At 42.8% G+C, this 134797-nt stretch overlaps 5 protein-coding genes and 1 pseudogene across 5 annotated transcripts; all 6 read right to left on the reverse strand.

Moving 5' to 3' along the window:
* Positions 1-2733: 2733 nt before the first annotated feature.
* On the reverse strand, positions 2734-29783 carry LOC120053124 (golgin subfamily B member 1-like). The gene is made up of 14 exons (XM_039000330.1): positions 29762-29783; positions 29210-29343; positions 27268-27377; positions 26789-26957; positions 26599-26703; positions 21452-26362; positions 14252-19963; positions 13749-13861; positions 11280-11484; positions 10964-11104; positions 10613-10713; positions 10146-10259; positions 7512-7626; positions 2734-5912 (listed from the first exon to the last, which is right to left on the reverse strand). The coding sequence occupies exons 1-14, from the start codon at positions 29781-29783 to the stop codon at positions 5754-5756; spliced, it is 12111 nt and encodes a 4036-aa protein (XP_038856258.1). The 3' UTR covers positions 2734-5753.
* Positions 29784-33589: 3806 nt separating this feature from the next.
* LOC120053140 (golgin subfamily A member 6-like protein 6) lies at positions 33590-49297 on the reverse strand. The gene is made up of 13 exons (XM_039000331.1): positions 49253-49297; positions 47984-48154; positions 46844-46999; positions 46553-46666; positions 42548-42718; positions 39017-39205; positions 38421-38543; positions 37948-38061; positions 36830-37127; positions 36526-36641; positions 36113-36230; positions 35364-35455; positions 33590-33769 (listed from the first exon to the last, which is right to left on the reverse strand). Exons 1-13 carry the CDS (start codon positions 49295-49297, stop codon positions 33590-33592), a joined length of 1887 nt encoding a protein of 628 aa, XP_038856259.1.
* A 6202-nt stretch (positions 49298-55499) lies between these two features.
* On the reverse strand, positions 55500-59230 carry LOC120053156 (annotated as a pseudogene).
* Positions 59231-64877: 5647 nt separating this feature from the next.
* Positions 64878-69055, reverse strand: LOC120053171 (guanylyl cyclase-activating protein 2-like). Its single transcript, XM_039000339.1, has 4 exons — positions 68861-69055; positions 66528-66677; positions 65523-65619; positions 64878-64999 (listed from the first exon to the last, which is right to left on the reverse strand). The coding sequence occupies exons 1-4, from the start codon at positions 69053-69055 to the stop codon at positions 64878-64880; spliced, it is 564 nt and encodes a 187-aa protein (XP_038856267.1).
* A 12214-nt stretch (positions 69056-81269) lies between these two features.
* LOC120053182 (guanylyl cyclase-activating protein 2-like) lies at positions 81270-85036 on the reverse strand. Its single transcript, XM_039000348.1, has 4 exons — positions 84830-85036; positions 82728-82877; positions 81708-81819; positions 81270-81409 (listed from the first exon to the last, which is right to left on the reverse strand). Exons 1-4 carry the CDS (start codon positions 85034-85036, stop codon positions 81270-81272), a joined length of 609 nt encoding a protein of 202 aa, XP_038856276.1.
* Positions 85037-118880: 33844 nt separating this feature from the next.
* Positions 118881-120488, reverse strand: LOC120057055 (guanylyl cyclase-activating protein 2-like). The gene is made up of 4 exons (XM_039005439.1): positions 120288-120488; positions 120004-120153; positions 119326-119434; positions 118881-119026 (listed from the first exon to the last, which is right to left on the reverse strand). Exons 1-4 carry the CDS (start codon positions 120486-120488, stop codon positions 118899-118901), a joined length of 588 nt encoding a protein of 195 aa, XP_038861367.1. The 3' UTR covers positions 118881-118898.
* Between the last annotated feature and the right edge of the window lie 14309 nt (positions 120489-134797).

Below are 134797 nucleotides of genomic sequence, written 5' to 3' on the forward strand. Positions count from 1 at the left end.
AAACACACCGTCGCTATAGTAACATGTATGTGTGTCGTAGGCATGTTCTTAGCCATTTACCTTGATCTTCATAGTGCTGGAGACCAGGGCTGTGATCTCTCTCTGCATGTGGTCACTGATATCAGAATACATTGTGGTACCACCAGAGAGGACATTGTTGGCGTACAGGTCCTTATGGATGTCAATGTCACTTCATGATGACTTCATACCTGGGAGAGGGCGGCACAGCATCCTTATTTCAACACCAAACCCACCACCTGTGTTCGTGGCCAAAGAGCTAAATGTTCATGTCATCTGACCATAGCACCGGTTCCAATCCAAGTACCAATGTCGTTTAACAAACTCCAGGTGTTACATTTCTTGGATGACATGAAATAGAGCACTTTGGCCAAGCACACCAGTGGTCAATCAATCAATCAATCAACCAAATGTATTTATGAAGCCAGTTTTACATCAGCCGATGTCACAAAGTGCTATAGTCCTCCAGAGGGGAATGCAGTGGAGCTTCCCAGAGTGGAGCCTGAGCAGAACATACCACCTGACACAGAGGGGTGCAGAGTAAGACCCTGATGAGGTTTATGATGACTGAGTGTGGTTCTGTGTAGATATACTCCATTGCATTGGGTTTATGTTCTAGCAGACCATTCATTTGTTCTGTTTTGGTTGTTTTCTGTGGGTCTTGCTGGCATGTGTGTTGCTAATAAATTACCAGTCATTTTCATGGCATATTATGTAGTTGGTTATTGAATGGCTTGCTTAAAATGCTCTTAAAACAGTGTCGTGTAAGAGATGACTGTATAGGTTATAGATATGTAGGCTTAGATGAGCTCAATGTCTTGTTTGGACTTTTAATGTATTTTTTACAAATAAAAAATACATGTGGACTACCATTGGAAAGTACCATCTCTGAGTCATTCTCATGATTCAGCCTGTTGAATTCTCTCCATATAAGTTTTTACTTGTTTTTATCAATTGTATAGCCAGAGTAGTTTATATGACAATAGTCTAAATGCTACATTTGTGGAAATTACACTGAGATGGACTGGTTACAACAACAGACCTGCAGGAGAGTCAGAACAGAGTGGAACAGAGCAGGGTGATGTTTGGGGAGGTTGTAGTAATACCATAAATCAAAAAACATTCTCTGTAGAGGCAGTGGTAGAGACCACTCTTTCACTTTGCAACGTTTTCACAACTGTAGACACTGGTATTGCACTGGAGATAATGAAAGTGAGGTAGAAAAGGAAAAACCAGCAGACACTAGGTGCTCCATTGAGTTCAACACCCCTGGTCTAAATGCTATATTTGTGGAAATGACACTGAGAAGGACTGAATACAAAAACAGACCTGCAGTGGATTAAGTAGGAGTGGGAGCTGATTTCAGACTGGGTATATTCTTTAACAGTTTCCCCACATGTTCTCAGTGATTTACCTTGATCTTCATAGTGCTGGAGACCAGGGCTGTGATCTCTCTCTGCATGTGGTCACTGATACCAGAGTACATGGTGGTACCACCAGAGAGGACATTGTTGGCGTACAGGTCCTTATGGATGTCAATGTCACTTCATGATGACTTCATACCTGGGAGAGGGCGGCACAGCATCCTTATTTCAACACCAAACCCACCACCTGTGTTCGTGGCCAAAGAGTTAAATGTTCATGTCATCTGACCATAGCACCGGTTCCAATCCAAGTACCAATGTCGTTTAACAAACTCCAGGTGTTACATTTCTTGGATGACATGAAATAGATCTCTTTGTTCACGCACACCAGTGTTGGGTTTGGTGTTGAAAGAAGGATGCATAAACAGAAAATAACCCCATACCTACTGTAAAGAAATGGTGGTGGATCATTTATGTTTTGGGGCTATTCTGCTTCCACTGGTTTTGTGCTCTGGGCAATTCCATTGTTCATTCTCAAGCCAAACAAGTGTCAAGGAGTTGGCATGATGGCACAGACCGTCACTCAGGCTACATATGTCCTAGTGCAGAGAGGTAATAAACACACTTGTTATTAGTATGACATTCTCTCACTACTTCCCATGCTAAATATGAAACAGCTAGTTACTTCCCATGCAACTTGACCAGGACAAAGTCTAGGTTCCAGTTAGATCTTATTACTAGGGTCCAGATAGATCCTATTACTAGGGTCCAGATAGATCCTATTACTAGGGTCCAGATAGATCCTATTACTAGGGTCCAGATAGATCCTATTACTAGGGTCCAGATAGATCCTATTACTAGGGTCCAGATAGATCCTATTACTAGGGTCCAGATAGATCCTATTACTAGGGTCCAGATAGATCCTATTACTAGGGTCCAGATAGATCCAGATCAGTATTTCCTTATCAGGACACGTGGTCAGATAAAACTCCTGGCCCTACATTATGTTGAACATCTTTGCTGAATGAGAGAAGGGAAACCTCCACCCCCTGATGTGAGATGAGATGCATACAATTGGGAGTTTTAGTGCATAGCTTTGAATGCAGCAGTCTTGTATAACTAAGCTTGTGGGGACACAGAATTCAGTCCCATTCAAAATCCTATTTTCCCTAACCCCTAACCTAGCTACTAACCCTACCACTAATTCTAACCTTAACCCTAAACCCCCTAGAAATAGCATTTGTCCTTGTGGCGACAAACAAAATGTCCCCAGTTGGTCAAATATTTGTTGTTCGTTTACTATTTTTGTGGGGACTTCACGTCCACACACATCAAAAACAGGTAACTTGAGTCGTGTTTTTCAAACAGATTTATTAAAATTCCTTTCTTTGTGAAAGTCAACCTCTCAAGGTATTGAAGCCATTAATGCCTGGATAGGATAGTATTTCTGTCCCAAACGATTTCACTTCTAAAAAATAGACCCTATTTAGAAAATATGACATTTCGGCTTCACTCAGTAGCATTTCCTCTTATAAATAGATGTATTTTGTCATCCTTTCCTCAATCACACCATATATACAGACCATCAGGACCACGGTACCATAACACCAACGTTAGAACAGGGTGGTATCCATTATCTTTGTATCTGTGCCATTACAGCGTCTGACAGCTTGGGCAGTGCCATTGAAGTAGTCAATCTTCTTCTTCACGATTAGCTGATCCCTCCTAATGATCCGGTTGGACATGACTCCAACAGGGTTACCAGGAGGGATCAGCCAATGAAGTTGGAAGTCCAACCCAGTTGACTACATTAAAATGGTGGAAGCCCTCAATGGCGCTGCCCATGCTAATACAACCTTTTGGCCACTAAAGGCCTCCATCATTCTCTATGGTGGTATTCCACAAAGCAGGAGCAATGTTTTTAGCTCAGCTGGCTAACTACCGTAAATATTCTGAAACACCAGATTTCCTATCCTGGTCCCAAATCTGTTTGTGCTCTGGCCAACTCCATTGTTCATTGTCAAGCCAAACGTGTTTGGTATAACAATGAGTGACAAAGAGTTTGCATGATGGCACAAACAGCCTGTCACTCAGGCTTCATATTTCCTAGTGCAGAGATGTAATAAACACACTTGTTATTAGTATGACATTCTCTCAGGACTTCCCATGCTAAACTTGAAACAGGTGAGATACGAACCAGAGAAATACAAATAGTGTCTCAAAGTAAGATGGCTGACATATTGCCTCCTGCTTTGTGAATTGCCGCCCTGCGTTATCAAACATGTGACTCACTCAGCATGTAATCAATCAACAGATGAAGTAGACATGTACAGTGAACAACAGAGCATTGGGGGGCACAGAGCAACAAATAGATACATAAATACACAAAGTAGACTTTCAAGGGTGCACACTCGCACCCTTTTACACTCCAGCCTTAAATACAACATCTTACTTACACACTTACCAGGGTACATGCTCACAAATGGGGTAGGAGGATATTTTTCAGACCATGTGATCTGACAAGGTAAAACCTTTAGGGTCCAGTTAGATCCTATTACTAGGGTCCAGTTAGATCGTATTACTAGGGTCCAGTTAGATCCTATTACTAGGGTCCAGATAGATCCTATTACCAGGGTCCAGTTAGATCCTATTACCAGGGTCCAGTTAGATCCTATTACCAGGGTCCAGTTAGATCCTTTTACTAGGGTCCAGTTAGATCCTTTTACTAGGGTCCAGATAGATCCTATTACTAGGGTCCAGTTAGATCCTATTACTAGGGACCAGATAGATCCTATTACCAGGGTCCAGTTAGATCCTATTACTAGGGTCCAGTTAGATCCTTTTACTAGGGTCCAGTTAGATCCTTTTACTAGGGTCCAGTTAGATCCTTTTACTAGGGTCCAGTTAGATCCTATTACTAGGGTCCAGTTAGATCCTTTTACTAGGGTCCAGTTAGATCCTTTTACTAGGGTCCAGTTAGATCCTATTACCAGGGTCCAGTTAGATCCTATTACCAGGGTCCAGACAGATCCTATTACCAGGGTCCAGACAGATCCTATTACCAGGGTCCAGATAGATCCTATTACTAGGGTCCAGATAGATCCTATTACTAGGGTCCAGTTAGATCCTATTACTAGGGTCCAGTTAGATCCTATTACTAGGGTCCAGATAGATCCTATTACTAGGGTCCAGTTAGATCCTATTACTAGGGTCCAGTTAGATCCTATTACTAGGGTCCAGTTAGATCCTATTACTAGGGACCAGATCAGTATTTCCTTATCAGGACACGTGGTCAGATAAAACTCCTGGCCCTACATTATGTTGAATATCTTTGCTGAAGGAGAGAAGGGAAACCTCCACCCCCTGATGAGAGTTTTAGTGCATAGCTGTGAATGCAGCAGCTATAGAATACACCTTATAATTGTGCCAAGGCCACCATGAGACAGTTATTACCCAGGAGACACCAGGGGGTGCCAAAGGGAACATTGTGCCATGGCCTGGTAGTGCCAGGTTGAGCACACAGTGGGTTTGGTATTGGGAAGAAGGGTTGAGCAGCAGTGCAATAACATAGGCATATTTGCAGAAATAGTAGTATGGGTAGCTTTTCCCACCCTTCTCTCCTGAAATACCGTATCTGCGTTTTGCCAGACACCAGCATCAGTCTGAGTGGGGCATTTTCAGCATGTTGTTGATGAATCATCTCAGACTTACACCAGTCTTTGTTCTCCAAGGTCAAATCTAAATGAGGTTACAGTGGACTAGTGTTTTTTTCTTGTACACGTGCAAATGAACACACACACCTGCGCACACACATGTGTTTCAAACACACACACACACACACACACACGTACATCTTAGGCTAGCGTTCATGTAGAATGGATATGGCTTTCTGTTCCCTCTCAGGCTTTAACACATAACAGACAGGATCGAAACGGCACTTTCTCCTGAGACATTCCAAAGGGTGAGTCTTAAAAGTCAATAACAGTCTTCTTCCCCTCGCCTCCATCTGCACTGATCTGACAAAAAAATGATGGGTGAAAACAACAAGGTAGGATCTAACCAAAGGATCCACTTTCAGCTGTCCATTTTCTTTTCAGACCAGTGAGAACCAAGGGAAGGAGTCGAGGCGAAGAAGCCACAAGACTTTCGAGACACCCCAAAAGCCCTCACTCTTATGAAAACTCTGGATACTAGACAAAAACCTGCAGCTTATTCTGAAAGGTGGAATAACGTTCCAGGGAAAAAACACATTGTGAACTACCTAGAAATGGAGTAGAACAGACATTCGTCTTTGTCGTGGAGGAAACGGGCCTCATAGTCTGCTCTATACATTTCTATCTGCAATTTGTGATTGTTTTCACCCCCACGACACTAGAGGGCGCCGGTGAGGCACATGAGGACAGCCACGTGCAGAATCAGCAGGTAGCCAAGGAAGAGGTAGCGCGAGCGGGCCCGTGACGTCAGCAGCTTGGAGCAGTACAGGCTCCGCCCCCGAATCCAGCGCCTGCAGGCCAGCATCCCGCCTTTCACCTGGTTAGGAGAGGGAGGGGAGGAGAGGGAGGGGAGAGTCATTTGTCAAACAGGCATTGGTAATCATATTGGTTGCCATTGGTCATCATACATGTGATTGATGATTGGTGAGTCAAGAAGAACAGTCCTAGCCTGAGTGCCAGTCTGTTTGTGCCATCATGCCAACTCCTTGTCATGCCCAACACGTTTGCCTTGCAATGACAGTAATGGAGTTGGCCAGAGCACATAGTAGAATGAGGATGCACATGTAAAAAAAAACACGTTTTAGCTTGATTCTTTTTACATTTGTTGAATTCAATATCTAAACCAGCTCCAACGTTACTTCTGCCTTTCTCCAGGGGTGCTGACAAGAGCACAAACAGATCTGGGACCAGGTAGTTCTGCATCGGTGGCGGCTGGTGCCGTTTAAGATTAGGGAGGATGTTCGTTTTTTTGTTGGTGCATGGCCTTATTTCTATTACATCATATTGGATGATGTAATTCTTATTCCATTCACCCAGCTCAATGTAACATCCATAGGTTTAGGCTACTACAAGATACTCAACTTTGCCGTATAAGAATCATGATGTTGCTACACCCTAGCCTACAAATGAAAGTTTATAACGTAGTTGCACAGATCGAGAGACACATTTTGGTAATCAAAATGACAGACAGTGACACATTCAACGCAGCCTTGAACACTCCTGCCTGCGTTTAGCTGATCTGGGGTGTAATCATTAGTCCAAACAGTTGCAAAATGGAAAAATAACTTTTCATTGGACAAATTCAGGTAAGTCTCTCCCCATTTCATTTGCTTCCATTTTTTAATATTTTTATTTTTTCATATATTTTTTTACCGTTTTCTCCCCAATTTCGTGCTATCCAATTGGTAGTTACAGTCCTGTCTCATCGCTGCAACTCCCGTACGGACTCGGGAGAGGCGAAGGTCGATCCCTGCCGGCCAAACCCTCCCCTAACCCGGACGACGCTGGGCCAATTGTGTGCCGCCCCATGGGTCTCCCGGTCGCGACAGAGCCTGGACTCGAACCCAGAATCTCTAGTGGCACAGCTAGCACTGCGATGCAGTACCTTAGACCACTGCGCCACTCGGGAGGCCCATATTTGCTTCCATTTATTAAGAAACGTTTTGAAACAGAATCGGCGGAATGAATACACCCGATCACACAGTTCACTTTCATAGTATCCACATACAGCATCAAACACTTTCCATCTGGCATCTACAGGCTCTCCTCCTCTCACCTTTTCCCTTCGCTTGTGGACTTCAGTGCACAACAGCGGTCTGTGACCAGGTGAAAAAAAGACGTATCCAAGCCAAACCGCTACACAGCCTTCATTATTGTCACCATATTAACGTTATAGTCAACCTAGAACTAACACGTTATTAAACCCACAATCCAATCCATGTGTACAATCACACAAAACAGTGTACAGCAAGCAGTTTAGCAGTTACACCGACGGGCCACGGTGGCAATAAATTAATTGGATTGAGATGCAGCAAAGAAACAGACAGATTTTAATGGGTATTTTTATTATTATGCCAAATAGCTTTCCACAGGGTTGCGGACATCGACTCATTTAAGTTTTGTGAGTAACACTGACCTTGCGTGTGACCAGGGGTTCGTTGGGGTTGAGGATGAGGGCCTCCCACTCTTCCTCTGTATCCAGCTGGATGCTGAAGTCTCTCTGGGTCGTCCTGGATGGACTGGAGTCAACACTGGAGAGGAAAGAGACATCCACCTTTACTACTGAGTGTGTGTGTGAATTCAATTTAAATAACTTTATTCATCCCTGCGCGGCAATTACTTTATGCATGTGCTTCTGCAACAACAACCAAAACTACCACAGCGACAACCATTCACATCATCATCAAATCATCATGAACCGTTACCAGCATAACAACTACTGACAGGTCTATCTAAAAAGCACCTGTGTCAGAAAGTATGAACATGTGCCAAAGAGAAAGGGTCTATTCTCATTGATGAGAATTAAGAATTATTTTGAAAGATTCTCGAGAGTAGGAGCTAAGGGTCTATTCTTCTTATTTCTAGAGATTCTTGAGAGGAATTGATTCTCGAGAAGTATTGATTCTCGAGAGGTATTGATTCTCGAGAGGTATTGATTCTCGAGAGGTATTGATTCACGAGAGACATTACTGTAATGTAAAGGTAAGTATTTCTCACGTCTCGAACGATACCTCCGGAGTTCACGCACAACACTCACCCGACAGCTGCACCCCTCTAAGCAGGACAGTGTAAACAGCATTTTCAATGTATAGTTTAATGAGTTTTCACCTGAAACTGCAGTAACAGCCTGCTACATTCTGAAATGATCGCTGTATATTTAAGAAAGTGATGCTCAACAGTGTTTTTCCTCCCTTGGCTGCTCTGAGCCAACATCCAGGCAAGAAGCTGATCAACTCACTAGGGGATTTATCAAAAGTATTCATTCGCAATTTTGCATTTACCACATATAATAACTTCCACGATGTTGATAAAATGAAGCCTGGTTTGTTCAAAGGTGACTTTAATACGCTGAAACTATACTTTTCGTATGAGAGGGGTAAACGTTAATGTTTGATATGCTAACGTTACTAGCTAGCATAGCTGACTAGCTGTATTATTGTCTTACATTTACATTTTAGCCAACTTTTTCTATCCAGAGCGACTTACATGAGCAATTAGGGTTAAGGGCACACTAGCAGATTTCTTTTACCTAGTCGGCTCTGGGATTCGAACCAGCAAACGCTCGGTTACCTGCACAACGCCCTTAAATGCTGGGCTACCTGCCCCCCACTGCAAGCTACATCTTGCAAACTAAGTTTAGCTAATACGCGTAAGAACGAGAAAAAAAAACTTTAATTGTCTGCAGATGCTTGTGAATTGTTGCATTATTCAAGAGCGTAGTTAATATGTTTTAGAGGAAAAGTTGCTCGCATTGTTGAATAGGTTTCAAAGTTTACTGGCTAGTCAGTGGCTACTGCCATACTGATATTGACAGTACATTTGGAGCTGCAGAGCAACAATGTCACGTTGCCAGCCTCAACGAAAGGTAAGGCAAGCTTGTAACGTAAATTGAAAAGTTGATGTACATATTATGTAAATTGAAATCTTGTCATGCTGCCTCTCCTTAAATATTTGTCAATGAGAATAGCCTCTAAGTGAATTTGTGCGTGTGTATTACACAATGCCCAAACCGGGCACATGCGCCATTGTGCGCAAATCGATTTTGTCCCTCCACACGATCACGATACACAGGTTGAAATATCAAAACAAACTCTGAACCAATTATATTAATTTGGGGACAGGTCGAAAAGCATTAAACATTTATGGCAATTTATCTAGCTAGCTAGCAGTTACTAGCTAATTTGTCCTATTTAGCTAGCTTTCTGTTGCTAGCTAATTTGTCCTGGGATATAAACGTTGAGTTGTTATTTTACCTGAAATGCACAAGGTCCTCTACTCCGACAATTAATCCACACATAAAACGGTCAACCGAATCATTTCTAGTCATCTATCCTCATTTCAGGCTTTTTCTTCTTTGGACTTTATATGGCGATTGGCATCTAACTTTCATAATAAGATGTATTACCACAACCAACCGACCGACCTCAGTTCATCTTTCAATCACCCACATGAGGAGATGGCACGTGGGTATATGCTTCTAAAAGCCAATGAGGAGATGGGAGAGGCAGGACTTGCATTGCGTTCAGCGTCACAAATAGAAGCCACTTCTATTTTAGCGCCTGGCAACGCAGACGCTCTTTGGCGCGCGCGAGTAGTGTGGGTACAATGATTGAATAACATAATTATTTTGCAACGCTCGCGCACGCGTCCGATTTGGGTAGCGTGTTAGAGTGTGAGAGAGAGAGACAGAGACAGAGTGTGTATGTTATTAATGGTAAAATTAAAGTTCATTAGCTACATTTCCTGTCGTCTCCCCTAATGTCAGTGATGGTGTTGACATTGAAGGCTGTAGTGAACGTTGAGAATGCTGTGAGGCCAGACTGCTGTTTGGCATGACAATGAGTTGGCATGGTAACTCAAACAGACTGGCACCCACACATAGTGTGAGAATAGCTGTGTGTGTGTGTGTGTGTGTGTGTGTGTGTGTCCAGTTGTGGCAAAATCTTTACCTATCCCAGTACTACAGAATACATACTATCCTCCTCCTCAGACCAGACCCCTCCCCTAGGCATGTCTCAACCCTGCATTAGTGTGTGTGTGTGCGTGTCACCTCTTGGCTCTGTCCTCAGCCAGTCCCAGAGCTTCCTCGGCTGCTTCCCTCCTGGTCCTCTCTTCAGCCAGACTCTCACTTAGCTGAACCATGCTCTGCTCCACCTCCACCAGCCTGGAACACACACACACAATGTAGTCATTCTGACACGCCTTGTCATGCCAAACAGTCTGGAATCACGTTATTCTCAATGTTCACTATGAAACCGTATTTATGAGAGGTCACTGATTGGTTGTTGATATATATGAAGACTGGCAGACGGTTTGGCTTGACACTGACAGCAATGGTTGGCAAGAGCACAAACAGATCTGGAAACAGGCTGACCATGCATGGACACAGAGCGAGAGAAAGAAAGGGAGAACATAAGAGAGAGAGAGCAAAACATACCAAGAAAGTGAGAGAGCGAGACAGACAGAGAGAGAGAGAGAGAGTTTGAGAGAGAGACAGACGAAGGGACAGAGAGTCACCTGGTCCTGAGCTCGCCGGCCTCCAGTGCTTCCATGTCTACCACAGCACTGCTCCTCTCCTGGGGAGCTCCCGGAGCCACTTCTACAGACACCGCCCCCTGCTGGACGGGAGAGACAACAGCAGGACATTTGAGCTGATTCACTTCAGTAGGATGAGCATGTGTCCAACGTTATATGAAAACATACATATAGTAACCTACTGACACAGAGCACAGCCAGGCTACTATTCATTAAAACACACACGGACAAGGATACACACACAGTCAGACACAGATACCAGACAAACACACACAAACACACTATAGTCATTCAGACACCAGACAAGCCTGAGACACACACACGACTTTCTACCTTTGCAAGGCCCTGGTGGTGCTGGTTAGGCAGGGCCTGGTTCTCCAGCCAATAGCAGCGGTTCTGGGTGTCTCTCAGCGTCTGAGACACTGCCCTCAGCTGGGCCGACACACCCCCTTTCTCCTCCACCAACTGCTGCAGCTGAGATAGGGAGATGAGGAGAGGACAGAGGAGCGGTTGGGAGGAGAGAAGATTTGTGTTGAGTATGGTGAACTTAGTAGAAAATTATTCAATACCTGTGCGTTGGTTTCTGTGTTCAGCACTTTGGTTGCTGAGCTGATTTGGGTCGTTTTGTGAGTGCGTGCGTGTTCAGTACCTTGGCGTTGAGCTGCTGGCAGTGCAGATCTCTCTGCTGGATCTCATAGAGGCAGCGCTGCAGGTGACTCTGCAGCTGAGTTCTCTCTGCCTGGAGCTGGGTCAGTGATGGGTCATCAGACACATCCTTTCCCACCAGGGCCATGGTCTCCTTCCTCTCCCCAGCCAGACGCTGGCACTCAGACTGCAGCCTGCTACTCTCAGACCTGGGGAGGAACAGAGGTCAGAGGTCATTGCCTCAACACTTGAGTGAGCCACTGGTGGACCCAGTCAGTAGTGTGGTTTATTCAGTGGTCTCTGTTTAGTAGCGGACAATCAATCTATTTGTATGGCTGTATTAAGCAGTGAACCACTACTGGGCAAAACAAGGAACACACATGGAGGCGTGGGTCAGGGGAGATTCCAATTCCACTTCAAACGCAGCCAATATAAGAGGCGTATTGAAAATAGATGTGCCTTTTTTTCCCCAATTCTCTAACTGAAATGGAATTGAGACCTGGTTTGTATTGGAGATGGGGTTGGCAGGAGATCTAGCAGCTGAAGGGGATTGTCATCACGAGACAACTCATATAGTGCTTGACCATGGGGACCTGCCAGGGCATGTGAGCGAGTGGGGGTTGGGAGGGCTCTGTGTGGGTGGGGAGACAACCTGAAGGGACACAATGAGGACAGATAGATGGGCTGTCACCTGCTGGTGAGCTAAACACTTTTTCTGGTGCAGCAACACAGTTTCCACTGTGGTAACTAGATGCCATCTGTTGCGTAACAATTACATAATTTGCATTTTTTTTTGTGAAATGTGAAGTGGGGCCTTTGTTCACCATTTACACTCAGGGGAATTGGCATATATGAACAGGGCCAAATAATAATTTCTCTAACAGAAAATAATATGAGAAGCATAGGGCTATGTACAATCATGGTAGCAGTTGAAAGGAAACACCTTGGAGATTATGGGGAAATGATCAGAACAAAGGTGAGGAGACAACATTTCATCTGACAAGACCGAATCCAAAAATAAACGTGTTAATTTTATGTGATTTTTACATTTACTCTACTTTTCGCAGCATCTGTATACATTTGGTAACATGATAACAATATTCACGCAACATTTGGGGTAATTGCAACATAAGACAATAAAATGACAAGGGTTTGAGTGAGAGGTCTGACTGGTGTCTCCATTAGGCCACACACCTCTCCAAACTGTGGGTTTGAGTGAGAGGTCTGACTGGTGTCTCCATGAGGTCACACACCTCTCCAAACTGTGGGTTTGAGTGAGAGGTCTGATTGGTGTCTCCATTAGGCCACACACCTCTCCAAACTGTGGGTTTGAGTGAGAGGTCTGACTGGTGTCTCCATGAGGCCACACACCTCTCCAAACTGTGGGTTTGAGTGAGAGGTCTGATTGGTGTCTCCATTAGGCCACACACCTCTCCAAACTGTGGGTTTGAGTGAGAGGTCTAACTGGTGTCTCCATGAGGCCACACACCTCTCCAAACTGTGGGTTTGAGTGAGAGGTCTGACTGGTGTCTCCATGAGGTCACACACCTCTCCAAACTGTGGGTTTGAGTGAGAGGTCTGACTGGTGTCTCCATGAGGTCACACACCTCTCCAAACTGTGGGTTTGAGTGAGAGGTCTGACTGGTGTCTCCATGAGGCCACACACCTCTCCAAACTGTGGGTTTGAGTGAGAGGTCTGACTGGTGTCTCCATTAGGCCACACACCTCTCCAAACTGTGGGTTTGAGTGAGAGGTCTGACTGGTGTCTCCATGAGGCCTCACACCTCTCCAAACTGTGCACAGTTCCTAAGTAATTTCAATACATGTATCACTCAACGAAAGAGCCTTCAAGCTGTGCAATTGAGGAAGTTACATAATAAAAATAAAATAAAAGGTTAAGTAAACACAAAAATATATATGAAGCAAGCACAGTGGTCATTTTTTGTTTGGAACACAGCCCTGCATCCCCACCATTACTGTCTAGATCAGGTGGGCATGCTCATTCTATTGCCAACAAGACTAACCAAGTTCTAAAAAACGATTATACGGTGTTAGGATTTCACAAGGCACTTCAGAGAAACACACATATTTTGATGAGCAAAGAATGGAGTCGTGAGGGCATTCAGGTGCGTGTTCCACTGCAAATGTTCTTCACAATAAAGCAAACATTCTGTTTAGAACAACCCAGGGTATGATGGCATGTCATCCTCGTAATTCTACATCAATCATAGAGATTATACATTTCCACACTGTGAATTTTGAAATGTGAAGTGCACATTTGGACTCCCGTGTGTGTGGTTTGCTTGTATTACATCAAAGACATAATTATTATAATCCTCGACGGCTCATCTTTCAGAACACATTGAATGCTTTCGAGCATTGACCTCACCAATGTGCAAAAGTAACCCAATTGGCAGAAGTAATACAATTTAATGGCCAACTCAAATCTTTGTAGGTTCAGTTAGGATCTTACCTCAGTTCAGCCAGCTCTGCCTGGTACCCGCTGACTTCTGTTTCAGTCTGCAGTTTGAAGGCCTGTGCCTGCTGCAAGGCGCTCTGCAGCTCATCCACCCTCTGTCTCGTCTCCTTTAATAGACAAAACAAACCACTAGAGACACAACAACAACGCACATTGAGGAGACTCATTTGAACACTTCACAAAAAAACTGCATTCCTGCGACACAACCAAATTGTCATGCTTGCACACACCAAAGCCATGACAGGTAGATTAGCTATTTTACTGGTCCCCTGCATGCTGTCAGGAAGTTCACACACCAAAGCCATGACAGGTAGATTAGCTTTTTGACTGGTCCCCTGCATGCTGTCAGGAAGTTCACACACCAAAGCCATGACAGGTAGATTAGCTTTTTGACTGGTCCCCTGCATGCTCTCAGCAAGTTCACACACACAGCCTAAACCAAAACACAACCAAATGACAACCAAACAACATGCTTTGAGTCACAACTGGTGACTTACCAGCACATCTCTCCCAGTCTGAAGGACCTGAATACCACTGCTTCTATGGCTATTTGACTCCCCCGTGTTTGCGATGTCTACTACCTCTGGACCTAATCCTTGCCTGGACTCGAATGCCCTCTTTGCCCCAGCCAGCTCCTCCATCAGCCGGTCTCGGTCATCTTGGAGGCTGGCCATGGACCTAGAGAAAGCCAATACCTTACTGCTATATGTGTTGTTTTCCAGGGAAACCCGTTGGAGCTGCCCTTCCTTCTCTGACAAGGCCACAGACAGCTCGTCTACCAGTGAAGTGAGCTGGGAGGGAGCATCTTTGCTCTCTAGAGCAGAGAGTTTCTGTACCAGTATATGTCTCTCTTTGGCCAAGGTGGCCAGCTCCGAGGTCGTGTCGCCTAGACATCTCTCCACCTTGGTCATGGCCCCCTGGGTCTCTCGGAGCTCCTCGTCGTATCGGTTCTGGAGGATCTTGAAGTCCTCGATGAGCTGGTCGCGGTCGTTCTGCAAGGCGGCCATGGCTTTACCCAGAGACTCGTTCTGAGACTTCAGGTCCGTGCTTTGGACTCTAGCATTGGACAGCAGCTGCTCAGTGTGCATCAGGTCCCTGGCCAGCTCAGCAAGCCTCTGGTCAGCGGTCTCCTTCTCGTTTCTCATCAGTTCGACTTCTTGTTCAAAGGCATCGAGCTCGCTGTTGTACTTGTCCTCTGCCTCTCCCAATTTCTTCTCAGTCTCGCGCTCCAGGAGCTGCAGGCTGCCTTTCCAGTCATCCGCTGCCACTTTCTGAGCAAACAGTTTTTGCTGGAGGTCGTTACATTCCGCAGCTTTGGCTGCCACGGCATGCTGCAAGTCGGCAATCACTTTGCCTTTATTCGTTTCTTGCAGTCCCTTATTCAGGGCCAATATGTTAGCTTCCAGATCAGTGACCTGTGTTTGAAGTTTGGAATTCTCAGCTTTAAAGGCATCGCTTGCCTCTCCTTCCCTCTCGAGTTCCAGAAGGGTCTTCCGGTTCTGCTTTTCAGCTGTGGCTTTTTGGTTTTCCAGGTTTTTGATGGCATCTTGCTGCTTCCTGAGCAACTCTTTCAACTGGCTGTCCTTCAAGGACAGGACCCGATTCAAGTCTTCTCTATATCTGATCAGCTGTGCCCTGAGCATGGCATTCTCCGAGTTCAGATCATCCATCTGATGAAGGAGAGTCCTAATCTCGTGTTTAAGGCCCTTGGTTGCACTGAGGTCTCCTTCAGCCGACCCCTCCTTGCCTTGCATTACAGTCTGATTCCTTGCCTCAGACATCCTATATTCTGACATCAAACGCTCTCTCTCTGTCTGCAAGGAGACCATGGAGTTCCTGAATGTTTCCATCTGAGCAGCCATTTTTTCCTTTTCCTGAATGGACTTGTCAACTTTCATTTGAAGGGATTTTACTTTGTTCTCCAGCCTTCTGAACTCCTTGTCAGCTTTCTCCCTTTCATAGTACAAGGCGGTTAGTCTGTCCTCGTAGCCTTTAACCTGGGCACGGTGATTGGCTTGCAGCTGTTCTAGATACCCAGACATCTGTCCATCTCTGGAGGACAGCAGAGAGGAGATTTCTGCATCTTTGTTCTGCAGGAGTGACTTCAGGTGCAGTGAAATGGCCTCCTGTTTCTCAAAATCAACCTGAAGCATGTCACTGTGAGACTGCGAGAGGAGTAGCTGGGACTCTGTGTCTAAAAGTGTATTTTCCAGCTGCTGGAGATCAAACTCCATTTTAGATGTGGAATCTACACTGCCAGTGAGATGTCTGTTGAGTACACTCCTATCCTGTTCTAATCTCTCAACCTGCTCACTCAGTTCCTGCAACTGTTGATTCAGGAGCTCCACGGTTTCGTTAAGCTCTCTATTGCTGGCACCCATTATAAACAACTGCCTCTGCTGAGCTGTGGCAGCTACTGTGTAATCACCAAGTGTCCTTTCCAGCCTCGACTTGGTTACCTGCAGTTCAGTCATCTCCTTCTCTTTCACTCGAATGTCTTCAAGGAATCTCGTTATGACAAAGCCCTGTTCTAGAAGCTGGCTGTCCTTCTCATGCAAGGTATTTAGGAACATATCATTCCACTGTTTCACAGCATTGGTACCCTGAGGACTAGAGGACAGGGCTGCTAACTTAGCCAAATTAGTGTCAGCCTCTCTCTTCAGAGTATTCATCTGTAAATCTTGAGAATCTATTTTCCTCTTCAATTCTAAAACTACCTGTCTCTCCTTCTCCTTGGTACCAATGAGTTCCTCTATATGTTGCTGTAAAATTACCTCCCTCTCCATGAAAATACTCTTTTGCTGCTCAGCTACATGCTGTAGTGCTTTAGTTCTCTCCATGACCTGACATTCTGATTGGTTGTTCTTTTCTGATACTACCTCAACCAATTGGTCTTTTTCAGAGCTAATGTTTGTCAAATCTTTCTTTGCCTCATTGAGAAGGTTCTTGTGTGTGGTAAGCTCAGCTTCAAGATGCCTCCTCCCTTCTTCTAGACAAGATATCCTCTCTGTCATTTCCTTCAGCTCCTTCTCCACCTGTTCATGCGCTGACTCTGAAGCCTTCAGAGACCTTTCTAGGTCTAAAATCAGCTCCTGGTATTTGATGGAGTCATGTTGCAAATGATTGATTTCATGATGCTTTTCTTTCAGCAGTTCCTGTAGCTCCTTCTTTATATTTCTGGAGCCCTCATTGCCTCTCTGGAACATTTTGAGTTTCTCCTCAAACTCCTTAACTAACTTCAGCTGCTGTTCCTCCTTCTCCTGGCAAACCTGAGTCGCCTTCTCTTTGCTCTCAGTCAATTGAGAGGAGAGCTGTGTGTTCTGGGCTTGGAGAACATTGACTGTCTCTGTCAGTTCATCAATTCTTTCAGCGTTTTTGACGATCACTATCTCCAAATATTCATTCTCATGTTTTACTTTGTCCGAGATCTCTTGGACATTTTCAAGCTCCTCTTGTAATATAGACTTGTCGTCCTTCAAGATCCTGACCTTCTCATTTAGGCTGATGGTCTCTTGGCTGTGTCTGTTGATCATTTCTTGGAGCTCTGAGATTGCATCGTCTTCTTCTCCCAATTCCTTTTCATGCTTATTCTGCATTTGTTTAATTCTTTCAGAGAGAGTTTCTTTCTCCTTTTGCATTACTTTATTGATTTCCTGTTGGGAAACAAGTTCTGTCTTCTGTGACTCAATCTGGGCAGTCAGTGAATTATTCAAAATGAGTGCATCATCTAGTTTAAGCTGCATGTTTTGCTCACATGCTTTTGATTCGGTGGGCAACTTTTCTAATGAACAGGTTGCTTCTTTGAGTGCCTCTGCCAGACTGCCATTGTTGAGCTGAATCTCTGTTAGCTTCCTTCTGAGCACTTCTGAGGTCTCTACAAGGCTGTGGATCTCTGCTTCCAAGTGGTTGTTTTTAATAGTCAACTCTTCAACTGTGGCTTTCTGCTTATCGTCAAACTCTAGCAAGTCTATTCTGATTTTTTTATTCTCCTCCTCCAGCTCTTCCATTTTCTGCTGCTTTGCCTTAGTAAACTTTCTCATCTTCTCTTTAATTTTCTCATTTTCATCCTCCATCTCCCCAACTTGCTTCTCAAGATTCTCCCTCTCAGATTCAGATTTGTGTGCTTTAAAGAGCGCTTCTTGTCTCTCTCTTCTTGCCCCCTCCAATAGTTGTCTCATCTTGTCCATTTCGCTACTGACATTCTCGTACGCTTGTAAAAGTGACTCATACTCCTGTTTCAGCTCTGTGTGCTTAGATTTCCACTCCGACAACTCATCCGTCTGCGAGTCATTCAGGGACTCAAGCTGACACGAAAATGCCTGTTTCTGTTGGGTGATATTTTCTATAGTGAGTTTGAGGCTTTCACAGGCTGCAGATAAATTGTGATTATCATTGAGGATGCGATCAACCTCGGCAATGAGCTTCTCTTTCTCCTTGCTCAGGGATGATACAGAACTCTCCAGATCCTCTTTTTGTTGTTTCAACTTGGCAACAGACATTTCCAGTACAGTGGATGATGCCCCAATTTCTTCATTTTTAGCTGAGAGTATACGTATTTGTTCCTTCAGAGAGCTATTATCTTTCAAGATTTCTTTCCTGGAAACTAAGGCTGCTTGAAGCTTTCTGGTGAGAAGTGCTGTTTTGCTTTGGTTGCCCTGATCCTTTGTTTTGCTGGCATCTTCTTGAGACCTCTGCTGAAGCTCATCAACTTCAGTCCTCATCTTTTCCATGGCAACTTCGTGAAGGTGAATCTGCCGCTGCAGTTGCTGTTCCAAGGCAGCAATAAGCTCTTCCTTTTCTGTGGCCAGAGCCTGAGAAATCACCAGGGCATCATCTCTTTCCTTGAGACTCATCTCATGTTCTTCAGGGGATATCTTAAGATACTGGACCTCCTTCCCAATTACCCCAATCTGTTCAGAGGATTTATCCTGCAAACCAGGTATCTTTTGAAGAAGCTCCTCATGTACTTTTCCAGCTTCCTTTAGCTGAGCATCCAGCATGGTAACTTCACAGTTTAATTGTTCTATGACCATGAAGGCGCTTTCTTTTTCCTGCTGTAGTGATTCCATGTGCAGCTTATGACTTTCCATTTCAGCCTTGGACTCTGCAGAATGGGACTGTGCTTTTTCAAGCTCCACTTTTAGCTGTTCCTTTTCTTCACCGAGTTGCTGTTGAGTTTCAGCCCAAGTGTTTTGGAGGATTTGAAGTTGAGACGATTGCTGGGCGATGGTAGTGAGTGCATTCTCCAGCTCTCCTTTCATTCGATCCCTGTCCTCTATTAGTTCTTTGTTTTCACTTATAAATGTGTGCAACTGGGATTCTTTCTCACCAACAAGTGCTTCTAAGGTGTGTTTTAGCTCCTCCACTGTGGCTTGTAATGCGCCCAACTGGTTCTGCAGCACCAGGTGGTCATCTACCATAGTTTGTTTTTCCTGCTGGTGCTGCTGCTCGGCCATCTCCATTGCTTGTTGCTGTCTTGCGAGCTCTTCCATCTTCTCCTTTATCTCTGCATGGGCTTTTTCAAGTTGACTTTCTGTGCAGCTCATTCTCTCAGATAATGCTTTGGACTTCTGTTCCAGTGCTATGAGAACCTTGTCCTTATTTGCCAACTCAGAGGACATGCTTTCCAGTTTGAAGTGAAGGGTTTCTAGCTCTGCTTGATATGATGAGGAGGCATGGACTTGACTCTCCCTCTCTGATAGGGACATGTTGAGGTCTTGAAGAGTTTTATCCCGTTCCTGTACAAGCAGTCTTAGGGTCTCCAATTCACCTAGCTGAGAGACTGAGGCCTGACTGATTTCTTCGAATTTCTTGACCTTCTGGTCGTAACTTAACTGGACAGCATAAAGGTCATTGGTCTGCTGACAGTGTTGTTCCAGGAGTGCTTTATAATCATCTTTTAATACTGAAAGCTCTTGGGTGTACTTTTTCTCACTTTCTTGAGACTTCTTTATAGTCTCTTTTCGTGCCAGTAAAGCAGCTTGAGCCTTTTTCTGCATCATTGCCTTTTCTTGCTTCACCTTCGTCAACTCGTTTTCAATGTCAACAGCTGTAGCACTGGAGCTTGTCATGTTCTCCTTCAAACTCTCCTCGCTCTTTTTCATATCCTCTTGAAGCTTCTCTAACCTCAGCATCATACCACTTCTCTCCTGTTCAAAAGCCTCCTCTTTCTCAGAGATGTTGGAATTAAGTTGATCAATGATGATGCTCTTTTCATTGAGATTATGCAGTGCTGTTGTCAAACTTGCTTCTTGTTCATCTAGTTTCGCTTGCAAAGTTTGCATATTTATTTCAAAATTTTCTACAAGACTGTCTCGCACTGTTAAGACCTTGGCCAGTTCTAGGAATTCACCCTCTTTCTGATGAACTTGCCGTTTAATATCTGCAACAATGTCTTCATGCTCTTTTGCAGTAGCTTGAGCCTGTAAAGTGAGTTCTTGCAACCGATCCTGTAGGCCTGAAATCTCCATTCCTTTATTCACATTCTGCTCTATTTGATGTTCATGCTCCTCTAGCTTCTTCAATAGTTCTTTCCTTACAACCAGGGCAGCTTGGAGCTTCTTTTTCATGACCTCTTTTTCTTTGGTTAACTTAGTGAGCTGAGTGTTGAGATGATCCTTTTCTTTAACCAAATCTCCATTCTCCAAATCCTTGGTCTCAAGTTCACTTTGAGAGCGTGACAGATGACCTTTGCTCTCTTCTAGTTGCAAGGACATATGTTCAAGCTGTTTCAAAGAGCTACTTTGTGCATTTTCCAAGCTGTCCAGCTGTGAGAGGAAATTACCATTTTCCTCTGCGTATTTCATCCTTTCGTTTGAGGCGGATTCAATTACCTGTGCTACTGAAGCATCTTTCTCCCTCAACTGTTGACTGAGACCTGCTAGCAATTCCTTCTGGTGACTTATTTGGATGGTCATGCAGCTGACCTGCTCATCTTTCGTTTGGATGTCACTAAGTAGAGCTGTCTGTTTAATACCTGCCTCTCTCAGATTTTCAGTCTCAGTTCGGAGCTGTGCATGAAGGTGCTGTATTTTTTCTTGCAATAAAACATTCTGTTGATTCTCACCTCGATAGCCCATTTCTTTATCATTAAGGGTACACTCTGTCCGTTTCAACAATTCTGAAACTTTATTTAATTCACCCCTCAAAGAATCTACCTCACACTGATGTCTTTCTCTCAACTGTTTGAGCATAGTCTGTAGGGAGACATTTTCCTCCTCTAAAGCAACTACTCTATCAGACATGGTTAGGGACAATACAGACAAATCTTTGTCAGAACACTCTTTGCTGACCTCCAATTGTCTTAACTCACTTTCCATATCTTGAAGAGCCTGCCTCAATTCAATATTATGCTTGTCTTTTTCCTGAACAGATACTAAGATGTTTTCAATCTGAACCCTGGACGAGGATGCCTCTACCTCTTTCGCTTTAAGCAGATCTGAACCCTGTCTAATTGCTGTTGCTGCCTCTGACAACTTTTCATGTAAACTATCTAGGTCTTGTTTCAATGCTTGAACTTTAAAATCTTTTGACTTAATTTCATTTTCAACACTTTTCAACTGCTCCGCAATGAGATTTTTATCCTGCGTCTCTCTATCCAGGACCGACAGCCACTCCTTCTCAGAGTCCTGAAGAGTTTGCCCTATCTTTTGAATGTCTGATTTCAATCCGGTGATTTCTTCACCTTTGACACTAACCTCAACCTGTAGTCTTTCCTTCTCAGCCACCATTTTCTCCATGACTTCGTTCACGCTGCTGGATTGCTGCTGCTTTTGGAGATGCAGCTGCTCCTGCATTGTTTGTATCTGGCTGCTGTAGCTCTTGTCATGTTTGTCTCTCTCAATTATGAGTTTCTGAACTTCTTGCTGCAGACGTTCTTTTTCACTGATTGCTGCATCCAGCCGCTGTTGATTTTCTTGCTTTGACAGAGCGATCTCCTCTCTTAGCTTGTTATTTTGCTCTTCTAGTTTCTGCATTTCTGACATTACGTGCTCTGCCTGTTTCACCTGGGCTGTGTACTGACTGTTAATGGCATGAAGAGACATCTCTCTCTGCTCAAGATTTTCTGTCAGTGCATTTACCTGAGCAGCCACATGCAAATACTGAGATTTTAGTCTCTCAATTTCGACAGTGAATGTTGAGGTGCTCCTTTGATGGGTAGCAAGGGCGTCTTCCTTTTGTTTTGAAAGGTCGACATTCAGTGTTTGTATTTGCCGAAGGTCTTGACGTAGCAAGGAAGACTCATTCCTCAGCACCTCTATGGTGCTTTCTGCTGCCTGAACTGCGCCGTTGCTGTCACTGAGGGCCTTATTAAGACTGGACATCTCTTCGGCCCTTTGAGAAAGCATCGTCCGAGCTTCCCGGAGCTCCTCTAAATGAGCAGCATACTTCTCCTGAACATTTACAAAGGCACTTTGGTTCTGCTCTGCTGACTGGCTGAGGCTTGCAGACTTAGTGGAGAGTTCCTGAATCTGACCCTGCAGTTGTGACACCAACTCTGTGCTCTCCATGAACTGGGTTTTGAAGAGGGCTGCTTCATCTGCCCTTCTCTGCAGCTCCTGAAGGGACTTTGACTGGTCCATAACGACAGTCCCTCTTTCCTCTAAGGCTTGTTGAAGTCGTGCCACTTCAGAGGACTGGGCACTGAGGCTACTATTGAGCTTTGAAACAGACTCTTGGAGGTGTGAAAGCTGCTCTTTTAAGCTCTCACATTCTGCATCTTTGGTATTGAGCTTTAAAACGGACTCTTGGAGGTGCGAAAGCTGCTCTTTTAAGCGCTCACATTCTGTATCTTTGGTTTTGAGTTTTGAATTTAGGCTTTCGCTAACAGCTGAGGAGGTGCTTTGGGCCTCAAGGATGAACTTGACTTTCTCTTTCAGGGTCTCTTCTAACAGGGATGACTCAGAGGTCAGACTGTCAACTTGACCTCTGAGCTGTGTGGTGGAATCCTCCAGCTCTGAAACATATGTCCTTAAACTCACATAATCATCAACTTTCTGCTTAAGCTGTGCCTCTTGTTCTTCAAGCCTCCCACTGAGCTGGTTACTCTGTTCCACCGCATTACGCAGATCACCCTGAAGCTGTTTCATTGTTTCCGCACTTGAATTCAGCTGGGTTTTGAAATCCTCCGATTCTAAGGTGAACTTCTCTCTGAGCAGACTCAGCCGTTTCTCCGCCTCATGCAGCGAAGCATCTCTGTCTTGAAGGCTTTTCTGAAGACTCTGAGCTTGTGTCTGCAGCTCAGTGATGGCCTGGCTCATCTGACCCTCACCCTCTACTGACTTAGCTTGTAACTGCTTAATAAACATCTCCTGCTGTTTTAGGGACTCACCTCTCTGCTGTAAATTCAAACCTAAGCTATCCCTGTCCGAGCAGGCTGCTGTCAGTTGCTTTGTTAAATTAGACACATAACTGTCCCTGTTAGAGAACTCTGCCTTGAGAACTGAAATCTCTTCAAGTTTCTTGGATGCCTCTGTGACAGAGTTTTTCAGTTCGGTTTTTAGTCTGACATTCTGTTCATTCAATGCTTGGATGTTGTCCTTAAGATCTAATATCTCAGCTTGCCTCTGTTCCATCTCATGTCTCAGCTTGTTGTTTTCTGCTGCGTGGTTCTCCAGAGTGGTCTTCAGCTCTGTGTTTTCAGACTCCAACTTCGCACTGCTCTCGTTTATGACACCAAGCTGACTGCTTAGTGACTTCAATGACTCGTTCCTCTTGTTCAGCTCGTCTTTGTGGTTTTCACAGTCCTGTGTCATTTGTCTGAAGGTCTCTTCTTTTTCTTCCAGACGCTGAGTCAGTTGTGAGCATTGCCCTTCGAGTGATTTAGTCTCTCCCTGCAGTTGATTAAGTTTATTCTGTAAAGAGCTCCAATCCTCTGCTTTCTGCTGCAACATGGTGTCTTTCTCTGTGAGCCCAGATTTCAGTGCGGTCCCCTGCTCCTGTAATAGAGCCAATGTCTCCTGGAGTTGCGACAACTCTCTCTGCTGGGCCTCTAATTGTGAGTTTTGATTTCTGATAGTCTTCTCTTTTTCGGTCATGTTGTTGTTCAGTTGATCAAGTTGTGTGTTTAAGCTGTCAACTTGGTCTTGTGAATGTGCAAGTGCCTCTTCACTCCCTCTAAGCAATTTGGTGAGATTAGTACATGTATTTGTTTTGTCCAGCAAACTCTCTGAAACGGTCTGTTTGTTTTGCTCTAGGACTTTGTTGAGTTCCTCTACTGCGACACTGAGCTCATTTTTGTTTTTCAGTAGCCCTTCAATAATATTGCAGTTTTCTGAATGTTGCATTGCAAAATTGGAAAGTTTATCTTGAAGTAAGTTCTTCTCCTTGCTTAATTCAGAAATGGACTCCAACTGTACAGCTAATTCCTGTTGCAGTATCTGCTTCTCCTCTGTCAGACTGTTCAGTTGTGAGCACAGGTTTGTGTTCTGCTCAAGAGTCACATTTACCCTTCTATCAAGCTCAGATGCAACCTGCATTTGCTGGGCAAGTTCCTTATCTCTGATCTCATAAGCAGCTCGGAGTTGTTGGTTTTGCTCACTCAGTGCCTGGATGTGACTGTGGAGGCCAACCACCTCAGCTTGCCTCTGTTCCATCTCATGTCTCAGCTTGTTGTTTTCTGCTGCGTGGTTCTCCAGAGTGGTCTTCAGCTCTGTGTTTTCAGACTCCAACTTCGCACTGCTCTCGTTCATGACACCAAGCTGACTGCTTAGTGACTTCAATGACTCGTTCCTCTGGTTAAGCTCGTCTTTGTGGTTTTCACAGTCCTGTGTCATTTGTCTGAAGGTCTCTTCTTTTTCTTCCAGACGCTGGGTCAGTTGTGAGCATTGTCCTTTAAGTGATTTAGTCTCACCCTGTAGCTTGGATAGAAGCTTTTTCTGTTGCCCAAGTTTATTCTGTAAAGAGCTACACTCATCTGATTTGTGCTGCAATACGGTGTCTTTCTCCGTGAGCCCAGTTTTCAAGGCAGTCTCCTGCTCCTGCAGTAAATACATTGTTTCCTGGAGTTGCGACAGCTGGCTCTGCTGTGCCTCTACTTGTGAGTTTTGATCAGTGACAGACTTCTCTTTTTCAGCAATGTTGTGATGGAACTGCTCCACCTGAGTGTTCAAACTGTCAATTTGCACCTGTAAACGTGCAACTGTCTCCTCCTTTTCCCTGAGTGTTTTAGTTAGAAGACTACATTCATTTGTTTTCTCAAATAGACTCTTGGAAATTGACTGTTTATTTTGCTCCAGGACCTTGTTCAGTTCATTGGCTCTAACACTCAGCTCCTCCTTGTCTTTCAGAAGCCCTTCAATGACTTTGCTGTTTTCTGAATGCTGTGTTTCGAAGTCAGAGACTTTGCTTCTCAGAGAATCCCTTTCATCTGTCATCTCTGAAATGGATTTCTGCTTTCCAGCTACATCCTGTTGCAATCTCTGATTCTCCTCTCTGAGGCCATTTGCTTGAGAGTTCAAACTGCTGTTAAGTTCAAGAGCTGCGGTAGATTTTGTATTAAGCTCGTCTACAAGCTGCTTTTGCGACTTAAGTTCATCTGCCTTCCTCTTCAGGTCAGCTTGCAGTTGTTGTTTTTCAGTCTTCATGTTGTTCAAGAGCTTCTTCATATTTGAGATATTTTCCAATTTAACCTGCAGGTCTTTCGCCAACTTCTCCTTTTCAGAATCTCTGACTTGCAGTTCTGTGTTACATTTCTGTTGCTCTACTTCGGCCTCTTCCTGGATGGCCCTGAGTTTTTCCTCAAGAGAGGATATTGTCTCCAGTTTTTCTTGCACCTCTTTTTTCAACTGTACCTGACACTCTGTCTGCTTCTCTAGCTGGTTGGACAGGGTCTTAAGGTCATCCTTGTGTTTAGACACCTCTGCGCAAAGCTTGTTCCGTTCCTCCTTGACCGATTTGAGTTCTTTCTCATACGTCTGCTCCTTGTCCTGGAGCTGGTCTTTCAGTGTCTTGCTGGATGTACTTGCTTCCTTCAACTGAGAGATGAGACCCTCGGACTCCTGTAGTTTCTGGGAAGAAACAGTCACATGCTCCTTCAGTGAAGAGATCTGAGTTTCGCACTCCAAGAGATGATTACGATGGCCCACGTTGTGCTGCTGGATCTCCCCTCGAAGTTCCAGGATGGTCCGCTTGTCCTCTTCCACTTGCTTCCTCAGCTCCTCCACCTCTACTGTCCTCGACTCCTTCTCCTCTTTGGCCTTGCTCAGCTCAGTCTCTGCATCCTTCAGCTGTTCCACCAGCTCTGCCGTCCTGGTGTTCAGAGCCTGCTGGTCCGAGTTCTGAGAGTCTCTGATGATCTGTACCTCCCGCTCCGATTTGGTGAGGGCGGTCTCGATGCGAACCAGGTCCTCCTCCTTGTGCTTGATCTCCTGCTTCAGCACCATGATCTGCTCTGCGTACTCCGCCATGTTGCCCAAGAGGGCAAAGATCTCCTTGTCCTTGTCTGAGAGGACGTCTCTGAGGTTATCAATCTCCCGTTCACAGCTTTGAAGGTTGTGGATTAGCTGAGACCTTTCTTCCAGATGGGTGGTGTTCAACTTGTCCAGTTCATCGTTTGTTTGATCCAGGTCGTTTTGAAGAGTCTTTATTGTGGCCTCTTGTTTCTGTGTCTACGGGTTTGGAAAAAATACAAATATGTTACTGGAGGCAGAAATCTCCTAAAGTACTGTCAATATCATTGCCATTTAATGAGTGTGAAGTTAATAGTTTGCCTAAACTATTAAATCCGAGATAAACATCACTTCTGGTTACTTATATGCAAAAACTCTAACCTGAATTCCAATTAATATGTATATTTCATCACAGTAATAATTAAGCCATGGTAGTCATATCCCGAAAACCTTACCTTCTCTTTAAGCACACTCAGCTTATGTGTGAGATCTGCAACCGCTGTCTTCAGTTCTGAACACTGTTTTTCAAAGGTACTGCATTTTGTGGAGACTTCAGTGAGCTGAAAGAAGAAAAGAAGGTGTCATGACTTACTATAAAACAGATTTGACTATTAATTGATCGCCAAAACAGGCTACTGTACTTACATTGTTCTCAGATTGAAGCAGCTTGTCGGCGACCTCTTTGTGCTGCGCCTCCTTTTCCATTAAAGAATCTCGGAGGCTGTCGATGAGCTCCAGTTTCTCAGAGGTCTTGACTAATGTGTTCTCCTTCTCTATAAGAGAGGTTTCGAGACACTCTTGGGTGTCGCTCAGTCTAAAAAGCATCAAAGAGAAAGGAGATGTTTTAAAGGTTACAAATGAGGACATGGTGATAATCTAAAAACAAAATAGCACACACACATGATCATCCTCAGTGCACAACTTTACCCATGCTTGATTGTATTTGTTTATTAATAATTTGCATATGACTGCAGTTAGATGCATGGAGCCAAACTATTCAGTACAAAAACCTTACATTCCTTTTACCCTTAAATGAGTAACTGGCACTGGATACAAATTTGGGAAATGAACCGGTTTACTAGTTGTGTGTGACCCGTGACCTTTTTTGAATTGTGTGGGCTTACCCTATGAGCTGCTCGTTGAGGCTGGTGACCAGGAGATGGTGTTTCTCTGCATCCCTGCTCTGCTGGCTCCGAAGGCTGGCCAGTTGACCCTGTAGTCTCTCGGACTCGTTCTGTGGGGAGGGGGAGGAGAGGGAAGGTTTAACATGGTTTGGAGAAAAGCTCAGCGTAAAGCCGGTAGGAAGCTCACTCCATCTCACTGCACACATATTGACCCAAAATACTACTCCCTTTCTTCTATGTACAGTGTTAGGTTTAGTCCAAACAATACACCATAAAAGGAACACAATTCAGCTTTCAGGACATTTTGGCTTAGTATCATTTCTATTATCTTTTTTGCCTTTCTTAGGGTAAAACAATGCTTTGAACTTGGCCTGATTAGAATTGTCAAATACTTTTGAATGCTCCTTATATGATGGTTTAACAATTAACCAACCAGGTGAGTTTGTTCTCCACACCAAGTGAGTTTGTTCTCCACACCAAGTGAGTTTGTTCTCCACACCAAGTGAGTTTGTTCTCCACACCAAGTGAGTTTGTTCTCCACACCAAGTGAGTTTGTTCTCCACACCAAGTGAGTTTGTTCTCCACACCAAGTGAGTTTGTTCTCCACACCAAGTGAGTTTGTTCTCCACACCAAGTGAGTTTGTTCTCCACACCAAGTGAGTTTGTTCTCCACACCAAGTGAGTTTGTTCTCCACACCAAGTGAGTTTGTGGCCAAAATATGCTCAACATAGCACTCGCTTATTAGAAGACTGCTCGCAAGCCGTGAACACAGAACAGTGGGTTTCCAAAACAAACAAGCCAAAGGATTAGCCTTCACCGCCGGAGGTGCTCTCTCTAGCGCACACAAACACTAACACACCTGGGAAACCCAAAATGGACGCCTTTCTTCATCTACATCAAACGTCACCTGTGTTAGAGGGGTTTGTTACAAAATCCTAGTCCTCGGGAGGAAACATGCAATGAACTGAATAGTACAAATTAATTCAGTAAAAAGTCAATCCAAAAGCAAAGGCAAAACAAACTCCCAAACACAAAGGAGAACTTATAAGATGCAAAATGTTGATAATGGGAGCAGCTGACAAAGTTACAATATACTGGGTTAGATTTCTACTACCTCAGGAACTGGCACAGGTAAGTAAACCCCAAAGTCAGTTGTGTGCTTCTTTTTATTAACAGACCAGGAGGTATAGGAGGGTATAAGTGGGTAATCTATGGTGAGTGGTATGGAAGTGTGAGAGGGGAGAAAGAAAGGTCCCTTAAGTCAGTGGTTCCTAAACTGTGGGGTTCCTAAACTGTGGGGTTCCCCCCCCCCCCCAACATTTTTTTGGGAACTCAGTCCAGCTATCAACTTACTCTTGAAAGTTGTAATTATAGAATGGACAAGGGGAAATTTCGAATTGGGTAGTAAATTATCAGTATTCCTCTTGTTATGTCGGTCATTGTATACCTTAGACATCTATTTATAACTTGTCAGAAATTTGCAGATCAACTAGCAAATGTCAGCTAATGTTTTTTAGCTAGGTTTTTAGCACAGATTTTGTAGTAATGTTCGAGTCACTCAAATATTTCATGAATACACATTAGACATGGCAGAATGTATATAACTGCAAGTAAATTAGCTTAAAAACTGCAACATTTTCTCTATAACCAATTAAAAAATGTGTAGAATTTCAGGAAATATGTTTTAAACCGGCAAAATGTATGAACAGTTTGTGTCATGAACAGTGCTTGTGCCAATTGAAACAGACGTGGGGCGTGGGATGTTCCCCCAATGCTGGAACGGGGGCCTGAGTGAAAAAGTTTTGGAACCCCTGCTTTAAGTGTCTTTATGGAGGCTATCTTGGTACAGTGTGGCATTCTGCAAGGTGCATGTGGTTCTGATAGCTCTACAAGGTGTGAGATATGAGGGTCCAACCAGGTCTGTGAGACGTGAGAGTTTACCTGTAGGGACTCGATGCGAGCCTGCAGCTGCAGCCGGTCCTCAAGGTCCTGACAGCGGTCCTCCAGTCCTAGGATCTGTTCCTGCAGCTGGTTCCTCTCCAGCTCCAACTCCTCCACTACCGACCGTAGGCCACCTGTAAGGGCAGTCGCATAGACAAGAAAGAGACAATCAACTCAGTGGTTGAGAAATCTGGTAGTTATCTATCATCATCAACAATAATTAGCGAAAATGGATGCAAATTGTAATCATAGAAACAGCCCTTTATACAGTCACAACTGAAACGTTTCCATGCAAACATATTGTTGAGATGGATTACAATGTTTATGACAGTTGGCCTGCTACTTGCCCCATGCAAGGTCACTGGTTTTTGGACATTTATTTATATTTTTTTGTCCCATTAAAAACCATGAACCTTTCAACACAGTGAATGTGTCAAACACAAGGAGAGATAAGAGGAAAAAGAAGAACAGACAGGGCATGCAAAACAGCATAAAAGCCAAACACTTACCACGGACGGGGGAAACTCTCCACCTAAATTCATATGAACTGACAAGAGTTCAATGCATTCGACATGGACCCACATCGTAGCGAGCCAAATACTAGCCAGTTTAACCAGCATGCACGTTCCAATAATAACCACCTCAACTTGTGATGAGATCACACAAAACCCCACAGATGAGTCAACCTTAGGGAATGTATCCACTCTGGGGTTGAATGTGTTAGACTGGAGGGAGAAAAAACACCAACATGTAAAACCCCCAAAAACGGCGGAGGAGTGTTAGGCCTACGTTGACAAAATGACAAAAAAACAACCCAAAGGACTAAAACATCTCAAGCTCCCAAAATGGTGGTGGGTGGGTGACAAATACACAAAAAGCGACAACGTGCATGCCAGCGTAAACTGTCTAGTGGGTCTCACACCTGTGTTGGGGGAAGTGTACTCAGGCCACCAACCTCCCATGTTCTCCCCCTCCTCCTCCATCGGGGTGGTGCTCTCAGATCCGCCACTGTGTGGGTCCTGGTGGAACGCCTGCTTGCCATCAAACTCAAAGTCATCCTGCGTGGGGGTGGGGTGACAATACTCATTTTAGTCTAGTGACTGAAGTACATTTCGTCTGGGATGTTACAGAGGATAGCGTACAAATCTAACGTCAGACAGAACTACAGTAACATTTAATCTCCCTTGTTATACTGATCATCTACAGGCATCCTTGCTGGCCGTGACCATGTGACCACGCTCTCCGAGGGTGTCTCAGGGAGAGTTGGGATATGCAATAATTCACACGTGTATTAATACACTTGTACTTGAAAGAGGACAAATATTATCACACATAAAATTATTATTATTGCTGCCTTATTCCTTCCCAGCTCTGAACTCACCACACCTTCCTTCTACCAAATCACTCACCCATCTTGCCACTTCCCCTCCATCATTCATTCTCCCCCTCTCCCTTTTACTCCGTACCTGCAGGCTGTGTTGGTGGGCGGTGCCTCCCATTTTCTTGCCGCCCCTATGTGGCCCTGTGAGACCCCGGGCCTGCACCAGCTCCTCCTCCAACTCCTGCTGCCGGCTGGCCAGCGCTGGATCGGAGCAGCCGGGAAAGAACCAGTCATCCTCAATCAGTTTTGTGCCACAGGGAAGGGGAGGGAGCGATGAGGGGGGTGTTTTTGGGTTACAGAGTTGAACCCCAGAGATGCATTACAGGAGGGGGGTAGAGAGATGGAGGTAGAGAGATGGAGAGACAGAGATGGAGAGATAGAGGATGGTTTAAGAAAGACAGATGATACAGGGAAAGGAGGGAGTGAGACAGAGATAATGGATAGTGAGAGAAGAGTGAGAGAGGATGAAAGACAAGAGGGAAAGACTGCAAAAGAGTACGCTCACCCAATGGATGAACACACAACAGCAGCATTGCACACAAGGAAACGTGCAGACTCACTCCAGAGAGGAGAGAAAGAGAGCTAGAGCACTCCAGACTCCTGTGAGCGTGTGTTCTTTACATATGTTTGTGTGTGTGTGTGTGTGTGTTGATTGTGTGGCTGTGTAGACTTTCCTAAAAGCAGAGTTTCTGGTCAAAGCCATGCATAACTAATAGGGAGGGAGACAGGCTGCAACCAAACACGAGGAGGATGGAAGGGGGGCGGGCCGGGGCAGTGGTTGCAATGTCTTTACGGCTCAAGGAGACTGTACTGCAACAACATTTTCAATGGTGATTTGGCATACTGGAAAGCAGGGAGGTCACAGCCATTCCGACTGAAAGCTGCCCACATTGTGATTGGACTGTGATCAGTGGTCACTACATTTTTAATTATCAGTGGTCACTAGTCAGTGATTGGACCATCAAGGGGAGGGGGCAGCAATCACATTTATGGCAAATTGATCAATCAGGGCCAACAATTTGCACAAAACTCATTCCCATCTGTTTTGTGATATCAGGTAGATGGGGGAGGGATGGGGGAGGACTAGCTAAAAGCAAAGAGTGACAGAGAGAAGGGTTTCATTGGGTGACAGAGAGAAGGGTTTCATTGGGTGACAGAGAGAAGGGTTTCACTGGGTGACAGAGAGAAGGGTTTCATTGGGTGACAGAGAGAAGGGTTTCATTGGGTGACAGAGAGAAGGGTTTCATTGGGTGACAGAGAGAAGGGTTTCATTGGGTGACAGAGGGAAGGGTTTCATTGGGTGACAGAGAGAAGGGTTTCATTGGGTGACAGAGAGAAGGGTTTCACTGGGTGACAGAAAGAAGGGTTTCACTGGGTGACAGAGAGAAGGGTTTCACTGGGTAAGGATTGCAGATGTGGTAGTGCAAAGTGGTCAATGTAACCAAGCGGGGGGAAAAAAAAAAAGTCATTTATTTTCAATGAGGACTCTTTAGATTCTTGAATTCCAAGGAATCTCCTTGAATGGACTGAACTGATATGGAATTGACTCCATATAATTAATTAAGTGATGAGCAATCATTGAATGGACATGACAATATTTAATTGTTTAGATGTTAAGATGAGCTCCAGAAACCAGGTTTGAGTAGGAATGCACCAGACATTGCACCAGTCAGCTACTTCAGCAACTACAAGCACCAAGGGTGGCAGCGTTACGCAGGCAAATGACAGCAATGAGGTTAGCAAGCGTTAGTAAAGATGGATAGATGATTGGAGAGGACGAAAGCCTTGAAAAACAGCACCACTTGCAGTGTGTGAGTGTGCGTGCATGTGTGTGTGTTAGGAGAACACATAAAACTCCCTCAAGCTATTATGTCAGTATATTATATAATTCCACATCATCTGTCAAGTAACTATGCTCACAATGACATCACAACTGTAGCCTAGAATTTTCACTTTAGTGTTATTAGTGGTTTAGATATAGCCTAATTTTTCTATAAATTAAACAATAAGGATATTTCATAATTCTATTAGAGGAGTCTTCTAGGGCTCTTTTGATTGGTTTATTTCTTCTTTATAAACAAAATCATTGGTTTATTTCTTTTTTCCACATAAGCTCCGCCCTCAGTTAGTCCTAATTCCAGTGTTAGCGTTAGCCTTCCCACCACCATTGAAGCCTTGTAATTTTGTTGTGTTAATAGGTTTTGCAGATCAGTTCAAGGACAGCGTCATTGTGAAGTCAACGGAGTCCGAAGGTGGCAGGGAAAGTTGGGGGAGGGAGAGACGGAAGGAAGGAGAGAGGGAGGGGAAAATGGGAGGAAAGGAAACTGAAAAAGAGAGGGAGATACTGAAAGAAAGAAAGACTACATGGAGGAGGGGGGACTAATAAAAAGCACAGGCCTCCACTGTACTGCCTCCAGTTTACCCCGGAGGAGGTGAAAAGGATCCTGGGAAACTGAGGACAGTACAGTGGGCGCAGGCTTTTGCTGAGGGTGATGGGCCTGCATGCACAAAACTGATGGGAAACAGGTTCTTGTTGGCTGCCCCCATCCCAGGAGCAGGGAGCGGAGGAGGAGGGGGGAGGACATGGGGTAGGGGTTGGGGGGGGGCGCAGAGCCAGAACGAAAAGCTCGCCGGGGACGGATGGTTGAAGGGGAAAAAAATGAAACAAAAAATAAACATGCTCAGTTGGACAGTGAGGGGCTCTCAAACAACAACAACAGAAGACATTGAACTTTAACAGATAACTTCTCTAGAATTCCCTCCCACCTTCCTTCCTCCCTGTTTCCATGGGTAAAAGATGTATGCTGTTTGACAGTATATAACAAAAGGTTTGGACGGAGTGGTAGCTGTGTTCTGTGTCGTCGAGGGAGGCGGGTTGGCGGCTGCTGGGTGATACGACTGTTGCATTTCGGTCTGAGGTGAGGTTTAGTGTCTGTGGTGTGTTGTGTCAGTGTGTCAGCCCCCTGTGGTAGTGCCAGTGCGCCCTGTGTGTGTGTGGATCACCCCCCAGCGGTGGCGGGGCCCTTACCCTCTCTCTCCTCCTCCATGTGGCTCATGCGCAGGGCCATGGTGGCCTTCTCCTCGCGGGCACGGTCCCTGGCCGTCACCGCCTCCGACACCATCTCCTGCCAGTCCAGCACCTGGCTCTGGGCGTCGTCGGCGCTACCTGACTCGCTGGCCTAGTGTGTGTAGGATCAGAAAGACATGAGAAGCAGGATATTGGTTTGGGGGTGGAGGAAGGATTGGGTCCAGAGATAAGGCGTTCATTTATTCTCATCCAGGGATTACTCAACATGGGAGAATGTGGTGTTTGATTTCATCTGAGGACAAGTGGCTTTACATCAGAGAAGTGAAGTCGTCAATAGGATAGATGTGTCAGATGTGTTTGGTGTACGGTGCCAGCAGGGTTTCCGTTAGGAAAATGAGGCGCCGGACATTTGACCTGCATCATTTGCCAGATCATTTTGAAATGTACCGGACCCATATGTATTGGGTGCGTAACCTGATTACGTCATCCACCCAAGGTGCTGAGAAATCCCATTTAGATTACGGTAATTCATCTGAACAGAACATGCAACTGGAGGATGCAACGCCGTCAAGCCTCCTTCTTACTGAATCCTGATGAGCACTTTGAAGATGTTAGAATAACTGTCCACATTTACTGTTCCTCAGTCAACAAGGAGTAACCAACAGCAACATCACTAGCCTTTGACAATCTACTATCCCCCATAGTAGAAAAGTTGACCTATTCTATTGTTCAGCTTGTCGTTCTTTGCGAGAAATAAATAGCCTATTCCAAACAGACTCTGGGACAGTTGTGAGACGATAGATCCCAAAATCATACAACCAGTAGGACTAGGATACATCAAAAAACTTTAAACAGCAATGAGGCTGATGCAACAGATCAGAACATTTAGCTTGAAATGTTGATAAACTAGTATTTCATCACATTATAAGTGCAGCGATGCGCACAAGGCAGTAGGCTACACGCAAATGTTTGTTCCATAATGCAATTAGCGAACCGCACCAGAAAGCAGGTTCATGAGACAGAGATAAAACATTTAGCAGGGAAGATCTAATGATGCAACAACTAGTATGGGTTGCTAATATGACTAGGGTTGAAGTTTGGCAACTGGTGAGAGCATGAGAGAAACAGGCTGCTGGTTTCAATGGCATAAGCCTATGGAAGTCTTTATAAAATACTTTTGGCTAGTCTACTTTGATGCAAGGTAAGACATGCCTCACAATATGAAGTAAAACATTCAGATTTCAAACAATTAAGTATAAGTTTTCTTCATGCTGAAGCTATGCACTTGATTGGCGAATGTAAAGCGCGCTTCAATTACCAGTTGGGGGGCAAAAGCCGGCTATTACTGGTTAACGGAAACCTTGAGTGACGGTCAAGGTATGCATCCATAGATGAACCCATCTACCCCTCACGGTTTCCCCCAACATTGAGTATCAAGTATCATGACTAGACACCACTACTGCACTGCATGCCGGGATGTAGGTGGTACTTCCTCATTTTTTATTTTACCTTTATTTAACTAGGCAAGTCAATTAAGAACAAATTCTTATTTTCAATGTCGGCCTAGGAACAGTGGGTTAACTGCCTTGTTCAGGGGCAGAACAACAGATTTGTACCTTGTCAGCTCGGGGATTTGAACTTGCAACCTTTCGGTTACTAGTCCAACGCTCTAACCACTAGGCTACCCTGCCACCCCCATTGCAGTGCATGTTGGGGGTACCGTCTGGTGGGGTTTGAACTCTGACCTGAGAGGCGGCTCTCTTGGTGACCTGCTCCAGGTCGGAGGCCATCTTCCTCTGCTGCTCCTCGTACACCACCAGCTTGGCCTCCAGTACATCTACAGGAGGACAGAGGACATGTTAACATCTACATGAGGACAGAGGACATGTTAACCACCTCCAGCACATCTACAGGAGGACATGTTAACCACCTCCAGCACATCTACAGGAGGACAGAGGACATGTTAACCACCTCCAGCACATCTACAGGAGGACAGAGGACATGTTAGAGACGGAATACAATGTAAACAGATTCTGAATAACACGCTGAAGGTACATTGACAAAGATCAAACAGAACAAGCGACCAAAATAACATAATAACACTTGTAAACATGGGGAGCCGTTGCTCATTTAGATGGGTCTTCAAACCTCTTGTAAATCCTCACCAGACTACACAGAGATTAGTTTCAGTACAGAGAACATCTGCAGTAGAAAACCCTTTTGTTAAAGAGATAGTTCACTTTGAATTTAAAGAAATGCTTTTTTCCCTAGCGTTGCTAAATTCTCCAAAAACGCTAGACAAAAGAGGGGGTGGGGTGTTTGCTAAATACCCAATTAAAACACATATTTTTTTAAAAGAGTTATAAATGATAACACCAAGGAGAAGTCCACAATAAGATAACACTTACAAAACTAGCTAGCACGTTAAGTTCATTACACCATGGTCCAGATAAGTGTAGTCAGGTGATTGATGATAGTTGAAGACTCTCCTCACCGTTCTTGGCCTTGATCTCGTCGTACTGCTCCAGCTTCCACAGCGTCTCCTCCCGCTCCTCCTCCAGATCCGTGATGCGGCTGCGCAGGGACGTCACGTCAGGGCCCACTCTGCCAGACTGGAGGAGTGTCAAAGTTCACAGGTCAAGGAAAGGTCAGCGCAACATGTCTGGTTCTTGAATGAGACTAAACGTGTACGACATACATTCAGGGCAACATTTTCCCTCTCCCAAAGACACGTGCCCTCTGAGCATACTAATCATAGAAGTCTAAATAGATTGGAGCTCTGAATTAAACAGACCATTGTTACAGGAAAGTTACAATATTGATCATCACGCTGCTGATTATAAATTTACTCATCCCGCCTATTTAAAATGTTACAATTAGTTTGCTAGATATAACTGAATCTCTTACCTGGCTTTTCCTCAGCTCGTCCTCTAGCTGTCGAATACGAGACTTTGACCAGGCTTTCATCTTTAGGAACTTGGCTTCCGATTTACTGGCCTCCTCAGATTTCAGCTTGGCTTGTGCTGCGAGAGACGAGAAAGAAGGGGGGGAGACAGAGAGAGAAAAGAGAGTGACAGGAGAAAAGCAGATCATGAGATCTTCACAAGACCTGAAGAAGAGCTTAACATCCCAGGAAGCCCATCAACATTATATAAGCATCCTATGGTCTGTAGAATGTGTGTATCTGTCCACATCTGTACCGACTACCTACCTTCCAGCTCGTTCATCCTCTGGGCCGTGGCTGGAGAATCCCCGCCGCTCCCTGCTTGCGTTTGGGTCTGAAGCTCGGCGACAGGGGTCCTTCCCAGCTCCTCCTGTAGCTGCCCGCGAAGTGCCTGCTCCCGCTCGGCCAGCTGGGCCTCGTGGCACTCGGCGGCACGGCGCAGCTCGCCCTGATGCTTCTCCAAGAGGTCCCGCAGCTGAGCCCGCATCACGTGCTTCTCAGCCTCCATCTTGGACCCGAGGCTCTCGCGCTCCACCTGCAGCCGCCGCGCCCGCTCCACAAGGTCCTGGGAGAGAAAAGGAAGGTTGAGGGGAGAGCAGGAGGAGGGGAGAGAGAGGTAAGGATGAGGGAAGGAGGAACAATTGGTGATCACTGTTCTAGGCTAGGGTTGTCGCGAGAGAGATTACATCATAAGGGGATTGGTCTCCCTCATCTGAAGTTAATTACTCCAGGGTCACCGTTGATAGTGGCAGACCCTGGCCGTCACGCCACTCTCCGAGGGTGTCCGGAGAGATGGGATTCGCAAAAAACACATTTAGAATTCACACAGGCGTATTAATACACACTTGTACATGTATGAAATAGGACAAATATAAGCACCCACCAAATTATTATTATTATTCATTATAGTAGTAGCCATCACCAAGACTGTAACCTTGATTCTCCACCCTTTCCTAGTAGTGTGCACTTGCACACTCCCTGTAAGGGATATAATAGCATTGTATTGATGTAAGAGTAGTCTGGAGAGTTCTCGTCATTGTTAAATGTATGCAGGAAGGTTTGGAAGTGGACACACACTTTGGGAGAAAGGAAGAGAATTGGAACGTAGCCCATATTGTTTTGGCCCACCCTTCCAATGGGTATAGCTGTTAACACCCATGTGGTTCATTATAATATATCATAATATATGCCATTTAGCAGAAGCTTTTATCCAAAGTGACGTACAGTCATGTGTGCATACATTCTTCATATGGGTGGCCCCAGCGGGAAACAAACCCCCTGATCCAGGCGGCGCAAGCGCCATGCTCTACCTGAGACACAAAGAGGACCCCTTAAAGGGATAGTTCACCTTAAATCAAGTTTGACCTATTTAAATAACCCCTCACCTTGATCTGCTGGTCTCTGGAGTCAACCTCCCCCTGGAAGACATCAATCACCTGGTTTTTACCCTGCAGCACCTCCTCCTTCTCATGTAGTTTCTGTTTCAGAGCCTTCAGGAGCTGGGGAGGACAGACAGCCATGTCAGCAACTACACTACCCACGGTGCACAGCAGTGATACTGTATATCACAACTTGATCTTGTGGTCACAATAGGACATTGCATGTTGTAACTGAAAATGTTTAACTTTTGGTACAATTCGCTGGATGTATAACTGTTTTGAATGTTCCTTCCAATGACTTAAGATAGAATAATCTATAGTGTATCTACAGCTAGCATGCAGCCGGGTTACAGAGTTCAGAATGAATAGAGTAACTTCACGGAATAAGGACAATTTAAAGTGGGTTCATAGTAGATTTTACTGGTCATTTTAAATGGTAAAACAAAAGTAACAGCGGTAAATCCTCTAGTCTAGTTTACCTGTTCCAGATCAGCGCTGGCGTCAGACTTGGCGGCCAACTTGAAGAGCTCCTGCTCATGCATCTGGTTGACCTCCATTAGCTTGTTGTCTTTCTGCAGAATGATGTCTTTAAACGTCTGGATCTGAAACAACAGTTCATTCAGAAGACATTTGTGAAGCTTGAATACACGGCTGGTCACGGGTGGTCTGACAGGGAAGCTTGAATCCAGGCTGGTCACGGCTAGTCTGACAGGGAAGCTTGAATACACAGCTGGTCTGACAGGGAAGCTTGAATACACGGCGGGTCACGGCTGGTCTGACAGGGAAATAGAGCGTTTGCAATTTCTTCAGCTGATGAGGTGAACAGTGATGTGATTGGCCATGACACAGAAAACATGAAAAAGCTGATTTTACAGGGACGGGGGGAGGAGTTGAGTTGTAACTGGATTTTTTGTTTTTGTTTTATCTGTCATTAATAAACGTGACGATAAATAATGTGATGATTAAAAAAATAGTACATATCTCTTATAATCTAAAGTCATAAGCAGATTTGCTGATAAATCACGTTTAAAAAAAATCACATCTGCGAAATCTGTGATTTTTCACCATAACCTACGTTTTGCTTGTACATGTTCTCCTTGTCCTCGAAGGCGGCCTTTTCTGTGACTAGGAGCTCCTTGAGGCTCTCAGTCTGCTCCTGCAGCAGGCTGTAACGTTCATCACCCTCGCCCACCTTCCTGGTCAGATTTAGGACCAGCAGCTGCAGCTCCGCCAGGGAGCCCGCTCCGCTCTCCTCCGGCAACGCCTGGAAAATCACCCAAAAACCTCGTATTAGATTGTGTGGTGGGAAACCTCGTATTAGATTGTGTGGTGGGAAACCTCGTATTAGATTGTGTGGTGGGAAACCTCGTATTAGATTGTGTGGTGGGAAACCTCGTATTAGATTGTGTGGTGGGAAACCTCGTATTAGATTGTGTGGTGGGAAACCTCGTATTAGATTGTGTGGTGGGAAACCTCATATTAGATTGTGTGGTGGGAAACCTCGTATTAGATTGTGTGGTGGGAAACCTCGTATTAGATTGTGTGGTGGGAAACCTCGTATTAGATTGTGTGGTGGGAAACCTCATATTAGATTGTGGTGGGAAACCTCGTATTAGATTGTGTGGTGGGAAACCTCATATTAGATTGTGGTGGGAAACCTCGTATTAGATTGTGTGGTGGGAAACCTCATATTAGATTGTGTGGTGGGAAACCTCATATTAGATTGTGGTGGGAAACCTCGTATTAGATTGTGTGGTGGGAAACCTCATATTAGATTGTGTGGTGGGAAACCTCATATTAGATTGTGTGGTGGGAAACCTCATATTAGATTGTGGTGGGAAACCTCGTATTAGATTGTGTGGTGGGAAACCTCGTATTAGATTGTGTGGTGGGAAACCTCGTATTAGATTGTGTGGTGGGAAACCTCGTATTAGATTGTGTGGTGGGAAACCTCGTATTAGATTGTGTGGTGGGAAACCTCGTATTAGATTGTGTGGTGGGAAACCTCGTATTAGATTGTGTGGTGGGAAACCTCGTATTAGATTGTGTGGTGGGAAACCTCATATTAGATTGTGTGGTGGGAAACCTCGTATTAGATTGTGTGGTGAGAATGGGAAACCTCGTATTAGATTGTGTGGCGGGAAACCTCGTATTAGATTGTGTGGTGGGAAACCTCGTATTAGATTGTGTGGTGGGAAACCTCGTATTAGATTGTGTGGTGGGAAACCTCGTATTAGATTGTGTGGTGGGAAACCTCATATTAGATTGTGTGGTGGGAAACCTCGTATTAGATTGTGTGGTGAGAATGGGAAACCTCGTATTAGATTGTGTGGCGGGAAACCTCGTATTAGATTGTGTGGTGGGAAACCTCGTATTAGATTGTGTGGTGGGAAACCTCGTATTAGATTGTGTGGTGGGATACCTCGTATTAGATTGTGGGGTGGGAAACCTCGTATTAGATTGTGTGGCGGGAAACCTCGTATTAGATTGTGTGGCGGGAAACCTCGTATTAGATTGTGTGGTGGGAAACCTCGTATTAGATTGTGTGGTGAGAATGGAAAACCTCGTATTAGATTGTGTGATGGGAAACCTCGTATTAGATTGTGTGGTGAGAATGGGAAACCTCGTATTAGATTGTGTGGTGGGAAACCTCGTATTAGATTGTGTGGTGGGAAACCTCGTATTAGATTGTGTGGTGGGAAACCTCGTATTAGATTGTGTGGTGGGAAACCTCGTATTAGATTGTGTGGTGGGAAACCTCGTATTAGATTGTGTAGTGGGAAACCTCGTATTAGATTGTGTGGTGGGAAACCTCGTATTAGATTGTATGGTGGGAAACCTCGTATTAGATTGTATGGTGGGAAACCTCATATTAGATTGTGTGGTGGGAAACCTCGTATTAGATTGTGTGGTGGGAAACCTCATATTAGATTGTGTGGTGGGAAACCTCGTATTAGATTGTGTGGTGGGAAACCTCGTATTAGATTGTGTGGTGGGAAACCTCATATTAGATTGTGTGGTGGGAAACCTCGTATTAGATTGTGTGGTGGGAAACCTCGTATTAGATTGTGTGGTGGGATACCTCGTATTAGATTGTGTGGTGGGAAACCTCGTATTAGATTGTGTGGTGGGAAACCTCGTATTAGATTGTGTGGTGGGAAACCTCGTATTAGATTGTGTGGTGGGAATGGGAAACCTCGTATTAGATTGTGTGGCGGGAAACCTCGTATTAGATTGTGTGGCGGGAAACCTCGTATTAGATTGTGTGGCGGGAAACCTCGTATTAGATTGTGTGGCGGGAAACCTCGTATTAGATTGTGTGGTGGGAAACCTCGTATTAGATTGTGTGGTGGGAAACCTCGTATTAGATTGTGTGGTGGGAAACCTCGTATTAGATTGTGTGGTGGGAAACCTCGTATTAGATTGTGGGGTGGGAAACCTCGTATTAGATTGTGGGGTGGGAAACCTCGTATTAGATTGTGTGGTGGGAAACCTCGTATTAGATTGTGTGGTGGGAAACCTCGTATTAGATTGTGTGGTGGGAAACCTCGTATTAGATTGTGTGGTGGGAAACCTCGTATTAGATTGTGTGGTGGGAAACCTCGTATTAGATTGTGTGGTGGGAAACCTCGTATTAGATTGTGTGGTGGGAATGGGAAACCTCGTATTAGATTGTGGGGTGGGAAACCTCGTATTAGATTGTGTGGTGGGAAACCTCGTATTAGATTGTGGGGTGGGAAACCTCGTATTAGATTGTGTGGTGGGAAACCTCGTATTAGATTGTGTGGTGGGAAACCTCGTATTAGATTGTGTGGTGGGAATGGAAAACCTCGTATTAGATTGTGTGGTGGGAAACCTCGTATTAGATTGTGTGGTGGGAAACCTCATATTAGATTGTGTGGTGGGATACCTCGTATTAGATTGTGTGGTGGGATACCTCGTATTAGATTGTGTGGTGGGAAACCTCGTATTAGATTGTGTGGTGGGAAACCTCGTATTAGATTGTGTGGTGGGAAACCTCGTATTAGATTGTGTGGTGGGAAATCTCGTATTAGATTGTGTGGTGGGAAACCTCATATTAGATTGTGGTGGGAAACCTCGTATTAGATTGTGTAGTGGGAAACCTCGTATTAGATTGTGTGGTGGGAAACCTCATATTAGATTGTGGTGGGAAACCTCATATTAGATTGTGTGGTGGGAAACCTCATATTAGATTGTGTGGTGGGAAACCTCGTATTAGATTGTGTGGTGAGAATGGAAAACCTCGTATTAGATTGTGTGGTGGGAAACCTCGTATTAGATTGTGTGGTGGGAAACCTCATATTAGATTGTGTGGTGGGAAACCTCGTATTAGATTGTGGTGGGAAACCTCGTATTAGATTGTGTGCATGAGGTCATGGATAATATGACTGTGCTGGTCTGGAACAAAAAGCTGCACACCCCATGTATCTCCAGGACCAGGGCTAGTGACTACTGTTACTGGAGTCCCAACATCTCTCTGAAATCCGTAGTGTCCCAATAGCAGAAGCATTATTGTTGGGTCGTGCCAATTTGTCCATGTGATGTATATTTCAAGGACAATAAAGCTTCTGGAATTTGTATTTACCCTGTGCTCCGTGTCGGGTTGGGCTGGAGGCGTGGCCGTCTGCTCTCCGGTGGCCATGCCCGTCTGCAGGTGGACTATGTAGGCCTCCTTCTCTGACAGCTTCCTGTTTCGCTCCACCAGCATGGCGTCCATGTCCGCACCACGCTGCCTCTGGGCCTCCAGCTCTCGTGACTGGTAGAGGGAAAGACGTGGTCACGGGTCAGATGCACATCGGCGCACACACACAGTAGACACAACAACACTCAAACACAAAAATATATACTCATTCACACACAATTTGGAGAATTTTCCAAACACCTTGAAGATACTGGATCAGGTACAACTAAGTATTAAAAGACAGACACACTATACATACACACTTGATGGGCAAAGCAACCTGAACCACAAACATAAATAAAGACCTATTCTTTATGTAACAGTGTAGGCCTTGGCTACAAGATCGACCTGGGATGGATCGACCTGGGATGGATCGACCTGGGATGGATTGACCTAAGATGGATCGACCTGGGATGGATCGACCTGGGATGGATCGACCTGGGATGGATCGACCTGGGATGGATCGACCTAAGATGGATCGACCTGGGATGGATCGACCTGGGATGGATCGACCTGGGATGGATCGACCTGGGATGGATCGACCTAAGATGGATCGACCTAAGATGGATTGACTTAAGATGGATCGACCTGGAATGGATCGACCTAAGATGGATCGACCTAAGATGGATTGACCTAAGATGGATCGACCTGGGATGGATCGACCTGGGATGGATCGACCTAAGATGGATCGACCTGGGACGGATCGACCTGGGACGGATCGACCTGGGACGGATCGACCTGGGACGGATCGACCTGGGACGGATCGACCTAAGATGGATTGACTTAAGATGGATCGACTTAAGATGGATCGACCTGGAATGGATCGACCTAAGATGGATCGACCTAAGATGGATCGACCTAAGATGGATCGACCTGGGACGGATCGACCTGGGATGGATCGACCTAAGATGGATCGACCTAAGATGGATCGACCTGGGAAGGATCGACCTGGGATGGATCGACCTGGGATGGATCGACCTGGGATGGATCGACCTAAGATGGATCGACCTAAGATGGATCGACCTGGGATGGGTTGACCTGGGATGGGTTGACCTGGGATGGATCGACCTAAGATGGATTGACCTGGGATGGGTTGACCTGGGATGGATTGACCTAAGATGGATTGACCTAAGATGGATCGACCTGGGATGGGTTGACCTGGGATGGATTGACCTGGGACGGATCGACCTGGGATGGATTGACCTAGGTCTAGATGAAAATGATAAATTGTGTTACATGTTATCAGGTAATAATATTAATAAAGCATGCCACCTTATCCTCCAAAGGAGATTTATAAGGGCCCAACTGTCATTTTGTCTACTGTACGTCGTTTTCTGTTTATGCATACATGTGTATAGATGATGTAATTCATTATAGATGATGCCTCTACCATGTTTGACTAGGATTGTTTTTAGTGTCTCAAAACTGAGTGGTCCACATTGTGGTTTGAAAAATCTGTATTTTGTATCATTGTGGAGTGACACTAAAATACATTTTTCTAAACTCTCGGACACAACCCCTCATATCTCACTGACAAGGCCACACTGTTTTAAAACATAGCCATGGTATATGAACATTCCCATAGTTAAGGAAACGCGAGCTGAGCACTGTGAGACTTTCTGAATAGGCCTATTAGGAGAAATTACTTTGTAGATAAGAGAATGGAGGCAAACACCTCAGTCACATTCATTAGGGCATGACATAGCAAAACGGTTTGCAACAGAAAACAAGTCCAGGCAGTACTTCTCTGTTTCAGTCCGTTTTCTTGCACTTGGTGCCTAATGAACAGGACCCATGTTAGTTGTGGCCTGAGGGCACCTTGCAGGAGATAATAACACTACGCCAACTCATTCCTCACATCCTTGCAGGAGGATATTGGCTTCCCTTATCTGTCCGCTGGCTAAGGAAACATGGACCTGGGCTTTCTGCTCAGGAACAAGGTGATGTTTCTATTTCGAGTGGTGACATTCTCTTGTTACTACCGGTATGTAGACAACAAAATAAAGGGTTGTTTTAAAAAGTTAGTTCACAACAACACTGGATTGACGAAAGCCATGTTCTATACAACTCATACACAGAGTATTAAAGCCTTTTTACTGTGGAATGTTTTAGTTGTGACACACTAAAGTCCACTGCAAACACTAACAACATTGTCCTGGCCTTAGCTTAGTAACACAGTATTTATTTATTTGTGTACTGTTACTGCATTCGGAAAGTATTCAGGCCCCATCCCATTTTGTTACGTTACAGCCTTATTCTAAAAAACTGAAATACCTTATTTACATAAGTATTCATACCCTTTGCTATGAGACTCAAAATTAAGCTCAGGTGCATCCCGTTTCCATTGTTCATCCTTGAGATGTTTCTACAACTTGAATGGAGTCCACCTGTGGTAAATTCAATTGATTGAGCATGATTTGGAAAGGCACACACCTGTCTATATAAGGTGTCACAGTTGACAGTGCATGTCAAAGCAAAAACCAAACCATGAGGTCGAAGGAATTGTCTGTAGAGCTCCGAGACAGAATTGTGTAGAGGCACAGATCTGGGGAAGGGTACCAAAACATTTCTGCAACATTGAATGTCCCTAAGAACACAGTGGCCTCCATCATTCTTAAAAATGGAAGAAGTTTGGAACCGCCAAGACTCTTCTTAGAGCTGGCCGCCCGGCCAAACTGAGCAATCGGTGGAGACGGGCCTTGGTCAGGGAGGTGACCAAGAACCCGATGGTCACGCTGACAGTGCACCAGAGTTCCTCTGTGGAGATGGGAGAACCTTCCAGAAGGACAACCATCTCTGCAGCACTCCACCAATCAGGCCTTTATGGTAGCATGGCCAGACGGAAGCCACTTCAGTAAAAGGCACATGAGAGCCTGCTAGGAGTTTGCCAAAAGGCATCTAAAGGACTCTGACCATGAGAAAAAAGATTCTCTGGTCTGATGAAACCAAGATTGAACTATTTGGCCTGAATGCCAAGCGTCACATCTGGAACAAACCTGGCACCATCCCTACAGTGAAGCATGGTGGTGACAGCATCATGCTGTGGGGATGTTTTTCAGCGGCAGGAACTGGGAGACTAGTCAGGATCGAGGGAAAGATGAATGGAGAAAAGTACCGAGAGATCCTTGATGAAAACCTGCTCCAAAGCACTCAGGACCTCAGACTGGGGCGAAGGTTCACCTCCAGCAGGTCAATGATCCTAAGCACACAGGCAACGCAGGAGCGGCTTCGGGACAAGTCTGTCAATGTCCTTGAGTGGGCCAGCCAGAGCCCGGACTTGAACCCAATCGAACATCTTTGGAGAGACCTGGAAATAGCTGTGCAGCGACGCTTCCCATCTAACTTGACAGAGCTTGAGAGGATCTGCAGAGAAGAATGGGAGAAACTCCCCAAATACAAGTGTGCCAAGCTTGTAGTGTCATACCCAAGAAGACTCAAGGCTTTAATCGCTGCCAAAGGTGCTTCAACAAAGTACTGAGTAAAGGGTCTGAATTCTTATCTAAATGCGACATTTTAGTTTTTATGTTGTATAAATGTGCAGAAATGTCTAAAAAACTGTTTTTGCTTTGTAATTATGGTGTATTGTGTGTAGATTGATGAGCGAAAAATTATTTTTAATCAATTTTAGAATAAGGCTGTAACGTAACAAAATGTGGAAAAAGTCTAGGGGTCTGAATACTTTCCAAATGCACAGTATATAGCAACTAAGCTTTAAACTGCAAATGTGTACATTCTCTAAACCAAACCAAGTTTCATAAGACATTATAAAGCTAGTATGAATGCTCATAGGAATGCATATACAGTGCCTATAGAAAGTTTACACCCCTTTGAACTTCCTTCACATTTTCCTGCCTCAAAATGCATTCTAAAAGGGAATAGATTAGATTTTGGTGAGGGTGTAGGTAGTACCTTGACTTCCAGTTCCTCATCTCTCTGTGACAGCTGATGCTCCAGCTCCTCCACCTTCTTCCTAAGGAGGAGGATCTTCCCGCGGCTGGCCTGCTCGCTTCCCTCTGCACCTCCCTACAGGGGTCACACGCAGGGAAAAACAGGGTCAAAGGTCAGAAGGGTTACTGTGGTTTCCTGTTGCTATTGCTCACTGAACTTGGATGGGTGGATGGATGTGTCTGTCTGTCCGTCTGTGTGTGTACGTGCAAACATATGTGCATGTATGTGCATGCGTGTGTGTGAGCGTGTTACCTTCTTACTGTGGGTGGGAGTCCCCTGGCCCCCAGCTCCACCCCCGGCAGCACCTCCTTTCTTCAGCTCCTCCAGCTGGGCGCTGAGGGAGGTGACCTTGGCTTTGTTCTGGAGACGCATCTTGGACAGCTTGGCCTCGCACGCCTCCTTCTCTGCCTGTGTAGAAAAGAAGGAGGGGGGAGAGAGACATGGTACCTTTAGTTAAAGCTAGGGGTGTCACACATTCACTGTATGTCTTGCTCCGATTTGGAGGGGTCACCTACTCTTTGGAGTTATCGTGTCTTCAACATCAGGTCTTAATAAGCATAACTGTAAAAGCTCATTTGGGCTAACTGTGCCTTAAAAAGGCCATATGGTCACTGAGTTTGTGAGCTGTTTGTTTTATGTGATGCACTGTGCTGTGATCTCAGACTGCCTGAATACCTCTCACATATTAGCCAGTCTGTTTCTTCATTCGTGCACCTTGGTTGGACTGTGAGTTAGTGATAGTAGCCTATACTATTCCCTGTGGACTCCAATGCTGTTTTACTATAGAGTCTATCTATGGAGCCTCTCAGGGAGACTAAGCTATGGCCTGCCATCTATGGCTGTAGTATCAGCAGAGACCACAGTGTTTCTATTGGTCAAAAGAAATTGGTTGTAAATTCCTCAGAAGCCCTCTTGTAGACATGGGGTGCATCCCAAATTGCACTCTATTCCCTATATAGTGCAATACTTTTGACCAGGACCCATCTAATCCCTATATAGGGAATAGGGTGACATTTGGGATGCAGAAATGGTGTCAGCACTCTGTGCAGCACAAGTGGACTTTGACTTGTAAATGAATAGACAAAAGTAACTAAACCACTCCCTGCCATTGAAACAGGATGAATGATTCTATTGTCCTGAATTAAAAACAAACTGACAGCATTGGGGCCTCACTCTGCTGTGGCCGTGTTTGCATTGCGCTTTCTGATAAATGCCTCTACTTTGTCCGTCACCAATCCCTGTGGCTTTAGGAGGGCCTTGAACTGCCACAATGTTGCAGTTGGTAAGAACTGATCTATGGTCAGTTTAAAAATGTTCACCTCTTAATGGTTAGGGTTAGGCATTCGGGAGAGTGTCTAGGAGCATCATCAAACTGGAGCACCCAGGACGTACCTTGAGCTGCTCGTCCTTTGTGCGCAGCGAGCCATCCTTCTCACGGATCAGCTCCTTCAGCTGGGCCACCAGCTGCTCTGTCTGGGCCAGCTGCTCCGCCACCTCCACCAGGGCTGCCTGGCCTCCTTCTCCTCCTCCAGCACCACCACCACCCTGGGGGGAGCCGAGCGCCTGGAGAGAGACCGGGGACCGAGGGTAGGATGGGGGAGGGAGGGAGATATGGTAGAGAGCCAGGAGGGGGAGACAGACAGACGAGAAGAGAGAGAGAAACGAGGAGAGAGAGAGACGAGGAGAGAGAGACAGAGAGAGAGAGACAAGAGAGAGAGAGAGACACAGAGCGAGACAAGGCGAGAGAGAGGCGAGGAGAGAGAGACGAGGAGAGAGAGCAACGAAGAGAGACAAGAAGAGAGAAGAGGAGAGCGAGAGAGATGAAAAGAGACGAGGAGAGCGAGACGAGGAGAGCGAGACGAGGAGAGCGAGACGAGGAGAGCGAGACGAGGAGAGACAAGAGACACAGAGCGAGACAAGGCGAGAGAGAGGCAAGGAGAGAGACGAGGAGAGAGAGAGAGAGAGCGACGAGGAGAGAGAGAGCGACGAGGAGAGAGAGCGACGAGGAGAGAGAGAGAGCGACGAGGAGAGAGAGAGAGCGATGAGGAGAGACAAGGAGAGACCGAGACGAGGAGAGAGAGCAACAAGGAGAGACAGACAAGGAGAGAGAGACAATCTGTTAGTGAAAACAGAAAGCTAGCTTTCGCTGGGACAGAGGAGGGCACGGTATGGATGAGAAAGAGATGGGGTATACACAGGGGGACAGCTCCATGTCTTCACTATGGTAATGTATGGAGGGATTCTAGATGTGTGAGGACTGAATAGGTTTCAGCTAACAACATAGCCCAACTCCAATAAACGTATTATACAAACAGCTAAGGGATAAGAACAAGAAGAATGGGCTAGGCTAGGAACTGAAAGGAAAAGTCTGTGGGGTTGTTGTTAGGGGTTGATTGTCGTGAATTGGGGCGGAAGTGTGGAGGGGTAGCTGTGGCTTCACTACAGGAAGTATGAGTTCTGATCCTCACACAGTCAAAAGCTGTGTGCTCAGCATTCTCCCTAATCCCCCCCCCCAACTATGGGGTTATGGGCTGATGGCTTTGGAAGAACACACACGACATTGCACACACGTGTGTACACACACACACACAAATGGGCACACTACATGTACATAGCACAGGTGCATTCCTTCACAAACAGACATATTGGTTTGATACTTACTCCCTGGCCAGGCCCGCCCTCTTCATTGGAAAACCACTTCAGCATGGTTTAGAGTGCTACTTCCTGGGGTCAAATAAACAACAGGGACATTTAGTCCACAACCAAAGCATTTAAACAAATAGGCTACCCTACACATAACCATGACAACTAACACAGGACATTCAATGGAATTCGGGATAACAATGACTAAACCTCATCTGAGCTGGAAGCACTACTGCGGCTAGGCTAAAACTTAAGTGGCCTATCAAATTCAAGCTTCAGTGAAGCTCTGAAGCTCTTGCATCAGAAGTTGAGTCATGGAGCTGTCTTGAGGGCTGTTTTCAACAACAAAAACATAGCAATGTCAGTTTCAGATCCTGGGGCTTTTTGAAGGCCTGTGCCACATAATTAATTTGGGAACACCAAACATATCCCGGTCCACAGAAATGTTGGAATGTCCCCCAAGAGGATCCTCAGGCTCTAGGACCCAATACTAGCCTAGGTATTGTGAGTAGTGTGGAATGTATGAGTGAAAACAAGCATGCAAGCTTACATATAGTAGATTTTTTTTACATGTTTTAAAGCAAACTCTAAAAAATTGAGTGACAGCAAATCCATTTACTTTTTAATTTCCACATCTACACTAGGATGTCAAATAGCCTATGTTTGTGAAATGGTGTCTATCCATAGCCTAACTGACATAACGCAAGACTAAGATAAGACATAGGCCTACGGTATTCACCCCGTTGCAACTGACGTTTTTCAACGCAATCCGACTAATGAATACACCCATTTGTTAGGCTACTGCACCTCCGAGTGCAACACAGTGAGGCTACATTGGTTCCCACTCACAGACTAGCCTATTCCATGAACAGCTTGTTACATGCCAGGGATAAAGCGTTTCAGAGTAGGAGTGCTGATCAAGGACCCCTCCTGTCCATATAACCTTACTCATTATGACTGAAAAGACTAAACTGATCCAAGATCAGCACTCTAAGACTCATTGTGAATACAGGCCCAGGTCTGTAAGCGGTGCCCCCGCACATTGACTCTGTACCAGTACCCCCATGTATATAGTCTCGCTATTGTTATTTTACTGTTTGCTCTTGAATTACTTGTTACTTTTATTTCTTATTATTATTATTTTTTTTAAACTGCATTGTTGGTTAGGGGCTCATAAGTAAACATTTCACTGTAAGGTGAAAAAAATACCTGTTATATTCGGCACATGTGACTAATACAATTTGATTTGAGAGCATGTTAGTGGAAAGGAGTGAGGAATCACTCAATTCTGGCTGCTACTAATGACAATGAGCAGTGGGTTGTTTATGATTCTGCAATCTAGACAGGTAAGGTGAGTTGTTATATTGCACAACAAGGGCTGGAAGCCAGTCATTTAACTGAGTGGCCTGAGATGCTGGCAGCCAAAAAGCTGTTTGACGCACATGTCACATGACATACAGCCAGGAGAAAATCAGGCCAAACCAGTTCACTCATGCATACAACAAGTCATGCCACTCCCTCTGTGCCCAGCTGCCCAAATCTCATTCCTCGGTTTCACTGGCCCGTAACAGAACAACGTTAATAATCTCAAGCAGAAAAATGCTGGGTTGGCCCTACGAGGTTTATGACATTATCAGCCGCAGGCACCGCTGAATATCATCGACATTATTAGTAACGTGATATATAGTCATCTTTTGGCTGCTGGTTTGGAAATCATTAATAGCATGGTAGTTAGTAATGGTTTAATAATGGCTTTGAAAGATACCCGGTTGACTGTTCACGTGTTTGTACATGTCCGCAAACCATTGTAAACTAGCTGGAATGGAGGCGTTTGTTCAGTGCATGTTCGTTCATTGGGCTGACACTTGCTAACTACATTTACATGTGTCATTTAGCAGACGCTTTTATCCAGCGCGACTCAGCCTGTGACACAGGAGCTAACGTTGCCTGCCCCCTAAGTAACGTTACCTAGCTAACTAACGTTGCTGTAACATTAACATTTACATTTTAGTTAGCTACGTTAGCCAGCTCGACTTGGCATGCGAAATGTATCAGCAAGCAAAACCTGTTCTATAACGTTGCCTCCACTATATAACTAAAGGTTACCTAATGAGTATTATAATATAATTTGTCAGCTAGAAACCTTATCTAAGCCAGTCGGCAGCTGACAATTTTGCTAACGTTAGCTAGCATTAGCAGCTGCTTGCACTTGTCAGACAGCAAAACCCAAACGCTTACCCAATTTATCGCTTCATAAAGATGTTCATTCACATATTATATAATGAAATCGTCAAATGGCGCATGTTTATTGCTCAAGTTAAGAAATCACAAGAGATCCGAGGTATCCTTCAATCATCAGCGGCCATGTTCGTCAGGTGGATAAAAACAGCGAAGGCACGCACGCGCTGTGAAGGCAGGCAACGACGCTCCTACTGCGATGCTGCGTGCGCTTGCCCGAGGTATATCATCTTTATAAGTACAGTATGTGTAGCCCTTCATATATACAGTGAGTCATTGGTGTAGCCCAGGGATGGGCAACTTTGATGATGGGGGGGCACAAAAATTCTGAGCTCATCATGCAACAATTGGCTGTTGAGACTGTTCTGTTATTTGTTTTATTTTATTCATGGTAATTCACTACAAAGCTGTATTCTGTTTTAGGGGGGTTTGATCCAAGGGCCTTCAAAAGGGGGTCGCATGGTCGCCCATCCCCGGTGTTAATGTTTTTATTTTACCTTTATTTAACTAGACAAGTCAGTTAAGAACAAATTCTTATTTACAATGATGGCCTACACCGGCCAAACACGGACGACGTTGAGCCAATTGTGCACCGCTCTTTTGGATCCCAATCACGGCCGGTTGTGATACAGCCTGGATTCGAACCAGTGACGCCTCTAACACTGAAATGCAGTTCCTTAGACCGCTGCGCCACTTGGGAGCTTATCTAGGTTTCTAGGGTCCAACTTTTAAGGTTTTTTAATTCCGTGTAAAATCGGTCAATTCAAGTTGGAGGAAATAAATCAACCCTGAAGTCTGTAGATCTTCAGTAATTTTAACAATTTAAAATGTTATGATTTTCAAGAATTTGATTCCAAATTGATGGAGCCTACAATTGTCCTATACTGAGACTGTGATTTATTTTCATTAAAATGTATACTGAACAAAACCCATTGATTTTCAAAGTTTAAAGGGATACTTCAGGATTTTGGCAATGAAGCCCTTTACTTCCCCAGAGTCAGATGAACTTGTGGATACCATTTGTCTCTGCATGCAGTTTGAAGTAAGTTGCTAACTAGCATTAGCACAATTGCTAACTAGCGTTGGAGCAATGACTGGAAGTCTATGGTAACTGATAGCATGCTAGTAAATACTATTGACTTCCAGTCATTGCGCTAACGCTAGTTAGCGACGGCTCATGAAACTACCTCTAACTTCCTTCATACTGGATGTGGAGGCTGCTAACGGGAGGACGGCTCATAATAATGGCCGGAATGGAGCAAATGGAATGACATCAAACACATGGAAACCATGTTTGATGGATTTAATACCATTCCACCTTTTCCACTCCAGCCATTACCACGAGCCCGTCCTCCCCAATTAAGGTGCCACCAACCTCCTGTGGTAGAGACATAAAAAATATGTCTGGCTCTGGGGAAGTAGATTAAGGTCTTCAGTGCCAAAATCCCAAGGTATCTTTTTAACAAACCATAGAGCTCTATGCACAATGACTAATTTTAACAATTTTACAAAAACATATTAACAGGAAGAACTGTGCAGATACAAAGTTTGGTAACATAATAAAACAGGGAGATTAAACTGTAATTCTGCTACCAAATTTAGCATCTGCAATTCTTCCACTAAATATATTATTATTATTTACTGTATAAATTGGTCAAAGTAGTCATTGTGCATAGTTGTATGTTTTGTTCAGCTTTGAAATAATTGTTTTTTGTTTGGCATTAAAGTGAAAAATTGGAGTCTCAGCATAATTCCGTTACCATGTAATTTCTCTAATAACCACACACTCAACAAGAACCTATGTCTCCATTGTTTATATTTTTGCAGCTGATATACATTTGTTATAATTGCATTATATTTTTGATAATTGTGTTCATGTTTTATATTTGACTTTTAAAAGTAAATGTGTGTCATTACGAGAGCTTGTGACTATGAGGTTTTAACTGCAAAAAAAGGATTCTGAGATAATCTCCCTATATAGAGTACTATATAGGGAGAGAACATTGAACAGAACAAACCTATGTCAATAACTACATTTAGACTAAAATGCAGATGGAACCTTAATGTCCCAAGCTCTTGATTGGCTGATTTGCCCTTCTCTTCCTTGTTGGTCAGCTTTGGTCGGACATTTGAACCTGTGTAATGGCCATCAGTGTAATGCCTCTCTTTAAACTTGAAAGAGCTTAAGACAGAATTCTTACTTTTCTTACCTTAAATGTTTGTTGCTTAGTTTATACTTTTAACCCAGGAATAAGAGCCAATCATGTAACGGGAATATGCTGCTGTTTTTGTACACTGAATGTAGCCAGAATCTCACTTGCCATTAAACCTTCAACTTCATAGCAATATCGAAGAATGTTTATTTTTTTCAAGGAATTTTATTAATTTACTACTACAGATATACAGTATTATAGACATTAAGGATATTGCATGTGAAACATTTTCAGGATACACAAACAAGGTGGCTCCTAATCACAATAAAATAACAATGACACAAACACACAGAAAGACTGTACTGAAGACAGACACTCATACGAAGCTGGGAAAAAGTGGATACCCTGTGGACTGTTTCAAAAGTTACCTTATATGAGACCGGTAGCTCAAACATTGTCAAAGCTCTAAACCTCTTCTTACATAGTAAGCCTCAGTTGCTTCCCTTGTTCATCTCCTGGTCTTTGAGACTGAGTGGCTGGTAAGTGGTAGGCCAGGGTCCTGTTCACCAGTCACGGAACCGGACAAAAATGGTCGGAAACAGAGTGAAACCTGGAAATATTATCTGAACATGACCCATGCCTATTCCTCACTGAGGCCTTAGGCCTTCCGCTCTTTAGACTATTCAGCTAAAAACCTTACCCTTTCTCATTGTTGTTTTGACAGGGACCATTAGCCAAGATAGCTAATCAGGCCTCAAGGAGCTGGTTTCCTACCCCCTGGTTCTAAGAATGCTGAGGAAAACATTTCACCAAAGGAGGGGATTTAGAAACCCTATTCCACTCACAAGGTGTCTGAAGTGCACATGCAACACATATGCTGACATGTGTCAAGTGTCCGGTCAGGCCGAATTCCAAATGGACTCTTAGACCCTACGCCGTATGCACTTGTGGAGATCTGAAAGGATTTGATTGGTATAAGCAATATGGTGAAACTTACACCCAGCCAATCAGAAGGCAAGGTGGACCTTTTGAACATATTACGTACACCTGTCAAATCCTCTCAGATCTCCACACGTGCATACGGCGTAGTGCAGGGTTCCCCAACTGGCGGCCCGCGGGCCATGGTTTTATTTGGCCCCCAAAGTTTTCCGAGCAAATTTTTTTGGGGAATTTTCATTGTTGGACATAAGACTGGAAAAACACCAGGAAATCAGCTCCAAGGGATTTTAATTTAAGAAATCTGTTCCCAAGTATTCCCATGAATAACGAGAGACGTGATCGTATACAAACGTAAGCAAGTTTTGATATTATGTTTTAGTCAAACATTATATCTGTTAGGGCTTCTTACGGTCAATTTGCAGTCTACAAATTATTTGTAATTATGTTCAGGCCCCCTGACCCTCCTCTCCAGAAAAGAAATCGGCTCGCGGTTTAATCTAGTTGATGATCCCTGACGTAGTGTCTATGGGTCCATTTGGGATTCGGCCTCAGTGTCTCTGGCCACTATTTTGGGCGTCCATCTTTGAAGTAGGGCAGATCTGATATCCCTTTTGTGAAAAAATTGAGACCCCTAAATAACATCCATCACAAATAATGACCTGTCGGTAGTGGGACAGCGCTTTCTGCATACCTCTGTTTTTTTCATCCCGGCCATCATTCTAAATCATGCAGAGCTTTTGGCAGTTGATTGTCGTGAAAAAGGGGAAATCTTCATGTCATCTCGAATTTAAAACCGGCCACAAATCTCTCATCTCTCTTACAGGATTGTACGATATGGCACCATGCGTTTTGTTAATTGCTCTGTCCTTTGTCCATATCAATATATTGTCTATATATCTTACATATATCGTTGTAGGAATCCAATTCCTTGAAGGTCACTTGTTGTTCTTCCTCTGCAGTTCTTCCTCCACATTCTTCCTCTGCTGTTCTAGGAACCACCCACAGGGCCTCACGTCCAGCTTGAGCTGGTCCAGCACCCACTGGTCCTTCTGAGCCCCATCCGGGAACTCCTCCAGGGAAATCTGGCCTGGAAACGGGAGAGATAGAGAATGAAAGGAATACCTGTATATATGTGTGTATAGATATATACTGTACATATATGCCGAATACACAATCAGTGGCCAGTTTATTAGGTACACCACCCAGGTCACAAAAATGGTACGCTCCTACAGACTTTGAGTCACGTGGCCATGGCTTGCTATATAAAGCAGGCAGACAGGCATCAGGTTATTGTTTGATTGAACATTAAAATGGGCAAAACAAGTGACCTAAGGGACTTTGAGCGTGGTATGATCGTCGGTGCCAGGCACGCCGGTTCCAGTATCTCAGAAACGGACGGATTCCTGGCCTTTTCACGCACAACAGTGTCTAAGGTTTACCAAGAATGGTGTGAAAAACAACCAGTCAGTGGCAATCATGTGGGCGAAAACAGCTCGTTGATGAGAGGTCGAAGGAGAATGGCCAGAATCGTGCAAGCTAAAAGGCAGGCCACAAACAGAAAAATAACGGCACAGTACAACAGTGGTGTGCAGAACGGTCCTTGTCACGGATGGGCTACTGCAGCAGATGACCACACCGGGTTCTACTCCTATCAGCTAATAACAAGAAGAAGCTCCAGTGGACACGCCATCACCAACACTGGACAATTGAGGAGTGGAAAAACTTTGCCTAGTCCGATGAATCCCTGTTCCTGTAGCTGATGCTACAGGAACAGGGATCAGGATTTGGCGTAAGGAATTGGCGTAAGCAGCATGAGTCCATGGCCCCATCCTGCGCTGGTGTCAACGGTACAGGCTGGTGGCAGTGGTGTAATGGTGTGGGGAATGTTTTCCTGGCACATGTTAGGTCCCTTAGTACCGATTGAGCAATGTGTCCATGCCCTGAAGAATTCAGGCTGTTCTGGAGGCAAAGGGGGATCCGACCCGGTACTAGATGGGTGTACCTAATACTCCAATGCTTCCCACAGTTGTGTCAAGTTGGCTGGATGTCCTTTGGGTGGTGGACCATTCTTCATACACGGGAAACCGCTGAGCTTGAAAAACCCAGCAGTGTTGCAGATTTTGACACAAACCACACAAGCCATGTCTCAATTGTCTTAAGGCTTAAAAATCTTTCTTTAACCTGTCTCCTTCCCTTCATCTACATTGATTGAAGTTTACTTAACAAGTGACATCAAAAAGGGATCATAGACTGACCAGGTGAAAGCTATGTCATGAAAAGAGCAAGTGTTCTTAATGTTTTGTACACTCAGTTTATATATGCAGTCGGTACCTTAATGATTGACACCCTCGATAAAAGTGAGCAAAAATTACTGTATAAAATAAATAATTCAAATACTGAGCTAGATTGTATGCTAGAGAACATTTTGTAAATTATATTATTTTAATACAATTGCTCAGAGAAAACAATTTCGTTTAACAAGCAATATTCTTTTCTCAACAAGGTAGCGGTCTTAATTATTCACACCCCTGTTTTCAAAACCTTTCAGTACCTCATCTTTGAGAGGATAACGCTATTGAGTCTTTTTCAATAACAAAAACTATGAGTTGGAGAACACATTGGGAAGGATCTTAGACCATTCCTCCATACAGAATCCTTCCAGATCCTTGATATCCTTCATCTGCACTTATAGACTGCCCTCTTCAATTCAAACCACAGGTTTTCAATGGGTTTCAAGTCCGGAGACTGAGACGGCCATTGCAAAATGTTGATTTTGTGGTCAATTAAGCACTTCTTTGTGGATGTTGATGTGTGCTTGGGGTTATGGTCTTCCTGGAACATCCACTTGCAGCTACGTTTTAGTCTGGCAGAGGCAACCAGGTTTTTGGCTAAAATGTTCTGGTACTTGGTAAAGTTCATGATGCCGTTAACCTTAAAGTTCCCCAGGACCAGTGGAATATCAATAGCCCCATAACATAAGATCCACCACCATATTTTACAGTAGGGATGAGGTATTTTCTGCAGATGCATTGTACTTTCGAAGGCCAAACCCACCAATGGTGCGAACAAATGTTTGCACTCTCGTCATCTCAACATTGCTGGCTCTGCGCATACACCTTCATTTGCCTTGCTGAAATGTTTAGCATTACCTTACTACACCCACAATGTAATGAGTATGTTGCACAAATACAGATACTACATTTCTAATGATAGACAGACACCTGACATGTATAGACTTACTATCTTTATTCTTATACACCAGGTCAAAGATCCGGTCAGTGATTTGATCAGGGGTCAGGTTCTCTGTTTCAGATGGGTTCCCATGCCTCTTGATATTGTAGATGATCTGCAGAGAGAGGAAGACATGAGAAAATGAATTTACTATGGTGAGTGGAAGCAGGGTCCATACACACATTTAGTCTAGATTGAAGCAGATGATGGTACACTACACACAAAGGTGTTTTTTATGGCTCAATATGCTGCATGTCGTATCATATCAAATGTATAGTGTCATATCCCTGCATATAATTAGGCTTGCTGGTTATATGGTTTTGGTATGCACAGTTCATTAAAAAGGAGTACAATTAGTATGGGAAAATGTTAAGGCATCTCAATTTGATGAGAGGATCATACACAGTATATTGTTTACATACATCACGTTCAGAGAGGATCTCTGGCAGCATACACCGCTGTTTAGCTTCAGGGTACTTCAAAATAATAAAAAAGAAACCACATCTAAACATGAAACCCCTATACACTTACTTTGACAACTTGTTTTAGCTCCTTTTTGTCAAGGTGTCCGTTTCCATCTCTGTCATAAAATTTGAAAGACCTCCTCAGTCGGTCCTCGAGCTTTCCTCTAAGAACGAGGTGCACTGCTGCCACATACCCCATAAAGTCTAGTTTGTTGTCCTGTGGACAAAATAAATAAATAATAATTTTAGAGGGAAAAACAAGGAATTAAATAAACTAAACACCAATGAATGTGATGTAGGTGAGGATCTCTGTGTGACGTTGTTACGTAGTTGAGCGTTTCAGCACCACGGACAGCGCACGGGGATATCCAAAACAGAATGTGCGTAGAAGCCAGAGCAGACGTTTACGTTTTAGTCATTTATATTTGAGCCACTTATCCAGAGCAACTTGCAGTTGCTATTAGGGTTAAGTGCCTTGCTCAAGGGCACATCAACATATATATCACCGGCTCGGGGATTGAACCAGGCTAGCGACCTTTCGGTTACTGGTCCAAAGCTCTTAACAGCTAGGCTACCTGCTTACCTTTAATTCATATCTTTAATGTTGTGTTTCTCTAGGCTATATAACCAAGATATTATCACAATTAATGACTCGTTTTATAATATACAACTGTAACAGGTTCTGACAAAGTCTACTAGCCTACTGATGTCCATGATCCCTTCCTCTGAAGATGCTAAGCTTAATAAATCAGTACAGAGGTACCTAAAAACGTACATGGTTTGCATCAAACGATCGAAACACGTTGTCCATGTATGCGGAACCCTCTATCGAATCGCTGTTAATTCCAGATTTTCTTGAATTTGTGTAAATGCAGGTTGCCACTGGGACACTCACTGGCGAACTTTCGGTAGAGTTCCTGGATATGTGTGAGGGCCACCTCGTCGTCTAGCTCACTGTGCGACTGACCCATGGTTGAGCAGATCCAAGTCCTTTAAAGGTACTCTATGAAGTTTCAATGAATAACTTGAATCGATTTCAAAACGATGGTAAAGTCATCTACCACAGCCATTAATTCAACACGCTCAGAGACCACACACCAGGGTTGCGCCCACGTCAATGAGTTTGAGGATTAACCCAACATTGCAACATTTGGCGATAATTTAGATCCGTTATAAAGCAATCCAATCAAGACAGGCGGGAACAAATCAAGATGCATCAAGCGTCAAAACCCGTGTTAGATAAGGTACTATTCCATTCTTTGGATATTTGAGGGGATTATTTAACAATTCACCAATATTAATGACTGGTGAAGTCAACCGATGACCCTCCACACTCAAAAGGGTTATACCTAGAACCAAAATGATTCTATCTGGAACCAAAAAGGGTTCTTCAAAGGGTTGTCTTATCTGGACAGCCGAATAATCCTTTTCTAAGAGGGTATAGCCTACTCAGACCACAAAGTCTAAGTCATTTAATTAGCCTTATGTTGCCCACTCCAAATTTGCCTCTGCTCTTTATCAGACAAGTCACCAAAGCTACCATGAAGCTTCATTTGCTTGGTATTTATTCAACCTTAGTTTAAATCCAGGGCAGTCTCATTGGAATACATCTATTTTGCAAGAGCGACCTGAGTAGATTCATGTTTAAGCATATGGATATATTCATTAAACACTGAATACCACATGCCAATGACCTGGTATGTGGGTAAATAGCTAGGATTAATTGAGTGTATTCATTCATTGAACAATTTGAGATGACTGAATAGCCTAAGCAAGCACTTTGTATATGTGTTTCAGAGTGTTTGCCAGTAGTTAATATATTAATTGACTTAGTGGATTTAATTAACTTCAGGTGTGTGTCCCAGGTCACTGTGTAACTCACACCTGTGCTCTCTGATACATGAACAAGGCAAAGCCTCCAACTTTACATTCCAGAAAAACAAATGTGAAGTAGTCATTAGATCCCGATATGCATTTAGCTGCGACACTGAGCAAAAATGTTGTGTGTGTGAGTGTGTTGTGTAATAATTAGCCTTAGCTGTGAAATCCAGTTAAAGTATTAGCTGAACACTCACCTTTCACCGTGTTATCCCGATTGGTGTTTTTAAATCACTGATGAAGGATTTTGAGGCTGATTCCCTGACCTGTCAATGTTTTTAATTTGCTGTTTTTGATATTGTTATACTCTTGTGAATTCATGAATGGTTTTTACTAGATTACTTGTAGTTTTTCATGTTGTCTGTCTGTAATTTTTTGTAATGACTTGGTACTGCCTATCTTGGCCAGGACGCTCTTGAAAAAGAGATTTTAAATCTCAATGAGCCCTTCCTGGTTAAATAAAGGTTAAATAAATAAAAATAAATAAAAAAGTTATCAACCTACTGTAGTCTGACCCCAAGAGGACAGTTAACCTCAGGGGAATCAATCACCTAAAAAAACAGACTGGGGGTGAACGGACGGACGGACGGAAAAGGCATACAGAGGTGTCTCACAACACATGTTGCATAAGGAAGTGTGTGTGCATGTGTGTGTGTGTGTTAGGAGGATACATCCCTTCATTAATTGCACAGGGGATTAATTATATGAATAAAAGTCATCAAAAACCTACAGGTGACCTAAATCCACTTTATATTCTGCATATGGATATACAGCCCTAAACATATGGATAAAGAGAGACATACGGCAGAGAATCCATATAACATATGGATAAAGAGACATACGGCAGAGAATCCATATAACATATGGATAAAGAGACATACGGCAGAGAATCCGTATAAAACTACATTGTAATACAGTAAGTCATCACAGGTAAGTCCACAATACAGTGCATCTGGAGCGTCTAAAAGGTTCACAGTGAATGTACTGTACACACATTGGAGAGCATAGAGAAGACCGTTCATGAACCCTGGACACTCTCTCACTTCCCCACTTTCTCACTCTTCCATCCTCACAGAGAATCAGACAGCTGGGTGTGATTTCTTGTTATAAAACGGGTAGTTTGGATCCTGGATGCTGATTGGATCCTCGATGCTGATTGCTCGGTATTTGTATGCATGTTGTGACCCTTTTTTAAAAAAGCAGTAAGGCACGTGACACTACACTATAATGAATATAGTCCTGACACAATATAGTCCTAACACAAGGCGAGAACCAGATGCAGACACAGGAGGCAGATGGTTGGAGTTTAAGATGTTTAATAATCCAAAAGGAGTAGGCAAGAGAATGGTCGTGGACAGGCAAAAGGTCAAAACCAGTTCAGAGTCCAGGAGGTACAGAGTGGCAGACAGGCTCGAGGTCAAGGCAGGTAGAATGGTCAGGCAGGTCGGTACACAGTCCAGAAACAGGCAAGGGTCAAAACCAGGAGGACTAGAAAAGGAGAATAGCAAAGGCAGGAGAATGGGAAAAACCGCTGGTTGACTTGGAAACATACAAGATGAACTGGCACAGAGATACAGGAAACACAGGGATAAATACACTGGCACAGAGAGACAGGAAACACAGGGATAAATACACTGGCCCAGAGAGACAGGAAACACAGGGATAAATACACTGGCCCAGAGAGACAGGAAACACAGGGATAAATACACTGGGGAAAACAAGCGACACCTAGAGGGGTTGGAGACAATAACAAGGACAGGTGAAACAGATCAGAGTGTGATAAGCACATCAAGACGAACAACGGCATTTACCTGTGTCTATATTCATGATATAGCATGGACTCTTGTGCCTTACTGTTTGAACAAACCTCTCTTCTGAGACAACGATGCCTTGTGCGTAGAAATGTTATGTATCGCAGTATCATGTAACAGAGTGGATCAAGAGTTCAAAACAATGGTCCACCAGTATCCTCTTGAATGTGGGTTTTCAGCTGAGCCACTCTGACTATTGATTTGGACATATAACCTGCATAATACCCCAGAGTGGTAGGCTACATGAAGACCAATGCTGGGAACCCTTGTCATGGATGCAAGGAGGTTTTTACATTGGGACACCCACCCAAGAAAATACTAGTGGAAAGCTTCTTTCTCCCTGAGGTATTCCTACATGGCTGGGTGGCTTTGCAAATCAAATCCAGTTTATTTGTCATATGCACAGGATACACATGGTGTACATACACAGTACAATTAAATGCTTACTTACAGGTACACCTCTCAACTATGCGACAACAATAAGACTGTGGTTTATCATGATGGGTGCATCGATTGTCAAATAAATAAACAAAGAATGGTTGCTATGGTGAGACCACTTAATGGGACATGCTTGCATTAGATTAAACAAAATGGAAATATAGATATTTGGTGTAAATGTGTTGAATGCACATAATTCTATTCAAAATTATATATTTTTTTGTATGAGGATTGCTCCATCTAGAATGATCTGTTGTGTTATCTTTAGTCATTACTTGGATCAAATATCACAGCACTTGCTGACTAGATGTTGATCAAAAGGTGAATTCTTAATCAAATGGTTAATTCTTCATCAAAGGGTTGATTTAAGTATCGAAAATACAATTTGTGGAATCGTGATGTGTGGACAATAGTAAAGCTTAAAAATGTGTAAAGATATTCCAAAATGTAGACTACATTAAAGAAATTACCATAAAATACTTAAAATAACCTCTTTGGGAACTTGCAACAATGGTACAGTCGTGGCCAAAAGTTTTGAGAATGACACAAATATAAATTTTCACAAAGTCTGCTACCTCAGTTTGTATGATGGCAATTTGCATATACTACAGAATGTTATGAAGAATGTTCAGATGAATTGCAATTAATTGCAAAGTCCCTCTTTGCCATGCAAATGAACTGAATCCCCCAAAAACATTTCCACTGCATTTCAGCCCTGCCACAAAAGGACCAGCTGACATCATGTCAGTGATTCTCTCGTTAACACAGGTGTGAGTGTTGACGAGGACAAGGCTGGAGATCACTCTGTCATGCTGATTGAGTTCAAATAACAGACTGGAAGCTTCAAAAGGAGGGTGGTGCTTGGAATCATTGTTCTTCCTCTGTCAATCATGGTTACCTGCAAGGAAACACGTGCCGTCATCATTGCTTTGCACAAAAAGGGCTTCACAGACAAGGATATTGCTGCCAGTAAGATTGCACCTAAATCAACAATTTATCGGATCATCAAGAACTTCAAGGAGAGCGGTTCAATTGTTGTGAAGAAGGCTTCAGGGCGCCCAAGAAAGTCCAGCAAGCGCCAGGACCGTCTCCTAAAGTTGATTCAGCTGCGGGATCGGGGCACCACCAGTACAGAGCTTGCTCAGGAATGGCAGCAGGCAGGTGTGAGTGCATCTGCATGCACAGTGAGGTGAAGATGCCTTTTCCATCATGGTGAAAATGCCTTTTCCATCATGATGGAGCACCTTGCCATAAGGCAAAAGTGATAACTAAGTGGCTCGGGGAACAAAACATTGATATTTTGGGTCCATGGCCAGGAAACTCCCCAGACCTTAATCCCATTGAGAACTTGTGGTCAATCCTCAAGAGGCGGGTGGACAAACTCCAAGCATTGATTATGCAAGAATGGGCTGCCATCAGTCAGGATGTGGCCCAGAAGTTAAGAGGTAGAGGTCTTGAAAAAGAAGGGTCAACATCATTCTAAAAAGAATGGTCAACACCAATATTGACTCTTTGCATCAACTTCATGTAATTGTCAATAAAAGCCTTTGTCACTCATGAAATGTTTGTAATTATACTTCAGTATTCCATAGTAACATCTGACAAAAATATCTAAAGACATTGAAGCAGCAAACTTTGTGAAAATGTATATTTGTGTCATTCTCAAAACTTTTGGCCATGACTGTAGCCAACAGTTTGGTTCACAGTTTAAACTCTGCTGATTTGTATTGGTTTTTAAAGCTTTTTTTGTGATGCCTCGTTGTTTTTGACAGGTATGACGAAAGGATTTGAAGTACTTGACATTGAATAATATAACATATCCCCATTCTAAGTTCTCTGAAGTGATATAAGTTCCTTAAACATTATAGTAGGTCAAATAAATATGGGTAACATAACATGATATCACATTTAGGTTACTAACGGTATGATATTTGCATTGATATAATGTTTTGAAATGGCTGCTTACTTCGTACTTGAAAGTATAAGGTTGTGAAATAATTATTTTGATTACATAATATTATTAATAGGATAATTTCATAACCATCGTCACAATATTACTGAGTATAGAATTCCATAATCTTTTACATTTGAATGCAATGTAAATACTCAAACTGCGGATAGTGACCCTGTGTAATATCATATCACACAATATGACCTTTGAACTCTGTTTGAAATCTACCAGAGTTCCAGTGAGCTATGACAGTCATGTGCTGAATGAGACTCCATCCTGTCAGCTGGTCAGCACTCAAAAAGAGAACGCCTGTTGTTCCGACATACATCAACGTGCATGGACAGCATGTTAAAAGAACAACTAGGAGAAGTGATACGGAGGAAAGTGCTCCATGCCTGAACCACCACAAGCAAACATGGTGGCAGAGACAGATCTTTAGGCCCAAGGCATCAGGTTTCTTGTGAGAAAAAGACAAAACTCAGATGCCATTTGAGGGACACAACCCCTCTCTGTGTAGATGGGAGACCCTGTTTGGAGGGCTCAGGTCATTTTTACACAGTTCTGCATGACCCAGCCACTAGCGTTGACGTCCAGCTTGAGCATATTCATGACCCACTCGTCCTTCTGGGCCCCCTCCATGAACTCAGTAAAGGAAATCTGGCCTGTAATAGAAGGAAAAATATATACATTTTGGTGGGCAATGATTCAAGATCTTTCTCAGGTTAAGGTTACTGACATAACTCGGATGTAGTGCCAACTTAGTAAGAAAGTAGGAAGCAATTCAGGCTTATTAAAAGTAGGAAGCCATTCATGCTTATCAAAAGTAGGAAGCCATTCATGCTTATTAAAAATAAAACAACAAACCAATGGCAAAACCGCCATCTTTCCTCTGTATAATGGGCCAGGTAGCACCTGACCATGAGGATGCCAGAGCAAAGTCCCCCTCAAATGGACCACCAATTAGCACTAGCATTACCTAATCCTGGCCATTACATCAGACTGACCAGTGTGTAAAGGTCAGTGACAAAGGCATATTGTCTCTCGCTGATGGAAGATGGCATTACATGTAAGCCCTTAGAACACAGATTGTTCATTGTGGTGGTTTGATGAAAGTACTGTATATTTGGTACAGATTTGAATGCATGTTCTGCCGTATATATGAATATATCTTAACCGGGCACTTACCATCATGATTTTGGTCGACCAGCTCAAAGATCCTGTCACAGACTTCATTAGGTGTCATTTTTATGGCAGTTGTATGAAGCTTGATTTTGTAAATGATCTGCAATTGTATGAGATACATTTCATTACATACAGTGTGGTATTTGACAGAAGTGTTTTTTACACAGTTATCCCATCTCAAATGGTATACATTTAAAAGGCTTTCAACATAAAAAGATGGCTTTACCCCATTGACGAACAATGTAAAGTTGTATAAACTTTTATATGATAAAAATAATATTTTGTCTAGTGTTGTTTATCTGAACTTAATTTACTGAGTTCACATAAGGTAACATTTAAAGCAGATGGGTAACAAAATTATAATATAATATATATATTCTATATCATATCATCAGTGGGGTAACACAACTTTGAAACGGAAAAAAAATGTTTACACAAACAATAGTGTGACATTAGGCCTTTTTAATTGACAAAGGAAAAAGATTGAGGTCCTATATATACAGTAAATACCAGAGCCGTGAACTCAGCTGACCTCTAGGCATGGAGCCTGGTTCAGTTCAGAACCAGATAAGCTATAGGATCAGGGCTAGGTGTTCCCAAGAATAATTGGTATTAAAGCCACTTGCTCCTCCCATCCTTTCATCCAATAACATGTACGGACGGAATTAGATTTGTGAAAACCCCAGTCATCCCACGTAGTCGCTTCTCCTGACCTGATCCTAATCCCTCACCTGATCCTAATCCCTGACCTGCAGCATATTAAGGCACTGCTCTAATAACATTAGTTTTATGTAATACCTGTATTATACAAGTATTATACAAGTTATACAATTTAGAAAACTGAGTACTGCAGATTATACTACAATGTGTCCAGCTGTTCTTACCCTTAGAAAAGAAGGTGCATAGCCTAGCCTAACTGATCTACAATTACTAGTAGCCAACTGCAGGCCAAAACGAAGCAGCCAGTCAATAGCATAATGCAGAGGAAGATTATGTGTAATTTCTTACCCGAATTAGGTTTTTCACCTCTTGTCGGTCTAACTTGCCATTTCCGTCCTTGTCGTAGATTTTAAAGGACCACTTTAACCTATCCTCAAGATTCCCCCGCAATATCAGGTGAAGAGCGGCCGTATACTCCATAAAATCCAATGCGTTATCCTGTGAAAACAATACATGGATTTATTGCATGTTTACCTTTTGAATGTATATTGATAACTGAAGCTAATGCAATTAAAGGGATAGTTCACCCAAATTACAAAATTATGTCATGATACCGGTATTAGCATTATTCGTGCATTATGTCCAAATCGAAAGTATCTCAAATTGATTGTGAAGCTCAACAAAGTAATTTATTCAGTGCCTTCAGAAAGTATTCACACCTCTTGACATTTTCCACATTTTGTTGTGTTACAGCCTGAATTTAAATGTATTAAATTGAGAGATGTTTGTCACTGGTTTACACACAATACCCCGTAATGTCAAAGGGAAATCACATATTATTATTTTTTTACTAATTCATTTAAAAAAATCTGCTGAAATGTCTTGAGTCAATAAATATTCAACCCTTTTGTTATGGTTTGTCTAAATAAGTTCAGGAGAAAAAAATGCTTAACAAGTCACATAATAAGTTGCAATAATAGTGTTTAACGTGATTTTTTAATGACTACCTCATCTCAGTACCCCACACATCCAATTATCTGTAAGGTTCCTCAGTCGAGCAGTGAATTTCAAACACAGATTCAACCACAAAGACCAGGGAGGTTTTCCAATGCCTTGCAAAGAAGGGCACCTATTAGTAGATGGGTAAATATTTTAAAAGCAGACATTGAATATCCCTTTGAGCATGGTGAAGTTATTAATTACACTTTGGATGGTGTAGCCTAGTGATTAGAGCGTTGGGCCAGTAACCAAAAGGTTGCTAGATCGAATCCCTGAGCTGACAAGGTAAAAATCAGTCGTTCTGCCCCTGAACAAGGCAGTTAACCCACTGTTCCTAGGCCGTCATTGTAAAGAAGAATTTGTTCTTAACTGACTTGCCTAGTTAAATAAAGGTAAAATAAAAAAATATATAAAAAAATCAATACACCCCGTCACTACAAAGATACAGGTGTCCTTCCTAACTCAGTTGCCGGAGATTAAGGAAACCATTCAGGGATTTCATTATCAGGCTAATCGCGACATTAAAATAGTTACAGGGTTTAATATGTTTGGTTTGGGGGAAAACTGAGGATGTATCTATAATGTTGTAGTTACTCCAAAATATTAACCTAATTGACAGAGTGAGAAGATGGAAGCCTGTACAGAATAAAAAATATTCCAAAACATGCATCCTGTTTGCAACAAGGCACTAAAGTAATACTGCAAAAAATTGGCAAAGCAATTCCTGAATACAAAGTTAAGTTTGGGGCAAATCCAATGCAACACATTACTGAGTACCACTCTCCATATTTTCAAGCATAGTGGTGACTGAATCATGTTATGGGTATGCTTGTACTTGTTAAGGACTGGGAGTTTTTCAGGATAAAAAAGATGCAGAATGGAGCTAAGCACAAGCAAAATCCTAGAGGACAACATGTTTCAGTTTGCATTCTACCAGACACTGGGAGATGAATTCACCTTTCTGCGGGCGATAACCTAAAAGACAAGGCCAAATCTGCCCTGAAGTTGCTTACCAAGATAGTGAATGTTCCTGAGTGGCCGAGTTACAGTTTGGACTTAAATCTGCTTGAAAATCTATTGCAAGACTTCAAAATGGTTTTCTAGCAATTATCAACAACATATTTGACAGAGCTTGACATTTTGAAAATAATAATGTACAAATATTGTACAATTCAGATGTGGAATGCTCTTAGAAACTTACCCAGAAACACTCACAGCTGTAATCGCTGCCAAGGGTGATTCTAACATGTATTGACTCAGGGGTGTGAATACTTATGTACATTAAATAGTTATATATTTGCAAACATTTCAAAACATTTAATTATGGGGTATTGTGTGTAGATGGGTGAGAGGAAATATATATGTAATCAATGTTGAATTCAGACTGTAACACAAAATGTGGAATAAGTCAAAGGGTATAAATACTTTCTGATGGCACTGTAGATGATTTGAACATGATGCACAACATTTTTTAATATCAGCACCATGAGATTATCATTTGGAAACAGTGCCAGGGAAACTAAACCAAAGCATGGATTGCTGCTTACAGTGTAAGGAAACCAACATTACATTTCGTAATTTGGGTGAACTGTCCCTTTAACAGCACAATGGATGAATAGAATGGATTTCTTTTTAAATTACATTATTTCCTGATTGAAAAATGTTTTACCCACTTCACTTACCCTGTTTGTGTCGAATGAATGGAAGACAGTCTCAATGTACAAAGTCTCTTCCTCGCGGCTGGCTGGTATACCAAAGATTCGTTTTAATTCATGCAGGTGCAAAGCCCCGCTCGGGCACTCCTTCATAAAAGCCATACACAGCTCCTGAATTTGCTCCAAATCCATCTCCTCATTGTGGCTTTCTGCTTGACCCATTGTTACAGTTCACTTGGATGGTAGAAAATATTTTCTACAAGAATTCAAGCAAATATAGTTCAACATAAATGTTAAAAGTTAAAGTCTGGCTACTACAAGTGGCTACCGAAGCATCTGCTGACACGGTCCATCAAACTAAATGCCTTTACTCCACTTGCCAGATACCATGGCCTAATGGGGGACTGGATAGAGTTGTATATTTAACCTTTCAATCACATTAACTAAGAAATCTCTCGATCCTTTGCCAAAAGAAAGGTGAGCTCTCACCTGACCATTCAAGAGTGCATGTCCTGCCATACTCCCTAGGCATGTCCTGCCATACTCCCTAGGCATTTCCTGACATACAGTGCCTTCAGAAAGTATTCAAACCCCTTGACTTTTTCACATTTTGTTGTGGTACAGCTTGAATTTAAAATGGATTAAATATAAAGATTTTGTATCACTAGTTTACACTCTTAGAAAAAGGGTTCCAAAAGGGTTCTGCGGCTTTCCCCGTAGGAAAACACTTTTTGGTTCCGGGTAGAACTCTTTTGGGTTCCATGTAGAACCCTCTGTGGAAAGGGTTCTACATGGATCCCAAAACGGTTCTACCTGGAACCAAAATAGTTATACCTGGAACCAAAAGGGGTTCTTCAAAGGGTTCTCCTATGGGGACAGCAAAATAACACTATTTGGTTCCTGATAGCAGCTTTTTTCTAAGTGTACACACAATAACCCATAATGTCGAAGTGGAATTATGTTTTTACAAATTTTTACAAATTAATTAAAAATGAAAATCTGAAATGTCTTCAGTCAATAAGTATTCAATGCCTTTCTTATGACAAGCCTAAATCAGTTCAAGAGGAATGTCCTTAACAAGTCACATAAGTTTCATGGACGCACTCTGTGTGCAACAATAGTGTTTAACATACTTTTTTAATGACTAGCTTATCTCTGTACCCATACATACAATAAAATGTTTATGTTTATGTTTTGCATTTTAGTCGTTTAAAACAGACACTCTTATCTTATCTTAAGATAGCTAAACTATATATACAAAAGTATGTGGACACCCCTTCAAATTAGTGGATTTGGCTATTTCAGCCACAACCGTTGCTGACAGGTGTATAAAATTGAGCATACATAGACAAACATTGGCCTTACTGAAGAGCTCAGTGACTTTCAACATGGCACTGTCATAGGATCCACCTTTCCAACAAGTCAGTTCGTCAAATTTCTGCCCTGCGAGAGCTGCCCCGGTCAACTGTAAGTGCTGTTATTGTGAAGAGGAAACGTCTAAGAGCAACAACGGCTCAGCCGCGAAGTGGTAGGCCACACAAGCTCACAGAACGCGACCGCCGAGTGCTGAAGCGTGTAGTGCTGAAAAATCATCTGTCCTCAGTTGCAACACTCACTACCGAGGTCCAAACTGCCTCTGAAAGCAACGTCAGCACAATAACTGTTTGTCGGGAGCTTCATGAAATGGGTGTCCATGGCCAAACATCCGCACACGAGCCTAAGATCACCATGCGCAATGCCTTGCATCGGCTGGAGTGGTGTAAAGCTCGCCGCCATTGGACTCTGGAGCAGTGTAAACACGTTCTCTGGAGGGATGAATCACGCTTCACCATTTGGCAGTCCGACGGACAAATCTGAGTTTGGCGGATGCCAGGAGAACGCTACCTGCCCGAATGCGCCATGAGAGTTATTTAAGATACTCTTTAAGGTAAGATACTCTTCATAGGGTAAGGTCCCAGATGTTTTCGAAAGATAGGCAGGGACTCTGGTGTAATGACTTTAAGTGAAAACGTGATCCACCATTGGGGTGCCAGGACAGAGAAGAGCTTTGACTGGGCCCTCCCATAGTGGTGGGAGGGCCAAGAGACCAGAGGTGGCTCGGGTTGGATGTAGGGTTTGAGCATAGCCTAAGTAGGGGCAGTTCACCTTGCTGTTCCGTAGGCAAGCACCAGGATCTTGAAGATGATGCAAGCTTTGACTGGAAGACACTAGAGTGTGTGGAGGAGCAGGGTGACATGGGAGAAGTTAGGAAGGTTGAACACCAGGCTGGCTGCGGCATTCTGGATAAGTTGCAGGGGTTTGCTAGAACAAGCGTGGAGCACAGCCAACAGAGCGATGCAGTAGTCTAGACAGGAGATGACAAGTGCCTGGATTAGGACCTGCACTATTTAATGTGTGAGGAAAGGTGTTCCTCTCAGGATATTGTAGAGCATGAACCTGCAGGAGCGAGTCACTGCTATGATGTTTGCAGAGCTACAGGGTGTTGTCCAGGGTCACGCCAAGTTTCTTTGCTCTCTGGGAGGGCGACAACCGTGATGAAGAGTTCTTGGAGCAGGCAGGCCTTCCCCAGAAGGAAGAGCTGCTCCTTCTTGTCAAGGTTGGACTTGAGGTGGTGGGCCGAAATCCAAGCTGAGATATCTGACAGGTATGCAGAGATGTGTAGTTGAGTGTCATCAGCATATCAATGATAGGAGAGACCATGTGAGGATATGACAGAGACGAGTGACTTGGTGTAATGAGAAAGAGGAGAGGGCCTAGAACCGAGCCCTGGGTGACACAAGTAGTGAGAGCACGTGATGCAGACACAGATCCTCTCCAGCCACCTGGTAGGAGCGACCTGCCAGGTAGGATGCAATCCAAGAGTAAGCAGAGCCTGAGACGCCCAACCCTGAGATGGTGGAGAGGAGGATCTGATGGTTCACAGTGTCTAAGGCAGCGGATAGTTGGCATGTCCTGACATACTCCCTACTTAGGCTTGTGCCTGTCACTCAATCAAATGGCAATCCTTTAACTCACTGTATTATTGGCTGATGCTTTTGAGTGTGTGTACTGTACTCTTAATGTGTGTGTACTGTACTCAGCAATTGCAAGGACTGACCATCCATGAGATCCAAATTATAGTTTTAAACATTTTGTGGCTATATAGTGTTTGTTTAGAAATACATTGTTTACAAACAATGGAGTAAAGAAAAGCTTATATTTAGGGTTCTGATGGGGTGTCACAGTTGGAAACATTGCAGTACCTATTGTTAGGTTCTAATTCTCAGAGTAAAATCTTGACGGACACTATGAAAGCTTAAACCAAGTTTATTCTTCCCAGAGGGTCAATACAGCTGCATTAAACAAAGACATTTTCACACAATCACTGATATTTAACCCTTTCTCCTAGGCTGAGTCTCCTCCTACACATCTGAACAAACGTTGTATCTTTACTGCTAGGCAGGACACTAAGTGATACGGGCCATAAACTTTTATTTCTCCCTCAACGTGACCTGGCCTGACCTCGACCCCCTTCATAACTAATCCCTGGGTCTCTCCCCTTATCAATGCCTGCCACATATGATTGCTTTCCCTACACTCAGTACATTCCAAGCTTAATTGCCCCCACCATATACTTTTCTCCTACAGATAATCATTAACCTCTGGTGTAGCCCCTCAGCTGTGGCACCCCTCATTTCTCTATTACAACTAATGATTAATAAGGATTTAAAGTTCATAAATCCAAACCTATCACTATAGTATATTAGAGTACCTATAATATATTAGAGTACCTATAGTATATTTGAGTACCTATACTGTAGTATATTAGAGTACTTATAGTCAGACAGGTTCTTCTTCAAAATCTCTGTCGAAACATGTTGGTTAGCATCGAAAAATTGCTTTTGCCTGTCAGGGCGAGATGTATAGTATTATGGCATTCAAAGCTGAGACTCAACCTATATCCTGAGACCCAGCAAAAAACAAGTTCTGGAATTCTATGTTTTTTCATCAAAAGGGTTTGGAATTTACAAAGAAAAAAAGTTTTTATTTTATTGGTCACATACACATGGTTAGCAGATGTTATTGCGAGTGTAGCGAAATGCTTATGCTTCTAGTTCCGACAGTGCAGCAGTATCTAACATGTAATATCTAACAATTCCACAGCAAAACCTAATATCTAACAAGTTCCACAACAGAACCTAATACACACAATCTAGTAAAGGAATAGGATAAGAACATATAAATATAAAATAAATGGATGAGCAGTGACAGAGTGGCTAAGATGCAATAGATAGTATAGAATAGATAGTGTAGGAAACAGTATACAGTATATACATATGAGATTAGTAATATGAGATATGTAAACATTCTTAAAGTGGCATTATTAAAGTGACTAGAGTTCCATTTATTAAAGTGGCCAATGATATCAAGTCTGTAGGTAGGCAGCCGCCTCTGTGCTAGTGATGGCTGTTTTACAATCTGATGGCCTTGAGATAGAAGCTGTTTTTCAATCTCTCTGTCCCAGCTGTGATGCACCTTTACTGACCTCGCCTTCTAGATGGAAGTGGGGTGAACAGACAGTGGCTCGGGTGGTTATTGCCCTTGATTATCTTTTTTGCCTTCCTGTGACATCGGGTGTTGTATGTGTCCTGGAGGGCAGGTAGTTTGCCCCCGGTGATGCGTTGTGCAGACCGCACCACCCTCTGGAGAGCCCTGCGGTTGTGGCGGTGCAGTTTCCATACCAGGCGGTGATACAGCCGGACAGGATGCTCTCGATTGTGCACCTGTAAAAGTTTGTGAGGGTTTTTGGTGACAAGCGAAAAATTTTCAGCCTCCTGAGGTTAAAGAGGCGCTGTTGCGCCTTCTTCACCACACTGTCTGTGTGGGTGGACCATTTCAGTTTGTCCGTGATGTGTACGCCGAGGAACTTAAAACTTTCCACCTTCTCCACTACTGTCCCATCGATGTGGATAGGGGGGTGCTCCCTTTGCTGTTTCCTGAAGTCCACAATCATCTCTTTTGTTTTACTGACATTGAGTGAGAGGTTATTTTCCTGACACCACACTCCGAGGGCCCTCACCTCCTCCCTTTAGGCTGTCTCGTCATTGTTGATAATCTAGCCTACCACTGTTGTGTCGTCTGCAAACTTGATGATTGAGTTGGAGGCGTGCATGGCCACGCAGTCGTGGGTGAACAGGGAGTACAGGAGGGGGCTGAGCACGCACCCTTGTGGGGCCCCAGTGTTGAGGATCAGCGGAGTGGAGATGTTGTTTTCTACCTTCACCACCTGGGGGCAGCCCGTCAGGAAGTCCAGGACCCAGTTGCACATAGCGAGGTCAAGACCCAGGAACTCAAGCTTAATGATGAGTTTGGAGTGTAGTGAAATGTATGTGCACTGTAGTGACCATTAGGACTCAGGACTCCATTGACTCAGTTGATAGTAAATATGATTTTTTTTACATTGCAGTAAACGGGGACAGTAGGTAAAAACCATAGTTATCTCATCCTGCTGTCCACTACAGAGGACATGTATTAACAAGCTCTTAAGCTCCTATTTAATGTGTTTGATATTTAAAAAATATTACACTGCTCTGAAAACTCACCAACCTATTACTGAGATATGCATCTATTAGAACCTATTTGAGTAACAAACTCACAAAAAATCTAATTACACAATTACACACACTTGGCATAAAATGTACTAATTGTGATGGTAATTGTGATGGTAGCCATTTTGAATAGCCAGAAAGAAAAATGATGAAGGTGACACCCCCACGTGAAAAGCCCAGAATGTCTTCTCAAAGCCCCAACAGGTCCTAACACAGTGGCATGTATGACCTTCAGCGACACGGACCAAAAACAAATGTCCATTAGAGAGGACAACAAGGAATTGTTAGGTTTCAGGAGGATGTCAGGCCTAATGTCAGTTGGTTACATTGTCAGTTGGCTTTGTTATTTTTGGAATCACAGAATGCCCCCTTAAAGGAAGATTCTTGCCTTTCTGGTGACAGAAAAGTGTTCACAGAACGTATGGATTTGTTGATAAAATACAACATTTTATGAGATTATGTTAACCAAAAGGCTGGAGAAAAGTAATACAGACTCCAAAGAGATATGGGAGCAATTCTTGCTTTTCCTTAAAGGTACATAAAGAAGTATCATGTCCATGAAGTATCACTTATCAGAAAGTTATGGTATGTTAGTTTGTGTTGTTAGTTATGGTATGTTAGTTTGTGTTGTTAGTTATGGTATGGTATGTTAGTTTGTGTTGTTAGTTATGGTATGGTATGTTAGTTTGTGTTGTTAGTTATGGTATGTTAGTTTGTGTTGTTAGTTATTTTTTTGGTACTTTATTTGTTGTTGCGGCATTGGGCACATGTATAGTTTGGTATATTGTGTGATTGTTTTTGTTAAATATGAAAACATTTAATAAATTGTCTTAGAAAAAAAGAATGATTCTCGTTAAGAAGAAGAAATCCAGATGTGGTGCCAGTGACTGGACATTTCTAGCCTGCACTACAACTCTTCTTTTAATGCAAAGAAACAATGCATCATTACAATAAACACATTTAGTCAGATTTAGGCATTCTATACATCTGTAGTCAGTAAGGTGAGTGAGGGTTCTCTCTGCCTGAAATAGACCATCCAGAGTGTTACAGTCATGGAAGTAGGACTGTTTCCTTCAGATGCCCAGTATAGTACACGTACAGATGTAGGATCATAATTTGAACTCTCTTTTGTTGCTGAGAATTTTCCAGCACAGCAGTGTATGAATTTTAAAAATACTTCTAAAATGTGTAATTTCCACTTTCAAATTTAAGACTTGATTTGCCCTAAGTGTGTCAACCCCTACAAAAATAGCCATTAATTATAAACCACATATAATTCACATTTCCTGTTGCTGCAAGATTATTTTCCTGCTGTAGCAAATTGGCTAAAATCCAACATCTGTACTAGTGCCCTAAAGGCTTAGATACTAGTATAGCATTACCTTAAATGGCATTAGTGCTATTACTGGCCAGGTGTTGCATAACAACAGCCAGGTTAGACCACCACCACCTCTCACCTACCAATGGAAGACAGCCAACACAGAGCTATAGGAAAGGCTGCCGTGGGGTCACTCAAAGCAAAACCACAAGCCTTGGTGCAATAGCATCCAAATGACCACAGAGAGACCCTGTGCTGTTCTGGTTGTGTAGACATACAGTTAAATCACAGAAAACAGAATAGTGCCTCTACGTGGTTCATCTGAGGTATTGTACCTGGGCGGTGTTAATGGTATACATAGTAATTGTCTGGAGTTTGTAATTGGCTTGGCAGTGTTTTGGCCGTGGTAGGTGAAAGGTGACTGTGGCTCGATGACGTGGTGTACGGTGGCTTGAGGCTGATGGTGTCCTAACCTAATGGACACCAGACTGGTGATGCTGAAAGCCTATGATTTGACTTTAATCAGTCGAAATTACACTGCCAAGCAGGGGCTGTTCCTCTGATTCCCTACAGGTGTGGCAGTAGAGAATGACAGTATGAGCCATAATACCCATAAAACCTAGTGGTTTAACAGGGAAACTGTTCCAATCGTTTTTCCACCATCAATGTTTCCCATAGGAGATTTTAGAAACACTTAAAATAAGGGCTGCATTTCGTGTAGGCTTACCCTGGCGTGACGTTTTGATAACCGTGTAAATCTCTCCAGGACAAGGTGCTTTATCAATATATTTATCTGTAGTTACTCCCCAAAATTAAATGCTAATTAGCTGATAATATGGCTATCATAAATATCTACTAATGCCGTGATCTGGATGAGACTGCCAAATCGAGGCAAAGGTAAGAATCCTTGTATCAATTATCTAATGTTAGCTAAATGTAGTAATGGTGTGTGTATGGTGACTTTCTCCACCTCTTCAGACTGAATTACACCTGAGGATAAGTTCAGTATAATGGGGTTGTACTGTTGGGTCCTAGCCAACAGATACTTGGCATATAACTCTATGGGTAAAAACAACATGCCACCAGGCAAAGACAGAACATTTTCCAACATTGGTTGATATTTGATTCTGTTTTCAACTAACATGAATTTAACTTGAAATGAACGGATTACATTGAAGAAACGTAGCAAATTCACCCAGCACAGCTATGGTGTGCTATGCTGATGCTCACCATAATTACACAAACATTATGTTGAAATAGAGATGTTATTAGTTGACCAGATCTTTTGCTCTGAGGGATGTCTGATAGCCAATGGTGATGAAACAGCTTTTGATTGGGAGGAGATTGCGACTTGATCCTTGCCTAATGAATGCGTGGCAGAAGAAGGGGACAGACTATTGGATTATCGTATCTCAGGCTGGCTGTGTAGTGGTAAGTGACAGGGATATACCTAGTGGGAAAGAAGTTGGGTAAATAATATTATACTATTCACCATATTTAAAAAGGTGTGTGAACGACATGACTGTAAAATAAATTGCGTAGCTGGGTAACCCAAGCCGCAGACTCTGTTATTTGACTTCTGTCATAGGGAGTTATACGTCTGGCTTCCCAATTCGTCCACCAGAGGGCAGCCACACGCTCTTAGTTTTGTCCCATTGCTCAAGAATCTGGGCGCTATGTGGGATGAGGGTAGGCATAACATCCGCCTTGCAAAGTGGAATGTTACATGTTAGAGCCCCATATGGGGCGCTATAATTTTTTGCTGTGAAAGCATGTTTTTTTCTGGGGTAACTTCTCCCCAGCCCCTTTATTAATTTCATGTTGTGAAAATATTTTTGTTATCCTCTTTAGAATTTTCTTCTCAGCAATCAATAAAATATCTTCACAGGACACCAATGGATTACAAAGAAGATCATTTAAAACATTGAAAATAGTTTTAGGAATGTTCTGGGTAACCTTGGTCAAACAGACATAGTCATTTACATAAGGTGAGAACATTAAGCTCCTCCCCCCAGTCAGAGAACCAAAGTTCCAGTTATCCATCCCCTTAGTTAATGGGTAAACCTGGCCCTTGTCACGTGTTCAGGTTGAGTAGTTGTGTTAAGTGTGCATTCATAAAGAACCTGTCCTGTGCATTCAGACAGATCTTTAATATGTTATAACACATGAAATAGCTTCTCAATCCCCAACACCTTACACTCCATTCAGAGCAGCACAAGAATCAGGACCACAAGTTATACCATTACAACGATAGCATTGTACTGTGTTTGGAAAATACTATTGTATAATATACATACATACACTCCCCTACACCTCTAACTCTCTCACTCATCATTATTCACGATTCATTCATGATTATTCGTAATCATGGTAGCATCCACATTAATGTATAAGTGTTCAGAAACATATTTTTGATACTGAATGGTGTCAGATCTTCAACCAAAACCTAATATTAGATAAAGGGAACCTGAGTTTACAAATATCCCCAAAAATTATACTTATTTTAAGTAAAACACTTTTTGTTATGTGTAAACTCAAAGTTATTCAACACCCTATTTCCCTGTGTGAAAAAGTAATTTCCCCCTTACACTTAATAACTGCCTGAGCCACCTTTATCTGCAATGACTGCAAGCAAACGCTTCCTGTTGTTGTTGATCAGTCTCTCAAATCGCTCTGGAGGCATTTTGGCCCACTCTTGGTTGCAGAACTGCTGTAACTCAGCGACATTTGTGGGTTTTCAAACATGAACTCAACTAGGCCATTCCAAAACCCATGTTGTCCAAAAAAGTTGACTCAAGTTTGCCAAGAAGCACCTGGATGATCATCAAGACCCTTGGAAGAATGTTCTATGGACAGTTGATTCAAAATTATAACTTTTTGGACGTCAAGGGTCCCGTTTGTGCCTGGCGAAAAACAAACACTGCAATCCACAGTAAGAACCTCATACCAACGGTCAGCATGGTGGTGGTAGTGTGATGGTTTGGGGATGCTTTGCTGCCTCAGGAGTCAGGACCTGGACGACTTGCCTTAATAGAAGGTTTGTTTTACAGGTCGATCCAAAGCTATCGCTTCAATTGCAGTGCTATAGACAACCATGTAAAAACATGGTAACTATTTTGACTTTAGTGTGACCACATACTAACATTTGGCACTTATTAATGAACAAGAATTCAAAATCAAGAGCACATTTCAAGATTCTAAAATATTGAAGATTCAAAACTAAATTCAAAACATATCTAAAGAATATTAAATATCAATACTCCGTATTCAAAGATAATCTACCTGAAGTTCTTGTGAATTATCTTCCACCAACCATCTCGCTGCAACTCTGGAAATGATTTGTGAAATGGCTACATTCTCACTGTGTGTGGTCTCTATTGTTATTTACAGTATTTTCCTGGTAAACTTACTTGTTTCTACCATTTCATATATTGAAAACGTCCACATATACCTGGACATACTGTATATTGGGTATATGTTGTTGTTTTTTACAATATGTAAGGTACCCAGCTAACACATAACATTCTGAGAACCATATGTTTCTTAGAGCTTGGTGAGAGCATGGTTGTCCTGTGGTTATATTGCATACAACCTTCCCACAAGGTTCTGGGAATGGTGAAGGGATACCCTGGTAGCACATAATGTTCAGAGAACCATGTTTCTTGGGTGGGAATTTCAGTACTTCAGCATAACGTTTTCTGCAGGTTTTCTCAGGGTTCTATGTAAAGTCATGTTCTCAGAACATTAAGAAAACATTAGTAACGTTCAAAGAACGTTCTAAGAATGTTATTTAACAACATATACATTATGTTCACAGCGTCAACAAAACTCCCTCTAGCCTCTATCTTGTTAAGTGTGTTCAGGTGTTGGCTGTGCCCACTAATTGAACTTAATGAGTGCTTGTTTCCTTTGAAATGAGGGTCTGTTTGAATAGACTAAATTGAACTGCTTTGTATGAGTAAAGAAAAACAAGGCATCCTTGTGGCGCAGTGGACTAATTCCATGGATAGAGAACAGAAGATCATAGGTTTGAATCCTACTGACACCGTGCCACAATAAAAAATGAATGTGTTTATATGGTTAATGTCGAAGAAGATGAATTTCCATGTGTCCTACCTGTGCTTGGAGTTCACAACCACTTAAGCTAGCAGTGTTATTGAAACATGTTCTCAGAGCATTATTTAATTACCTTCAAATAAACTATAATTTCGTTCTCAGAACGTTAATAAAACCTCCCAGGAAAACTTTCAGTGAACCATAGTAAAATGTTCTCAGAACCTCCCTTCAACCTAAAAATGAACGTTCCCTGAACAGGATACATTTTTATTTCCATTCTCAGAACATTTAAAAAATATTCAGTTGTACCGGTCAGGAAACATATGGCTTCGTTCCCAGAACCAATGGGAAACCAAAAACATATGTTCCCACAACTTCCAAGGAACCAAAAGTGCTAGCTGGGTATGTACTACAGTATCAATACTTATCTTAATGTTATAAAAAATGTATTGCATTTATTTTGATATTGGCATATACACAGATTGTACAAAACATTAAGGACACCTCTTTCCATGACATAGAAATCCACTTCAATCAGTGTAGATGAAGGGGAGGAGACAGGTTAAAGAAGGATTGTTAACCCTTGAGACAACTGAGACAAGAAATGTGTATGTGTGCCATTCAGAGGGTGAATGGGCAAGACAACAGTTTTAAGTGCCATTGAACAGGATATTGTAGTAGGTGCCAGGCACACCGGTTTGTGTCAAGAACTGCAACGCTGCAGGGTTTTTCACGCTCAACAGTTTCCCTTGTGTGTCAAGAATGGTCCACCACCTAAAAGGACATCCAGCCAACTTGGGGAGCATTGGAGTCAACATGGGCCAGCACTGCTGGGGAACGCTTTCGACACCTTGCAGAGCATGTCCCGACAAATTGAATGGGAGAAACTCAAATGCATACTCTTCGTGTCCTCTCTCCTCGCCTCCTTCTCAAAACCCATTGTAGGAGAAGGCCATTGTAGGAGAAGGTCTCAATCAAATAAGTCCTGAGGCGATGTATGCTAATGACTCAAATGGGAATTTCTGCTGTCTGTAAAGAAATGGGCTGTAGGTTGATTCTGCTGCTACAATTGGATATCATGCCGGATGCTCTAACCTAATGTAGCAGATGCAAAAGGATGCCTGAGCGAAGTCCCCACATCCGTTTTTCAGGAGAAATGGAAGTTGAAAATACTGTATCCATGAAAACTGGAAACATCCGCTTTCTTCTGACTCCTCGAAGAGTGAGTATGCTGGGAATAATTGAAATCCATACACATTCCTCAAATATCCAAGGATTTGGCAACGTCATTAATTTCCTAAATCTAGCAAATCCCCATTTTGAGAGATACTGACTTTATGATCATCCTATTATGGGAGTAGAGTCGATGATAATGAATACAGGCCGTTTTCAACCAGAGAAGTTGTTGTTTTGGTTCAGATCCTCTTTAATAGAGAGAACCAATGTCCTCTTCCTCCCTGTCTGACATTTTAGTTCATCGTTTTGGACTCTGGAGTTTTCTGTCACTCAAGTGCTGGTGGACCCAGTAACTGGGGTTGATATCCAGGCGTATGAGTTTTTGCACCCAGGGGTCTCTCTTTGCCCCCTCCACAAACTCCTCCAGAGTTATCTGACCTGAAACCAAAGACAACAAGGAGAGCCTTATTATTCTACCTAATGTGTATCCACTCTGTCATTATACTGTATCATCAAGAATTAGTTAAAGGCGATAGCTCACTCCAAATTTTTTCAGATCACACAAGTAGTCACAATTCATCCACTTCCCACGCCATCGGTTGAGTAGATCAAGCCATACATGGGTCATTATTTTAATAGTGTCTCACTATGTCATTATTTCTGACATATCTGACTGTCCTGCTACAGTAACAGCTAAAGGCCGTCACAATACACAAATAAGTGCTCCAGTACTCACCGTCACCATTCTCGTCAATTTTCTGGAAGATACGGTCACAAACCTCTTCAGGTGTAAGATGGATTTGGCCTGCCTCGTCACTGACAGAACCTTTCTTTATCTTGTAGATGATCTACAGACATCACAAACAGAGGAATGTTACATCAATCAACTGTTATAGTTACGTTTTGCAGAATATCTTGACATTCCATATATTGGTCCCTCAAAGGGTTTGAGAGTTTTCCTACCCTTCCACATGTGTGCATTTTAAATCAACAGGTTTGTATGAGGACGGCTGGAGAAAGTTCCTACCATATTCTTTACACCAATTCAATGCTTTTAAATCCATGAGTGGGCGTATACGAGTACACACTTTGGGGGAACAGTAGAGCATCGGACTACGGCCTTCAAGTCCAAGAGCAGGGTTTCTCAACTTCGATCCTGAATAGCCACTGTGCACACAGCTTTTCAATTACCCTATACATTGCTCCAATTAAGAAGCCTGAATGAAATGGCCCAATGTAATTCATTTGAATTATTCTAACTAGAGTACTTCCAATACTGCCAATACAGTAACTATGCCAACAGTGAATCCGAGAAAAATGGCTTTAAAGTATTATTGTTAGCCATCCAAATAGGTTGTAGGTAAATATGTGATAATGCAATGACGTATCATCTTATTATGAAGTCATGTTTATGCATATCAACCATGACCACTGATTTGATCTATGGCCCCTAAAATGCAGATACTGCACTCTGCCTTTGAATGACCTTAACTATATGGACAATGCAAGGGCAAAGTGCAGTATATACAATATAAATGTGTTTATTCAACTTTGTTGTTGTTTTTCTGTTTGATAAATAGCTGATTCTCAGAGGCTTTGAGTTTAGTGGTTACCTGACCCAAGCAGATATATACGGCTTAGTGTCTAATTGATAATGAGCTATAGTGTGCTGTAGAACACATCCCTACCAGGAGCCATGTTGAGAAACACTGGCTTAGAATGTTACTATAGGTCGCACTTCGGCCCGAACCCTTACCCTTATAATTATTCTCAGCTCGTGCCTGTCCAGTCGCCCATTGTCATCGTTGTCAAACACCTTGAAAGACCACTTTAGTTTATCCTCGAGCCGTCCTCGAAGCACAAGGTTTAGCGCAGCAACATACTCTATGAAATCCATGGTGTTGTCCTGTAATAGAGACAAACGATCACGATCAACTACAGCCTCAATAAAAATCCTTATGTGTTCTCCAAGTAAGAAATACATAACATCCCTGACAGTGGGGCATATGTAAAACAAAAGGTATACCATGGGATCGTGGTGGATTGTGATAATATAGGGAAAGAGACCTGGGTCAAATATGTATTTTCAGGTAGCCTATATCCAGATACTCATCCAGAGAGTTGTGGACCTTTTTAGACTTCTGCATCGAGCCTATTTCCAACTGTTTGTCATCAATTGTTACATTGGTGGTAACTGTGGGATAGCTTAACTGGCCTACAGCATTGTCTTGGGCCTTTGTTGGAAGTGTGGCCCTATTTCCATTTGGGTCTTTCCATGTCAATTCAGCAGCCCGTAACACCCACTCAGATTCTTCTGAAGTCGTTTCTGTAGTTAAAAACAGATACTATTAGCATTCCTGCAACATAATTTTTGAAATATAATTAGATTTCTGAGAAATTAAGCTAATTGATTGCACCTAAATTGGACATTTTAATTTATACGATTCATAGAATATTCAATACATATAGTACCTAAGATACGATTTGGACCTGAACTTTTTTCTAACAAGGAGTAAGACGTGAGGAATCCAAAGAAATTTCCAAAAGCCACCCACGGACCCTACACTCCAATCCCACCCCAACAACGAGTTTATAGTGTCAGTTCTCTATGTCTGATAAGTAATATGGAGCTGCTCCTCTGAGTATTATTTCTTCATCATATGTAATGTATTCTCAGTGAATTTGGTGATGTTTTTTTTCCCCATTCAGAGAAATTAGTAATGGAAGTTGTTAGGTTTATATCCCATCCTACAACCTGATATTACCATGTTCTGACCACTAGGGGAAAAATATGTTGTATTATCACATACACTAGATAGGTGCAGTGAAATGTGTTGTTTTACAGGGTCAGCCATAGTAGTACAGTGCCCCTGGAGCAAATTAGCGTTAAGTGCCTTGCTCAAGGGCACTTCAACAGATTTTTCACCTTGTCGGCTCGGGTATTCAAACCAGAAAATCCAATGCAAGTCAATGGTACCTATTAGCATTTTTGCACTTCATATCCATATAATCTATAAGTAACACCATTGAGTTAACATAAACATGTAATTAATAGCCCAGGTGTTTATTTCATTAAATTCCTGAACCCAACAGGTGTTTATTAGAGACAGGCTTCTATTTCAGCCAGGTGTCTATTTCCTTCATGCACACAGCTTTTGCTTATTTGCATAGTTAATTGTTAAATTCCAGCATTCACTTCCAGCATTTTAATCAATTTCTTCATTTTCCTACACTAATGTGTTATCATTTACAAACTGTGTTACATTTCTTTTGTCTTAGCATGCCTCTATTGATTTTTTTTCTGGGCATGGGGGGTCCATGGGTGGCTTTTGATGTCTAAGTCATTGTTAGAAAAATAATGGTCAAATTTGGATGTTAGGTACTATATTTAAAGAATACAAAAACAATTTCAGAACAATCTGAGAAGGTTGGTGTTGAAATCTTCTTTCTTGTTCTTTTTGAGGTGGAACGACCCATTTGGCTTTACACTCTGGCCCACTTTATGGAAAGAGGGGTATTATGGCCATCTACCTTTAGGCTATTTAATTAAGCATACGGCCAAATGAAGCATGACAGTGTACAGGCAAATAGCTTAGCCTACATGTGGAAAGAGCACACTTTTTGGGAAACCCATATTCTAGAAAACAATATTAATAATAGCATTGTACTAAAATTGTATAAATCTATATTCATGAATTAAATTAAATGTTGAAAACGCTTGAGTTGAGGGGGAGGGGCCTATGATAACTTTAGGCCTACACCAATACAACATGTTTTGTTACAGTATGCAAATACATAATTTACAGTAAATGCAAATGCAATTGACCCAGGTCTGCTTGTTTGTATTCAGAATCTTACCCCATTCATATCAAACGCACTGAATATGCCCTCCATGTATTGCGATTCCGGCGAATTATCGTTTTGAACCCCAAACATCCTTTTGAACTCGTGCAAGTGCAACGAACCGCTGGGGCACTCATTGATGAACCTCCTGTAGAGGTCTTGAATTGTCGATACTTCCAACTCTTCTTCGCTGGTTGACTGAGCTTGCTGATTTTGACCCATTGTAAATCCGAGTGAAAAAGGTGAAAGTGTGAAAAAGACAACGCGTAAATTTAAATCCAGCTGTGGGCTAGTCTCCAATATGGCTGTGCGCAATAGCCTGGGGACGCGGTTACCTCCGAGGTTCATAAAATTCGTAAACCTTTAAGAATTCGACCTCGTATCTTCTCTCTGCTCCCTGTATCGTTGCCTTTGATGGTTGTGCGTGCAAATAGGTCTGACAACATAGGCTACATCATGTGGGATATACATACGTTAGCCCCAGGCTAACTTATTTTTAGCAAGACTTGTCCTATATCGGCATTTAGTAATCTGCAGACCTGATCCAATTGGACGATGTAATTTGTAGACCTACAAGGCTACAGTGTGCCAAATAGAGAGTATATGTCCTATAACTTTTGTGACTCAACTCGTTTTATTGTGTTAATATATTATAAAACATTTTCACAATTGCATTTATGTTATAAAACCTTTTCACACCTGGAATGGAGGTTGGTCAGGCCATGGGCAAATGATCACCCATCACTATCTGAGGATTAATAAATACATTTTCACTGAACAGCCACTTCTGAAGTCAAAATAGTATGTGTACAGAGATCAGAACAGGTAAAATATAGGTAACATATCCAATAGTAGGTTGGAAATGGGTTTAGAGTGTTACTGGATATAACAGAAGTTTTGTAAGTCGCTCTGGATAAGAGCGTCTGCTAAATGACTTAAATGTAAATGTAAATGTAAGTTAGGTGTTTAAATAGAGAGGTCAAGTAGAATTTGCGAGGCTCTGGTGTAAGGTTTGGGCAATTGTTACTTTCAGATGACGCATGTTGGGGAATACCTTAAGGTTGGCTGTGGTTCAACGAAGGATTAACTGCACACGCTGGCCTGTCACGAGAGACTAGACCCAGGACAGCTTGATTCTATTCACTCTTAGAAAAAAGGGTTTCTGATATGGTTCTTCGGCTGTACCTGTAGGAAAACTATTTTTGGTTCCAGGTAGAACCCTTTCACCCAACAAGGAACCCCTGAAATGAGCTTTTAAATTAAGGTGAAAAGGAACTAAAAAAAGATGTCCCCTACAGAGACAACCAAATAACCCTTTATTTACATTTACATTTAAGTCATTTAGCAGACGCTCTTATCCAGAGCGACTTACAAATTGGTTTATGGTTCAAGGGTTCAAAGTTAGTACCTTAGATTGAGATTCTGGCAATGAATCGCTTTTAACTCCAGTGACCCATACCTGACCTATTGTTTTCAGCATCTCAGTCTGCCTTTTGCATTTTTATAAGTTGATAAAGATAAGAGATATCGTTAAAGGTCAGGTATGGGCTAAGAGTGTCACGGGATATTACACAAGTACAAGTTGATTGGCTCTGGTGTAAGCTTCTTCAACATGACCCATATGGGGGAAAACCTTGATGTTGGCTATTGGTCAAAGGACGATTTACATGAAACAGGAAATTACATTGACTATTTATTCATTTCACAGACTCTCTTATCCAGAGCGATTTACAAATAGTACATTCATTTTAAGATAGCTAGGTGAGACAACAACATATCACAACCGTAGCAGGTACATTTTCCCTCAATAAAGTAGTTATCAGCAAAGTCAGTGCTAGTAGGAAAAGTGCATTTATTATTATTATATGGGGGAGGTGCATGATTCAGTGGGATTATTCAATGTGAGATGATTCAGTGAGATGATTCAATGTGAGATGATTCAGTGAGATGATTCAATGTGAGATGATTCAGTTGAGGTGTTGTATGAGAATCAATTCACCCTGATAAGGATACATTAAACAAGTCCGATATTAAATAGAGAAGGCAGGTAGAAGTTGAGTAGCTCTGGTGCAAGGATCAGGTTAGAGTAACTCCCTTCAGAAGACCCTTGTTGAGGAATACCTCGAGGTTGGCTGTGGGTCAACGAAGGATTCATCTGCAAAGATGAATCAGTTATGCCTACAGTCTTAGAAAAAATGGTTCCAAAGGGGTTCTTTGTGGAGGGATAGGGTTCTACCAAGAACTGTTTTTATCTGAAGAACGCTTTTTGAAAGACAAGTGTTCTTTGTAAGACACAGGTTTCTACCTAAAACCTTTAACATTATAAAGAACAGTTTTTGGAAGAAAGGGTTCTTTGATGATTCTTTGGAAGAGATGAAGGAAAAAGGAAACCGCACACTGCTCTTGATAATATTTAATAAGCTTTACATATCGGCCACACGGCCTTCGTCAGAGCTTTTGGGATTTTTTGAAAGTTGCACCCTTATGTAGACCTGGCCCCACCCACATCCGTTCTACATATCGAAGGGGGTTGGAGGCAAAGGAAAAAACAAATAAGTGCTACCAAATATAACAATATACATTTCATAAATATTACACAAGTGTATAAATAAGGCATATTGAACACTTCTGTATAATCTCAATGAGGACATAGCAAGTTTTCATTAGTCATTGGGTACATCATATGAAAAACGTCAGAATAATCTACAAGAGACACATATTTCATGTTCCAATTCACAGCATAACATACATAGGCATTTCATCATTATGTCCTTTTGGAAATAATGTCTGGAGGGTGAAAATGCAAAAACATTCTCTTTTACTCCGAGTATTATTAATATCACCTCCCCTGTCTGATATCTTAACTTTCTCTATGCCACAACATCTAAAGGTGGAAATGTCATGCTTCAGGTCATTAAAATGTACAGCGACTGGATAATCCCTGTCGTTTCTCCTGATTGAACTTTTATGTTCACTAATTCTCTGTTTGAGAGAGCGGGTGGTTTTACCGACATAACAGAGCCCACATGGACATTTAATAATGTAAATAACATGGGTGGTGGAACACGTAATAATGTAATTTATTTGGAACCTTTTCCTGTGTGAGGGTGACAGAAATATTCACACTTTATCATATTGTTGCACTGTGCGCATCCTCTGCATTTATAGCTACCATTTGGAAGCAAAGAATGATTTTTCAGAAGGCAAGAAGGGTTCTTTGGAAGGCAAGAAGGGTTCTTTGGAAGGCAATATGGGTTCTACATAGAACCACATTTCCCAGCTTGTTCTTTTACATGGTGATATTCAAAATTGTTTGTTTTAATATGTGTTTTTGGATGTACATTGATTGGTTGATTAATTTCATGCTACACAAAGATTTTTTTAAATAATTCTAAACTAATCCAATCTGTTAGTAGTTATTCGACTTATTGCGCCCGTTACTGGGATGGTCGTTCCAGTTTAGATGATTAAGGTAGTCTCAGCATTCAAGTCATTCAGACTGCAGGTTGTGGGTGCAATTTAAAAAAAAAAAATACATTTGTTGGATATCCTAACTCTGGCTGGATTCCAATAGGAATTACACATGACTGCAAGCCAGCATAATGTGACTTGCTGGCCTGATGTGACCTGTAAACCAGGAGTTTCCTAACACAACTATGTTGAGTATAACTAGGCCCTCAGAGAAAGTCCTTATGGTATAAGGGCAAAAGGCCAGACCCAGATGCAGACACGGGAGGCAGATGGTGTGAGTCTTTGATATTTATTAAATCCAAAAGGGAATGAGAATGGTCGTGGACAGGCAAAAGGTCAAAACCAGTTCAGGAGGTACAGTATTTTTTTTTTTTTTTAATTCACCTTTATTTGACCAGGTAGGCTAGTTGAGAACAAGTTCTCATCCAAGATAAAGCAAAGCAGTGTGACACAGACAACAACACAGAGTTACACATGGAATAAACAATAAACAAGCCAATGACACAGTAGAAAAAATAAAGTCTATATACAGTGTTTGCAAAAGGCATGAGGAAGTAGGCAATAAATAGGCCATAGGAGCGAAAAATTACAATTTAGCAGATAACACTGGAGTGATAAATGAGCAGATGATGATGTGCAAGTAGAGATACTGGTGTGCAAAAGAGCAGAAAAGTAAATAAAAACAGTATGGGGATGAGGTAGGTAGATTGGGTGGGCTATTTACAGATGGACTATGTACAGCTGCAGCGATCGGTTAGCTGCTCAGATAGCTGATGTTTAAAGTTGGTGAGGGAAATAAAAGTCTCCAACTTCAGCAATTTTTGCAATTCACTCCAGTCACTGGCAGCAGATAACTGGAAGGAAAGCCAAATGAGGTGTTGGCTTTGGGGATGATCAGTGAGATATACCTGCTGGAACGTGTGCTACAGGTGGGTGTTGTTATCGTGACCAGTGAACTGAGATAAGGCGGAGCTTTACCTAGCATAGACTTATAGATGACCTGGAGCCAGTGGGTCTGGCGACGAATATGTAGCGAGGGCCAGCCGACTAGAGCATACAGGTCGCAGTGGTGGGTGGTATAAGGTGATTTGGTAACACAACGGATGGCACTGTGATAGACTGCATCCAGTTTGCTGAGTATTGGAAGCTATTTTGTAGATGACATCGCCGATGTCGAGGATCGGTAGGATAGTCAGTTTTAGTAGGGTAAGTTTGGCGGTGTGAGTGAAAGAGGCTTTGTTGCGAAATAGAAAGCCGATTCTAGATTTGATTTTGGATTGGAGATGTTTAATATGAGTCTGGGAGGAGAGTTTACAGTCTAACCAGACACCTAGGTATTTATAGTTGTCCACATATTCTAGGTCGGAACCATCCAGGGTGGTGATGCTAGTCGGGCGGACGGGTGCTGGCAGCGAACGTTTGAAAAGCATGCATTTGGTTTTACTAGCGTTTAAGAGCAGTTGGAGGCCACGGAAGGAGTGTTGTATGGCATTGAAGCTCGTTTTGAGGTTAGTTAGCACAGTGTCCAAGGAAGGGCCAGAAGTATACAGAATGGTGTCGTCTGCATAGAGGTGGATCAGGGAATCACCCGCAGCAAGAGCGACATCATTGATATATACAGAGAAAAGAGTCGGCCCGAGAATTGAACCCTGTGGTACCCCCATAGAGACTGCCAGAGGTCCGGACAACATGCCCTCCGATTTGACACATTGAACTCTGTCTGCAAAGTAGTTGGTGAACCAGGCGAGGCAGTAATTAGAAAAACCAAGGCTATTGAGTCTGCCGATAAGAATACGGTGATTGACAGAGTCGAAAGCCTTGGCCAGGTCGATGAAGACGGCTGCACAGTACTGTCTTTTATCGATGGCGGTTATGATATCGTTCAGTACCTTGAGCGTGGCTGAGGTGCACCCGTGACCGGCTCGGAAACCGGATTGCACAGAGGACAAGGTACGGTGGGATTCGAAATCGTCAGTGATCTGTTTATTAACTTGGCTTTCAAAGACTTTAGATAGGCAGGGCAGGATGGATATAGGTCTGTAACAGTTTGGGTCTAGGGTGTCACCCCCTTTGAAGAGGGGGATGACCACGGCAGCTTTCCAATCTTTAGGGATCTCGGACGATACGAAAGAAAGGTTGAACAGGCTGGTAACAGGGGTTGCAACAATGGCGGCGGATAGTTTTAGAAAGATAGGGTCCAGATTGTCTAGCCCAGCTGATCTGTGCGGGTCCAGGTTTTGCAGCTCTTTCAGAACATCTGCTATCTGGATTTGGGTGAAGGAGAAGCTGGGGAGGCTTGGGCGAGTAGCTGCGGGGGGGGAGCTGTTGGCCTGGTTTGGAGTAGCCAGGAGGAAGGCATGGCCAGCCGTTGAGAAATGCTTATTGAAATGTTCGATTATCATGGATTTATCGGTGGTGACCGTGTTACCTAGCCTCAGTGCAGTGGGCAGCTGGGAGGAGGTGCTCTTGTTCTCCATGGACTTTAGTGTCCCAAAACTTTTTGGAGTTAGAGCTACAGAATGCAAATTTCTGTTTGAGAAAGCTAGCCTTTGCTTTCCTGACTGACTGCATGTTAGAACAATGGTTTCTGACTTGTATGGCAGGCAGGCTCGAGGTCAGGGCAGGCAGAATGGTCAGGCAGGCGGGTACAGAGTCCAGAAAACAGGCAAAGGTCAAAACAGGGAAGACTAGCAAAAGAGAATAGGAAAGGCAGCAGCACGAGAAAACCACGCTGGTTGACTTGAAACACACAAGACGAACTGGCACAGACAGACAGAAAACACAGGTTTAAGTACCCAGGGGATAAAGGGGAAGATGGGTGAACCCTGGAGGGGGTGGAGCACAAGGACAGGTGAAACCGATCAGGGTGTGACATTATGGTATGTAATTATTGTCATAAATAATTGCATTTTAAAGGCTAATAAGGCTGGCAGATACATTCATAGATGGTTCTAGGAAGAACCCTCCAAAAATAAAATGGTTCTTGGTAGAACCCTTCATAGAGGGTTCTAGGTAGAACTATATACAGGGGGTTCTATGAAAAACCCTACATAGAGGGTTCTAGCTAAACTCTTTGCAATGGGTTCTACTTATAGCACCAAAAAAGGTTCCCCTATGGGGACAAACCGAAAAACCCTATATGGTTCTATTTAGCACCTTTTTTTCTAAGAGTTTAGGGGTTAAGAGAAAAGGTCTTCTATTAGACGACTCAAACATGGCCAATGACTTATGTTAAATGACTGTAATCACTATCAAGCCACGCCTTGGCTGAATACGTGATATTTTGTGATAAGCATGCATGGCACAAATTCAGTTCTACAAAAACCCACCTAAGAGCTTTTGCTTTCGCTATACTCTGAAGAGTCAGTGAGGACATTATAGTGTTTTACTCTGAAGAGTCAGTGAGGACATTATAGTGTTTTACTCTGAAGAGTCAGTGAGGACATTATAGTGCTATACTCTGAAGAGTCACTGAGGACATTATAGTGTTTTACTCTGAAGAGTCAGTGAGGACATTATAGTGCTATACTCTGAAGAGTCACTGAGGACATTATAGTGTTTTACTCTGAAGAGTCAGTGAGGACATTATAGTGTTTTACTCTGAAGAGTCAGTGAGGACATTATAGTGTTTTACTCTGAAGAGTCAGTGAGGACATTATAGTGTTTTACTCTGAAGAGTCAGTGAGGACATTATAGTGTTTTACTCTGAAGAGTCAGTGAGGACATTATAGTGTTTTACTCTGAAGAGTCAGTGAGGACATTATAGTGTTATACTCTGAAGAGTCAGTGAGGACATTATAGTGTTATACTCTGAAGAGTCAGTGAGGACATTATAGTGTTTTACTCTGAAGAGTCAGTGAGGACATTATAGTGTTTTACTCTGAAGAGTCAGTGAGGACATTATAGTGTTATACTCTGAAGAGTCAGTGAGGACATTATAGTGTTTTACTCTGAAGAGTCAGTGAGGACATTATAGTGCTATACTCTGAAGAGTCAGTGAGGACATTATAGTGTTTTACTCTGAAGAGTCAGTGAGGACATTATAGTGTTTTACTCTGAAGAGTCAGTGAGGACATTATAGTGTTTTACTCTGAAGAGTCAGTAAGGACATTATAGTGCTATACTCCAGGTATACTCATTCACTCCCCCTCATGCAGCGTGCACTCATTCACTCCCTTTATGTATTTAAAACCATTGGATAGGTGTAAGCAGATGATAGATGATGATGGCAGTAGGGTTGTAATGAATGGAGGGTATCACCAGCAGATGGAAGCAAAGCCCAGACATACTCATCAGAACCCCCCCCAAGCCCCTGTAGCGTAGCAGTGGGTATGACCCTGCCCACTGATACATGATCCAGGATCAGGGCCTGTAACATCTCAGAGTAGGAGTGGTGATCTAGGATTAGTTTGGGGTTTTAGATTTTAATGAATGGACTGGAGGGACCTGATCTTAGATCAGTACTTCTAGTCGGAGATGTCTTATGATACGGGTCGAGCTGCATTGTCTTCATCACACCACAATAAGGAAAGCTCTGACTCTAGCATGTGTGTTATTGTAACAGAAAGGCATTAAAGTCAGATATGTTCAAGGAAAATGATTCATAAGAACGGCAAGTAATAGGCCTAGTCACAGCATTTACGACTGTTTTGATTGTAAGTTTAAGACAACAATAAAGTGTGTACAGAACAGCTTCCTGCACACTTCGCATTGGAAAAGTGTACAGATTTGGTATAAAACACAATGGAAATGTGGATTTACCATATATACATTGCAAAATATACATACAGTATCTACACATGGGCCAACAGTAAACATTTTGCAGCTGTTAATTTCCAAAAAGGACTAAAACCAAAGTAATTTTTTGTCTTGTTTAATTAGGGCTAGGCGTCCCGCCAGCTGGACACCTGTCGATAACTTCCTGTGAAATTGGAGGGCGCGCAATTCAAATAAATAATCATTAAACTTATGGATATTAAACATTTAGGTACATACAAGTGTCTTATATCAGTTAAAAGCTTAAAGTCTTGTTCATCTAACTGCATATTCGATTTACAATAGGCTTTACAGCGAAAGCATGCCATGCGATTGTTTGAGGACAGCGCCCCACATCAAAATATTTTTCAACCAGCACAGGCGTCATAAAATCACAAATAGCAATGAAATATTCACTTACTTTTTGAAAATCATCCTCTGATTTGCAATCCAAAGGTTCCCAGCTACAACATGCATGGTCGTTTTGTTAGATAAAATCCTTCTTTATATCCCAAAAAGTCTGTTTAGTTTGCGCCATCGATTTGAGTAATTTAATCGTCAGGTACCCTAAAATTTTATTAAACTATACTATTTCAGACGGAAAGAAGTATGTTCAATAGGAAAGCAAAATTAGCAGGTGCGAGCACAGACTGATTTCCAACTCTGACTCCCAGTACTAAAACTCAAAATTCTTCCTCGTTTGGGAAGAAACAAGCCTGAGACTTTGAACAGACTGTTGACATCTAGTGGAAGCCATAGGAATTGCAATCTGGGAGCTGGATTTGGATTTGGATATGACCCTATACGTTCCATTGGAAGAGCATGGGCTCTCCCCCAAAACATTCTGGTTGGTTTTTCTTTGGATTTTCTCCTACCATATATATTGTGCTATAGTCTCATACATTATGTTAATATTTCTAAAAACTTCAAAGTGTTTCTATCCAATGGTACCAATTATATGCATGAGAAACAGGCAATTTACTTTGGGCATGTCAGTCAGGCGGAAATTCAGAAAAAGGGACCCTAGCCTGAAGAAGATAACATACCTGTCTGAAAATATACAGGTGCAAATACTCAGCTAGTCCCCCCTTCATTTTACAGCCCGTTTATTACTATGTATTTACTAGGTAAGTTGATAAAAAAATATACGAAATACGGAGTAACAATTGTGTCCCCGATGTCGCCACTCATCTCTGATTCGCCACTGGGCACGCAATATCAAGTGCGCCTATAGGCTATTTAGTGTGGTCTCAATCAAATGATCCATAGCCTATAGGCTACGAAGTGCATGCTTGTAGAAGCACAGAGCAAAGTAATATTTCTAAGATAATCAAATCAAATGTTATTGGTCGCATACACATATTTAGCAGATGTTATTGTGGGTGTAGCGAAATGCTTGTGTTCCTAGCTTCAACAGTGCAGTAATATCTAGCAATTCACAACAATACACACAAATCTAAAAGTAAATATGTATATACAGTATGTGTGATGGGATGTATAGACATTATGGATAGCTGGTGGGATGGTGTAAATAAAACTAGGCTGCATTACACACTGCTAATGGATATTCCAACCCTGAGCCCCGGCCTGCTCTGCGCTAGCTAATCAAAAGCGTTTGTGTGCTGCCTAAACAATGGCTGTGCTGCATAGGAGGCCTACTGTGGCAGTTCAGGAGGAGAGTAAGCCTACCTGTTTAACATACGAAATTAGGGTATATGCTGCTATAGCCATGGATTTGTCGGTCAATTCCTCCACCCACCATGCACTCTTTAAATAACAGCCCTTCAATGACACTGAGATAGGCTAAGTTAAAACCAAGACTCGAATTGAGGGTGTATGAGAGGTTATCCCATAAGCCTGCCTTTCATTCAAGAAAATTGTTTAAAAAAAAACACAGGCCTACCCTTTGTTATTTTAAAGAAAATAAAATGGATCTGATTATATAAAGTGGTCTATAACAGTACTTTGGTCTGCGAGACTTTATGTTAGGATCAAGCTGTAAAATACCTGGGAAAGGCGTGACACCGTCTGATGCATATGGGGATATCATTGTTTAGTTTCTTTGATATTCAGAGGCTGAGCTACAACCCTCGATAGCCGAGGATCATTTTCGGGGACTTTTCTTGGGAAGTAATCTAATTCTGTCACTGTCAATTTATTAAATTAATCAGTTTCCGTACAATAGAAGATGTTTAAACCCAGACAGCTTTTAGGGAAACATTTGTGACCTTCTCTCGTTGGGTTAAGCCACAGAAGAAGAGTAGCCAGCAGGTAAACCTTATGTGCTGGTAAGCCTACTCTGTCTGGGGTGGAAAGTAAGGCCTAACTTTTGAAAGTAACATCACAGATAGAACTATGAGACAGATATTTCACCGGATGTATAAATGTGAAGCATCCGTTTGGCATTTCCACTCACTACCAAATATGGTACTGACAGGAAGCCCAGTGGCCAGCAGTGGGAGAAGATCGAATGAGATGGATTTTGGCCGACATTCTGCAAATTCTCATCAACGAAACATTTGATTTCAATAGAGTATTCTGTTCCCAAAACTAGAATCTGTTACGAACAGAGTGGACTAAGTTTTGTAGAAAGTGCCAAAGTAAAAATAAACGTGTTGTTTAGGAGTGCAAAGGCAAATTGAGTTATTGCACACGTCCATTTTAATGTAGGTGTTCACTAATGGAATATACAAATTCCTGCTAGAACGCGCCAATAGGATCTCTCTAACTTGTGCTTGGCTCTGCCCACCTCGTTGCTTGTTCTGCTCTCTATGACTCATTTATTCCCATTGGTTTAAAGGAGACGCAGGGAGTCAGGAAGCAGGTGCAGTCGGTGAGTTTAATAGGAACGAACATGGAGTAAATACAAAAACAGGAGACGTGTCAAAACATGAAAACAGGAAACAATACTACCTAATGGGTGATACAAAGGAGTGCTAGATAAAGGGGAAGTAATCAGGGAGTGATGAAATCCAGATGTGCCTCATGATGGGGCGCAGGTGTGCATAATAAGGGTTGCCAGGTGTGTGTAATAACGGTTGCCAGGTGTCCGTAATGAGGGTTGCCAGGTGTGTGTAATGAGGGTCGTCAGGTGTACGTAATGATGGGTTGCCAGGACCGGTGGTTAGTAGACCGGTGACGTTGAGCGCCGGAGCGGGAGTAGATGTGACAATTAGAAACGACAAGGTGGGCTCCATCTTGGGTTAGTTATAAAAATCTTTACTACCATTCTCAGATTCCTAATGACGTCTCAGATTAAATTATTTGCAAACGGAGAGTTTCGTTGCAAACAAGACACACTGATTTGACATTGGAGAATTATGATATGATGAACACATAGGCCTATCTCTCTGTCCATTCTCAGTCTGTGATTTGTGCGGTATTAAAAAAGATTCTGCTAATAGGTCTGCAAACCCAAAACCTGGCCCCCAGTCCTGTACACTATCAAAATTCCTGCAATGCCATGTAATGCATACAGAACGAAGAACAGTTTCTTAAACTGCAATCTAAGGCTCTGGACTCGGGTCTGTCCAGGAAGTGATGGTAAACGGTAGACATGTTCTCCACTACCCACTTTATGTTTAATTATTATTTTGGATATAGGGGAGGGTCACTTTTTTTAAATACTTTTTTTTTGCATTTAGGTACTATTAAGGTAAAAATATATTTTGTTGAAGGGAGGGCCATCCATTTTCATTTCAAAGGTCCAATTTTCTCCATGTAACCATTACTATGAATAAACTTCACTCCCTTACCGCTCCCTAAAAGATGAAATCGGTGTTTCCCTTAGTCCTGCTTGGAACCAAAGTCTTTCAAGATATGTTCGCCCTCTGGTTGGTATTGTAATTGTAACAACGTAGTCCTTTTTGAACAGACTAAGGGTGATTTATGACAAGCATCCTGTACAGCGGAGGTAAAGAATGTCATTTTTTACCAAGCAAATCTACGGTGGCAATTTACTAGACTATTTGTATGAATGAAAAATAATAATGGTGAGACCTACTGTTATTATTTTATTTATTTCCTATTTATGTTATCGAAAAGTGTCTGGTACGGCCATTTCTTATCAAGAGAGAGGGTAAAATATCTATGGACTGTCCATATTTGAAATGTGTAACCTGATCAAGTCAATCGAGGGGATGGAGTTATTTGTGCCTGAAGGGTTCAGGCTGGAATCAAACCCACGCTGACACATTAGGCTACAGACACATTACGCTACAGACACGTTAGGCTACAGATACGTTAGGCTACAGATACATTGGGCTACAGATACATTGGGCTACAGATACATTGGGCTACAGATACATTGGGCTACAGATACATTGGGCTACAGATACATTAGGCTACAGACACATTAGGCTACAGACACATTACGCTACAGACACGTTAGGCTACAGATACGTTAGGCTACAGATACATTGGGCTACAGATACATTGGGCTACAGATACATTGGGCTACAGATACATTGGGCTACAGATACGTTAGGCTACAGATACGTTAGGCTACAGATACATTAGGCTACAGATACGTTAGGCTACAGATACGTTAGGCTTCAGATACATTGGGCTACAGATACATTAGGCTACAGATACATTGGGCTACAGATACGTTAGGCTACAGATACATTGGCCTACAGATACGTTAGGCTACAGATACGTTAGGCTACAGATACGTTAGGCTACAGATACGTTAGGCTTCAGATACATTGGGCTACAGATACGTTAGGCTACAGATACATGTTGCAGTAATAGGACATAGGTCTAACGTTTGAGAGCGAGAAAAATATTTTTAGCGCAAGCCCTGATCCGAATGACTCGACTGCCCCAGCACGGAGAGAAAGAGAATTGCTCTTTTTCAGGGACTCACAAGGCTCATTTGAATGTCCTGATGCAGCAGGAAAATTCTCTGCCACAAAGAGTGATGAAGTTAAGACATCTGTACTTTGAGCTAATACTTGCAATCAGAGTTCCAATATATATTTAAAAGTAATCAGGTAAATTACAGTTGTGCAATAAGAATACAGTTGTCAAAGAGAAAATACCAGAAGTCTTCAATGTAAAAAGATACTCACTTATCTAAGTCTATAAGCCTAGAAAATACCACAATGACATACAAAATGTATGTCAGGAGATTGGTTAACAATTGCTCCCATAAGTAAGAATATGTCCAACGTTTATCCTTCCCAGGGCAGATCCAGATCTCAATAATTACCATCATTTAATTACCATCACTCTGCTTGGCCAAAACAATGATAGAAAATAATAAAAACATCAAACACTCTCAGAAGTAAATCAACACAACTCTATTTAAATGACAGCACATCTGTAGGCTACAGATACATTGGGCTACAGATACGTTAGATACGTTAGATTTTTTTTTAAATGACAGCACATCTGTGTTGCTCCTGCTTTGAGTTGACCGCTGTCCGGCAACAGTTTAACATAGTTATCAGTCAGTCCTTGCACCCATAGCTCCATCTATGAATGTGGGTTACATTTCTCCAGCCCCATTCCTCAACTGTTTAACATAGTTATCAGTCAGTCCTTGCACCCATAGCTCCATCTATGAATTTGGGTTACATTTCTCCAGCCCCATTCCTCAACTGTTTATCAAAAAGTGACACAGTGATCGCTTTGTTTCTATTGGAATTTGCCACTTTAATGAATAGGTAAATATATTTCAAGTTATCCATCGACACAAATAAATCAATACAATAGCTAGGCCCATTAAAACACCCAGGAAGAAGGGCCCAAGGAAAATGGGAGTGGATCTGGAGTAACTCAAAGGCGCGACTGCACATACAATCCTGTTTAGAATATTAGACAACAGGCTCCCTCCTTCCCCACTCTCGTTCTTCCAGGGCACTCCAGCCTTCACTTTGAAAGAGCAATCTCCCGAACCAATAGCACATGCACTATGGCTGCCAATAGATTGCGACAAAGTAAGAATCAATTATTTAAAATGGTAAGAAACACCAGAATTAACAAAGTGCTCAGCATATAAACGGAACCAGTCAAACCCTGTCCTTTACAAAAAATGGAATCTATGCAGAAGTCATCAATTGTGAAAGGCTCATCAGATGTTGGAGCTGGAAGGAATAGAGACAGAGGTTTGATACAGAGATGCAGCATAATATGAATAACAATGTAACAACTACATGATTTAGCAATTATGTAACAATCTTCCAGGACCAACTTCCTGCAGGGTCATCCTCACCCCCTACGATTTTGTTGTTGATGGAGCGGATGCCACACACGAAAGTGAGAATAATTTTGTTAGAATTTTGACTTAATAACAATTCTAGAATTTCGCCAAACTGATTTTAGATTGAGTCTGGACACGAGATCCTGGGGAATGGGTTTTGAATTGTATTTAACATTACACAAGCCACCGGCACAACTCAACGTTCCAGATAGTGCCAAGGAAGGCCAAAACGTGTCTTCTGCAGAGGACAGGACAAAGCCATAATAATACTTGATCAGTCATAGTGTAAAAACTATTGGTTGCTAAATCCGGAGAAATGACGGACCATGTAAAAAACTGTTGGTCATTAAATCCGTCTCGAAGGACCATGTAAAAATTATTGGTCCCTAAATCCAATAAGGATGAGAAATACCAGAGTTTTGGTGCAGGAACGGGATAATAGTGCTATTTAATATTATCAATCAGTCATAGGCTATACACATTTTATTTACTGTTTCATGGATAACCCACTTAACATTTTTCCCAAAATGAAAATAAATAATTTTGAGTGATTTTAACACTTGACATCATCTAGCGTGCATCATGTGATTTTATGCTATAACAAGAAGGCGAAGTCTACTTTTACTGGTTAAAGTGATGTTGCACACCAGATGATGTCAAAGTGTATCCTGGTGAACTTATCTCGTTAGTTTTTTAAAAATACTTTTTATTACTATTGCTCAATATTTAAATTATCATTTTGCCCAAAACCATGGCAGACTGGAGTGATCACTATCAGACACATCAGAAAGTGGCCATTCCATAAAGGGATTAGAGTCCAGGTGTTCTTTTAATATAACATTGGTTTCAGTCAGTTACAATCCAGTAAGAGAGAATTGAGAAGTGGATTGAAATCAGCTATTTATTGGGTGTAATGTAAACTCACCAGGGGTTGTTGAAGGGCCATCAGTTGTTGAAGTGTTCACTGCAGGATATAGACAGAGAGGTTAGAAATGTAGCACTTCCCGTAAAGCCCCGTAGCCCCCAAAATACGGGATCTGGTCTCTTATAAACGCTTAAAGCCCCACTGATTTTAGATTGCGGCGGGACACGAGATGCTCAGGAATGGGTCTTGAATTTTTGAATATGAGCACGTGGCAGCTGGGATGTAAGTGCATATTGTCTGACTTCTCATTTTGCCCAAAACAGTGGCATACTGGAGTGATCACTATCAGGCTCATCAGCAAGTGACCATTCCATAATGGGCTTAGGGTCCAAGTGTTCTCTCAACATAACATTGTCAACCTGTTGTTTTATGTAAACGATGCCGAGTCTCCAAGGCACTGTGTAATGGACAGGGCTGTCTCACTGCCTGGAGGCTACGATTGGATAGAGCACAATCAGTGCATCTGTTTAATCTAGTGTTAGTGGGCAAGTGGACATTATTGTAATCCAAACCCAACCCTCATGTAAATCGTGATGCACAGCGATTGGCCACCCATCCAGTAGCAAACCCGCGTCACAACTGTAACTTTATTGATCAAATCCCAGCTCTTTCGTGACAACCCCACCAATATATAATATTTGTTATATAACATAACATCTCATTAAGATGAGAGACGGTTTCAGTCAGTTACAATCCAGTAAGAGAGAAATGAGAAGTGGATTGAAATCAGCTATTTATTGGGTGTAATGCAAACTCACCAGGGGTTGTTGAAGGGCCATCAGTTGTTGAAGTGTTCACTGGAGGATAAAGACGGAGAGGTTGGAAATTTAGCACAAGCACTTCCTGTAAAGCTCCCAAAATACTAGATTTGGTCTCTTATAAACGCTTAAAAACCCCACTGATTTTAGATTGCGGCGGGACACGAGATGCTCAGGAATGGGTCTTGAATTTTTGAATATGGACAAGTGACAGCAGAGATGTAAGTGCATTTACTGCTTGTGAAGTTGCTAGCTAGCAAGTTAGCATAAACTAGCACTAACTGGGCTAGTCATTGTCTAAATCAGCTGTTCCCAAACTCGGTCCCCGGGACCCAAAGGGGTGCACGTTTTGTTTTTTGCTCTAACACTACACAGCTGATTCAATGATCAAAGCTTGATGATTAGATTATTATTTGAATCAGCTGTGTAGTGCTGGGGGAAAGAGAAAAAAAAGCACCCCTTGGGGTCCTGGGGACCAAGTTTGGGAAACCCTGGTCTAAATGACAGGTAGAAGCACATTCATAAAAATAGTTTGGTGACATCTTGTGGTCTAATGTGAATTACGGGGGGGGGGGGGGGGGGGGCAGTTCCGCAGGGGGCTATTTACCCCCTAGTACCCTACCCTGCTGCAGCCACTGGTTGGTTTAATTTTTTTGTTGTTGAAATTTTAAGAGTAATGTGTTGCGTTGTTTCATGCTTCAACCATCAGTTGATTTAAAAAGTATTTTGTGACTTTTCAAGAGTATCAACACGACAGCAACAATAATTCATCACCGAGCCAAATTAGGGTTGACTTCCATAGATTCGATTCGCTTTGCTCTGATTTTATTCATTTTTTGCTAATTCTAGTATTCAAAAAATAATATTTTAGCAAGAGCAAAAGCCACCAGCCCTCAACATTCCAGAGAGTGCCAAAACCCAAAATGTGTCTGCTGCAGAGGGACAGGACAAAGCCATAAGAAAACGTAATCAGTCATAGTGTAAAAATTATTAGTCGCTAAATCACAAAACATTGACATGATTGTAATCCAAACCCAACCCTCATGTAAATCGTGATGCACAGTGATTGGCGGACCAGTCAGTGGCAAGCCCGCGTCCACCTACATCTTTACTGATCAAATCCCAGCTCTTTTGTGACAACCCCACCTATATATAATATTTGTTATATAACATAACATCTCATTAAGATGAGAGACGGTTTCAGTCAGTTACAATCCAGTAAGAGAGAATTGAGAAGTGGATTGAAATCAGCTATTTATTGGGTGTAATGTAAACTCACCAGGGGTTGTTGAAGGGCCATCAGTTGTTGAAGTGTTCCCTGGAGTATATAGACAGAGGTTAGAAATGTAGCACTTCCTGTAAAGCCCCGTAGCCCCCAAAATACTAGATTTGGTCTCTTATAAACGCTTAAAGCCCCACTGATTTTAGATTGCGGCGGGACACGAGATGCTCAGGAATGGGTCTTGAATTTTTGAATATGGACAAGTGGCAGCTGGGATGTAAGTGCATTTACTGCTTGTGAAGTTGCTAGCTAGCAAGTTAGCCTAAACTAGCGCTAACTGGGCTAGTCATTGTCTAAATCAGCTGTTCCCAAACTCGGTCCCCGGGACCCAAAGGGGTGCACGTTTTGTTTTTTGCTCTAATACTACACAGCTGATTCAAATGATCAAAGCTTGATGATTAGGCCTCCCGGGTGGCGCAGTGGTCTAGGGCACTGCATCGCAGTGCTAGCTGCGCCACCAGAGTCTCTGGGTTCGTGCCCAGGCTCTGTCGCAGCCGGCCGCGACCGGGAGGTCCGTGGGGCGATGCACAATTGGGCTAGCGTCGTCCGGGTTAGGGAGGGTCTGGCCGGTAGGGATATCCTTGTCTCATCGCGCTCCAGCGACTCCTGTGGCGGGCCGGGCGCAGTGCGCGCTAACCAAGGGGGCCAGGTGCACGGTGTTTCCTCCGACACATTGGTGCGGCTGGCTTCCGGGTTGGAGGAGCGCTGTGTTAAGAAGCAGTGCGGCTTGGTTGGGTTGTGCTTCGGAGGACGCGTGGCTTTCGACCTTCGTCTCTCCCGAGCCCGTACGGGAGTTGTAGTGATGAGACAAGATAGTAATTACTAGCGATTGGATGCCACGAAAATTGGGGAGAATAGGGGAGAAAATTTGTAAAAAAAATATTTAAAAAAAGCTCATGAAGGGGCATAAACAATAACTACTAATGCTGCATACTCCAAGAAATGTACAAATCTCACCTTTCTGGTAAAAAAAATATAAATTGCTGCGATGTAGTCACTTTTGAGGACACAAGCTCAAATACACAGTACAAATATGATAAAAACTGTAGTTCTGGGTCGCCTCCCTGACCAAGGTTCTTCTTGCACGGTTGCTCAGTTTGGTCAGCGCTAGGCAGAGTCTGAGTAGTTCCATATTTTGTGCTCAAGGAAACGTTCAACACTCTAGAAATGGTTTTATTGTCACGACTTCCGCCGAAGTCGGCTCCTCTCCTTGTTCGGGCGGCGTTCGGCGGTCGACGTCAACGGCTTTCTAGCCATCGCCGCTCCATTTTTCATTTATCCATTTGTTTTATCTTGTTCCCTGCACACCTGGTTTTCATTCCCAATCACACTACATGTATTTATTCCTCTGTTCCCCCTCATGTCTTTGTGTGAAATTGTTTGTTTGTTACGTGTAGCCCGTATTAGGCTGGTTAGCACCGGGTCTGTGTTTGGCCTGTGTGTTTTGGTTATTTTGTACTTTGGGCGTACTTTGTGTACTTTGGGCGTATATTGCTATTTGCATTGTGTATGAATAAAGTGTGCCTATTATCACCCATCTCTGCTCTCCTGCACCTGACTTACCTTCAACCATTAGCGCACACCGTGACATTTGTACCTTTCCCCAGATGATCTCCGAGATGAGGAGATCTACGGACAGTCCCTTGGACTTCATGGTACAGTTTCTGCTCTGACATGCACTGTCAACTGTGGGACCTTTCTATAGTTGTAGACTCCAATAGAGTTGTAGTGACATTTCAAGGATGATCGAAGGAAATTGGATGCACCTGAACTCAATTTGGAGTGTCATAGCAAAGGGGTGTGAATACTTATGTACATTTTATATTTCTGTATTTAATTTTCAAAAAATTAGCAAACAATTCGAAAAGCATGTTTTCATTTTATCATTATGGGGTATTGTGTGTAGATGGGTGAGCACAAAAGTATATTTAATCCATTTTGAATTCAGGCTGTAACACACAAAATGTGTATATTATACTGTATATTATACAGTATAAGCAATTCCAATGCAAGCCAATGGAGAGTGAGGCATGCTCCAGTATTCTCCCTATTCCCCACCCTCTCTCACAAGTACACGTGTACACACAAGTGGAGGCTGCTGAGGGTAGGACGGCTCGTAATAATGGCTGGAACGGAGTCAATGGAATGGCATAAAACACATGGAAACGATGTGTTTGATGTATTTGATACCATTCCACTAATTCCGCTCCAGTCATTACTAAGAGCCTGTCCTCCCTAATTAAGGAGCCACCAACCTCCTGTGGTAGACACATACCACAGACATCCATGCACACCTGTGACATTGTCACAATATAAGTTAAATATAAGTTATTTTAGGATGCTTGTAGGCCAAGTTTTCACACTTGTAGTTTTCACACCAAGCATTCTTTCGGTAGAATAAGGAAGTAAAATCGATTAATCTGTGCTAGTTCAGGAACTACCACCTATGCCTCTAAGACTAAGTGATGTAATCTCTGCTTGTTTCATGTTATGTAAGTATCTCATGACGGTTTCAGCTACAATTTAGTCCGAGTTGAAAAGTGGATTGAAATCAGTTATTGGATGTAATGTAAACTCACCAAAATCAGCAGTGGTCACCTTACCTTTTGAAACAATTGAGGGGGGTCAAGGTGAGCAAGCTTAAATTCACATGTAAAATACTAACACAATCATCATCATACAAAGTGGATAAAGTACTTACTCGTCATCAACAGAAACAGCACAAAAAGCATAATTTGATTCCTCATTGTCACAAGCTCCCTGTCCATTCAAATCTAGAAGCAAAAATTATAATATTTATCGTCATAACCATGAATAACATTATCCCCTTCTTCAAAACTGTCTTCATTCACATTTTACATGTTCTATTCTACAAACAGATGTGTTAGAACAGCTCACCTGTTTCTGTACATTCACCCTTTCTTCTGTGTAGTTCTGTTGGGACTATTGGTTCCTAGGTGTAGTTTATACGTAGGTATGTTAATAAGGTGGAATGTGGCCAACCCCTATTGTCACGAATGTCGTCGGGAGAAAGAGAGGCGGAATAAGGTGCAGCGTGGTAAGTGTTCATCTTTTTAATAGAACGACTGAACACTGAACAAAAACAACAACAAAAAACGACAAACTAACAGTCCTGCAAGGTAAACATACACTAAACAGAAAACAATCACCCACAACTCAAAATGGAAAACAGGATACCTAAGTATGGCTCCCAATCAGAGACAACGATAGACAGCTGCCTCTGATTAGGAACCACACCAGGCCAAACACAAGGAAAACCACCAACATAGAAAAAAGAACATAGACTGCCCACCCTAGTCACAATCTGGCATGCATGAATCACCCCAAGGACACTTACTGCAGGTGTTGGCACCAGGCTTATGTATTTTATATGCAAATCAAATTAATATGGTGGAATAACAACAAATGGAATGCAATACATACATTTCAATTATGAGATTACAAAACAATTAGGCCTAGACCTGGGTAGCTAACTGGTTTCTTAGCTATATTCACCTTCAATATCTTAATCAGGACTTGATTTGCTGTAATAGAAAATAAAAGGTTATTAGCTAGAGACAACCTAGTCCTATTTAATTTACAAATCTCATGACATGGCTTGAGACTTGGCTATGAGGTATACTGTAGTAAAGTATCTATGGGGATTTTTATTTAGCTGAGCCTGCTAGCTAGCTAAATTTAGCATTGGTATAGCTAATGTTAGCTAGCTAGCAGCTGTGAAGTCATTGAAATTATTTGAAATAGCAATTGAGGTAGCCATATAATCTATCTAAACACTTAACCTTTATTTATGGTAATATAAATTAGCCAACTTACCCGTATCACCACACATGGGCATTTTGATTTGTGAACTCTGTCACATGCACAGAAACACAGCTTACTAAACAACAGTGCTAGGTACTAGGTGCACTAAAATTTTAGACCTAAAACAAATTCCCCTAGTGTGTAGATCACCCTATTACTATTATTATATCCATTTTTTATGTGATTTTGAGAGCGAAGGTAGAAAGAAATGGGGGAAATACGAATCCTGGCAAAACAAAACCGAGAAAGCGGAATTTGGGAGAAAAAAAACTGAATTAGGCAAAATAAAGATATAATAATAATTAAGGGCCCTACCAATGTTTTACGCTGTGCGTGACTGCACTTTAGAGTGTGTCATCCTGCAGCACAGCATTCTAGGGAGTCACGTCCAATATTGGCTGTGCACCCAAGAAGTAAAAAGTTTAGGCCATCCTAGAAATGTAATATAAATATACAGTATAATATAATATATGCCATTTAGCAGATGCTTTTATCCAAAGCATTTATAACCAGTGTGAAATGGCTAGCTAGTTAGTTCAATCAATCAAGTTTTTATTTTATTTTTTATATATAGCCCTTCGTACATCAGCTAATATCTCGAAGTGCTGTACAGAAACCCAGCCTAAAACCCCAAACAGCAAGCAATGCAGGTGTAGAAGCACGGTTGTTTCCCTTGCTCTGCTGCTGCTTTTGTGGAGCTATAGGTAACAATGCTCTGTGGGTGACTATTGTCGTGTTCAGAGGGTCCATCGTTCCAGCCCAGGTTGGGTCAAGGAGAGGGATGGAAGCAATACCTTTACACATACATTTTTACACTTCATTTAACGCGGGACCAAACATTTGCAAATGCTGGAGTATAGAGATACATTTTAAATGTTAGCTTCACTGTCCAAATACATATGGGGATGAGTGTATATGTAGCCTATACACAGGTAAATAAAGGGATTCTGCGATATTCTGGCAATTACACCTTTTGTCTACTTACCCAGATTCAGATATACTTGTGGATACCATTTTTTATCTCATTGCGTGCAGTATGAAGTAAGTTAAAGGCAGGTAAATAAGGTGGAATGTAGCTATGATGACTAAGTAGAAGAATGTTGTTGTTCATGGTAAGAATCTTGACATTCATGGGCCTTTGTGACATGCAGTGCAGGCGTGGGAAAATACACAATAGATTAGACATGGGTACACAATGAGTTATGAATGACAGTTGACCTCATAGGATTGAAGAAGAGCATTCTTAGTCATCATCGGTAGCCAAAATGCGAACTGGAAAAACACGTTGCCTCACCAGATGTGTGTGACATGGGGAGAACATCCTCCTTAATAGATGTGTGGGAGGCAGGTTGATCTTTATTGGGATAACTGAGTCTAAAAGGCGTCAGTCAGAACATACCAGCTCGTAACTGGTACATACTGTACCATCTCCAGACCTAGGGCTGTTATGGTGACTGTATTACCCACACACCGGCAGTCACAAGTCATGACTGCAGTCAAATTCCACGTGACCATTTAGTCACAGTAGTTAGGCTTCTCCAAGCTCTAACACTGCTGATGGTCATTAATAGCCCACCAAACTTGCAGGGGCGGAGCTAAAGGGGTGTCCGGGGTGGCACTGGACACCCCTGACATCTGATTGGCCACCCCGTGTGCCACCCCAAAATTTCATTCGCTACTGGCAGTTTGATGCTGATTGACATCCCATTTCACCTCTTGTTGAAAGAAGCATTTATTTTGACGTTCGGCAGCGCATTTTTCAAATCGAGGACGAGAGAATATTAATGTTGGTTGCGAGATACAGAAGAATAAGAATAAGAGGAACATACAGAAGAAGAGAGAATATTTCCACAGCTCCACAAGCTCTTTTCGCGATTGGCAGAAGCATCATATTTGAAGTAAGTTTTAAGGTTTAGCATCGGGTTTACGTTTCCTGAACAACTTTTATGAAAGTTGAGTCACTGTGTAAGTTAACGTTAGACCTTTGGCTCCATTAACAGACAGTTAATCAGATAAGAGAGATCGGTTCCCAATTTAGCCTAACATTATGTTTACATCTGTGCTAGTAATACACACATATACAGTGCAGTGTCGTAAGTTACAGTATACAAATGTTTAGCTAATGTGAGGTAACTAGTAGGCTACAGCTGTCAGTGTTCAGCAAGTTAACATTCATTCTAATGTGGGGTAACTAGTAGGCTACAGCTGTCAGTGTTCAGCAAGTTAACATTCATTCTAATGTGGGGTAACTAGTAGGCTACAGCTGTCAGTGTTCAGCAAGTTAACATTCATTCTAATGTGGGGTAACTAGTAGGCTACAGCTGTCAGTGTTCAGCAAGTTAACATTCATTCTAATGTGGGGTAACTAGTAGGCTACAGCTGTCAGTGTTCAGCAGAGTAACATTCATTCTAATGTGGGGTAACTAGTAGACTACAGCTGTCAGTGTTCAGCAAGTTAACATTCATTCTAATGTGGGGTTACTAGTAGACTACAGCTGTCAGTGTTCAGCAAGTTAACATTCATTCTAATGTGGGGTAACTAGTAGGCTACAGCTGTCAGTGTTCAGCAGAGTAACATTCATTCTAATGTGGGGTAACTAGTGGGCTACAGCTGTCAGTGTTCAGCAAGTTAACATTCATTCTAATGTGAGGTAACTAGTAGGCTACAGCTATCAGTGTTCAGCAAGTTAACATTCATTCTAATGTGGGGTAACTAGTAGGCTACAGCTGTCAGTGTTCAGCAAGTTAACATTCATTCTAATGTGGGGTAACTAGTAGGCTACAGCTGTCAGTGTTCAGCAAGTTAACATTCAGCAATTTGAAATCCATTAACTCAGTTAGATTTTCGTACTTGAACTCGAAAACGAACAATTGTTATTATCAATCTGTTAACGTTACTCAAAAGATTACCACAATTTGCAGATAGCCTGTTTGCTATCGTAAAGGTGAAAGAAATTAGAGCTAGCTAAGTTACTTACTGCAGAGTAGGACTAGCCATGATCTAACTAGTAACTTAGGCTGGTAGTTGATTTTAAGGCACAGTTATGATAATGGGGATTTGTAATTAAGATTGAGATTGGACTAAAATGTTGGTAATTGGATGCTTAGAGGTAAACATAGACTGTCTTGTTTTTGCGTAGGGTCAATTAAACATGAAAAGAAAGGGAGAGATATCAGACTTCTGTTACAAAAGGACCCAATGGTAGGCCAGGCCAATACTTTAAACTACACATTTTAGTTAGCAGCTGTTAGTATCTAATCTTGTGGATCCCTTAATTATACATTTCCATAGAGATATGACACATTATTTAATGTATATTTCAGACATGTCAAGATCCAGAGAAGAGGGTCCTGTACAGCCGTGTTTGAAAACATTTCCCAGAACTCAGCATGGTACTAGGAAAAGGGCTTTCAACAGCTCCTGGTATAAAGGACAATTCATGGCTTGAATATTCTGTAAATCAAGATTCAATTTATTGTTTCGCCTGTAGGCATTTTTCTCTGCCCAATACACCTAAATCTGCCTTCACATCACAGTCAGGTTTTTGTAACTGGAAAAAGGCACTGTTTAAAGATTCTGGGTTTAAGCTCCATTCGAAGGCAGAGCATCATATCAATGCTATCTATGTATGCTTGGAATCCGCATAAAAGGGCTATTGACAGCAACTCATCAATGTTAGATGTCATAAATGAGGACTGGAAAAAGAAAGTGGAGGAAAACTGTACTTACGTTAAAACAATTGCAGATATGCTCCTATTAACTGCCACTCAAAATATAGCGCAGAGAGGTCATCGAGAGTCTGATGACTCTCACAGCAAGGGTATTTTTTTTACAATCTTAGAAGAAATAACAAAGCATGACCCTCTCATTGTAACGGCAGTCTAAGTCGTCCTCCTCCTCAGACGAGGAGAGGCGAGAAGGATCTGAGGACCAATGTGCAGCGTGGTAATTTTCCATGATTTAATTAACACAAAACAAGACACTAAACAAAATGACAAAACAAACTAACCATCACAGTCCCGTGTGGCACCAACACTGACACAGGAAACAATCACCCACAAAATCCCAACACAAAACAAGCCTCCTATATATGATTCTCAATGAGGGACAACGATTGACAGCTGCCTCTGATTGAGAACCATATTAGGCTGGACACAGAAACAGACAAACTAGACACACAACATAGAATTCCCACCCAGCTCACGTCCTGACCAATACTAAACAAGCAAAACACATAAGAACTCTGGTCAGGACGTTACAGTACCCCCCTCCTGAGGTGCGGACTCCGAACGCACCCCTAAAACTCAAGAGGAGGGTCTGGGTGGGCATCTGTCCGCGGTGGCGGCTCCGGCGCAGGATGAGGACACCACTCCACCATTGTCTTTGTCCCCCTCCTTAGCGTCCTTTGAGTGGCGACCCTCGCCCCCGACCTTGGTCTAGGAACCTTCACCAAGGCCCCCCCTAGATAGAGGAGATAGCTCAGGACAGAGAGGTAGCTCAGGACAGAGAGGTAGCTCAAGACAGAGAGGTAGCTCAGGACAGAGGGGCAACTCAGGACAGAATGGTCGCTCCGGACGAATGGCAGCTCCGGACTGTGTGGCAGCTCATGACTGTGTGGCAGCTCATGACTGTGTGGCAGCTCATGACTGAAGGGTAGCTCATGACTGAAGGGCAGCTCATGACTGAAGGGCAGCTCATGAGTGAAGGGCAGCTCATGACTGGAAGGCAGCTCATGACTGGAGGGCAGCTCATGACTGGAAGGCAGCTCATGACTGGCTGGCGGCTCTGGCAGCTCCTGACTGGCTGGCGGCTCTGGCAGCTCCTGACTGGCTGGCGGCTCTGGCAGCTCCTGACTGGCTGGCGGTTCTGGCAGCTCCTGACTGGCTGGCGGCTCTGGCAGCTCCTGACTGACGGACGGCTCTAGCGGCTCCTGACAGACGGACGGCTCTAACGGCTCGGGACAGACGGGCGGCTCTAATGGCTCGGGACAGACGGATGGCTCAGACGGCACTGGGCAGACGGATGGCTCAGACGGCACTGGGCAGACGGATGGCTCAGACGGCGCTGGGCAGGCAGGCAGCTCAGACGGTGCTGGGCAGACGAGCAGTGCAGGCGGCGTTGAGCAGACGAGCAGTGCAGGCGGCGTTGGGCAGACGGCCGACTCTGACCTGCTGAGGCGCACAGTAGGCCTGGTGCGTGGTACCGGAACTGGAGGTACTGGGCTGGAGACACGCACCATAGGAGGAGTGCGTGGAGGAGGAACAGAGTTCTGGAGACGCACAGGAAGCCTGGTGCGTGGTGTAGGCACTGGTGGTACTGGGCTGGGGCGGGGAGGTGGCGCCGGATATACCGGACCGTGCAGGCGTACTGGCTCCCTTGAGCACCGAGCCTGCCCAACCTTACCTGGTTGAATGGTCCCCGTAGCCCTGCCAGTGCGGCGAGGTGGAATAGCCCGCACTGGGCTATGCTGGCGAACCGGGGACACCATTTGTAAGGCTTGTGCCATGTACACCGGCCCGAGGAGACGTACTGGAGGCCAGATATGTTGAGCCGGCTTCATGGCACTTGGCTCAATGCTCACTCTAGCCCGGCTAGTGCGGGGAGGTGGAATAACCCGCACCGGGCTAAGCACACGTACAGGAGACTCCGTGCGCTCTTCCGCACAACACGGTGTCTGCCCGTACTCTCGCTCTCCACGGTAAGCCCGGGAAGTTGGCGCAGGTCTCCTCCTACCTGACTTCGCCACACTCCCCTTTAGCGCCCCCCCAAGAAATTTTTGGGTGAGCCTCTCGGGCTTCCAGCCACTCTGCCTTGCTAGCGCCTCATAATGCCGCCTCTCCGCTTTTGCTGCCTCCAGCTCCGCTTTGGGGCGGCGAAACTCCTCTGGCTCTGCCCAGGGTCCTTTTCCGTCCAGAATTTCCTCCCATGTCCATTCCTCCTGGTACCGCTGCTGCTGTCGCTGCTGCCTGTTTCCACGCTGCTTGGTCCGAGTTTGGTGGGTGATTCTGTAACGGCAGTCTAAGTCCTCCTCCTCCTCAGACGAGGAGAGGCGAGAAGGATCTGAGGACCAATGTGCAGCGTGGTAATTTTCCATTTTTTAATTAACACAAAACAAGACACTATACAAAATGACAAAACAAACTAACCATCACAGTCCCGTGTGGCACCAACACTGACACAGGAAACAATCACCCACAAAATCCCAACACAAAACAAGCCTCCTATATATGATTCTCAATCAGGGACAACGATTGACAGCTGCCTCTGATTGAGAACCATATTAGGCTGGACACAGAAACAGACAAACTAGACACACAACATAGAATTCCCACCCAGCTCACGTCCTGACCAACACTAAACAAGAAAAACACATAAGAACTCTGGTCAGGACGTTACACTCATAGAGAAAAGGATGAATGCATCTGGCAATGCTAAGTACACAAGCCACCAAATCCAGAACAAAGTTCTTGAGGGCTGAGCTGAGATGGTACAAAGTGAAATAATAAGATAAGTAAAAAGAAAGTGAAGTTTTTAGTGTAATTGCAGATGAAACCAAAGATTTAAAGAAAAATAACAAATGTCTTTAGTTGTGAGGTACTATTAAAACGGGACCATCCACGAAAGCTTTTTACACTTTCAGTCAGATGAAAGCTTAGATGCAGCAGGTCTCACAAAAATGATCATTGATTGCCTTGAAAAACATGGTCTGGACTACAGAAATAATCTTGTGGGGCAAGGCTATGACGGTGCATCCGCCATGAGCGGAAAGCATTCTGGTGTGTCTGCACGGATTAAAATCAGTGCAAGATGTAAGGCACAGTGTTTGAATTTGGTTCTTGTCGATGCTGTAAAATCCGTGCATGAGGCAGTTAACTTTTTTGCTCTCCTGCAGAAGCTTTATAACTTTGTATCTGGCTCATAGGTTCATCTGAAGTGGCTTGCAGTTCATAAAGAGCTGTATCCACAGCAGCAGCCCAGGAAGCTACCGAGACTTACGGATGTAAGGTGGGCATGCAGATATATATGGCATGCCGTAATCTGAGGGACAGGCTTCCAGCAGTTCTGAGAGTGCCACAGGATATCACACTTGAAAATAGCGGTGATTGATCAGTGGAGGCAAGGGGCCTTCTTTCTCAGATAAATTTATATTTCATAGGGATTTTGGTTACCTTTTGTAAAGTGCTTGGTGATGCCAAATGTCTTTCTGACATACTCCAATCAAGCTCTCTTGACCTAGCAAGAGCTGTGGATCTAGCAGGTTCCCTTACAGACACATTACAGGACTACAGAAGTGAGGGTTACTTTGGAGAACTATGGAAAGAGGTTGAAGAGATTGCAGAGCAACCCAAAGAGTACAGCATTCTTGAATGAGGAGCCTCTGTTTGCCTTTGCTCAGACCTTTGAGTCAGATTTAGAGGACCTCAAACATGAGGTTCATCAAACCAAGCGGCTTTTTGATAGGAGAGAGAAACGTGGAAGGGACAGACCGTCTACTCTCCTTGACATGGTTGTGTTTCTAGAACCTTATAAAGAGGTCTTCCATGAGCTATTTTGACTTTGTAAGATTTTTGTTGTTACACCAGTCAGCAGTGCTTCTTGCGAGAGCTTTCTCAGCTTTAAAACGGATTAAAACCCACCTTAGGACAATAACGGTTGATGACAGGTTGTCACCTCGGAATTCTCAGTGTTGAGTGAAGGAGGGCACGCTCCCTCAACATGGATGAGTTTGTGAAACATTTTGCCAGTTCTCACCAGAACCACAGAAGTATGCTGTTTTAAATCTACCTAGGATAATTTGGCACTTAGACGGTCCCTCTGGTCATGATTAAAACCTGCACTGTGTACTAACTAGTACACTGACATTCTAAAATAATCAATTCAAAGGGTATCATGTCACACAGATTTAATTTGGTCTTGATTAGGCTAATTCCAAAACGTTTCTTTTCTATTACTTAACATAATATATATGAGCATAAATATGATACTGTAAGTTTGTAATATTGATGGGCACCAAAAAATAAATAAAAATTCAAGTCCATTTATGCTTGATACCTGGTATGTCAAATTGCAGTCAGTTTTTTTTTGTAAATTTACTTTTTTGTAAATAAACTATGCAATTTTTGTAACACGCAAATGCTATCTTAACTCCTTGGTGCTTGAGCTTAATTTTCTGAAAATATTTTGGATGTTCAACACTTATAGACCCAGATTATATATTAATGAAAAAGAGTGACCCAAGTCTCTCCAGTGTGTGTGTGTGTGTGTGTGTGTGTGTGTGTGTGTGTGTGTGTGTGTGCTTGTGTGTGTGTGTGTGTGTGTGTGTGTGTGTGTGTGTGTGTGTGTGTGTGTGTGTGTGTGTGTGTGTGTGTGTGTGTGTGTGCTTGTGAGAGAGAAAGAAATTAAGCTGCAATTCTGAGGTAGAGACACTGACTATTCATAGTATCTTAAGAACTTCTTATGGCTGAAATCCCGCTAACGGGATCGATATGACAACAGCCAGTGGAAGTGCAGGGCGCCAAATTCAAACAACAGAAATCTCATAATTAAAATTCCTCAAACATACAAGTATTTTACACCATTTTAAAGATCAACTTGTTGTTAATCCCACCACAGTGTCCGATTTCAAAAAGGCTTTACGACAAAAATACACCAAACGATTATGTTAGGTCACTAGTCACAGAAAAACACAGCCATTTTTCCAGCCAAAGAGAGGAGTCACAAAAAGCAGAAATAGAGATAAAATGAATCACTAACCTTTGATGATCTTCATCAGATGACACTCATAGGACTTCATGTTACACAATACATGTATGTTTTGTTCGATAAAGTTCATATTTATATCCAAAAATCTCAGTTTACATTGGCGCGTTATGGTCAGTAATGTTTTGCTTCCAAAACAGCCAGTGATTTTGCAGAGAGCCACATCAATTTACAGAAATACTCATCATAAATGTTGATGAAAATACAAGTGTTATACATGGAATTATAGATCCACTTCTCCTTAATGCAACCGCTGTGTCAGATTTTAAAGAAACTTTACGGGAAAAGCACACCATGCAATAATCTGAGTACGGCGCTTAGACACAAAAACAAGCCATACAGGTACCCGCCATGTTGTGGAGTCAACCGAAGTCAGAAATAGCATTATAAATATTCACTTACCTTTGATGATCTTCATCAGAATGCACTCCCAGGAATCCCAGTTCCACAATAAATGTTTGTTTTGTTCGATAAAGTCCATAATTTATGTCCAAATACCTCCTTTTTGTTCGCGCGTTTGGGTCACAAATCCAAATTCATGAGGCGCGAGCACTAGGTCCAGACGAAAAGTCAAAGAGTTCCGTTACAGTTCGTAGAAACATGTCAAACGATGTATAGAATCAATCTTTAGAATGTTTTTAACATAAATCTTCAATAATGTTTCAACCGGAGAATTCCTTTGTCTTTAGAAATGCAATGGAACGCAGCTACCTCTCACGGGAGCGCGCGAGACTGAGCTCATGGCACTCTGCCAGACCTCTGGTTGAAACAGCTCTCATTCTCCCCCCGTTCACAGTAGAAGCCTCAAACAAGGTTCTAAAGACTGTTGACATCTAGTGGAAGCCATAGGAAGTGCAATCGGACCAAATTTCCACTGTATCTTGGATAGGCAAAGAGTTAAAAAACTACAAACCTCAGATTACCCACTTCCTGGTTGGATTTTGTCTCAGGTTTTTGCCTGCCATATGAGTTCTGTTATACTCACAGACATCATTCAAACAGTTTTAGAAACTTCAGAGTGTTTTCTATCCAGATCTACTAATAATATGCATATCTTAGCTTCTGGGCCTGAGTAGCAGGCAGTTTACTTTGGGCACCTTATTCATCCAAGCTACTCAATACTGCCCCCCAGCCATAAGAAGTTAAAGAATTCTAGTGAAGTAACCCTTTTGGACCACACTATCTGCCACATCGAAGAACTCCGGGTTAAAAGAATGATCACTTCTACGTCTAATCAGTAAACGTAGGATTCTTTCATGCCCATTAGATGCCAGGTTAGGGTTACACACTCATTTTCTGTCATGGTCTATGGACCCCCTGAAGTAGTCTTGGCCACCCCCCTGGCCACCCCATGTATAGAACTTTAGTTCCGCCACTGAAAACTTGCTAACTGCCTGGTACTCAGCACTCTATTGTCCCTCTAATCAATCTGACATCAATGCAAATGTAATCGAAAATCTAATCAAACACTTCATGAGAGCCCATGAGCTCATGTTGCCAACATTTCTATAGGCTTTTCAATTGCCTGAGAAAACAGAGTGATGGCCTCTATTAAAAAGAGGAGGATCCCATCAGCTTTCTATAGAGTAGGCCTAATATATTTATTTTCAACTTTCCTAATATTAAGCACATTGCGTGTCTTTCCAACAGGAGTATAGCCTACCTGGCTGGCATGAAAATGAACCATGTGAAAAGCGTCCTCCATTCACTATTTAAGTGCATTTTTTTCTGCTGCCCCCGTTTCGAGACAGGTGCATGACAATGGTCCATTCTAAATCAAAACAAATTTCACACTTATATTATTTAGTATATGTAAAGACAAGATTACATCAAGAATAGTGTGATGGTGACATTATTAAGCTATTACTTGTGAATGATATATTATCACTCGTGAATGATGCCCAGCTTTGATGCAAATAACTTTTCATGTTCAAAATTGTGCATTCTCCTAAAACAATAGCATGGTATTCTTTCACTGTAATAGCTACTGTAAATTGGACGGTGCAGTTAGATTTTTTACTTTTTTAGGATAGGGGGCAGCATTCGGAATTTTGGATGAAAAGCGTGCCCAAAGTAAACTGCCTGCTGCTCAGGCCCAGAAGCTAGGATATGCATATACAGTGGGGAGAAGAAGTATTTGATACACTGCCGATTTTGCAGGTTTTCCTACTTACAAAGCATGTGGAGGTCTGTCATTTTTTTCATAGGTACACTTCAACTGTGAGAGACGGAATCAAAAATCCAGAAAATCACATTGTATGATTTTTAAGTAATTAATTTGCATTTTATTGCATGACATAAGTATTTGATACATCAGAAAAGCAGAACTTAATATTTGGTACAGAAACCTTTGTTTGCAATTACAGAGATCATACGTTTCCTGTAGTTCTTGACCAGGTTTGCACACACTGCAGCAGGGATTTTGGCCCACTCCTCCATACAGACCTTCTCCAGATCCTTCAGGTTTCGGGACTGTCGCTGGGCAATACGGACTTTCAGGTCCCTCCAAAGATTTTCTATTGGGTTTAGGTCTGGAGACTGGCTAGGCCACTCCAGGACCGTGAGATGCTTCTTACGGAGCCACTCCTTAGTTGCCCTGGCTGTGTGTTTCGTGTCGTTGTCATGCTGGAAGACCCAGCCACGACCCATCTTCAATGCTCTTACTGAGGGAAGGAGATTGTTGGCCAAGATCTCGCGATACATGGCCCCATCCATCCTCCCCTCAACACGGTGCAGTCGTCCTGTCCCCTTTGCAGAAAAGCATCCCCAAAGAATGATGTTTCCACCTCCATGCTTCACGGTTGGGATGGTGTTCTTGGGGTTGTACTCATCCTTCTTCTTGCTCCAAACACGGTGAGTGGAGTTTAGACCAAAAAGCTTTATTTTTGTCTCATCAGACCACATGACCTTCTCCCATTCCTCCTCTGGATCATCCAGATGGTCATTGGCAAACTTCAGACGGGCCTGGACATGCGCCGGCTTGAGCAGGGGGACCTTGCGTGCACTGCAGGATTTTAATCCATGACGGTGTAGTGTGTTACTAATGGTTTTCTTTGAGACTGTGGTCCCAGCTCTCTTCAGGTCATTGATCAGGTCCTGCCGTGTAGTTCTGGGCTGATCCCTCACCTTCCTCATGATCATTGATGCTCCACGAGGTGAGATCTTGCATGGAGCCCCAGACCGAGGGTGATTGACCATCATCTTGAACTTCTTCCATTTTCTAATAATTGCGCCAACAGTTGTTGCCTTCTCACCAAGCTGCTTGCCTATTGTCCTGTAGCCCATCCCAGCCTTGTGCAGGTCTACAATTTGTACCAAAGAAAACTCAAGGCTGTAATCACTGTCAAAGGTGCTTCAGCAAAGTACTGAGTAAAGGTCTGAATACTTATGTAAATGTTATATTTCTGTTTTTTTACATTTACATTTTGCTAACATTTCTAAAAACCAGTTTTGCTTTGTCATTATGGGGTATTGTGTGTAGGTTGATGAGGGGAAAAAACTATTTTATCAATTTTAGAAAAAGGCTGTAACGTAACAAAATCTGGAAAAAGTCAAGGGGTCTGAATACTTTCCGAATGCAATGTATTGGTGAATTATATTATTCATGCATTGAACTGCATCCATCTATTCTCCCAACAATGCCTTACTGTATGTCATGGAATTTTGAGTGAAATATAACCTATTTTTAAAACCTCCTATTAAGTTGGTTTTGTAGCATGAACTGGGAATTTTATATTTTGTATTGATATTATGATTGTCTGTTTGTTTCGTATCTGCAAAGTAGTTAAAGTGGAACTAACATTGTTTTAACACCCCAATTAAGTCATATGGCCCAAATTAAATCATCTACAGATAAAGAAAAACTGCACTGCATGTTCACTCAGAATGAACAAGCTGTTCATTTCATTGAATTTATGAAAGGTAATCGACACAACCATTCCTGTCCTTATAATTAAAACTAGCTTAAACAATCCGAAAGAATCTGCAATGTGTTTTTTCCTATTATGTGCAATTGATTTGGAACCTAATTTAGTGTAAGAAAAAAAAGAGGGAAAAAATAAAGAAAATGTTAAATGAAGATGCTTTTGTCTTTCCAGTCATTTTAAAAGTATGCGCTCTTCCTTCTCTGTTCCAGCACCCAGCCATAAGGGTTCATGTCCAGTTGGAGCATGTTCATGATCCATGGGTCTCCCTGGGCACCCTTGATGAACTCCTCCAGGGTGATGTGACCTGTATGGGCCATCACAACAGAAAGGTTGTTCAGAAAACAAGGCAGACAGACAGACTGGAAGTTTCTGTGCAGGCCTACAGCACACCTGGACAAGCAGACCAGGGCCACGTTCAGTAGGAAAACGTTGTGGAACGTTGCAGATAAACATGTCATGAACAGAGCTGACATGACTACATGTAGAAGAAAATGAGGGATTTCAAAACATATCTATCTGTTTGTTCCACAACATTGAGCTCTGCTGAATTCGCCCCCAATACTGCACATAATGTAAACATTCAGACTCTGAGTATGCACCTACCGTCCCTGTCCACATCCACAGTCTTCAGTATTCTTTCACACACTTCATTCACCGACAGCTGCATACCCTCCTGCTCTCTCTTGGACGTCTTCTTTAATCGATATATACTCTAGGGGGGAATTAAGAAGTAACAGTGTGTAACCAATACATACAGTCTATGGTTATAAATGATTTAGGCCAATATCATTCACAAAGTAAGAGGGCCTAAAAACCTTTACTATTGTTAGGCCTAACTTACATCAATGGAACCTGTTTGCAGGTGTGCATTCACACTTAATGTTTTTACACATCAAAGTTGTTTTAGATTTGTAATTTAAACCACACCTCATACCAAAAGTAGCCTACACACACACATACACACACACACATAATTGGCTCATCAGAATTGTTAAAAGTTAGCCATCTGACCAGAAAGTTTTAACTGATAGACTGATTGTCTACTTCGGCTTATTTACCACCACTGAAGAAGACACCCCCATAAGACCCTTGGATAATTTAATCACTAGACACCGTAGTGACCTTGTGGAATCCTCGGGCGACCTTCACTGGGTGCTTACATCAAATCAAATCAAATGTATTTATCAAGCCCTTCGTACATCAGCTGATATCTCAAAGTGCTGTACAGAAACCCAGCCTAAAACCCCAAACAGCAAGCAATGCAGGTGTAGAAGCTCGTACATCAATAATAGCTCGCAGTTCTGTCCTATCTACATAGCCGTTGCTGTCCTTGTCGTATACTTTAAATGACCAGCGTAATTTGTGCTCCAAGTCCCCCCGGAAGACCAGATTCAAGGCTGCCACAAACTCCAGAAAATCAATGGTGTTATCCTGAAAAGACATAAACAAATTGAAAACAATCGTTTTTTTCCCTAAACTTAGAAAAACGAGTGTCCGTGTTCATTTGCACCGATATAGAAAATTGCAAAACTCAGAAACATACAGCATACAATAGGCTAGCTCACCCCATTCTTGTCAAAAGCTCGAAACATGCTCTCCGCATACTCAGAGACTTCCCCAGTTGGGTCGATGCCAAAAAAACGCTTGAACTCGTGGATAAATAAAACACCGCTCGGGCACTCCGTCACAAACTTTTTGTACATGTCCTGGAGCGCCTTGACATCGATCTCCGGGTCATTCTGCTCCGTCTGGTGCGTCTGTCCCATGTTTGGCGGGCAGGTGGTCGGGGGAGCGCTGTCCTCTGTTCTGAAACTCCTATTAAAAGTAGGCCTATTAAAAGAGGTCATTAACAAACAGGAGGGGCTCCCAAGTTGGTGTCAGTAATTAGGAAGGACTCGATCATGAAAGCACTTGAACTGATAAGAGGTTGGACACAGAAGCTTCACTAATGTTCAAGTCAGGTAACTTGGAGCAGCTTTAGAACAGGAATTATGTCAGACAGGTTTCCCCAGGGTTGTGAATTGATAAAAACATATGGTACCCTAGTCTATAGTCCCTGCATATACCCTCATGTCAGCTTGTCCTGAACATTATTCAAGGTAATGCCAACCTAGACACTCTCTCCTCAATTCAAATGATCATACAACTCCCCAAATGCTTTAATTAATCTGAAATGGAAGTCATTAAAACAAATAAAACTCAATCTAGTACCCATGATAGACTGAAAATACTATTTAATGAGGCTGTACCATCCCATCTCATTCTTTCTAGTGATTCTATTTATATGCTGTCAAGACTGTCATGACAGCACAGAAATTGAATCAATAGAAAATGTGATTCTCATCCTATGGTTAATTAACTGTCTTTCACTGTGGAACCAATCACTATAAAGGAATCGTCCATAACCAATGGTCCATGGATTATGCCAGAGGACATTCATTACTGCCATGTAAGCATTTCACATCGAAAGCAATTGTCCTTAAAGGGGTTCCCAGCTTGATGCCCGCAAATCTTCTCAGAACAGAACATCTTAACATAACAGAGAAGTCAATTAGGTGAGTGAGTGCCAGGCCTTTCACAACCAGCCTGGGTCATTTTTATTGGGCACCAAATGGAACAAAACAGATTGAAACAGGGAGGGACTGCCTGAACTTGTCCAATAAGAAAGGCTTGTTTTCATTTTCTGTTGTAAAACACTTTGCTACGTCAACTACAGTATGCCCTAACGAATACAACCTAGGCCAGCCATAGAACAACAATGTTGATAGTCATTTATATCCGGAGGTCACACACACATTTGAAGTTGTTTTCTGGAATTTGTATTTGTATTTATTATGGATCCCCATTAAGGCAGCAGCTACTCTTCCTGGGGTCTGGCAAAATTAAGGCAGTTATACATTTTTTTAAACATTACAATACATTCACAACAGATTTCACAACAGTATTAAGTGTGTCCCCTCAGGCCCCTACTCTACTACCACATATCTACAACACAAAATCCATGTGTACATGTGTGTATCATGTGTATGTTATCGTGTGTTATCGCGTGTTTGTATGCATGTGTCTGTGCCTATGATTGTGTTGTTTCACAGTCCCCGCTGTTCCATCATTTTACTGCTTGCATGAGTTACATGATGTGGAATAGAGTTCCATGTAGTCATGGCTCTATGTAGTACTGTGCGCCTCCCATAGTCTGTTCTGGAATTGGGGACTGTGAAGAGACCTCTGGTGGCATGTTTTGTGGGGTATGCATGGGTGTCCAAGCTGTGTACCAGTAGTTCAAACAGACAGCTCGGTGCATTCAACATGTCAATACCTCTCATAAATACAAGTAATGATGAAGTCAATCTCTCCTCCACTTTGAGCCAGGAGAGATTGACATGCATATTATTAATGCTAGCTCTCTGTGTACATCCAAGGGCAGGCATGCTGCCCTGTTCTGAGCCAATTGAAATTTTCTGGTATAATAAAAGGGAAATGTAACACATTTCCTGTAGGAGCAATAAGAATGTGTCTCTCATCTTACCCTAAGAGCCACCATCCAATCAGTCTGTTCTTGTTGATGACCAAAAGATAATGTTCATCAATTCATCAACAAGCCCAAAGAAAAGCTGGATGATTATTACCAATACCAACTGTTGAGATTGTTGAGATTCTGATTCCAACTGTTGAGATTCTGATTCCAACTGTTGAGATACTGATTCCAACTGTTGAGATACTGATTCCAACTGTTGAGATACTGATTTCAGCTGTTGAGATACTGATTTCAGCTGTTGAGATACTGATTTCAGCTGTTGAGATTCTGATTTCAGCTGTTGAGATACTGATTTCAGCTGTTGAGATACTGATTTCAGCTGTTGAGATACTGATTTCAGCTGTTGAGATACTGATTTCAGCTGTTGAGATTCTGATTCCAGCTGTTGAGATTCTGATTCCAGCTGTTGAGATACTGATTTCAGCTGTTGAGATTCTGATTTCAGCTGTTGAGATTCTGATTTCAGCTGTTGAGATACTGATTCCAGCTGTTGAGATACTGATTCCAGCTGTTGAGATACTGATTTCAGCTGTTGAGATACTGATTTCAGCTGTTGAGATACTGATTTCAACTGTTGAGATACTGATTTCAACTGTTGAGATACTGATTTCAACTGTTGAGATACTGATTTCAGCTGTTGAGATACTGATTTCAGCTGTTGAGATACTGATTCCAGCTGTTGAGATTCTGATTCCAGCTGTTGAGATACTGATTTCAGCTGTTGAGATACTGATTTCAGCTGTTGAGATACTGATTTCAGCTGTTGAGATACTGATTCCAGCTGTTGAGATACTGATTTCAGCTGTTGAGATACTGATTCCAGCTGTTGAGATACTGATTCCAGCTGTTGAGATACTGATTCCAGCTGTTGAGATACTGATTTCAGCTGTTGAGATACTGATTTCAGCTGTTGAGATTCTGATTCCAACTGTTGAGATACTGATTTCAGCTGTTGAGATACTGATTTCAGCTGTTGAGATTCTGATTCCAACTGTTGAGATTCTGATTCCAACTGTTGAGATTCTGATTCCAGCTGTTGAGATTCTGATTCCAACTGTTGAGATTCTGATTCCAACTGTTGAGATACTGATTTCAGCTGTTGTGATACTGATTTCAGCTGTTGTGACACTGATTCCAGATTAGTTGGCAAAGAGAATAACACAGATAATGTGACTGAATGCTGAAACAGTCAGGTAGGCTAGATACCCAAGCTAAGGACCTCATATGCTATACAAACATTCTGACATTGATTTGACTGTAAATTGCACAACATGTCGTAATCCACGTCAAAGCTGTAACGTAGGCCTTTACACCTTGAACTGAGATGCACTTACTGGGCCATGGCCAGATTGAGCTCCATGTCTGTCCTTATTCCTTAAACAGTCTCAATGTTGTTTTTCCTGGACTGGATGTCTCCCCGGGTGAAGCTAAGAAGCTCTCGGCCAAGCTAGATTTGTAGATGGAAGACTGGTATATCAAGCTCCCTAATGGGATTGTGGCGCTGCCAGGCTAATGCATCAGGCTAGACTACACTGCGCTAAAGAAAAGATAAAGCAAACCTGGGTCATATTCATTAGGGCACACTGTAGTAAAACGAGCACACTGTAGCAAAACGAGCTCATATAGTACATCCCAGTTTCAAACAGTTTTTTTTCCGTTTCGTGCCTAGTGAATCCGACCCTATATATTTTCCAGTGGGTCAGTCCATAATAAGGGAAGCCTATAAAGCACCTCCCACTGGGCAAAAACTGTTTGCATTAACGCTGTTAACATGTAATTTCAACCAAAAAATGTAATCTGATGACGTTGAAACAATGTGGGAAACTGATTGGATTTGCAAAAAGTTGTCAACGTAAGGCAACTTCTTATTTTTTTCACCCAACTTTTAACCAAAATGTTTCTTACCTAGTTGGCTCGGGGATTCAAACCAGCGGTCTTTTCGGTTACTAGCCCAACACTCTTAACCGCTAGGCTATATTCAAAGGTTGTTTGTTATCCATTTTGTAATTGGTACAATAGCGTTCATTTCACAGTGGCAGGCTGGCAGGAATCCAGCAGTGGATCCTAAACAAAAGCTATATTGGAATAATGAGGTAAGGTGTGGATAAGGTAAGCCATTAATCAAAATCTCATTAAAGTATATCTAAGGCATATTCATTAGTAAAATGACTTGAATTTACTGTGGAATTTCAAAGTCATACCCCCTAAACCACATTTTGCCTATTCATTCTCTATGACTACCTCTGACCATAGTTGGCAAAACAGCACAAACAGATCTGGGACCAGGCTACCCTTTCCCCTCAAAGGCACAGCGTAGTAGCCTAGCCTAGCTGGTTGGTTTGTTTGTTTGGCCTGCGCAGAAAAACTCTCGTGGATTAACCACCGCCTTTGGCTTTAGGATCTCCCATGCAGTCCAACTGGCTTGACCTCTCTCCTATCTCTCTCCCCACAGATGCACTGAGCCTAGCTGGGTAACATTTAAGTCACTTTCCGTCTCCAATGCAATAACTTGGCTGAGGCTCTCGCTCAGAGAGACATGTCAGTGTATATAGAGAGGCGGAACAACAGCAGGTACCACCAGCCAAACGGTCTATACACACTCACAGGACTCGACACACTCACGCACACTGATACTCCAACACACACATAACATGCACACATTTATACTGACTACACACACACACACATACAATCTTCATTTACACGACTGCTACTCTGTTTATCATACTTCCTGATGCCTAGTCCGCTTACCACTATACATATCTACCTCTATCACCCCAGTATCCCTGCACATTGTAAATATGGTATTGGAACTGACCTTGTATATAGCGTCTTACTTTCTTGTGTTCTTCTTGTTTTTATTTCTTGTGTGTGTTTTTGTTCTACCTTATGTTCGTTTTAGTGCTACATTGATATTGATTACTGCATTGTTGGGTTTGGAGTTCGCAAGAAAGGCATTTCACTGTACTTGTGCAAATGACATTAAAACGTGAAACTTTCAACTTAATTGAAACAGAAGATTTACATTTGATTGAGTCAAACATGAATTCAAAGGGAAATCAACTAAATGAAATGTTGATTTAATATGATTAATATGTAGGCTACATGTGCTTTTTTGTTTAAAAAATAATAATAATTACTAAGTTGTTTATAAATCAAAAATCAAATCCAATCAAACTTTATTTGTCATGAAATGCTTACTTACATGGTAAGGTCTACACTTGTTGTATTTGGTGCATGTGACAAAGTTTGATTTGATTTTTGATTCAAAAACAACAGAGTAAAAACATTTTTTTATTTTGGGTTATGATCGGGTAAACAATGTCTTCATAAAACAATGTATAGCTTCAGAATATGTCAAAAGCTGTCATGTTGATCTCATTGACTGTCAGTCCTTGTATCCATTACTCTACATTTGAAATTTGTTACACTTACAGTATACAGTCCCATCCCCCAGTTTAAGTATCGGGGTTGCCGCTGGGCTGAAGCACAAATCCCTAACTGCCCCATTAAAAACTTATTATGGATCAAATCCCGTTAGCGGGATCGATTTGACAACATCCGGTGAAATTGCAGAGCGCGAAATTCTAAAGAAATTATTAGAAATATTTAACTTTCATACATTCACAAGTGCAATACACCAAATTAAAGCTTAACTTCTTGTTAGTCTAGCCACCGTGTCAGATTTCAAAAAGGCTTTACGGCGAAAGCAAACCATGCGATTATCTGAGGACAGCGCCCAGCATACCAACACATGAAAATTAGATTTCAACCCACCGGGCACGACACAAAACTCAGAAATAACGATATAATTCATGCCTTACCTTTGAAGAGCTTCTTCTGTTGGCACTCCAATATGTCCCATAAACATCACAAATGGTCCTTTTGTTCAATTCATTCCGTCGTTATATCTCCAAAATGTCCATTTATTTGGCGCGTTTGATTCAGAAAAACACCGGTGCCAACTCGCTCAACATGACTACAAAATATCTAAGTTACCTGTAAACTTGTTCCAAACATTTCAAACAACTTTCCTAATCCAGCTTTAGGTATTTTAAAACGTAAATAATCGATAAAATTTAAGACGGGATAAACTGCATTCAATACATGACGAAAACAAAGTGAACCACGTTCCAGGTCGCATGCACCAAAACATTAGAGTGCACTAGGCTGGACCCTCGTTCTGAATAGCCGTACATCTTAATTTCTCTAAAGAAAAATATCAACCAATTTCTAAAGACTGTTGACATCTAGTGGAAGCAATAGGAACTGCAACTAAGTGCCACAGAAATCTAGGTTCCCATAGAAAGCTAATTGAAAACACAGTGAACTCCCCTAAGAATATTCCTGGTTGGTTTGTTCTCGGGGTTTCACCTGCCAATTAAGTTCTGTTATACTCATAGACATGATTTTAACAGTTTTAGAAATTTTAGAGTGTTTTCTATCCAAATCTATCTATCTATATGCATATCCTAGCTTCTGGGCCTGAGTAGCATGCAGTTTACTTTGGGTACGCTTTCCATCTGGACGTGAAAATACTGCCCCCTATCCCAAACAGGTTTTAAGTCTAGATTGGCAGTGCGTACGAGATGCTGCTGTACAGTAAGCCTAGATTCTTGACATTTGAAAACAGAAATGTACCCATGTGAAATGATGCAGAGCCTGTGTGCCATCAGGGAAATTTCAAAGGTGCATTGGAGGAAGTTCAGTGCGCAGCGGGCAAGACGCTTTCACAGCACTAGAATGAATCCCAGACAAATTGTTTGAGCCAACCCCTCAGATTCTAAATCATTGTTCTGTAATATCAATTACCTCGCTCTTGAATGTGCATTTACATCACCGCCCAGTCATCAATGTTCATAGTGGTATCAAAAGTAAAAATCTATAGCAATTGTTCATGTTAGAGGTTACGACCCCTCACCCTCTCCTCAGCAGAAGCTATTAAACGGGCAACTGTTGGCTTTGTCTGACCTTACTGACTTACTGACCTACAGTGCCTTCAGAAAGTATTCACACCACTTGAACTTTTTGAAAAAAAAATTGTGTTACAAAGTGGGATTAAAATGGATATAATTGTCATTTTTGGTCAACGATCTACACAAAATACTGTGTAATGTCAAAGGGGTAGAACATGTTAAACATTTATTACAAATTAATAAAAAATAAAACCCTAATATATCTTGATTAGATAATTGTTCACCCTCTTGAGTCATTACATGTTAGAAACACCTTTTTGCAGCAATTATAGCCAAGTCTTTTTGGGTAAGTCTCTAAGAGCCTTGCACACCTGAACTGTACAATATTTGCCCATTATTTCTTTTTAAATTCTTCAAGCTCTGTCAAGTTGGTTGTTATCACGTTTCAGGTGAGACCCAGATGCAGACAACATCGAAGTAACAACAGTTTATTAATCCAACAGGGGCAGGCAAAAGACAGGTCAAGGGCAGGCAGGGGTCAGTAATCCAGATAGGTTGGGCAAAGGTACAGGAAGTCAGACAGGCTCAGGGTCAGCAGAGGTCAGTAATCCAGATGGGGGGGGGGGGAAAGGTACAGGACGGCAGGCAGGGTCAGGGCAGGCAGAAAACGTCACCGGGAAAACTAGAAAACAGGAACAATCGAGAGACAGGAACAGAGGGAAAAACACAGGTAGGCTTGTAGAAACAAAACGAACTGGCAACAGACAAACAGAGAACACAGGTATAAATACACAGGGGATAATGGGGAAGATGGGCAACACCTGGAGGGGGGTGGAGACAATCACAAAGACAGGTGAAACAGATCAGGGTGTGACAGTACCCCCCTGGCATTGGAAATCCAAGATGAGGCCTGGGTCCAGGATGTCCCTGGTGGGGAGAGGAGACAAAGGGCTGTAAGCCATGGGTTTAACTCTGGACACATGAAAGGTGGGCTGTATGGAAACGGTACAGGGCAACAGAAGACGAACAGCAGAGGGGCTAATAATTTTGGAGATGGGAAACGGACCGATAAACCGGCGTGAGAGTTTGCAGGATTCCACCCGGAGGAGCAGATCCCGGTTGGATAGCCATACCTTCTGCCCGAGATGATACCAGGGAGCCGGGGTCCAATGGCGATCCGCTTGTCATCGATACCTGCAGGTGGTCTTGAGGAGGGCTGACCGGGCTCTCTTCCAAGGTACGACGACAGTGGCGGACAAACATCTGGGCAGAAGGTATGCCGACCTCTTCTTCCTACTCGGGGAAGAGCGGGGGCTGATACCCCAGGGAACACTCCAATGGCGATAGGCCCGTGGCAGAGCAGAGAAGGGTGCTGCGGGCGTATTCCACCCAGACAAGCTGCTGGCTCCAGGTGGTGGGGTTGGAGGTGACCAGGCAGCACAGAGTAGTCTCGAAGGTCCTGGTTGGCTCACTCCGACTGGCTGTTGGACTGGGGGTGGAACCCAGAGGACAGGCTGGCCGATGACCCAATGAGGGTGCAGAACGCCTTCCAGAACTGAGGACCCCGGTCGGAGACCATGTCCACGTGGGCAGTCCAGGGATCCGGAAGACGTCCTGCACCATGAGCTGGGCCGTCTTCTTGGCCAAGGGTAGTTTGGGGAGAAGAATGAAGTGGGTGGCTTTGGAAAACCAGTCGACCACAGTCAGGATGGCAGTGTTGCCCTCAGATGGGGGGAGACCCGTGAAGAAATCCAGGGACGGTGAGGGACAGGCAGTGGTTAAATAAGACCAGCCGGAGCTTGCCGAGGAGTCTTGTTCTGAGCACAGACCGTGCAAGCGGCGACAAACGCGGCAACATCCGGAACCATGGTAGGGACCAAAAGCGTTGTCGCACGAAGGCCAGAGTCCGACTGGAGCCCGGTTGGCAGGCAAGCCTGGAGGAATGGGCCCACTCCAGGTCCGTGGAGCGGACAGCGTTGTTGTGGAAAATATTGAATGAAATACTTGCATGCATGCAGTTATTGAATTCAAAAGCTCCCAGTATCACTTGGTTCGTTTAGAAATTTGGAGAGACCGGCGTGGTGCTCCTATCACCGAGACAGGACTCCCGAAGCAAATCACACAAACATTCAACTATAGTAAGAACAAGCTTACCTGTAATAGTTGGATGGCCATCCGTTTGTTAGACTGCCCGGAAGGACCGTTGTCAGCTACAAAAGCGTCATCGTCCACTGGTCCCTGTAGCCACTCCTGGCAAGCTCGCCATTTATGTTGTGGAAAATATTGAATCAAATACTTCTCAGATACCGGAGCTTGTGAATTCAAATAGACTTTATGACAGAGAGTAACAAAGCCGTGCAATTCCATGGAAGAACCAACTCTTCATTCTTAGTACTTGGCTTTTATACAGTCTTATCCTTACATAACATCATCACTCCACTTTACGAATCTTGTTGTCTTACATAGTTTCCATTCTCTTATTGGCTCAGACATTGGGGCATAGATTCTATTGGTGGCGTGACATGCATACTCCTACTGTTGTCTATCACTGGTTAGCTAATGTTCCTGTCCAAAGGTCTTCACAAGTTCAGGCCGATGTTGTCTATGTATGATTTACCCATGTGCATGTCAGTAGCCTTCACACAAGATCAGACATGGCCCAACCAGACTCGTCTTGTTGGTTTACCTCGCCTAATCCACACAGATTCTGCTTACGTTCTGTTTTTACATGTCCAATGGTCAATTCGATGTTGATCCAGCTTTGTACACTCACATGGGCTTCAGCCTTCATTCTGCTTACACATGTCTAATATTTAAACTTATATCGATTATTCTTTCTACTTCAAAGAGAACAGTATAGTTACTGAGAATCACCAGATGACTGGAAAATACACCCACAGCGTCAGGCACAAACATCCTGCCATCTGGGCCTCCCCCCCAGGGTTCGGCTGGGATGGCTGCATCCCGGACCTGTTTCACTATACCCCAGCTAAGTTCTGTCGCCAGGCACGAGGTGGGAAGGATGGTCTCGGGCTCCAGGGTGGTAACCATGGGGCTATAGCGGCGAGACAGGGCATCCGGTTTGACGTTCTTGGACCCCGGCCGGTAAGAGAGGGAAAAGTTGAACCGGGTAAACAGCAGGACCCATCTCACTTGCCTGGAGTTGAGGCACTTGGCGGTGCGGAGATACTCCAGGTTTTTGTGGTCGGTCCACACAATGAATGGATGTTCCGCCTCTTCCAGCCAGTGCCTCCATTCCTCCAACGCCATCTTCACTGTGAGAAGCTCCCGATTCCCCACATCGCCTCCGTGGCGTTGAGGCAGTGGGAGAAGAAGGCGCAGGGATCCAGCTTAAGGTCCAGAGCAGAATGTTGGGACAGGACAGCCCCCACTCCGACATTCGAAGCATCAGCCTCCACCACGAACTGACGGGAAGGGTCGGGATGAACCAAGATAGGAACAGTGGTGAACCGGTGTTTGATGTCCAGGAATGCCTGGTCAGTGGCAGAAGACCACGTGAACGGAACCTTGGTAGAGGTGAGTGCAGACGGGGGAAGCCAGAGTGCTGTAACCCCGGATAAAACGGCGATAAAAGGCAAACCCCAGGAAACGTTGCAGCTGCACCCTGGACGTAGGCTGAGGTCAATCCACCACAGCTCTCACCTTCTCGGGATCCATCTGGACACTCCCAGCAGAGATGATGTAACCCAGAAAGGGGATGGTGAAGCGATGGAACTTGCACTTCTCCGCCTTCACAAACAGCTGATTCTCCAGAAGGCGTTGAAGAACCTGCCGGACGTGGAGCACGTGTTCTTGGGGGGAGCGGGAGAAGACGAGGATATTATCAATGTAGACGAAGACGAACAGGTTCAACATGTCGCGGAGAACATCATTTACCAGAGCCTGGAACACAGCAGGGGCGTTGGTGAAGCCAAAAGGAATGACCAGATACTCATAGTGGCCGCTGGCCATGTTGTAGGCGGCCTTCCACTCATCCCCCTCTCGTATCCGCACCAGGTGGTAGGCGTTCTGTAGATCCAGCTTGGAAAACACAGAGGCCCCATGGAGCGGCTCGAAGGCTGAGGAAATGAGTGGTAGCGGGTAACGGATCTTAACAGTAATGTCATTGAGTCCCCGGTAGTCAGTGCACGGTCTTGTCCTTTTTCTCCACGAAGAAGAACCCTGCGCAGGCGAATAAATCCTGCAGCCAGGGAGTCCCCAATGTAGGTCTCCATAGCCTTGGTCCCGACAGAGTACAGATGTCCCCGGGGCAGCGTGGTGCTAGGGAGAAGGTCAATCCCGCAGTCATAGGGTTGGTGCGGCGCAAGCAAAGTGGCCCGGGCCTTGCTGAACACCTCCCGGAGGTCCTGGTACTCTGCGGGGATGGCGGAGAGGTAAATGACGTAAACCAGTTGATGAGGAGATTGTGTCGCTGGAGCCAGGAGAATCCCAAAACCACAGGAATCAGGGTGTGACATTCACAAAGACAGATGAGCAGAAATTGAATAGTCTCGCTGTGATTCCCTGACACCCGTAGGTTGAGGGGAGTGGTATTATGAGTGACCCACCCTATAGAGCGCCCGCCCAGCGCTCTAACATCCATGGGAATGGAGAGGGGCTGAGTGGGGATGTTCAGCTCGGAAGTGACTCGGCTGTTGTCGAGATAATGGGGAAGATGGGCGACACCTGGAGGGGGGTGGAGACATTCACAAAGACAGGTGAAACAGATCAGGGTGTGACAGTTGTTCATCATTGCTAGACATGTTCAAGTCTTACCATAGATTTTCAAGATGATTTAAATCAAAACTGTTACTAGGCCACTCAGGAACATGTAATGTTTAGTGGTAGATTTGGCCTTGTGCTTTAGGTTTTTGTTATGCTGAATGGTGAATTAGTCCCCCCAGTGTCTGTTGGAAAGCAGACTGAACCAGGTTTTCCTCTAGGATTTTGCATGTGCTTAGCTGTATTCATTTTTTTTCAACAACAAAAAAACTCCCTAGTCCTTGCCAATGACAATGACATGATGCAGCCACCACCATGCTTGAAAATATGAAGAGTGTTACTCAGTGATGTGTTGTGTTGGATTTTGTTGTGTTGGATTTTCCCTAAACATAACATAACGCTTTGTATACAGGACAAAAAGTTACTTTTTTGGACATATTTTTTGCAGTATTTCTTAAGTGCAAACCTCTTGCAAACAGGATGCATGTTTTGTGAGCCCTTCAGAACAGCCAGAAACAGCCAACAAAAAAGTACTTCATATATTTGATTCCTATCTTGTCATTTAAAGTAATGTCACAACAATCTTGGCCAGCCGTCAGTGTTTCTGAGTCATGTTGCAGAGTGGAGATTTAAGATTTTCTACACTTGTAAGAATAGATTGTTACAGTGCAAGCTGATGAGAATTATGGCAATCTGTCACTCTCCTTGATGGGGGGGTTAAACCATGGAAGCTGTTTGCAATGGAGGTGTTAAGGAATTTACCTGCAAAAACACAGCTCCGTTCAGCTAAACCTGCTACTAGTTTTTTACAGGTTACGTAACGAGGTTTCAGACTGGGTTTTTAGTGGTAAAATGTACTTTTCTTTTTACTTCCTACCCCTTTCAAATATACAAAAAAAGGTGGACCTTGATCCAACATCTGCCGCTTATTCAAACCAACCTTGTAACTGCATGTACCTTACGCACATGGGCGAGTCAGTGCCACATTCATTTTTGCACCCCAAATAAGTTATCCTGCAAATCTATGCCACCGTGGCATGTTAGAAATGCCCTCTTTCTTTTATTGTGCTCATCATTAATGCAATGTTTGGTGACCTTATCAATGAATGAGCAGGCTGATTTCTTCCACTCCTGTCGATAAAGAAAATGTTATTAATAGGCATACCAATGTCTGAGCTACTTAATAAATGAGTGATGTGTCAAAACACCTGGGTCAAATTGACAGAAAAGTGGTTTTAATGGTTGATGCAGCATGATCATGTTGATGTGAAGTAACATTAGTACAATGTTGACTCAACAAATGTTTGCAAGCAAGATGGAAAGTCCAGAATACATAAATAGCTTTTATATATTCTTGATAAAACAGATGTATGAAAATACCGTTAAAAAAAGGTGACATTCTGTACTGTCGCCTCGTATTCATAATTTGATCTCAAATCCAAAATGCTGGAGTAAAGAGCTTAATGTACAATTTTAGCTTCAGTGGTTAAGGTAAGGGTTAAGGTTTGGGATAAGGTTAAAACAAAACAAATATTACAAAACAATTGTCTTACCACTGGGATTGAACCTGCAATCCTCTGACCTGTAGATCCCTGTTTAAGTCCATCATCAACCCCATCCCAAACGTCCTAGCTATCGTGAACCTACTAGACATATAGGCTCTCGCGTTGCCCCTAGTAGATGGTAGGAAATGGCCATTGAAATAAAATTCCACCACATGCCATAATTTCACCATTTCAAATATGCCTAAATTCGCCATAATCCACTAGAGTTTGGCCTGGATACATTATGTTACGAATGGAATAGTCATCATACAATATCATACGAATTGGAGGACTTATAGTATCATATGTCTTGCTCTGAGGCCAGGCTGCTTGCTTGTTGTGTTAGCATTTGTGGCTAACTATAGCAGCTTGCAGGTTATGTGTAGTAACGTAGCAGGTTAGGTGAACTAATGTAGCAGGTTAGATTAACTAGCATAGCAGGTTAGGCTACTATGGTTAAGGTTAGGGTTGGGGAAGGGTTAGCTAACATGCTAAGTATTTGCAAAACACTTGTGGTTAGCTAAAATTGCTAACTTGCTAAAATGCTAAAGTTGTCCTCGAAACAATTCAAACATGCATGTTGAAACTGCTGATTGCCCCTTTAAGTAACCAGACCATTCGTACATATCATATGTTTTGGAGGTACACAAAAAAACGTAATATCCTTTGTATGGCTCTGAGGCCAGCCAGTATATATTTTTTTACTGACACTAATGACAAAAGAAAATAAATATGCCACTTACAAACATAAATGAATCACACCCTTTTGTTTGCAAGGACCAGCTCCTTTGAAGTATAGATACAAATAGGGCAGGTTTCCCCGGAAACAGATTAGGCATAATCCTGTACACAAAAGCAATTTAAATGGACATGCTTCTTAATCCAGGAATAAGTGTAATCATCAACATATATGAAAATGGTGCATTTCTATGTTTTGTTGTTAAAAAGATAAAGTAAGATAAGTGTTTCCAATGACATCATCGATGTGCATCGTGTCATTTTGACCAATTGTGAGTATGCATTGCCTACTAATTGTCTACTAATTGGCTGATGATGTCATTGGAAACACTTATCTTTCTCAATATTTTTTACTACAAAACATAGAATTGTGCCGTTTTGACATATGTTGACGTTGGGGTGGTGCTGAAGATTTTTTAAATGTCCCTTTAAGTGTAAAAACAGATCAGAACTTTGATTACATCAGTACATTTGACATACCCTCACCTCCATATGCACAGTATTTGGACAGTGAAGCATTTAAAAAAAAAAATGGCTCTATACTCCAGCATTTTGGATTTGAGATCAGTACAGAACATCACATTTTATTTTATTTTTATACATATCTGTTGTACCGTTTA

Source organism: Salvelinus namaycush, chromosome 1 (assembly GCF_016432855.1).
Source record: "Salvelinus namaycush isolate Seneca chromosome 1, SaNama_1.0, whole genome shotgun sequence".
NCBI lineage: Eukaryota > Metazoa > Chordata > Actinopteri > Salmoniformes > Salmonidae > Salvelinus > Salvelinus namaycush.

Excerpts from the sequence above, each read along its gene's own strand:
- LOC120053124 (XM_039000330.1), bottom strand. The coding sequence starts at position 29,783 with ATGTCGAATGCATTGAACTCTT. Across the intron at positions 13,862-14,251 it reads AGACTGGGAGAGATGTGCTG|GAGACGAGACAGAGGGTGGA; the intron begins GTAAGTCACCAG and ends TGTCTATTAAAG. Across the intron at positions 10,714-10,963 it reads ACCACCAGGGCCTTGCAAAG|CAGGGGGCGGTGTCTGTAGA; the intron begins GTAGAAAGTCGT and ends TCTCCCGTCCAG.
- LOC120053140 (XM_039000331.1), bottom strand. The coding sequence starts at position 49,297 with ATGCTGAAGTGGTTTTCCAATGAAGAGGGCGGGCCTGGCCAGGGA. Across the intron at positions 39,206-42,547 it reads AACCCGACACGGAGCACAGG|GCGTTGCCGGAGGAGAGCGG; the intron begins GTAAATACAAAT and ends GTGATTTTCCAG. Across the intron at positions 38,544-39,016 it reads AGAACATGTACAAGCAAAAC|ATCCAGACGTTTAAAGACAT; the intron begins GTAGGTTATGGT and ends CTGTTGTTTCAG.
- LOC120053171 (XM_039000339.1), bottom strand. The coding sequence starts at position 69,055 with ATGGGTCAAGCAGAAAGCCACAATGAGGAGATGGATTTGGAGCAAATT. Across the intron at positions 66,678-68,860 it reads ATTCATTCGACACAAACAGG|GATAACGCATTGGATTTTAT; the intron begins GTAAGTGAAGTG and ends TTGTTTTCACAG. Across the intron at positions 65,620-66,527 it reads AGGTGAAAAACCTAATTCGG|ATCATTTACAAAATCAAGCT; the intron begins GTAAGAAATTAC and ends ATACAATTGCAG.
- LOC120053182 (XM_039000348.1), bottom strand. The coding sequence starts at position 85,036 with ATGGGTCAAAATCAGCAAGCTCAGTCAACCAGCGAAGAAGAGTTGGAA. Across the intron at positions 82,878-84,829 it reads GTGCGTTTGATATGAATGGG|GACAACACCATGGATTTCAT; the intron begins GTAAGATTCTGA and ends TCTCTATTACAG. Across the intron at positions 81,820-82,727 it reads AGCTGAGAATAATTATAAGG|ATCATCTACAAGATAAAGAA; the intron begins GTAAGGGTTCGG and ends TGATGTCTGTAG.
- LOC120057055 (XM_039005439.1), bottom strand. The coding sequence starts at position 120,488 with ATGGGACAGACGCACCAGACGGAGCAGAATGACCCGGAGATCGATGTC. Across the intron at positions 120,154-120,287 it reads GAGCTTTTGACAAGAATGGG|GATAACACCATTGATTTTCT; the intron begins GTGAGCTAGCCT and ends ATGTCTTTTCAG. Across the intron at positions 119,435-120,003 it reads AACTGCGAGCTATTATTGAT|AGTATATATCGATTAAAGAA; the intron begins GTACGAGCTTCT and ends ATTCCCCCCTAG.